The sequence below is a fragment of the Eumetopias jubatus genome, unplaced genomic scaffold (genome assembly GCF_037043125.1).
Source record: "Eumetopias jubatus isolate StellerSeaLion01/CBP00866 unplaced genomic scaffold, mEumJub1_p1.0 scaffold_3, whole genome shotgun sequence".
NCBI lineage: Eukaryota > Metazoa > Chordata > Mammalia > Carnivora > Otariidae > Eumetopias > Eumetopias jubatus.
In genome coordinates, this window is record NW_028274809.1 from 167,769,188 (window position 1) to 167,913,366 (window position 144,179).

The following is a 144,179-nucleotide window of genomic DNA, read 5'->3' on the forward strand; positions in this document are numbered from 1 at the left end:
TTTCAGTTAACAAGCTATCTATCTGTAAATTTCAGAACTCTGCAGATAAAAGATGGAAAGGTAAATGGAAGTCACACCTTATTCTCAAAAAACATAATATGAGAATAGCCCAGCAATTAGTTACCTAGGAGAACTAGTACATGCTATGAGGTTAGCATTTTTGAGTGATAGCAATGGCTCAATTTAACTAGTATCGTCACCAGACCAAATCCAAAGAGCTCCATAGAGAATTTTTCTAAAAACTGTGTTTTGGTCTAGTATGTCCCCCACAGGTGTTCCTGACCAGATAAGCTTGATGCCAGACCACAAGAAACCATAAGAAACTAGATCAAACCAGACAGGCCTAAGATGGCTGACAAACTAGGACAAAGTTGACATCATTCCTTCATCATACTATATTAACATACTAAAATTTTCTTCCTAAGGGTTCCATGGTAGGAAATCCCTGATAAGAGGAATAAGGAAGAAAATAAGGAAGAAAAAGGGAAGCAGCCTAAGTTCCTGGAAATTTCTGCCCCTTCCCCCAAATCCCACTGATATCAAGAGTCTTGGGTTTGCCCCAGTCATATCATCTATGCCCCTTCCACCTCTGGGGAGGAGGTGCCTTTAGAGCATGAGCTCCATTTCTCTATTCTCTGGCTATTGAATAAATTACCTGCTTCCAGTAAATACTGTTTTGTTATTTCGCTATTTGGTGAATAGTATTGAGTATGGAAAGAACCTATCGATTTGGTAACAGTATCTATGGGGAAATACTTTGAACTATTTGAAAGTGTAGCCTTCTTAACTAGTGGTAAGTATATTTAGAGTTGCTGCAAATCTGTTTCAATGATGGCAGAAAATGGGTGAAAGTGTGGTTTTGGAGGCAGGTAATGGAGAGGGGCAGGCAGGTAACAGAGAGGGTGAGGCAAGTGAAGGAAGGCAAATAAATGTCTTTTTCTTATTATTACTAGCAAAGTTTTCCCAATGAAACATTTTCGGTCTATGTCTGTTTCCTCAACAGAGAATAGGGAATTAAAATAATGTAAATAATTACATTACTTAAAGCATAAAATAGTTTGAAAAATGTAACCGCTATATTTACAGAGACATAAACTACCTTTTTTCCTTTTTTTTTTTTTTTTAAGGGAATTGATAACCAGTGTTGTGGCTGAACCAGCCCTTAAGAACTTAAGGTTGTAAGATGACCTCAGAAATAACCATCAGGGAACTTTGGGGGGAAAAAATGTTTATTATTTACAAGTCTTGGAAAGTACATGCCACAACTAGGCCACACCATGAGGTTATGGAGAAGGGGGAGAGAGAGACTGAGAGAGAGAGATGAGCACATGTGGGCCTGGATTCTGCTTTTATTGGACTCAAGAAAGGGGCATAGGGCTTCCCTGGGCTGAATCTTAAATTGATGAATTTAAAGCATAAGGGTGGGAATTTAAAGAACAGAAAGGAAAAAAAAAGTGCTCAAATGGTTAGTTGTTTGAGGAACCTGGGGGTGGATGGTAGGAGCTGACTCTTTATCTAGTCGTATGGTTGAAAATGAGTTTACTCAAGACAACTATCTTTAAAGTTGAGGCTTCAGCAATCAATGCTTAGGTCAGGCACTGCATTACAAAAAAAGAAAACCAAAGGGTCAAGGCTTACACTACAGGGGGCAACATTCCTGAACTACTTTTTATACTGAAGACAATATTGCCAAACTGGCTTTTAACCTTCTTTTGAAAAGGCTTGTCCTCCATAATTTTATAAACTTGATTATAAGATTGGGTCACATTGCTATCTTTAAAAAAAAAAAAGCCTTAAGATGATACATTATAGATAAACAACATGTTTTTATATGATGACATTCTTAACAATGAAGCAGATTTGTTAATATTAGTGAAGTAATGAGGTTTTTGGGTTTTTTTGGTGTTTTTTTTACTGTCTTCTGATACTCTGTGTTGGTACATGGATATTTTCTCTTGATGTGTAAAAGGTCATTTTTCTCAGTAACGATTTTGTTGCATCTTGTATTTACACTTAAATGAAGACAAATTATAAAAAACAAACAACCAAAAAACACAGAAATCTGTATCCAGATTTTGTTTTTTGGAAATGAGGAAAATATTGCAGTGAGTTACATAATTAGTCAGTTAACAAAACTTTTCTTGTGAGCAAATAGCAATCCATCTCAGTGAAATGTGCCAAGTGAGACCATTCCAGCAATAACCATTAAGACTCAGAACAGAGAAGCTAAAGTACACCAAACAGAAAGAGAGATTGACTCATTAAAACTAAATTCTTCTTCCCCTATAGGATACCCTTGAACACTCTCCTTAATATGGAGAATTTCAGCTGACATTTGCAAGAAACATTTATAACTCAGATCCTGGTTGAATTGCAGAAAATGATGGGTGCTACACACCCAAGAGGCTTTATTCTGATTTTTCAGAAAAGATGTTTTTCAAATAAACATCTTTAACAGAATTTGTTATTACATCTAAGAATGAATTGCTTTAGAATTTGAAAACCATTATCATGTTTTTGCAAATTAGTCCTAATTTGCATCTTTATTTGACAGAAACCATGATTTAAACAGATTTTAGGAATTGTACCTGGCTAGCCAGTACTATAGATATTTTATATTTTTAACATTGAAAATTCATAATAATATTTTTTAAATGTACAGTAAGACCAAGGGGTATTTGACACATAAGAAATTGTAGTAAGTGAAGCCAACTTACTCATTTAGGTTGGTTTCTTGGTGGTGTTTTTGCAGCCTATTTCACACAATTTGAATTATTTTTCTTGTAATAATTCTAATTTATAAATCTCTTATCATATTATTTTTCTGTTACCTGATAATTAAAGGGATCACTGGGCTCTAATTAAAACTCTTATAATAATCTGAGGCATTTCTATTTTTCAAGATTTACTAAGCAGTTCATTAATAAATACTGATAGAAGCTATTCAATTTGTTAACAAAAATATTTTTTTAAAGATCGTATTTATTTATTTGAGAGAGAGAGTGAGATAGAGACAGAGAGCACGAGAGGGGGGAGTCAGAGGGAGGGAGAGGCAGACCCCCTGCTGAGCAGGGAGCCCGATGCAGGACTCGATCTCAGGACTCCAGGATCATGACCTGAGCCAAAGGCAGTCGCTTAACCAACAAAAATCTTTATGCAAAGGTTATAGATCTGATCTAAAGTATTCCAAAATAAACTTTAGGAGATATTTGTAAACATTGTATATTAGTACTTTTTTACCTAAGTAGAAAATATCTTCCAAAATTAACATATATGATTATGGAGTCCATGTAAGTCCCTATTTAATGGAAGTACTATATACCAACTAAAATTGTAGATAAAACTATTATTTTTTTATTCTAAGAGGATTATTTACATTGAATTCTTTATCCCATCCTTTATTCCTTTGTGTAATGTACTTTGTTCCATTTACAAACCATGATACAAGTTAACATTAACTTAGCATGTTTATACCGACTTACTCTCCCAATAACATCCTTCCATTTTAGGCAGTGACTAATTTATAATCAAAACTGATGCTCATTTGAATGTGAAAGAGTAGTGTGAATAAATAGTAAGTTATTATTTAAAAAAAGTAGACCCAATGGTGCACCGGAACTGCTTTTTATTGAGTTGGATGAGCTGATTTTTGAAAAGAAATTTTGTCAGCCAGATGATTCCGTTAGTTTGAAACTGGTTACCATGGGGGTAGCATTTTCAGCATGAAACTCAGCTAATGCTATATAAATCAAGACCTACCCCTCTCCGACAGTTGTTGAGCATTTACCAGCATATGAAAGTGTATACATTTAACAATTATGTCAAAACACAGGGTAAACCAAAACTGCTGTAGGTAACTGAGCCATATGGTAATCTCAATTGTAGGTCATATTTGAGATTGCTATTAATAAGTTAATGCCTGAAGAAGCATCAATGGGGCATAGTAGGGCTTACTGATACTGCTCTCAAATCCATGCTTTTCTCCACAGATAAAATATTTTAATGTGATTTAGACATTTTCCCTGCTTAATTTGAAGCCCTCTCATGCCCATTAGGATGAAGTCCAGTATGCTTAGTATGGGTTTCACTAATACAACTGATCTGCTGCCAAATACATCCTTGGCCTGTTCTTCATCACTTTCCCCAAATCATACTGAAAGCTGTAGGTTTGTTTTTTTTCCCCTTCATTTATTAATGTATTATGTACTCCTTTGCCCTCAGAAATTTGGACATGCTCATCCTTCTGTCTGGAATTGTCTTTCACTCATTTTAGTAACTAACTTCTACCCATTCTTTATGCTAGAACTTTATATCTAGACTAATCCTGTCCTGAGCCCTGGTTTTCTGGTCCTCTCGGATCAAATCTGGAATTTTCTTCTATTTCAAAGTTATTCTTTATCAATATCCTTTGTGTGTTCCATATCCCACCCAGTCTTAAAATATTGCAGCCCCTAGAAGTAGTTTACAAATATATATATATATATATATATATATATATGCCTCTAATATAAGTTACTTCATATCCAGGTCTGCAGCTCTAAATACAAAGTTTTTGTTGATTACTCCTAAATGCATACCTTTAGACTCAACATCTCCCTTGAATTAAAAACTCATATATCTAAACTGTCAATTTAACGTTTTAATTTTTATAAATAATAGATCTTTCCTGGAACATTACAATTAAACTTGTGCTACTTGAAACTGTTGCTTCCTGAGTGTCTCTGATATCAAGAATTGATACCAACAACTACTTAGGATCTCAAACCAAAAACCATGAAATTTTGATTCTTTATCTTTTTTCATGCCATGCGTGTTGTCCCTTAGTGATTCCTATCAATGTATCACGAATCTTTCATTCTTCTCTATATACAGTAATTATCAGCCCAACAAAAGTTACCAAAATTGATGGTTTAGACCACTGGATCACTGCACTACATGCCTACCAGCTCTGCCTGTTTCTCTCTCATCCACCCCCTCACCCCACTCTCCGTTCTCCAGAATGTTCTTTTGAAATACCAGTTTCCTTTCTGATTACATCCAATTATTATTAAAATCTTCAAAGAACTCTTCTCATTTACTTATAATAAAATATGAACTCCTTACCTAGAAAGCATGATTTTTTGTTCACCTGCCTATTCCATATCACTTCCTACAATTATACTTCTGCCTTGTTATTTTCACATGACAGCCATAAACACCTTCTTTCTGCTTCTTTTTTTTTTAAAGATTTTTTTATTATGTTATTAGACAGGGAGAGAGTACAAACAGGGGGAGCTGCAGGCAGAGGGAGAGAGGGAAGAAGGCTCCCCACTCAGCAGGGAGCCCTATGCGGGGTTTGATCCCAGAACCCCGGGACTACGACCTGAGCTGAAGGCAGATGCCCAACCATCTGAGCCACACAGGCGCCCCCCCTTCTTTCTGCTTCTGATGCATAAAAATCTTATTTGTGTCTTAAGTCTTTGCAATGTCTAATCCTTCTGCTCAGAATTATCTTCCCTAATTCTTCATCCAGTTGACTCATGCCATAAATTAGGTCTCAATTTAGATACCAAGTGTGTTAGTTCCCCAGGACTGCCACGACAAAGCACCATAAACAGGGTGGCTTAAAATAACAGTAATTTATTTTCTCACAGTTCTAGAGTCTAGAAGTCCAAAATTAAGATACTGGAAGAATCAATTCCTTCTGTGGGCTCTGATGAAGAATTCATGCCATGCTTTCCTCTCAACTTCTGGAATGCCAGGGATCTATGGCATTCCTCACTTTGTAGATGCATCACTACAATCTCTGCCTTTGTCTCCATATGGTATTTTCTTTGTGCCTCTGGGTTCTCAACATTTCTTGTAATAAAATCAGCCTTATTGTGTTAGGGCCACCCTAATGAACTCATTTTAATTTGATTACATCTAGAGACCCTCTTCTTAAAGAGGTCACATTCATAGTGCAGGGGTTAGGTCTTCCTTTTGGAGGACATAATTCAACTCATAATAACACCTCCTCTGAGTGTTCTTTATGTAAAACTCACTCTCATAAGGCACTTATCTAACTTTTATCTAAATACTTGCCATGATTACTTGATATTTTTGTATTAATTTATGGTTTATTGTATCCCTGCCCCAAATAAAGAATAAATTCCATGAGGGAGTGACCTCATTTGTTCCTCTTGTTGATTTTCCTAGATGTGTACCTAGAAGAGTCTATAGGATACAGTATGACCTTAATATAGATTTGGTGTATGTATGTATTAATAATGAGTTTAGTATAATATCTGTTTATCGTTAATATTGCCATTATATTTGTTTACTATAATATCTAAAATATTATGTGTACCATTTTAATTTGCCTTCACTTTATAAATGTGGTTTTCTATGTAATGGCTAGTCAAGGTTATAGTGAGTTTTTTTAATACACGAGAACATAAGTGCAATTCAAGAGTGAGTCTTTCTCCATTACATTAATGTAGTACAAAATTCAACTTTTGGCAGTGTTCCCAGGCAATCGGGGTTGCAAAGTCATCCTGTCCTCCACATTTGCGTATAATGGAGAAACATATCATCATGATATATTGCAATGTTACTGAGAGGGGTTGACCTCATTCTGAAAGATACTTGATTATTTCCACTGACATGCACCATTTGTAAATGATAATCATTATATTAATTTTTTAAAAAGATATATCATGGAATAAGAATTAAAGGTATTACAAATCTATTAGGTAAGAATAAAATTATAATCAAGCAGGATACTACTTTTGCAAGAATTTAATATTATTGTGTGTAGTATCACTGAGCTGAGTTATAGAATCTGATAATTTTTTAATTATATTATGATAATCTATATTTCTAAAAGAAAAGTAAACTCTAAATCCATTAGAAACTAACCTATACATAGTGATTAATTTTTCAAGGTTTTCACATGTTTGCATATTCTAAAAATAGCAATTTATTCATGATAATTAGAAGATGTATTGGTTTTTCAGGCCAGCACTATGCAAAATACTGAATTGTAACACAATTTATGAAAGGTGTCAATTCTACTCAATGTAATTTAGAAAAATGGATATTTTCCTAAACATGTTTTAGTGAGATAAAAGATCAATTAAACTTAGAAGAAACTTATTAGAAGAGGAAAAAAATTCTCATTAGTTTTCGAGAAAAGGGGACTATGATTTTCCCCTTACACAGCAGTATATTTCCTGCAACAAAGTTCAATGAAGAAAGAGAAAAACCTAAAAGAATAAAAAGGATATTTTGCTTTTTTGCTGTTCAGTAAAATAAAGTTTAGATTTTAATTGCAATATAAATTAATTGTATTAATTTCTCTACCTTAGCACTGTTGACATTTTGGCTAGAAAATTTGTTGTGTGAGACTATCCTTTATATGATAGGATGTTTAGCAGTACTCCTGACCTCTATCTACTAGTTGCTAATATTATAATCTCACCCCATTTTTGAAGACAATGAAACATGTCTCCAGATACTGACAAATGTCTAATGTGTGTAGGGTGAGGGAAGGAAATTTTCTCTGGTTGAGAACTACTGCACTAAAATAAACTAATGAAATGTTCCTGCCATACCAGATTTGTGGTTTGCCGGCTCATATCTGTCTTGGCATTTAAGTAGAGAAAAAAACAAAACAAAACAAAACAAAACAAAACAACTCTTTGAAGAATCAAAACCCAAGCCCATGATAATCATAGGACAATGTAAGAAAGTCCAAGCAGACAATTTACAGAAGAAAAAAATATATATATGATTAGGGACAGTGGAACCTCTCAGGAAACTAACAAAAGGGATATTTAAACCTTTCTTTGAGAATATATGCACAACCCAGAATACACAGAAAAATAAAGTTTTCCCTACAATTGAGCTTATAAGTAAAAGTAAAATCAACAAAGGTAAAAATCCATTTGGACCAAACTAGTCTTAGAATTTAAGAATTACTATTCTTAGATTTAAGAAAGAGTGAAAACTAAAAAAAATAGAATATAAAATAAATGTGTTTTAAAGAATTAAATGATAAAAAAATGAATAAGAAAAAATTAAAAGCCTAGGGCACTATGAAACAAGCATAGACTGATTTGAAAAAGGATCAAATGACCATACTAGAAATGAGCTATTTTATTATAATTAAAATTTTAATAGATTAATTAAATATCAAATTAGATATAGTTCAACACTTAATGAATTGGCAGAAACATCTGGGGAAACTTTCTGGAAAGCATCACAATGATATAAAGCAATGAAAACATCAGAGAGGTTCTGAGACAAAGAGGACATAATACACGTGTAATCTATAAGCAACAGAATGGACACTTAAGAAAAAAAATTTTTTTTAAGTGAATCTAAAGGTTCTATATTCGAAGTGACATTGTCTAAAAACTCATGAGACATATAGAAAAAAATAAGTGGTTTGGGGAAGAAAGTAAAAGCTTGATCAATGGAAAGAACAAAAAAAGGAGATATAGGTAAAGCCAATATATAATGACAATCATATTAAATACAAAAATAAAATTTGCCTATTAATATAGACATTTTCAGCTTAAATCAATAAAATTTCTATCATTGGATAATTCTATTTTAGCATTTCTTCAGTGGCAAAAGTGAAATAAAAAAGAAACAGGAAGAATGCAAGTAATAGAGGGAAATAGGCATATAAACCATAAAACAAAAGAAAACTCGTACAAAGTATTAAAATCAGAGATAAGGAATTTTAAGGGGAAAAGAATTATTAAGGATAAATTGACTCACTACGTAATGATAGGCTACAATGATAAGACCAAATCAACAGGAAGTTATAAACTTGAAACTGCATATACTACTGTAACAATATAGTTTCAAACTAATTAACTTAATACTAAGCAAATTTAAGGAGACACAAACAAATCCACAATCACAGTAGGAGATTTAAACTTTTTTTTTTACCAAGATCATTTGTGATTGCTCCAGGATATTAGCGTTTACCTGAATATCAATTTTCCATACATGATTTCAAAAAAAGTAAAATATATATATTTGTGACAACATAAATGAACTTTGAGGGCATTATGCTAAGTGAAATAAGTGAGACAGAGAAAGACAAATACCATATAATTTCACTTATATGTGGAATCTAAAAAACAAAACAAAGAAACAAACCAAAAACAGACTATTAAATACAGAGTACTGTCTTAGATTTTGAGCTTTATAATGGTCCTATTTTAAACTGTTTCCATGATTTAATTAATTAATTAATTAATTTTTAAGGTTTTATTTATTTGTCAGAGACAGAAAGCACAAGCAGGGGGAGCAGCAGAGGGAGAAGGAGAAACAGACTCCCTGCTAAGCAGAGAACCCGTTGTGGGGTTCAATCCCAGGACCCCAGGATCATGTCCTGAGCTGAAGGCAGAGGCTTAACCCACTCAGCCGCCCAGACATCCTTAATTAAATAATTTAGAAGAACACATTGAGTGTGGACAATTTTAGTATTTTGATATTGTTTTCCTTTTGGAGAAATGAAGCATTTGTTCTTCTCTTGGGATGAAGACTGTCATATTGAATGAAATGTACTTTTGGAAATATGGATTTCACAAAAATATGATCATCTGATAATGCATACTGATATATATTATGTACCCTAAATAGTCAGTTTAAAAATAAAATTATGAAAATGGCTTTTGTTCTTTAATATTTTTTCAACTTTGATGATATTTTTTGTGAATATGTTTTGGTAGGGAAAATTCCATATAATCAGGGATTTTGAAGTTTTGAGAAGTTATTTTTTTTAAAGATTTTTATTTATTTATTTGAGAGAGAGAGAATGAGAGATAGAGAGCACGAGAGGGAAGAGGGTCAGAGGGAGAAGCAGACTCCCCGCTGAGCAGGGAGCCCGATGTGGGACTCGATCCGGGTTCTCCAGGATCATGACCTGAGCCGAAGGCAGCCGCTTAACCAACTGAGCCACCCAGGCGCCCTTGAGAAGTTATTTTATAAAGAATTATAAAAGGTTATTAAAAATAATCCATTTTTAAGATAAGCCATTCAACATATTAATGCTTAATTATATATGAAAAATAAATTGGAAGGTATACATTGTAATTCTTAAAAAAGGAAAAACAAAGTCAATTTATTGGTTAGAGCACTGAGTCTGGCATCCACACTGGATCGATACAGTGTCAGTGAATGATCAATAATGTAACATTTAACATGACAGACTTTACTATTTCATGGTAAGAAAATAAAATCTAAAAATCAACTTGAAACCAGAAATTTATCACTAATGACATTAAACTCTAGCACATTATACATGTTGTCTTCAGAAAATAAGCTTGTTGAAAGGCCAAATATAAAGTAATGAACAAAAGAGTAAGAAGAAACGAAATATTAAGTTAAAATGTGAAGAAGCTTCCTTAAATTAAAAAAGAAAAGATTTTTTCCATTGTAAAATTATATCCATCAGGTGATGCCGTTGTGTGACGCTGAAAGACCATTGTATTCAAACTTAACATAATATTATTTGATAGCTCATATTTTAAAGTTAAAAGAAGACACATTTTTAAATAGCATGCTTGGGCTACATTATAAGCCTAAGTTAATGTCATTTACAGATCACTGGGGTTTTTGGCTTCACACTACAATGGCCTCATCCAGAGAAAAGAGGCTGACTAAATCTAACTAGGACTTGTAGATGTGATGAACCCTGGTTGATGAAAGCTGAAATGGCATTGATTTAAACAGTAGCATGGTGCGGTGGAATGAGCAAGGGTTCAGAGTTACACAGAAAGTTTATGTTTAGAAATTTCATCATTACCAGTTTTGTCACCTGGGAATGTGTTTTGATGTCTCAGCACCCTATTATCTGCCTCTGCATAATCTGCAATGCTGTTGTACATTTTACATGAGGTGCCAATAGTGTAGAAGAGTAGTTAACCCAATAAGCTCTGCAATCAGACAGACTTGGTTGAGATAATGACACCTTAGGAGATCTGTCCCAGTGGGTCAATCCTGTAGTCTTGGTGCTGGAGGATAACAATATTTGTTTTCTTAAGGACATTTTAAAGAGGTCAGGAAACAATGAATGCACCTCTTATCATATTGCCTGGTCCATAGTAATTGCAATCAATTTTAGCTATTATCATAGGTAGTTTGTTTATATGCTACACTGTTCCTGCTTCATAGCTATGTTCTAACAAGGTCATCCCCCTTTGCTCTACTTCATAATTTATTATTTTACTATATTTAAGTCAGCAAGCAAATATAGTGAAAAGTCTATGCTCTTTGGAGGCATGTGAATATTGGTTTCATCACTTATTAGATATTTGATTTTTTGCAAATATATGTTTCCTTGGACACTTATGATTTGGTAAAAAGCTGCTTATGAAAATAACTGCCTCAGATACGGGTGGAGGCCCTGAGGAAATGACTTGGTAGGATACAACAAATAGAAATGCTCTGCACTGGACATGTCCATGAACGTGAAATTTGGAGAAAGCAGAATAGTGATGAGAGTCAAGAACAGATAAGAGTTTACATTGTCAGAAATAGCTTAATTTTACTTAACTGTAATTTTTTAATAGTCAATTCTAGTTATTTTCATTTCTTTGGATTTTGTGGTTATTGTAACTGTGGTTTTGTTTCTTCTTTATGGACATTAAAGGAAAGGGCTGACAACCACACAGTGTTTTTTAAGCTCATTATGATCTGGAATCTGTCCAGAAATTGAAGACAGTTGGTGTGAGCAGTTTATTGACTAATGCAGCAGAAGCAGAAGCTCATAGCCAGATGTGAATTTTAAAACTAAGATTGTCTCTATCTTACTGGACATGGTATAAGATTGCAGGAAATTTCACTTGAAGCTCAAAAGGAAATATATATCTGCTGACATCTGCTTACAAAAGTGTCCAAACCAATTGTGAAATACAGTTTCCTAGTGGGTAAAATGGGAGTAAATAAGAGTTATCCTACCAGTTTTTCTATAAAATGTAAATGCCATGAAAGCTGGAATTTGCTGCATTTTGTTCTTTATTAGATGTCTAGGGATTAACCCAGAAGTGAAAACAAATATTTATTCTGAAGTTTAAATCACATTACATAAAGAATATATATGGTTCATATATAATACGAAGCACATAAAAATAACCAGGCAGAGTTAGTTTAAATCTTTCATTTCATAGTCCAACATTTTATGAGTAAATAGTATTAATGTACTGTAAGAAAAATGTATGTCCACTATTTATGTGGATGCCTGTAGTAGATGAGCACCATGCTTCACACTATAAACACAAGAGGAAATAGACTGTCCCATATAAGTGGTATTAATAGACGGTATTAAATACAATTTCAGTTTCATAGGAGAAAAAAAGAAATGAATAGGAAAAAGGGAATTGTTAAACTTTAGCTACTTTTTCACTACAGAAAGGAAATAGATTTTAAATGGCCTTAAAGTTGTGAAATCATTATATAATTACTAAGAAGATTTAAATAGATATCTTTCACTCTTTTGTCTCATTTATAAGATGATGAGGAAATTAGGATTTCTATATTTATCATCTCTAATGATTCCAAATACAAATTCTTGTTTCTTACATTTATTATTTTCACGCCTCCTAGGAAATCAATCAAAATGATCTCAAAAAGAATCTCAAAATGCATACGGAATATGTTAAATTAAGATGAACATTAAAAATCAAAAATAATATTAAATCTTTATTAATTAGGGATATAGAAGACAATGGAAACACAGGTAAAATTTCAAATCCTTGAATAATAACGTTTATGTCCTCAGTCTTTTTTTTAAAAATCAGAGATTATCACATCAAATCCCCTCATTTCTCCCCTTCAATTGTTATATTTTTGATGTCCTGAACAAATCTGCTTGAACCTCCACTGAGAATTCTTCACGGATATAGCACAACATAGTGTGGAACTTCCTTTCTTGCTCTCTGAGTTGGATCTACTCTTCCGATTGTAGGTATTCTTATTTTTCTGTTCTTTCCCTTTTGCATTTTTCCTGTTTGTTTACATAGATATATAATATATCATATATATCATATAAAATATAGATAAGTGATCCTGATATATGTATATATAATATAACTGGAATATACATATTATATATAATATATAATTAAATATACATTACAGAGTTTTTAAGTGATCCTGATATAATATCCTATGATATTGAAATTAAACATATCTATAAGCAATCTAGCAACAGCATGATTGATTGTTGGCCTGGATATAGAATTTAATATTAAACTGAATTTTTTTTCTCAGAAATTTTGAAGTGAATATATCATATTCTATTATCCTGTGTTGCTCAAGAGCTGTTTGGTAACGTTATGATACTCTTTTGTTCTCTTTAGAGAACTTTAAAATTTTCTCTTGTCTTTAGTGTTCTGAACTTTTGTGGTTTGTCTAGGTCTGGGTCTTCCGGTTAGTAGTACATGACGAGTTCTGTCAATGTGGAAACCTGCCCTAAAAATAGAAACATTTTCTCCTCCTCTGCATCCTTTTCTCCTTTCAATTTGGGTATTTTTCTTATGCTTAACTTTAGGATTTTGTGTGTCTTTGCTATTCACATTTGTTCTCTGTCTTTATACCAGGCTCATTAATGAATAATATTATTTTTGAACATGTAGCACCATTATTTTAACAGTTTTTTCCGTATGTTAGGTTTTTTATATTAAGTAGATTTTCTTTCATAGTTGTACTATATTCTTGATTCTTTCTGACATTAGTAGAGTTGTACATTTATGCACAAATGCCCATATGGTTATGCATGCACTTTTAAGCATCTTTTGTTCCTAGAAGTATATAATTTTCCTTTGGATCAATTTTTCTATTACCTTCCTATAATATCCATCATATTATAAATAAGGTTATTATTGGTTTACAATTAATTTCTTACAAATAGTTTATTCATGAATTTTTTAAATGAGTATAAAATCACTATGTTTTTTTTAAAAAACCAATTCTTTTAATGCAATTGTTCTGCTTTTTCTCTCATACAAAACAGTACATTTGTGAACAAAGTGTAGAATATTTAGAAATATGTAAAGTAAAAATTAAAAAGATCTATAATTCAACCATTCAGAATCACTATGGTTTTTATATTCCATTAAATACATTAAAAGAAGGGAGGGAGCATTTTTATTATAAAATGTCAGTAGTTTAGAGTAAGTCAGAAATAATGAATTAACTTGTGGTTTGCAATTCATTTTTAAGGGGGGATATAACAACAACAATGAACAGATATTTGAGTGTTCTGTGCCTACAATGGGGCTTTTAAACTAATAAGCTTTACCTCTGATGCATCATGTGGGAGGGGGCTTCACTCTGGAAAAATACTAAATACAAGTGTTTTGACAAAAATTGCTCAGGGCCTTGTAGTTGCTTCAGAAAATCAATCTTTTATTCCTATACACCTGTCTATAGAGATTTTGCATGGAGAATGGTGTCACCAGTCGACAGAAGGCCTCTCTAGGAATACTTTAAATGAAGGACCGTTTTTTCAGTCCTGCATCTAACTTCAGCCCTTAGCCCACCTAACACTGCAGTAATCTCAGCCTCTTAATGTGCTGGTTAGAATGACTCTTTTGGCTGTACTTTCCTCTACGAATGTTATTAGCAGCTTTCTCTTCCCTTAATCTGGCAGTTACCACTGTTCCAAGTTCTTTCTTTACTTCTTCTTCCTTGACAAATTTGCCATGCCTTTGGCACATTTTATATTTGTTTGTCATTGTGGATATATAAATCAGAAACATTAAGCTTATGCTCTTAGCGGTTTGTGGACTACAAGAATTTAGGTGAGATTATTTGGCCATAATCAAACTAAATGCCCTTATTATTAGAATTTTTCTTATCAAATTTAAATTATTTTCCCACAAACCCTAGTTTGTTAATAAACCTTTCTCTCGGTATCATATTCAAGCAGACTAAAAGACAAACTATAGGGGTGCCTGGGTGGCTCAGTCGATTAAGCGTCTGCCTTCGACTCAGGTCATGGTCCCAGGGTCCTAGGATTGAGCCCCGCATTGGGCTCCCTGCTCAGCCAGAAGCCTGCTTCTCCCTCTCCCATTCCCCCTGTTTGGGTTCCATCTCTCATTCTTGCTGTCTCTCTGTCAAATAAATAAATAAAATCTTAAAAAAAAAGACAAACTATAATTAAGTTATAAATTATACTCACTTAAAAATATGATAGGCATTTGAAACATGAATGGTTGAAAACACCTTTGTGAGTGGAGGCAACAGATGTTTATCTGAACTCTCTATGGTAAATTTATCATGATGTCTAGAAGGCAATTACGTTTATGTTACCAGGAACTGAATGGCTTGTATTTTACTACATTGTTCATTCTCTATTTTTTTAGTATATACCTAAATTTTATGATTTACTACTGAATATACGTGTATGCAGTTTGAGATTTCAGCTAGCAAAATAAATGATTTGCATTTGCATGAATCTCAAAAAATTCCAAGAAGTACAGGTATGTAAATTTTTTTTCTGGTAAAAATGTTAATAGAAATTGAAAATAAATTAACTGATTTATTTATTCTTCTATAAATAAAGTCAAATGGAGTTGTGTTACTTGAAAACTAATATTTGTTCACTGCCTATATTCTAGGTATTTCATTAACATCTGCCTGATATTTATTTTTTCAAGTTTTTATTTAAATTCCAGTTAGTTAACTTACAGTGTAATATTAAAGATATTATTACTTACATACAACACCCAGTGCTCATCACAAGTGCCCTCCTCAATCCCCATCACCCATTTAACAACCCCCCCCCGCCACACACCTCCTCCAGCAACCCTCAGTTTGTTCTCTGTAGTTAAGAGTCTGTTTCCTGATTTGCTTACCTCTCTTTTTCTCCCTTTTATGTTCATTTGTTTTATCCACATATGAGTGAAATCATATGGTATTTGTCTTTCTCTAACGGACTTATTTTGCATAGCATAACACTGTCTAACTCCATCCCGTTGTTGCATATGATGTTTTAACATTAGATGGCATATAGGTGATACTCAATAATATTTTAAATAAATGAATGACTTTATAAATCTCTTACAATCTTTGATTTTTAATTTAGATGAGAAAACTAAACTTCAGAGTGTGTAGGCAATTTGTACCAAAAGCTGTATTATTCGTGGGGTACCTGGGTGGCTTAGTCGTTAAGCGTCTGCCTTCGGCTCAGGTCATGATCCCAGGGTCCTGGGATCGAGCCCCGCATCGGGCTCCTTGCTCAGCGGGAAGTCTGCTTCTCCCTCTCCCCCTCCCCCTGCTTATGTTCCCTCTCTCACTGTGTCTCTGTCTCTCTCTGTCAGATAAATAAATAAAATCTTAAAAAAAAAAAGCTGTATTATTCGTACGTGGTGGAAAAAAAAATGGAACCTCAGAACATTTAACAGCTGATACTTTCTCTCTCACCTCATAGTATTTCACATTGTCACAAGTTATCAATCTAGAAAATTACAATTAGATTAAAGAGCAAAGATGAGCCTAACAGTTTTAATTCATCAAAAATTTAAAATGTGACTTTGGTGGAGTCACATACTTTTAATACCTCTATAAGTAAATGAGAAACTCACTGTGTGCTCACTCCAAATCTACCTTTTGAACATGAAGGTACAGTTAATGTGAACAGTACTTTTGAAATAATAAGACACTTCCACCAAAAGGCATGTCAGTTTTGCCGCCAAAACTTGTGCTTATTATAATAACTTCCTTCCCTTTTACCATTACATTATTCATTCATTTGTTCATTTAATAAAATCTAGGTGCTGTTAATAAGTATATTAAAACATAATCAACATCAGGAGAAGTCATGGAAATTGTAATTTTGTAGATTATCAAGCTTTTTATTGTTAGGATGGTAGGGGTGCTTTTACTGAGCGCTATATACAGAAACTAAAATTTGGAAGGGTGTTTATATATAGGGTGCAAAATCATGGGGCATGAATCTTTCCACATTACACTCTTCGCGCTGCTTCCTTACACTACTTCTTGCCTGGACCTTAAGTAAGATTCCCTGAGGGATAGCAGTCATTTTTAAATCATGAAGATAAAAGCAAGTGTTAAGGTAAACATAACACAGAAACAAGCAGATTCAGGGTTCTTTGTGATGGTGCACCAGATTGCCTACTTCCATTTATCTTGACGTTCAAGGGATTTTTTTTTTCTTACCTGTTTAAACCATTCTTAATGAAGCATCCTGTGACTTGTCAAAAAAAACTTAATTGGTAAAGACTAGACCCCCAAATTTTCACATAATCCAAGCCAGTACTTATGGAATAAAAGCTACAAAAAGACATCTTAACATATTGGATGTCACAGAAATTATATCATAGCAATGCCTTTACTGAAGGAAATAGATACTAGTTCAGTTTATAAAAGGTTAGCATTTATGAAATACATTTATGGAATAAAAGGTTATAATTTTGAAATACATTTTGAAATACCTTTATGAAATACATTTATGGAATAAGATCAATGAAAATCACTAAAATTAGTTGCTGGAATATTTCTGTAACTAACATTACAGGGCTTTGTAGGGCAAATCCAAATATTTAAGTGCTAAATAATTTTTTAAACCTTTTCTTGTCTACGTTTATCTAGTCATTCATCCATGGGAAATTTACTAATATTTTTATTAAAATTGAGTTAAACTTTTAATTTACCAAATAAATGTACAAATAAAAAAATCTGCCCCAGTACTGACAACACATAACACACTATAAATTTGTATAAATTTAATCAATAAGATACTGAAGACTGACCCCTAAACTTAAAAATGAGTAGCAGAGAGCCGTTTAGATATCCCTGTCCTAAAATGCCCCAATTTAAAGCGTGAGCAGATGGGGAAACATGAGAGAGATAGGAACCATTTCCACCAGGGATACTGTTAGCATATTTTAGCTGCTAAAGTTCATGGCTATTTTTGGTGATTCAAGGATATTTAAAGGTTAAAAAAAATGATGGTATGCTGGCAGTATCCTTGTTTGACACAACAAAGCCAGCCTGCAAGTGCCAGGACAGAACCTGCATTTTAGAATCAGTTTGAAAGGGCCTACACGACACTCGTATAACTGGCCCACAGCCCAGCCCGGAGAAGATCCTCTAGACACCCAGTGGGCCGATGCTTCATCACGCTGTTCTCATTCCTCCTCAGGGACCTTTTAAACACTGATCAAAATAACCCCAACCCTCCCCGCTGCCCCCTTTGGCTGCTACTCTGTAGTTTTTTAACTGAAGAAATTTCTCTGTATATACATACTAAAATATATTTGCAGATGCATTTTTTTAAATGAGCTTATACATTTCAAGTTAACAGAGACAAAAGCAAACATAAGTAGGCATATACCAGTAGAAAGAATAGCATGAGGACCAAACAAATCATAAAAAAAAATAGGATGACTGACAAAAATAGCACCAAATATATCATTTATGAGTATCAGAGTGAAAGAAATATTCTCACTTAATGACAAATATATTCTGAGTAAAACTTGATAAAGTGATTGTATAATGTTTCTTAAAACCTAGTATAAAAGCTAACAGTTACTGATAACTATGGATTTCAATCATATAATAATAATGAAATTACGACATCCTAAGATGATTTTAAAAGGCTGGAAGGAATATACAAATAACAATAACACTGTCATGTTTTGCTGTGTGAATTCATGGCTGGTATTTAATGGCGTAGGTGGAGAAGGGAGGTATTTGTAAAGTAACTTTATCGCAATCTAAAATATGCTCTTTTTAAAAAAACAAACCAGGTTTGCAGTCCAGAATATAAGGAGCTTAGAAGTTCCTGCTCTATCGTAACAAGTAAAAAGCTGAACAAACTGAAATATCAGTAACTAGTGTTGGATCTGGCAGAGAAACAAATTCATAGGGCAAAACACTGCCCCTCAAAGTTGGATAGACAGGTGGACACAGAGAATCACAACTTCCCAGAGCAGAAACATTCCTGGGAACCCGTGCAGGGGTAGGAAAACCTAACCTGCAGTTGACAAACTGCTGAAGGCTCCATGTGGACAAGCCTGAGAGATAAAAACTACAATGGGATTTTATCATGAGTGGCGGAGTTTTACCTCAAGTGCTTTACTAGATTTTCCCAGTGACTATCGGGGGCGGGGGGGGAAATCCTCTGGCATTTGGCAAAGGGAGGGAAAAAGACTAATTTTGAAATACATAATCTAGAGCATTCTGTTCTTCTTAACAAGGCCTGATCTCTGGAGAAAATATTTTATCAGAGCCTAACCTACATTTGGGAAGGGAAGTACCCAGCACCACCCCCCTTTAGGCATCCTGTCCTACCTAAGCAGGAAAAACCTGAGAGGCCCTGGTGAAGATACCAGTCTGGGGGCAAAGGCTCACCAGAAGACTGAAACTATCAGGACCATAGAACACCTCCCCATCTCCGCACATGTTGCCCTTTCATCACCAAAGACCTTTTTACTGCAGTTCTTTTCATGCAGTACTTTATGTCCACCTTGCAACAAAGTTTTAAGGATCCTAAAAGGCAAAAACACAGTTTACAGAGACTTAACAAGCAGCAGAAGCAGAGTCAGATATGGGAATACAGGAACTTTTAAAAACCTATGATTAACATATTAAGGACTTTAATGGAAAAAGTGGACAACATGCAAGAAAAGACAGGGTATTGTAAGCAGAGAGATAAGAATTCTAAGGGGGGAAAGATGAAAATAAATGCTAGAGGTATAAAATGAAGCAACAGAAAAGCAGAATGCTCTTTAGTAGACTAGACACAACAGGAGAAGGAATCTGGAGCTTGAGGGTATGACAATAGAAACTTCCCAAACTGAAAAAAAGACTGAAAAAATAACAGAATAGAACACTCCAAAACTGTGGGACAACTACCGTGGTGTAACATGTGTGTAATGGGAATGGTTCGATTGTTACAAATGTACCATTATGATGTGAAATGCCAAGAGTGGGAGTATTGTGTACTGGAGACAGGGAGTAGATGGGAACTCTGTATTTTCTGCTCTATTTTGCTGTGAAACTAAAACGGTTTACTAAAATAAAGTTTATTAATTAAAAAAAAGCACTATGTTACCATGCACCTACCTGAATCTTAGTAATATTTAATGTACTGCATCAGTATGATCATACATACAGCAGACTCCACTTTGGAAGCTTTTAGTCATTGTCCATAAGACCACATCTTTCCCATAATCAAGGGAAGCCTATCAAATGCTTGAGTGCTTTCATTTCTGAGTCCAGTATAGCTTTTATAACTAATATGAATAAAAAGATGAGCACTGTGACCAAAAACCTACCAAATCCTCAGATCATATTTACCTTTAGTTAGATTTAGGACAATATTACAACTATGCATGATTTCCTTTTCTTTTTTCTTTTTTTTGGAAAGGTGATCATAAAGAAATGTATGTTTTTATTACTTTATCAAAACAGTCCTCCAGAATGCTGAAACTCATTCCTTATCATGTTTATCGACATGCGAGTAATTTTATATGAAGGTCAAATATATTGATGTTAAACACAGTGTTTCCAAAAGTTTATGTTCACATAATTAGCCTACCTTTATGAAGAGTTGCAGTCATTCTGTGCTCAGTAAGATACTCTTCTCACCGCTCCATCTGTAAACTTCACACCTGTCCTCCCTTCCCTACCCTCCCCACAACTGGCACATACCTTTCAGGCTTTTATTATGTAGAATTTTTTTTTGTCTCTTGCAAATTGAGAATATTTCTCTGATTCCATTTGCAAAAAAAAAAAAGAAAAACAACAACACTGCATTTCCTGATAATGTTCAGGGGGATGTTATTTGAAAATCTACATAAACACACTATTATACTTCTAAATGTGAACAAAGCATTCACTGTAGCATCAGAAGAATTAAATTCTGGTTCTTTTGAATTCTAACACTTTTAGGTTTATTTTGAATTACTTTTCAATCAGTGACACATAAACCACTAAGCAGTAAAAATGAAATGAAAGAGACCTTTAAAGGTAAGAAAGAAAAGGAAAAATATTCACTAGTTTTATTCCTTTGTGGTTGAGGTAATAGTAATAGCTAGTTTGTTCACTTCATATATAATGCATACAAACCCCAGGAGACTACAGTTAATAGGAAATCTGCATTAGACCTGACCTGCATGTTCAAAGAAGTTGGATTTTTTCCTTCTGAATACTAATTTTAGTAAAGGGAGGAAAAGAAGTTCAGTTTCTTTTTCTTTGAGTTTCTCCCATGCATAGTGACTAGAATCAGATCTTTAACATGTGTCAGTGGCCATATCTAAATAACAAAAATTAATGAATTATTTTGCTATGATTTTTAACCACAGTCTGTAAAAATTAAAGTTGAGTAATACTTTGAAAAATCATGGCAAAGTGCTATTATTGAAATGCATAGATGTACCATAACCAAACTTCAGTTTTTACTTTGAAGGCTTGTGTACTGGAAAAGCAGCGTCAGCTATATTACCTAACATTTAAATGCGTTTACTGATACAATCTTCCAAAAGCTGGGAGCTCTCTCACATGCTTTGAGAATTACAAAAAGCTTCAATATCACACATTACAAGTTAACGTTGCTAGCGTGTATTTTGAAAATAATAAAAAAAGAATTTGCTCACTGAAAAAAAACAAACATTACAAAGAACATATGTAAAGGTAGATAAATAAGAAATAAAGATTTAATTAAAGAAGATTATCTTTAGTTGAAAGCCAAATGCATGGCTTTTGGACCTACTTCTGCCCCCACCATTATGTGGAAGGAGACGATGTTTTTATAACTTACAAAAAATTCCATTTGCATCCCTATAAATGGAGGACTGAAGTCCTGTGTTTCTTCCACACCTAAAATTTAAAAAATTCAACTATGTCTTTTTGTATTTTAAGGAAGTAGAAACTTGCAGGTCAATATGAAGAAATACACACAAATCTTTTAGACTTATATCTTGAAACTTGGTGATTGATTTAATACTAAAATATTATTAAAATGTATTTATTTCTTCCCAACCTTGAATGTTTGTGAGAAGGATGTTACAAAATAGAACTTTATATTGTCAACTTACTGGTAACTGCATTTGCAATATAACACAATTTAAGGAATTATATTGTCCATGGCAACTAAAATTTCATGACAATTTAAGGAAAACCCACTGGTATGTTCTTTTATTATTTCAAAGTAGTAAGAGTTAAATAAATATTGTTTCAGCATGAGATATTTAGTAACTCATTTAACCAAATTTTTGTGAATTATAAATTACAATCTCTTTATTTTAAAAGAAATCTCAATGTAAACTCTAATTGTAATTTATGGGTAAAAAAAATGTTAGAAAATGAACGAAACTCAGGTCATATAGGTAGAGATATAATCCTAAAATATTTTTCTGAAATATAGCCAAAACAAAAATAAAAAATATTGTGTTGAGCCCTGATTCATTGTATTTCTTTAATATTCTAGCTAGAGTGCATATCTGGAAATAACTCATAACATGGTTAGTGATTCTTACTTTGTATTGTTAAATAGGTTTATGTACTATGCACATCACCCATATTTATTCTTTTTTAGTATATATGTAAATATTTAGACAGAAAGATTTCTTTTTAACGCTAGGTTTTATTTAATTTGAAAATACAGGCATGCATAGGAGAAAATATTTTATCAAGTGCATTAGGCAGGTTACAAACGAAGCTGCCATGACAAGTAGATCATCAAATACACTAACTTAAATAGGAGTTTATTTTCACTCAGGAAAATACTAGAACAAGGTTTTCAGCTTTGAGGGGATGATGGTGGTGCTGCTGTCTTCAAACCCAAACTCCCAAATTTGCTCTAATATCACAATTTACCAGACAGTATGAAAGAAAACTGTAAAATCAAGAACATGTGTCTTTATCTGTAAGGAGATGACCCAGAAATAATCCACACCATTACCATTTACATTTCATTGCCCAAAGTTAATTACTTGACTTCACTAAACTGTTAGAGGATGAAGAATTATTATCTGGAGCTGGATGTTAACGTGTGCACATAAAATTTGGCACCCAAAAATAGGGGCAAATGGATGTGGGGTACAACTAGTACTTCCTGTTATATTTTGCTTCACTAGCCTTTCAGATATTTAAGTGCCCCATTTTTCCTCATGAAGAACAAAACCTGTCCTATCACTAATCCTATTATATTATTAGATCAAGCTTTATTGAAATCTAGGTTATGTACAGTTTACCAGGCTTGATGTGGCAATTTTTTTTTTTGTTTTTTTGGTTTTCTTTTTTAACCTTACCTCCAACAGACTGGAATACTTAAGATGCATGCAAGAGCCAGTGCAAGTGGATTACTGGGATCTCACATAGACTGCTGATGACATGAAAATGACACGACACCGTGAGCAATTTGGTATTATTTAATAAGAAAAGTCATGTGCCTATTCAACGACTTGGCAATTTTACTACTAGGTGTATTTCTTAAAAAAAAAAAATGTCAGTGCATTTGCACCAAGGTAAATGTTCAGATATTTTCATATCAAATTTATTTTTAGTAAGAAGGGAAAAGAAGCCATCCAAAGACTTGGAATTTGGCTGAGATGCACTGATATGGCTGTTTCTTTTAAGTTATAATTTGTTCAGAGTGGTTATGATTCTATTTTGATTATTCAGTTTTTATGCACCACTTGTTATCAAATATTTTGAATATTTTCCCAGGAACTGTCCATCAATAGAACAAAGGAGAAATAAATCATGTATATCCTTATAAAATAGTAAAAGACATCACTGAAAACAAATATACAATGACTACATATATCAATTTGGATAGGTCATAGGTGTGTAATATTGGGCCAAATAAATGAAATGCACTGAAGAGAGCACATAGTTTTCTATGAATTGTATAAAGTTCAAGCCAAGAAAATGTTATATATATATATATATATATATATAATACATATATATTATTGCAACAGACAAATGCCTAAATTGCAAAGGAAATCAAAGAGATGGTTAATATAAAAAAATCACAACTCTGGTTAGAGGATTTTCAAGGTACTATATAGGTTCAAATTTTCAAGCTGGGCAGTGTGGCCATCAGTATTTGTTTTAAGATAACTTTTTATATTATAAATATATTCTAACTATAATATTTGTGTGTGATACATTTTGTATAATATTTTTGAAAGTGAGAGGATTTCTTGATAAACACAGATTATCTCTCAACACAGCTTTATTACATTTTGAGTTATCTTTATATAGATTAACAATGTGGTTGTTTCTTATTACATCTTATATGTGGATCCTGGTGGTTATCAAGAGATTGCTCTGCTCTTTGGTAAATATCTGACACACTCAACACAAAATCCAGGGAGACTGTGCTGTTAGAATGGACCACAATACCTCTACCCTATGCTCCCTGTTTGCACCTCTGTTCACCCACTGCTGTGATTGCCACGGGGTGAAGAAGGGGAACGAATTATGTGGAGGCACAGAGGTGATTGCTTTCTCATCTTAATTCCCTTCCTGTTTAAAGAGATAAGAACTTGGGATCAGAGCAAAGGTGAGAACCTTGACCACATCTAAATTAGAAATTAAATTTAAAATTATGGCCAAAGCTATAAAACGTAACTGCATTAGAAGTTGTGACTGAAGGAGCACTGTGTGGTCCATTGGATAAGAATGAGAGGTTTTTAAAAAATGAAAAGAATATGAGAGATAGATGAAGGTTAATATGTCCTGATTATTTGCTTCATAAAATATCTGAGAGGAAAACTAGAAAAAAGTAAGTTGTAGTATTGTTTATAAATTTTCTGAATTTTCATGTGTTTTACCAAGATTCCCAGGCTCCTTGAAAATATGATTCCCTCCAGAGAACACAACGTGCAGCACAATATTCTTCTTTGTAAATGTGCATTAGTGATACAAATATAACTTGGGCTAAAATGATCCTTCCTTACTAAAAATAAGGTCCCAGGCTGCCTGGGTGGCTCAGTCGTTAAGCGTCTGCCTTCGGCTCAGGTCATGATCCCGGAGTCCTGGGATCGAGTCCCGCATCAGGCTCCATGCTCCATGGGAAACCTGCTTCCCCTTCTCCTGCTCCCCCTGCTTATGTTCCTGCTCTCGCTGTGTCTCTCTCTGTCAAATAAATAAAATCTTTTAAAAAATAAAAATAAGGTCCCTTATTTCCTCCTCCTCCTCTTCTTTCATTATTACTATCATTGTTATTATTATTAATATTTGACAGTTCTGCTTAATTTTAATACAAAGCAAAAGTGGAACACTATAAAAATCATTCTTTAATGGTGATCAGCCGTAATAAGCTGTACTGAGTCACTCGTATAAAACTATATGTAGTAAGTATGTTAAAGGAGGGCCTTTTCTTCTTTAGCAATGATGAAAGTGATTTCTTTTCCTTATGAATTTTAACACTGGAAATTATTTTATTTGGAAATTTTTAGTGATAAGACTATCCACCTGCCTGACCTTAATGGGTTTTGTTTGTTTTAGTCTATATGTAAGAGCTCAGATATGTTTGTACAGAAAACCAATGCGTAGCTATGCAGGTATCAGCTCACCACTTCTTTAATAACCATTTTAGAAAATATTTTATGGAGAAAAGCACCTTCCTCACTTCTGAAATATAAAGAAAATATTAAATATGTGAAAGTAATTTATTAATGTTCTATATTCAAAGTTTGGTAGACAGAATGATAAAGAAACTAGAGAAAAAGTGTACTTGCCATGAGCAAAAAAATAAAATAAAACAATATCTAAGTTTTATCAGGACATGGACATTTTCCTTAACCTTCTGGTTTAGTTTTTCCACCTGGTTTTTGCTTAGGAAGAATTAGATATGAATGTCAGATTCACACTGTAGTTTATTAAAAGCTTACTGCATATATTATTTTCTTGAACCTGTCCCTACACCACATAAAAGCCCTTCTTTTCTTCAAACGTCTAAATATTTGCCTAAGCCACAAACACGGTCTTTTTTTCTCACTCTATATGGGGATCATGACCTGAGCCGAAGGCAGACGCTTAACGACTGAGCCACCCAGGTGCTCCTGAAATTTTTTTTTTTTTAAGATTTTTATTTATTTATTTATTTATTTGAGAGAGAGAGAATGAGAGATAGAAAGCACGAGAGGGAAGAGGGTCAGAGGGAGAAGCAGTCTCCCCGCTGAGCAGGGAGCCTGATGCGGGACTCGATCCCCGGACTCCAGGATCATGACCTGAGCCGAAGGCAGTCGCTTAACCAACTGAGCCACCCATACGCCCCTGAAATGTTTTTAAAAAGTTTTTTATCAAGAATAACAACAATGATAAAAACTAAAATAGATTATCACCATATTTTTTCAGATGGCTTTGACACAATTTTTTACCTTAGTTATTAATAATACTAAAAATAATTTGGCAATTATAGATCACTTACTTTAGCATGGAAAATATCTTATTTTTTCCCCTGAACTAGCATAAAACCTTGTATTCGTGTGCAATCCGTATTTGTTGAGTTGCTGATTATGTTAGAAAAGTTTCAAAATTTTATTAACTTTGATTTGCTTTCTAATGATTTTTATTTAATAGTTCTTTTTCTTGCTATATAAGGGAAAATAAACCAAAGAAAAGGTTTAAACTCTATTTCTGACTCAGTTTCTAGTAATGATTTAAGGTCACAAGGATAATTTGCATATTGCTCGGAAATATAGAACACTAATCTCAAGGCTAAATGGTATTACCTAACATTTTACAAAAATTTGATAATTATTAATGTTGAATTTATGTGAGGCCTATAGATCTTTATGCTGCCATTTTATAAATGAGTGACCTGGAGCTTCCTTCCATGATATTCCAAAGGCCACACATGTCAGTGGAATGGAGCCAAGAGGGAATGTTAGACAATTTTGATGACAATCAAAATGCATAGGGTAATATGTCCTAACTGAATCCATTAGCAACATTACCTCAGATCTAATGAATTAAATCTCATTTAACAAGTGAAACTTTTGTAAAAGCAGTTCTTCTTATACTGAGTGGACAGAATTTTCATTTAAGTTCACTGTCCGTATGACAAATTGACCTTAATGAGAGCATCCTGAATAGTATTACATATGTAGAGGTCAAACATAGCATTAAAGAAGAAAATAGCACTATAATATCTGATAGCTCACTGAGCTGTGTGCTCGGCACTAAGTACATATAGCAGGAAAGGGGGAGGTGATATGTGTTCATTTGGCCATCTATTTAACAGTGGAGTAAATAATCCATTCTTAATTATTTGAAGGGCAGTGAAGAATTGTGCCTCTCTTGTTAAGGCAGTTAATCATACTTTGGATTTGTTCTTAAGGGAAGAGTAGTTCCTATCTTTTGAAGTTATAATATAGAGATAATTGCTGCATGTGATTATACCCTCAGCAAATATTTGTTGAGTAAATTAATGGAAAAAGAAAACTAATTTAAGAACAGAGTATAAGTAGCAATATTTAAATCTCTTCCTGTCCTTACCAACTAAAAACAAAGCAGGACAAAACAAAATAACACAAGGTTTTAATTCAGTTTACCTAAACTATAACAATAGTACCGACAACTTTCACAAATTTGTAAAAATTATAAAATAAACCTCATGATGAAATCAAACTGGCCAATTTGATGAAATAGTACGTTTGGAATTTAACCACATTAATTTGAAAACACTGATTACCAAGATAAATAATTAAATTTTATAAAGTCAAAATGAAATATTTAATTAGGCACAGTCTTGGAAAATAAGCTAAAAGAATATAAAGAATAAAAGTAAGCTTTCTTCCCATGTAGCAGGTCTGTATCAATAATCTCATTTAACTATATAAACAATGCTGAAAGAAGAATGTTATTACTCATTTCTGCAAAGGAGGAGACCTCAGGTGAAACTTTGAAGTGAGTCTCTCGATATCACATACTTCCTTTTCTACATTTCATGGTCTTCAAGCCAGCCTCACTAGATGCACTTTGTTCTCTCCAAAACTTCATGGTTTATTTTTGTTGTAGATTTTTATTTTTTTATTTTCTAAGATTATATTTATTTATTTGACAGAGAGATAGAGAAAGAGCACAAGAAGGCAGAGCAGCGGAAAGAGGGAGAGGGAGATGCAGACTCCCCGCTGAGCAGGGAGCCCTACGCAGGGCTCGATCCCCGGACCCTGGGATCATGACCTCAGCCGAAGGTTAACCGACTGAGCCACCCAGGCGCCCCTTTGTAGATTTTTAAGTAGCAAATCCTTCATTCTAAAACAATCATTTCCTATTTCCCCCACCTCTATTCACTTAGTCAATAATTAATTTTTAAGTCCCCATTCTGTGCTAGAAACTGTAATTCTCTCTCACCAGGAATGTCTCAGTTTAGTAGCTCTTAAGTTCAAAAGCATTCTCTGATGTTCCAAATATAAAATGATAGCCTGTCTATACCACGGATTGCCAAAATACAGACTGCAATATCCAGCCCGCTCCCTGTTTGCACAAGCCCTGAGCTAAATATATTTCTTTTACATTTTTAAATGGATGAAAAAGTCAAAAGAAGAATAATTCTTTTTGTGCAAAGTGGACATTATATGAAATTCAAATTTCAGTGTCCATATGTACTGGAACACAACCATACTAACTATTTATTAATAAACTTTTAATAAACATTGGAATATTCCTAGCTGCTCATGTATAGCTATCAAAGACATGTCTAATTTCCTGCCTGACACTAGGGTACCACTTTCACCATCAAGAAGCAATGAAGAAGAGCCTGAGTAATTTCAGGGATTTAAAAAACTCCTATCAATGAAGATCATCATTATAAATGAGGTAGATGAAAAGTGTGGTAAATAAAAAATGAGGCTATGAAGAAAAAAGTCAGGGACTTATTAAAGAGTCCAGGTTCATTAAAACAAAGTACATAAACAATATGTAAACTCTTAGAAGATAAAGAGGATATTGCAAGGAAGATATAGTGTGTGTGTGTGTATGTGTTGTTGCAAATAAATCATTTATTTTTGTCATGATTATAGCTCATGATGATACTAATAATGGAATCTACTTGATAAAATTTAACTTAATCATTTTCTTGTATAAATTTTTACATTTAAGTTTTGTTACTTGAGATTAGACTTTATTCTCTTGAAGATAGATCAATTTGAATCATTGTATATTCTAAAATACATAAGCAAAAAACATAACTTAAACAAACATTAAGGTACAATGCTTAGTGAAATAAGTCAATCAGAGAAAGACAAATGCCATATGATTTCACTCTGATGGGGAATTTAAGAAATAAACCAAATGAACAAAGGAAGAGAAAAAAGAGGTAAGGAAAAACTCTTACAACTCTTACAGATCTTAAATACAGAGACCAAACTGGTGGTTGCCAGATGGGAGGTGGGTGGGGGGCTGGGTGAAATGGGTGAAGGGGATTATCTTATCATGATGAGCACTAAGTAATGTATAGATTGTTGAATCATTATATCGTACACCTGAAACTAATATAACACTTATGTTAATTATACTTGAATTAAAAAAAAACACTAGGAATACTTTCAATTTAATTCCCAAATACTACACTTGTCAAAATACCAGACTTACATATTTTTATATCATCAATTTAAGTATATTCTTTTAATTTTCTGGTTCAGTGTTTTTATAATCATTCTTATACTGTGGAGGTCTCATATATGATAGCTTTTCTATAGGAATATTTAATGATGGAGAGTAGTGAATCCAAATTTTAGTCTGTGACTAGCAGCAGAATTTTAACTACTTCAATTCCCAATATCCAGTAGCTTATGTGTAATCCCTGATTATATCTCCAGGTTTTCAATATTCCTCCCTTCAAAAGACCTTGATCATAGTAATTTCCAAATTCTGCTTACAAGGTGAGATTTCTTATTTTAATTTAATACTTTAGAAGTCATCTATAATTCAGAATAATGCATGACTGATTAAATAAATAAATCTAAATAACTTATTGTTATATTAGGTAAAAATCAAAATATATTCAACTGGTTCAATTATATTATTAAATGTAGCAGCCTATTGTTGGATTCAAATCTATGAAACTGAATGGTTTTGAAGCTTAAATAAGGTCAAATATCCTAAGTTTTTGAATAATTTTAAAATTAATATATTTTTTCTGATTAGGAGATTTTTTGGAAAAGAGGACCAAAAAATGTGCCCTCAGCTGAAATACAGGTCATTGGATAGTATCCACATTTTTACTATGTGTTGATTACATTATATCTTCCTTTCAAAATATCTTCCTGCTGTTTCTATGGAGATGGTTTAATCTGTATTGAACTGAATAGAGGATGATTAGTGTGCCCAGCATGATAAAAACAGACCCTATCTTCTTGCTTAGCTCTAATTGATTAGATTGGGTCTGGTTAGAATTTTCCCTTAGTGTTAGGATATTTCCTGACTTTAGAGCATGGTCCTTACTATTGAAACATAGGCTTTCTGGAGTCACAAATGAATGTCTAAGGTGTTCAGTGATGTTTCCACTCAGGACAGACAAACTCCAGCATGTTGAAGGAATGCATAACTACTTATATTCCCATTTTGCTTTAAACATCACAGTGGTTACGCCCATCAAGACCTTAAACTTCTCATCCTTCACTTGCCCAGACCAACTCTTGGTCAAACACATACAGGAAATTCTCATGAAGACTTCTGGGCCAAATTTTGGAAGAGCCTCCTATTTTCCAGTAACATATTTTGCAAATTACAACTGCTTTTGAAAACTGAACTCCAATTGTTGTGTCCTCAGCTCAGAAAAACTACCTCTATCTCTGCTTGACTTACATTCTTTGGCCACAGTTCTGAGTACATTAATGTTGAAAGCCAGACTGAAGGTAAGGCTCTCCTTATTTGTCTCCCTTCTATCAAGTTTCAGAGTTATACACTACCTGTTTTCCTATGTCTAAAAAAGATTTGCCTTACATATTTGTTCCAGTTTTCTAGTTGTTTACTGTGTTAGAGTAAGTCCAGCACCAGTGCCTCCAAGATGTTCTGAGGCAAAATTGTCATTAACTAAAATGTTATCCTACTTTATAGCTTTAAGCCTTAACAATTCCGTTGTGTAGTCTTCATTTTAATATTTCAATCCCAAAGTTGATATCAAAGAAGTTTTGATTTCATCTTATCCTAAAATGATGAAGGAATAGATCTAAAAATCAATACCTAAAAGCAAACGCTGTTCAGCATGACTCCTACATTTGCTTTTTTGAATGAGACTTATTGACAATGACATTACAGGGGAAGTCCCGACTCATAGGAATCTGTTCTTACCCCCTACTGCCAATTTCTCTGAATGTTTGAAATAAAGCATTTCATTTAAACCAGTAATACTCACCTGCACCATTTTCAGAATTATTCTTGTTCATAGTACTACTAATAATGATTTAACTATTCAAAGCATGTGTCTTAGTATGCATCTTACCTTTTCCTGCCACATTGCTCCTTTGTCTTGGATTCTTTGTCAGTAACCAAAATGAAGAAAGATGGCAGAGATTAGATAGTTGTAATAGGTTCTCCCCAATTTATAAAGATCATTTTGAACTCAAAAAACACATCATAAAACCTTTGTGGCTTTTCAGATTTAGCTTAAAATGAAATAACAGCACCTTGTGCTCCCCCTTCTCTTTCTCTCTTTCCCCATTCCCCCCCTATAGACTCACACAGTATAGCTATTAATAAATAATTGTAAAATTATTCATAGCTTGAAAACTAAAATGGAATTGCATTCTTTTTTAAAAGTTCTTAGTAAATATATAAAATAAAATATCACAAAATGTAATGTATTATATACCTTAGAAAGACTATAACAGATTGTTCTTTCTATGTAAATTTGTGTGTGATACATGCAAAAAAGTTTTTAATGATAATTTCAATTGTTCACATTCTGCAAATTTTCATATGGTACTTTGTGTTCCCTAGCAATAAATTGCTTCTCAAGTAATTGAAGTTATTTATATACAATGTTTTCATAAGCAGTGACTTCATTATTCTTGATTCATTTGGGAAGATCAGAAATGTGCACTATGATGACAGGTAGAAACAAAATAAGGCTAGAATGAATTATATCAAACATCAACCTCATATTAACATGTTTTATCTATACTTCAACTTAATCAAATTACTATTGTAAATAATTCACAGTGTAGTAATTTAACAGCTTATAAATCTTTTTCAAAAAAGATATGACATCTAAGTCTTTTGTGCATCTGTAAAACAACTTGTTGGACTATTACAAATCTAAGTGACAACATATAATTTAGTATTCCGATCACAACATACATATTTTGGGTATTGTTTTCCTAATAAAGTTGAGATAAAATTGAATAAAACCTCATATTCATTATCAGTGTGAAAGAGCCCACAAATCAAATTCTTCCAAAACACATGGTCTCCATGGTTGCTTGACTATTTTCTTCCTGTCACAGAACAAATGGAAATTGATTCATTTTGTTACACTGGATGCCTGGAAGTAAATACATGTCTATGACATTTTAGAAGTGGCTTTCTCTCTGTAAGTGTGAAATTCCCAGTGATTTAAAGGTAAAAATATAATCTTATTATTTTTCATTATCTAGTTCCCTTAAAGTTGATTTATCCTCATATTTTAAATATATTTTATTGCAAATTTTGTACCAATAGATATGGATTTGAATTATATATGATTTAAAAATACAAGTTAAATTTTGGCTGCTGAAGAAGATTATTAAGAGGCACCTGGGTGGTTCAGTTGGTTAAGTGTCCAACTCTTAATTTCGGCTCAGATCATGATCTCTGCAGTGTGCAGGATGCTTTGGAATATTAAAGGCAGGATAGATCATATACTATTTATTTGGTAATGATTTTTCCATAAAACTTATTATTTGGAGAAGCAGACCTTGAAACACAACTGATAAATGATGTTTAAGATTTAAAAAAGAATGATATGCTCTATACTTTCACTTACTCATAATGAAAATAATCAAAATAATAAAAGCAAAAAATAAAATATAAAATAATAATTAATTAAAAAATAAAAAGGAGCCAGATATTGATAAAAGAAATATTGCTAAAATTGATCCTAAAATTTTTGTTGAATATGTAGACCATGCAAATTCTTATGAACATGATGTTAAAATATTTATAAAATTATGTTAAGAAACACTGAATTGGTTAAACATTTGGTTTCAAATTTCAAATAAATTTTTTTGGTGATAAAATGGCTTTAAAACAATATAAAGAGAATTCATTAAATGAAAATAGAGTTAAAAATGACACATATTCTTGTCCTTAATAATCTAAGACTAAACACAGTGATGGTGCCATCACAAGTCAAGTGATCACAGAAATTGGTTGTGTGTAGTCCTTCAATTCCTCAAAACAATTACATGAAAAAGACAATCTGATTAAACTCTGGTGTTTCTGAAATCCCTCTCTTACCTCTTAATCAAAACAGGTAAACTCACATACATTCGCACACCTCCACCCACACAAACACATAATTTGTCTCACACAGTATGTGCTGCTGCCCATAACTGGAAAACTTCAAGAGTGATTCAAAGGTCCATGAATCCCCCCTGGCTACTTGATGCATCTCTTCACTACTGAATTAAGGTGATGACTTACAGTTTATTTGAAGGTCAACTGTACTTGTGTTTGAATTCCTTGAAATTTCTCTGACCTTTATTCTACATCCCTTTTGGCTTTGCCTGAGTTAAGAGTAATTAACTTTTTCCCCAAATGCTTGAATAAGACATGAAGACAAAATAAAAAAATCAAATAAAATATTGTAACAAGAAAAAAAAAGTACTAGTTAAATTTCTGGTTAAACATAGTGGCGTGAATTTTTTCCCTAGAAGCACCAGTTAGTTAATGGTAAAAAAGTAAAGAAATAAACTGGTATAAGCCCATCAAGACAAAGAGAATAGGAAAACAGACTCATATTTCCCCAAAGAATTCAAAAAATTTTTAAGAAAAATATAGATGGAGGGGAGGGTCCCTTGCTTACTAGAAGTAAACTATAAACTAAATACTTGGAATATAATGTTGGGGGAAAAAATGACTTCTCCCTTGAGTCTCTTAAAGTCTCAAGATCTGGAAGAACCAGCACCAAGAGAGGTGATAATTAAATTTAGAACAAAAATCGGGAAGATGGATTGAAAGTACGTATATGGAGTATTTGTATCCTCAGATACCTTCCTTCAACCTGCAGAGTCAGGTCACCACTCTTCTAAGAAAAGACTAACAAAAGTTATTCTCAGGGCACCTGAGTGGCTCAGGCGTTAAGCGTCTGCCTTCAAGCTCAGGTCATGATCCCAGCGTCCTGGGATCGAGCCCCGCATCGGGCTCCCTGCTCTGAGGGAAGCCTGCTTCTCCCTCTCCTACTCCCCCTGCTTGTGTTCCCTCTCTCGCTGTGTCTTTCTCTGTCAAATAAATAAAATCTTTAAATAAAAAAAAATAAAAGTTATTCTCAGAAGAAAGTTACTGGAGAGGCTTCAGACCCGTGGACAATGAGGCTCTCAGAGAATGGCACTCTTGTGGCAGCAGGGAGCAATGAGAGTGGGGTTATGTGACTGTCTAAACCATGGGACATCTGGGTTCCTTCTCTGTTGCCGTCAGCAGAACCTAGATAATGAGCACCATCAGCCCGGAAAGGAGCAAAAATTAATAATGTCAATGTAAACAGTCTATATGAAACAATTCTCTTGGGTTAGGTGCATGGATTTCCAAATCTGAAAACTGAGACATTTTACTGTTGATGACAATCTCAAAATAACAAAAATGTACTAGGTGGGCGCCTGGGTGGCTCAGATGTTTAAACGTCTGCTTTCGGCTCAGGTCATGATCCCAGGGTCCTGGGATGCAGCCCCACGGGGGGCTCCCGGCTCCGTGGGGAGCTTGCTTCTTCCTCTCCCTCTGCCTCTCCCCCTGTTCATGCTCTCTCTCTCTCTCTCTGTATCTCTGTGTCTCAGATGAATAAATAAAACCTTTAAAAAAAAGTACTAGGAAAGAAAGCAACATGCAAAGTTTTTGAGTCTGTCACAAACAAAAACAGAACGGAGAAGAGGCTCCGTTGCTTACCTGAAGAGGAGAAATTCAACATTATTTCAAAGAACATAAAATCAATATCATATATCTGTATCAGTTTCACAGTCCTCAAAATGTAATTATTAACATTTAAAAATAACTCTTTGCCTTTCTATATTCACTCAAATTTTAGAAGCAGTGTATTTTGTAATGATGAATAAGTAAATTCATTTTATTCAATGACAATGGAGGTTACAGAGATAATAGGGTTTTGATAAAGATTTTTTAATTGGTTTTCTAACCAGAATAAGAAAGTCGTAGGCTATCTCTAGACATTAATGAATAATCAATTATAATTCTTTAAAAGTAGTCTGATTCATCTGTTAGTTCACAGAGTATCAAAACAATTGTTTTCCATATCGATTCACATTGTTTCAGTGCAAAGTAGTAGAATAATTCATTGACTAGTGTGAAAAATAGTATATTTAATATTGTGGTGGACTGAATAATGGCCCCAATCTATAAAAGTAGCAAAACGTTGCATTTCAATAAACTTAGGACTCAGCAGTACTGACCAAAAGTTAAAAATCTGTGTGTGTATGTGTGTGTTGGCAGAGTGAAAAAATAGCCAAAATTTAAAATATTTTAAGGAAAAACAAAATACACTGAAATATTATTGGATTTTGCCACTGCGGTATGTACTGGGGGACACCAGTAAATGAGAAGAAGAACAGGAGTGTACGAATAGCTCAGAATATGACTTAACATATGACTTACTATTACACAATGTGCCATAATAGAGATAGAAAAATCATTCTTTTTTTTTTAAAGATTTTACTTATTTATTCATGAGAGACGGGGAGAGAGAGAAGCAGAGGGAGAAGCAGTCTCCCAAGGAGCAGGGAGCCCGATGCTGGACTCGATCCCAGGACCCTGGGATCATGACCTGAGCCGAAGGCAGACGCTTAACCATCTGAGCCACCCAGGCGCCCAAGATAGAAAATCATTCTTATGGAAGAAGAACTGAATAGAAAATCATTTGATTAGGAAGAAGCAGTCTAGAAAACTCAGAGAAATTGACGCTACTGTGGCTGTTATAATGATGTCAGAGAAATAATCTGGGGATTAAATGAAAAAAATATATATATGGCAAGTCCTGAGCATTCTTGGTAATCTGATATAATACGAATATAAATTGAAAGAAATGGATCTGTTCTTCTAGGGAAGAAAAAGAGAAGTAATTTGAAGACAGATTGCAAAAAACTATGAACACTACGATAAGTAATAGTAAATATAAGGGAAGTGCTGTTCTTTATTTTTATTTGTTTTATTTATGCATTCCTGGCTATTTAACTGAAGTAAATAAATGAGTAGTTCCTCTGTGTCATTTAACATATGAACAGTCCTCACTTGAGATTATAAAATTGATGGTGTGAGCTTAAACCAAGCAAAGCTATTTTAAACTTCAGTGGGAAGAATTACAATAGTTCCATGACCTTTAAAAACCTTTATCAAAATATTAAAAACTCTCTTATTGTTTATACATTTAGTTATACATTTACAGGGAATGAAGAAAGACTAAAACTAATATTTACTTAGAACACGCTATATTAAAATGTTCAAAACACTGACAACTGAAGTGTTCTGTTTCTTTGGGGAAAAAAAAAAAAAAAAACAACCTCCTAAAAGGTAGATTGAATGGTGTTTGTTTCCCCATCTCTGTTTTGATACTTATGATATGGAACAATGAATGCCTTATTGAATTGTCATCCTTCCTTCTAAGTTTGGGTCAGCTTTCGATGTTTTATCTTTTGTGCCTTCAGTGTTGTGAAACACTTCCAAGAATTCTATCAACATGAAATTTACTCTCTAGTATTACTTCCTCTGGGATATTTCATCACAACCACCTTCCTCATTTATGCTAAGTTCACCTTTGCTAATGTCCTCTGGCTCCATATCTCAAGTCTCCCAGAGGGCAGTACCCACATTCCCATGCTCACCTACCTTCCGATCACACCGTTTTATTCCTATTTTTAGTATATGTGCTGCCGAAGCGAGCACACACCCAGTTTTATTCCTGAGGATATCACTTCTCTTTCTTTGCTGCACCATCATCTTTACTGGTCTAATCTCTCTTTTGATTATCCATTTTTGTAAAATGTCCCTGGGAGACAAGGTGGCGATACAGATACATGCTTTTCTGTTTTTATGTGAATTGAATAACAGATGTGCAGTGACCAATATCTGACAGAGTCTGAAACAAGTCATGTGATTTGTCACTGATCATGATGTGCATCTATTATTCATGTAACAATTTGTGGATGGAGGAGCTAGCACATGTTTCTACATTATGTAATTACTCACAGTTGATATATCCAAGTAATTTTAAATTGAACACATTATTAGGAAATTGGTGTTACTTTTAGTAAACTGTAATAACTAAAATTCAGGCATATCAGAGCCCTGCCTATATGCTAAAATAGCAATAAGATCATTGAAATATTAAATAAATGTAAAGTATAGTAAAATTCAAGGATCAGTAGTAGTAATGATAATAATCATTATTAAAGGTGTGATCTGAAATACAACACAATCTGATTTTATTAAACAAACTGATAGAAAAACAAGAAAATGGGGGCGCCTAGGTGGCTCGGTCGGTCAAGCAGCTGCCTTCAGCTCAGGTCATGGTCTCAGGGTCCTGGGATTGACATCGAACGGCCCCACATCGAACTGCTTGCTCAGCAGGGACCCTGCTTCCCCCCTGCCTGCGGTCCTCCCCAACCCCCCGCGTGTGCGCCCTCTCTCGTGCGCGAGCGCACACACACTTGCTCGGTGTCAAATAAATAAATAAAATCTTAAAAACAAAACAAAACGAAACATGAAAATGGTCACCTTGGCGTATACCCAGAAGAATGTTACATTTGAACTCCTAAAGCTGGGAGTGTTAGAATTACGCTGCACCCTTTCTCTCTCTGGACTGGGATGGTTGGCTCATTAGAAACTCTGGCCTGTGTATTCTCACTTTGCCCAGAGTACCGTGAACTGACAACAGAGTTACCCTTTTCAGACCACCACTCCGCTTTTTGCTAGTCTCCATGTTTCCTCTGAACGGGCCAGGCATTCTTAAACCCAGCTTCAGATCTCATCCACCCCTCCTTCTCCAGCTTATAACTCATCCATGACTCCCCATCACCTGGAGATCCAGAAGACCAAATTCTTTCTTCAACCATCAGCTGGCCCCTGGTTCCCTCTCATCCCTCCCCCTGTTTGTTCCAGCCCTTTCAAGAGTATGGCTTATTTCCTGGATTTGCCCATCTCCATGCTTTTTGAGGTTTCCTCTGTGTGGAGCACTTTTTCTTTGTGGCCCTCCCCCTACGGCATCCCAGAGCAGGAGGCCAATTCCCTTGTTCCATCCCAGACCTCCTTGATCTTGTGGAGATCAGCACCCATGCCATGTTTGGCCGGATGTCCAGAAACCTAGGAAGATACTGTTTTCTTCGGTTGACTTGGATAGTTCATTCACTTCCCAGTGCTGGGAATTAACACTGGCACACAATATTTCCATCTTCAGGGAGGGTAGGGCATGAGCAACCCACCTCCACCCCTAGACAAGATGCCACTTCCTCCTGCTCCCTCTCCCCCAACAGTGCTGTCCACCCCCATCATCCCTACAGATCTGGGAGATCCCTCAGAAGTGCTGAGAGAGGCTGGCCCATGAGACCCCTCCTGCCAGAGAGCCTCCTGAGATACAGAAGTGATAGGGAAGCTCATGCTGAGAGGCAAAGAATTGCAAGTCCTATGTTTCTTCTTCCCGTTAAGCACTGAAAATTTTACCTACAAACCTAACAAATTCATTATAATACCTAGCAGACATCTTCCTCAGCTCCCCCATCAAAACCTTAGCTCCTACTCTCCTAGGTGAAGAAGGTCAGCGAAGCCACTCTGCACTCGGTTCATTCAAACACAGGGACTCCCAGGGTCCGAACCACAGTAAATCCACTAAAAGAAGAAATATTTTACTGTCATTTTGGCAGCCAGAACCAGGTCACAACCCTACTACTGGAGGAAGACCTTGTACTACCACCTGAAGCTGAGTGAAGGCCCCATAGTCGCCAAAGACTGCTTCAAAACAAGAAAAACCTGCCTGCAGAAATTTACTCAATTGACAAGATCAAGTCGCGGCAACTGGACCAATCCCAGAGCTTCGAAATTACCTGCTATGTCACGTGGAGTCCTTGCCCCACCTGTGCCTGAGAACTGGTTGCCTTTGTCAAAGGTGGCCCCCACCTCAGCCTTCAGAAATTCGTCTCCCACCTGTACTTCCATGGTGTTGGAAATAGCAGCAGGGGCTGAGACATAGGCAGACAGCCGGGATCCCGGTGGCTGTTTTGATCTGCTTGGAGTTCAAGGACTGTTGGGGGAAGTTTGTGGATGCCCAGGACAGACTTTTCCAGCCCTAGGACAGCAGGGAGCACTATGGTAAAAGCATAAAACTGATGGCTCAGGAAGATCCTGATGTCCCTGAATGATTTAGGGAATGACTTCGGAAATCTGAAACTTGGATGACCATCAACCCCTCCACCCCACAACTGGTTAAGAAGCGACTCAAGAGGGCTGTTCTGAGAGCATCTCAATGCTTCATAAACTGCTGACTCTTAGGAGAAAGTTCTGAGCGCCACAGGTGCGCCTGACCCTTGCCCGGGTCCAGGAAACCTTTCTTCCTCCTTCATTCTTTTGCTTTCTTTTTTCAGTGGATAGGTATTTTTATAATTGAAAAAATAGAGATAAGTTTTATGTCTGTAAAAAAAACAACAAAAGAATTAAGATAAAGCAAATTGTTCAAAATTCATATATGTAATTTTTTAAGATCTATGACAGATGACTGCAACGTGAAGGGAATCACTAGGCATGAACTCCCACCCTACAATGGCAAGAAAGTTACATGAGGTAGGAAAAGGAAATTGTAACAGATCTCAAAGCATCAAATAAACTGTACGGGTGAGGGTCAAAGCTGATGACTGGCCACAGGGCTGAGTGCAATTCCTGACATTTCGTACTGGCTTTTAAATTCAAAGGCTGTGGCAGCAATGCTCTAAGGTCAAACACTGGTGACACAGTCACCCCACTGGAACTCTCTATTGAGGTGCAGCATCACTTCAACATTGGGGAAAGATTCTTGGATCAGGTAAGTTCCTTGATTCTGGGGAGGAAAGACTAGAAGAGAAGAAGAGAAAGCCAACAATATGAAAAGTGAAAATTATTCTACATGAAGCCACCTTTGCTCAAGATATAACAATACTTAGATTTAAAAGTCCTCAAAATACTCAAGAAAATGTTTTAAGCAGTGAAATTAAAGCATCTGCAAATTTGGTTATGAAAATTAAAATGAAGGTCTCACTCACCAGCACAGCTGGGGAAAAAGCAAGCACTGCTCTCTTTTTCAGTGTTTAAAAACTATATACAACTTCCATGAAATATATGCTGGCAATGACATTTTTAGAGTTTAGTCCTAACAATTCAAATGCTGATCATGCTCCTCCTGGAGCTTCAGAGTAAAAGGGCAAAATATTTCTGATGCTAGATGATTCATAGGGGCCTGCTGGAGGTGACTCCCTCATGTTCACCATTTCTATAAAGAGCCACAATGTTTGCAATTTGCTCTACCACACATTTATGCAAAGGTCTAGGGGAAATTGCCACAATTCTACTTGCCATAACAGGATACTTGTTCACATCATAGAGAGCTCAGATTCCTTCAGTAAGGATGGTACTTTTGAGTTTTAGATGTGGATGTCTCCACTGATGGCGTGACATGGTTGGATACAACACCGTCTGTGGCTAAACCTTGGGGATAGAATTGGATTTTGTTCTTGATTTTTTTTATATTTGTCAATAAAAACATAAATTTCCTTGCTCTGTATGGAAGTAAGCCCTTATATGTTACTGATATTTCTTATGCAAATATCTGTTTATAATGTTCATTGTTAATTAAGTTGAATTAAGTAAAATTATATGAATAAGAAGTCATTTATATCGGATTTTTCTTAAACCCAACTTCTCATTGATGTATTCACCTAAAAATAACAATTGATCAAATGACAGTGATAAAAAATATGTAGATACATTCCCTGGTTCTATTCTGCCTAGAATAGGTCATTCTACTTTTTAAAAACCATGCCATATGTAACTCTTCATGTTCTTTCTGCTTTAGGAGCCATCACAAGCAACTGATCAGAATTTCTCTGACTTAATTTATATTCCCTGAAGACTATCTTCTGGCTGAGATTAAATCAGGTATCCCTTCTGAACAATTATTTCTGTCACCCACCATTTATTATTTCTAAAAACAGGTGTATAAATAGGACACCACTATTAACTAATATAGTTAACTGAGAGAGATAGCCTAGAAAGAGAATATTTCATCATTATTTACTGTACCACATATAAAGTGGGTAACAAACATTTTAAAATAATAAATTAAGATCTTTTAGCATATATTAAACTTCTTGCAAAATATCAATACTTTCAAAATAATATTTAAAAATAAATATTCGCTATTATTAAAGAAAATACACAATTCTTATAAGAAATATTTCTCATAAAATTTAATAATTTAAACTCAAGCAAAATAAGAGTTAAATAACTGAGAAGATATAAATGGCTCTAATCAGAAGTAGTGGGCAGTAAGTTTGCTAATTCTTTCAACTTATTATTATATTTTAGTATTTTTCAATCTTTATAATAATGGAATGTTTTGGGGAACTGAAAAAAAAACTAACTGTGAGTTTATCTGGAAGAGTAAATAATTAAAAATAAGGTTTACTTTTTTGAAACATAATGAAAGAGGAAATTTTGGGTTAAATAGTAAACTGTATTTAAGACTCTAATATTTAGAATACATAGTATGCATTTACATATAAATAAATCAAACAAGTGACTCCCAAAAAGTATTAATATGTGTATGTATATATAACTTATAATTTAATGATTATAATAAAGTCATTCAAGGGCTTTTGAAAAAAATAAAATAAGACTATTATTGGTGACCTGAAATCAATAGTAGAGAATGAGAGCAGTGTTCAGTAGAGCAAATTTAGTCAGTAAATAAATACACAGAAACATCTGACACTGAATTAAAAAGTAGAAAATACACATTAAATAGCATTTCACCAATCAAAATTACAAAGTTTCAAAAAGATGAATCCAACTATCAATGGTTTCAAAGTGTTTTAACAGTGAATGTAAACATAGATTAATACAAAAATTGTAATAGATAGACTAATCAGATTCTGCCAAACCCAACCCTCCTGCAAAATGGACTGTAAACTCTGGACAAAATACAAATAAATGATGTTTTGAAGGCACTAAAAAGTAAATAAAAATAGGCAGACTCTGGTGACAACATTTGGTACAAATTTGATAAGGTTTGGATATCTCTACTTTCATAGCTTTTACCCTGAGGCTAGGCCCAATATACCAACATGAGGGGCAGGTTAAACTCTGACATACACACACACACACACACACACACACACACACACACACACACACACACACCCCACAATGGGTGGGAGGGTGGAGAGAGAGAGACAGAGAAAACTTCTGTCTTTCTCTGTTGAAGAACTAAAAATCAGGACTCAGGGCAACCACAGTCATTGGAACATTAGTGGAAAATCCTCCAAGTCAGTGGGAATCCTAAAATCTGTGTGCAAATTCTGCCCAAATCTTTAGGCTATATCCTGAATCACACATACTTTCATCAATCTAGCTAGACAAAAAAGAGCTGAATAAAGGTTTGAGCTGCCACACAAGAGAGAGATTTAGCAACTGATTTCAACCCTTTTGATTGCTTAATAATGGAAACCATAATTTTTAGAAGAGTAATGCCAAATCTAGAGTCTTCACAACATAACATTCACAATATCCAGGATAGAATCAAAATTATTCAATATAACAAAAAAGGAAGACAAATATTACAGTTTCTCCAAAGAAAAGGAATTAACAGAGAATAACCCCAAATTACCAGATGTTAAAATTAGCAAAATGAATTTTAAGATAGATATTACTACTATGGTCAATAACATAAAAGAAACATACTTCCAGGGATAGAAAAGGTCTACAGGTAAATGATAAAAAGATGAAAATACCCAAATTTAAAGAATACACAAGGAATTAAAAAAAAAAAAAACCTATTCATTTAAATAATTTTATTTAGCATGGTGTTCCAGGGAACTTGAATAGACCCAGTGACCAGAACAGATCCAGTGAAATTGAAAATAAGTGAACTAAAATTATCTAATCTGAAGAAGATAAAAACAATGACTTAAATGAAATCTAATCTTTGGGAAAGCATGTAAAGAATTCATATATGTGTAATTGAAGTCCCAGAGAAGAGGAGAGTAATAATGGGACAGGAAAAATATTTAAGGAAATGATGACCAAAACGTCCAAAATTTGGAGAAGGATATAAATTTTCAGAATCAAGAAGTTCATCAAAACCTAAGCAGTATGGATAAATGTCAACTATGCCCTGGCACAAAAATTGGAAAAAGTTTTAATTAAAAACAGAGAAAGAGAAAATCTTGAAAACTCAAGGAGAAAATACTATAATACATAGAGGGGAAGACAAATTTATATTGCCAATGAATTTTTATCAAAAACTATGGAGACAAGGAGATATTAGACTGAACTCCTTAAAGGTGCTGAGAGAAAAAAACTGTCAACCCAGAGGTCAATATCCAGCAAAAATATTCTTCAAAGATAAAGTGAAATAAATACATTCCTAGATAATAATAAACACAAGTTTAGAGTTGTTACTAGATTTCCAGGAAGATATTAAGTCTGTGGAAAGAAATGGAGTTCATCAGAGATGAGAGCTATCTGGATAAATATATAAAAGACAACATTTTTTTTCATTTCTTTAAAATACAAAGGATCATTTTAAATAAAAAGTATTACAGTTTCTAATGGGGTTTCTGATGTATGTAGACACATTACATAAAGTAACTATAACATGTAATATAAATGGGGCTTAGTTAATGGATCCAGAGAGTTACATGATTTTATGTATTTTATGTATTATGGCACAATATTAACTCTAAGCAGGCTGTGAACAATTAAAGATGATTTTTGTAATCCTTATTCGGTCACACACACACACACACACACACACACAAACACACACACACACAACCAAATAGCTGTAACATAACAGCCAATGGATAAAATGGAATGGTAAAGTTATTCAGATCACTTGGAAAGCATATAGTGATAAATTTTGACATATTTTAGAATTCTTATTTGTGAACCACCTAGTGATTGGCACCTATATAGTAATTATATAGCAAAACTTCCTTTTTACAGAAACACTGATGAATACACTGACAATATTTGTTTGACCATATCATTTTATATTTACTCGAGTCTTACATCTTAAAATGGTATATACTTTATTGTGGGGATTATTACTCTTTTATTTTACAAATGTCCCTGCAGTTGTAAAGACTGTCTTTTAGTTATTCAGTCCTCTTCTTTTTTGTCTCATAAACACTCATAAGGCTTTTGATTTTCATTCAGTGTTCTTTGCAATAATGTTACTGCATTTCTATCTCAAATAGCATTTACCAGTACTACACAGTGTGCTCAAGAGATTGGTTAGGAAAACAGATTATAGCAACCTTCGGGTACTGCAAGGTTAAGTGATTTGACCTTGGTCACAGGAAAGATAAATGACAGTACTAAGAACAGTATCTGGCTAATGTAAGGAGCTTATTTTAAATCTATTCTTCAATGTTAGTTTCTAAATCAGAGTTTTTGCTTTACAAAGTAGACGGACAATAAGCAAAGGAGTAACTTGAATTAAAATTTTCATTAATTCAATTCTGTTGTCTTATATACTTCAATTTTCCAAAATGATATAGTTCTTTTGCATTAATGAAATAAAATGGATTCTGGACAATGTCATTCAACAAGTGTTTATCCAGGTGGATGACTGAGAAACAATTATTTGAGAACCACACTAGATTAAGCCCCTTGGTTGAAAGAGTCTGAAAACTTGGTCAAGAAACAATGCTCAATATTCTCTGGCTCTCAAAAGAAAAGATCAGCTAGCATAGTATTCCTTAGAGTCTTTTTATTCATTCATTCATTCATTCATTCATTCATTCAGTTATTCATTCTAACAAGATACACTTTAAATTAAAAATTTGATTTCTGGAAATGAGCGGAGATGAATACATTTTCAGAATCACAGAGAAGAGACTATTTGCTGGCCTGGAAGTAAGAACAAAATGAGGATAAATTGTGTTGTAGTCACTATTACAAATACTAGTCAGTATTTGTAATTCTTCCTTCAAGGTGTGTTTTCTTGAATCCACTTTGTGATCCGGGGCACATTTACCTGGGATAAATCATACTTACCTCCATAGTCTGTCTCAAGGGGTGATTAAAAAAGAGTGATTAATGTCTAAGAAAATTTCAGAAACTTTATTTTTATGTAAACATATTAGAATGTAATCATAAGTAAGGAAATAATTTCTAGACATTTTCTAAATATATAATTTTCATTTTACTCTAATAATGCATGACTGGTCTGTGCTGTTTCACAGTGCATGCTTTATACTTCCCACGACAGAGGCCAAGGGGATCTGTAAATAATTTTACTGTCTTATCCAGAGGGTAGAAACATGACCTAGACAGGGCCAAGCAAGTCTTTCCCAAAGCAAGTGAGGCAAAATGTAAAGGGATGCTTAGGTTTTCACTTGTGCAAACAGTATTAATGATGTCCTGAAGTTAAGGTGGTATGTTGGCCAGGTTGTTTCTGTTTCTTGTTCCTTTATCCTACCTTGTTTCCATGGTTTCTGCCCAATTCACTTGCCTGATTCTCAACTTATTTTGAGTGTTCCAATAAATTCTATTTCTGCTTAAGATAGCTACAGTGAGCATTTATGTCTTGCAATCAAGAACTTTGACGACAACAACAACAAATCTTTACTATATAAATAAGTATGGACTTTAGAATTTTCCATAACATCTGTGGATTTTAAAATGGTGTGTATCGCCTTTATTTTTCCCCAAAACCTTATTACTGTTTCTGAGTCATTCGGGCTAACCTTTATCTGTCAACTTACTTTTTAATTTCTGTTTTGTGAAACAGAGAAGCGTAAATTTGTTGTTTCCATGATCAACCTTTAAGTAGTCAAGGCCTTTTAGCCTCCTAATGTAGCACAAAATAAGATAGAGCTGTGGATATCCATTATTGTGTTAATGCCTTGAGTGCCAGATGGTAAAAAAGAGACACTTTCTGCAAAAGCCAAAGGACTGAATAGTAAGGACTACACAGAAGATAGAGAAAACTCCTCAATTATTTCCACATTTCTGAATCCCCTTCCAATTTCAGCTTGATTAAAGCACACAGCAACTGTTGCTATCACAGGGGAATAGATTTGTTACTGTGTTGTTTACCATATATATTTTTTTTTTTTAAAGTAGGCTCCATGGACAGCGTGGAGCCCAGTGCAGGGCTTGAACTCACAACCCTGAGATCAAGAAAGTGATCAAGAAAGAGTTCAGATGCTTAACTGACTGGCCACCCAGGCACCCCCTGTGATGTTTACCCTTAATTAGAAGAGTTGTATTCTTAGAGATTTCCTCCTAACTTTATCGTGTGACCTATTTTTTTACTGGTTATATTAAACTCTACATCTTAACTTCAGATTTATCATTTGATTCCCTAACATCCAAAAATCAGAAACAAAAAATTCTTTAAAAAAGTTTATAAATTATCAACTATAGTTTGATTAAAAGCACAAGAAAGTACTGCATGAGAATAGATCATGTTTATTATGTAATTGCAGGAAGGAGCCTGAGAGTATGAGAAAACAAAACAATTTTGTATCAGTTTACTGTGACAGATTCAAGGACCTGATTAAAAAGCAACTAATTTCAATTTGAAACCAAATTCAACACACATCAGGAAGAAAACAGTCAACATTGTAGAGGTAGGAAAGGAAAACATATCGATTCCATTTTAGAGACAATTTTTCAAGTAATGCCATTGCTTCCTTAATACTTCTTATCCACATCTGTTTATTAAGGAGGATGCTAAAAATCAAGACAAATATATTACCGATAAAGATGGATGTTTTTGTTATAGGAAGACAATTTTTGGACAAAACAAAAATTGAAAATGGAATCTCTCCTTCATGAATTTCCTCCTAAAATAAAATTCTACATTATTAACAAAGTAGCACATATTGTGGAGGGTTCCTAGTACTAGTGTTTGCTTTAAGTGCAATGCAATATGTATGTTCTAGGAGATTTTTTTTTTAATTTATTTATTTGAGAGAGAGAGTGCATGAGAGGGGGTTGGGTCAGAGGGAGAAGCGGACTCCCTGCCGAGCAGGGAGCCTGACACAGGACTCGATCCCAGGACTCCAGGATCATGCCTGAGTTGAAGGCAGTCGCTTAACCGACTGAGCCACCCAGGCACCCTGTTCTAGGAGATGTTTAACAGAAAGGTAATTCTTGTAAACTTGTAATTATACTTCATGTTTATGAAAAATTTGAACTTAAATAAGTATTTAAATATTTGTCTATATTTAATGTTTTCTGTATATTTTTAATTGCTTTGATTGTTGTTTAAAATATAAGCTAGAGGGTGCCTGGGTGGCTCAGTTGGTTAAGTGACTGCCTTCGGCTCAGGTCATGATCCTGGAGTCCCGGGATCGAGTCCCACATCGGGTTCCCTGCTCGGCAGGGAGTCTGCTTCTCCCTCTGACCCTCTTCCCTCTCGTGCTCTCTATCTCTTATTCTCTCTCTCTCAAATAAATAAATAAAATCCTTAAAAAAATATATATATATAAGCTAGAAAGCTGACATATTTGATTATTGAAATAAATTTCCAAAATGTTAAATAATCATTAAGTACTATTAATAATTATTAGTGAACAGAATTTGTTATTATGTCAAAAACACATACATGTCTATAATTTATGTTGACTTATTAGCAGAATTATAGATACTATTCATTATTTCTTAATACTTACAAATTAGAATTCTTGTGATAATTTATCCTAAAAATCTCATAGACTCTATCACTTACCAAAGAAATACCTATAATTGTTTTAAAACTTTTTTTTGCTTAAAACTTTGATGAGGAGAGACTACATCATTCCCAACAGTATTGTCTAAATGAAAGTTGCATAATAAAGTTTTGAGGAATGATTAACTTTATAGAAACATAACTTAAAGGGAATATTAGAATGAATCCCTCATTTAACTCCATCACTCTGATGCCCATCATGGGGATATTTTGGGGAATTAGAAGAATAAATCCTCTTTTCACAAAGCATTACAAACTAGTAAAGAGGTAAAGTACACACATGAGGTAGTTAAGTAGAAATATAAGGTACACAGGGGCACCTGGGTGGCTCAGTCGTTAAGCGTCTGCCTTCGGCTCAGGTCATGATCCCGGGGTCCTGGGATTGAGTCCCACATCGGGCTTCTTGCTCAGTGAGGAGCCTGCTTCTCCCTCTCCCTCTACTGCTACCCCTGCTTGTGCTCTCTCTCTCTGACAAATAAATAAATAAAAATATTTAAAAAAAGAAATATAAGGTACACATACAAAAGCTATTTTATGAAGATGATTCTAAATGCACTTGAAAGCCTTGAAGAAAGACACAATGAAGTATATGAGTCTTGAGGTAAGCTAAGCTATATTGGGGAAAACCGATATTAAGAGAGGAGGCAGTTTGTTCTAGAGCAAGGTGAAAAAAAAATCAAGACTAGGGAGCAAACTGCATGTGATTTTCTGTGTTTTTCCCAAAACAAAGAGAATGAGATTTAAGTGCTTTTCAAAGTACGATAGAGGTTTTGAGAGTCTCTAAGAACTTTGTATATAGTATATAGACTTTCTATGCAGTTATGTTAGAGAGTTGATTAACCCTGATTTTTAGCTGTGTTAATAAGATGATGAATGAAATAAATTTGAAAAAATATATCTAAATATGTATATATTGGATCAAAATTAACAGTGTTAAAATGGTTTTATAATGGAGCTAGTGTACCTATATAAAGTGAGCATTAGAAGAGGATTAAGATCACTATTTTCTAAATTAAACCCTCAAAAGTCAAGGAGGGAATAATATTATTGTGGCTATAAGTGAAATTAAGGGAATGCTTCATACATTGGCTATAGGAACAATATTTTTGTTTTAATTATAGGAGTCATTTATTTTAATGTGTTCATAAAATAAGTCATATTGTTAAAATTCAAATCACAATAAATAAGTTACCTTAGTAAAAAATCACATACAAGTAATTTCAGGGTTTAGTTTGTTTGTTTTATAATCTTGTGATGCTCTGGGGAAAAAAAAAATCTTGGGTATGGATGACTCTGTTTTCCCTTTCTACCTAAAGTAGAAGAAGTGATGTTAGCATTACTGTCCCTGTGGTGACATTATGACGTGTCCATTTTATTTTTTATTTTCTAAAGATTTATTTATTTATTTGAGAGAAGGGGGGAGGGGCAGAGGGAGAGGGATGGGAGAGAATCTCAAACAGACTCCCTGCTGAGCACAGAGCCCAAGGGGGCTGGATCCCACAACCTGAGATCTTGGCCTGGGCCAAAACTGAGAATTGGATGCTTAATCCACTGAGCCACCCAGGTGCCCCATGAAATGTCCACTTTATTTTTTTTAAAGATTCTATTTATTTATCTGTGTGAGAGAGGGAGAGCGAGAGCAAGAGAGAGCACAAGCAGGGGGAGCAGCAGAGGGAGAAGCAGGCTCACCGCTGAGCAAGGAGCCCGGTGCGGGACTTGATACCAGGACCCTGGAATCATGAGCTGAGCTGAAGGCAGACGCTTAACCGCTGAGCCACCCAGGTGCCCTGAAGAAAAACTTTGAAAGTCAGAATTTTTCTTCAAGAAAAATATGAATAAATGCAAAAAGTCTGTCAAGCAATATTTTGTTAATGTTAAAACCTTAGGTATCTACACCAGTATCAATAATATTAGAAGATGTTTCAGACTGAAGCTGCTGAAGAGGGCACCCATACTCTAATTCTAAATTAATTATCTTGCTTAAAACAAGCAGAATGAAGAAAAAATTGAAGGTAGACATATATTTTTAATAGATTTTAAAACTTTAATTTTCTTGTAGGAAAAAAGGCAGAATGGATAAATTGTCTTATAGTTTTATACATTTCTTCAATTAAAGAAATTAGCTTGATAATGATAGATATATAGTATTTTTAAGGGGCATTTACATATTTGGAATCAATTTCAGCTATTGTTTAACTGAAGCTTATTTAAGAAGCTTTCTAGGGCATGGGAGGGATGAACTGTCCATCTCATTACCCATAGGGTATGAAGTAATATTTGTCAACAATTAATGAGAAGAATTTTGAAGTAGAATGAAGAATTTTTCAGTAACCTTTATAAAGCCCTCAGACATTGACAATCAAATCCTCATTTGATAACAGCACTGTTAGGTCTCCACAGGAGAAAGATTAGTTAACTGCACGCAAGCTCCATCCATGCCACTGTTCATCTCTTACCCATGGATGAGAGATGCAGATGTAAATCAGTCAACAAATGGGTATTTATTAGGTTCTGGTGCTAGAAGCACTTTTCTTTTTTGATATATGGTTTCTAAGATCTCTCTCTCTCTCTCTCAACATCTCCTTGCACAGTTACTACTATATGGCCAGGGGGCTGACAATTCCTCCATAACCAGACCTTCCTTAAAATGAAATTGTGTGACCAGACGAAAAAACAACCACCACCACCACAAGCCGATAGCAACAAAAATAGCTCTGCCCTAAGACTTATGTAGCAGATTAATCTAGTTATCGTCCCTGTATTTATCCATTTGTGGGGGGAGTGTATTAGAATTATAAGAGTGTGAGTTTAGAGGAAAAGTTTAAAGAAAACTCTCACTTACTTAGGCTTACCTCTAGCATGAAGGAAAAGATTCTGCAAAATTTAAGCTAATCTGGCAAATACCTAGTGGCTTGGGAATCATCAACCATTACTAGCATCCTTACAAGGAATGACTTTTATTGTTTATGCTTGCATCTTCTACATATATTTTCCTTTAGAATCCAGCCTAGCAGTTAGATGCAGTCTCAGTAGCTCACTGTTTGACAATGGTATTGAGGAATTGTAATTCAGCCATCCCAAGGGGACACATGAGACTTGTATTTGTCGTGGCTGCTGGATAATAAAAGTTTAGGAAGACCCAGGGAATTGTTTGGAAAATATTTTCTGGGGACATTATTTTTTTCTGTATAAAATAATTGATTTAATAGTGAGGTTTTACAGTATTTTCATTGGATCAAAGCTGTAGTATATAGCTTTCATCTGAATTTTATTGGATAATACAGCAGTATAAAATTCAGATCAGAAAAACTTATTGATTGACTTCTCTACTGAAATATGGGGTCTTGAGGTTAGATTAAAGATTAATTAATGTCTTGTCATGTTCCACTTAAGAAGCTTCTGGTTATAACAGAGAAGAGATATCATATGAGCTTTCACTGGCCAATGTGTTGATATCATTATTGCCAAATTAATACAAAGGCCAGGATAGAGGTTTCTGAAACTGTAATTATTTGTTCCTGAAAGATATAATAATTCTAGCTAACACTCTCTAGCTAATTATTAATAGCTTATTAATATTAATGAGATAAAATATACTTATTTGACCTCCAGGGGAAATTCTAGGTTGATCTCACTCACTTCCTATGATTTCATCTCCAATATATGGACAAATAAAACTACCAAATATTAAGGATATTTATTAGACCATAATATAGGCCAGCTTCTCTATTTTATTCATACTTAGAGTATGTTCTTTGTGAGAATTTTCTCTTTTATTTGTCCATGCTGCTTGCATCATGGGGTGATTCCATCCAGAAGTTGCCTCATCCAATGGCTTAAGCCCTGGAATGAATTACCTTGTTCAAGTTTTTCTCTATCATGGGAGTAGTCCATTGAAACTGGGCTACAGAGAGGAGGGAAAGAAGCAAAATAAAAGTTCAGTAGTAGTAAAATCCCCTCTATGTATATGTTCACCTTGTGGTTTTTGTAAGAAGAGGGTACAGAAATGTTGGCAAGAAGAAAGGATTCAGAAAATCATGGTCTAATGTCCGAGTTCACTCTCTGTCTCTATCCTTATCAAATAAGAACAACAAAAGCAAATGGCATCCATTCTAGAGATGAGACTTAGTATCTAGAAGAAAAGATTCTCCTATGTTTACTTGGGTCATAAAAGGTAAGTGACTCAAACCAGTTCATATTCTTTTGCATATCTGTTTTCTGATACCACTACCTCTTGAAAATATTACCTTAAGCAATGGACTATGTATGTGTTGCAAATATTTTAAATATATCATGAACTTTTACCCACAGATTATTTAAAACACAAACTCAAAGCAGCATTAATGCACACTATAAAATTAAAACATTAAGGCATTTAAATATGGGATGATATATCAGCAATTTAACCTGCTACTAATAACAACAGACTAAACGTCATTTTTTATTAAAATATGAAGGGCTCAGCTTCTATTTAAAAAAAAATTCTATCGGAGAACAGCCTTCCACTATTTGAGGAAGTCCATTTCTCTCTCTGCTATGCTTTGTTTACCACCCAGCAGGCAGCTTTGCTAGAAAGACACACGGAGCCATAAGGCAGTAAAGGAAGAGAAGAAGCAGCAGACAGAAATGGACTTGACAACCTGCTGGTGGAGCAGATATCACTCCATATCACAGTTGGGAGTGCATGCATATGATCTTCCTTTTTTCAAATGAATGAGTCCACAATTTTAATCAGATTGTTAAAGGTTCTTATAATTCTCTCCTATCAACTCCCAATAAAGACTAATGACCACTGTTTTAGATATTTGTATAGCTCTCCAAAAATAGTGCTTACTGAGATGTAAAAATATTTTTAAATTGCTTAATTTGTTTTAACTTTTATACTTGTAATTCACAGGATAATTTCTAATTCACTACATATTTGTAAGGAAAATAAACCAAACACAAAAAGCATATTTTTACTTTTTTGAAATATATTTAAAAAATAGTATCAGTCTTTTGTGAGTAGGAAGAGTTAACTAGTATAATTTTAAATTAAGCCTTCTTTGTTTATAGGAAGGGACCTTCAAATATTGATTTGCCATTTATTCATCATGTAACACAATAGAGAGGCATAAAAGAGTAATTGAAGAATTAAATCTCCGCTTCACTTCTAATTTTCCTTCTTTTGAGGTTTGTGCCTGACTTTATGACTGTCTGACTATAGCTTTCATGGTTTAATCATAAATAATTTGGCAATTCAAAGACAATAACATCAGACATGGTGTAGTTTTCTAAGCAATAAAATGCATTCACAGATACCAAGGTTGAAGAGAATATAGTAAGGGGTTGGGGTTTCATCGTTATCTGGTGACAGTGTGGTGAATTAAGGTGGTGCTTACTGAGATATCCTGTTGGGTCCAGACACAACAGGTCAACTGGGATTTTGTTCATTCTTTTTTATTAGGTTTCTTATGATCAACCTTTACACTATTTGAAATTGTTTTATTGGTTGTACCAGTGTGCTACATATATATCCTGATAAAGGAGACCAGATTTAAAGGAGACATACCCTAAAAGGGAAGCTTTCCTGCCTGATGAGTTTTAAAACTGGTGCAAACTGGCGTTACATTACTAAGATTATTTTCAGTAATAATTAGAGAACCCAGGAGAAATACCTGCCTTACTTGGATATCTTTACCCCAAAGGTAGGATACTGAGACAATTAAAAAAAAAATCATTCCAAGCTTCTCCAGTGCTTTGCAAAACTGCTGCTCAATATATGATTTTGTTTCCATCGTGTTTGTAGTTGTCAGAGAATGTTTTGCACACTTTTTCTAAAATTTTTCCTAAGTATTTTATTCTTTCTAATCAAATTGTTTCCTTAACTTTATTTTGGTTTGTTCATTGTTATCTTATATTTTTTTCACTTTAAATTTGCACCTTGAGAAACAATATATTGGTATATATCAAAGCTGATTAATAAGGTAATAGGTGTCTTGAGTCAGATTTGATAGGTCCTGACATTTTTAGAGATTTAGCTTAAAAGTAGTAAATAAATAATATAAAGGAAAAGAGAATACATATGGCAATATATAAAGTATAAATGAGGTATATGTTTTTTTTTAAATATTTTATTTATTTGAGAGAGAGAGAGAGAAGAGTGGGAAGGAATAGACAAGCAGACTGCGCTGAGTGCAGAGCCCATAACCTGAGCTGAAATCAAGAATCCAAGGCTTAGGGGCACCTGGGTAGCACAGTCAGTTGGGTGACCCACTCTTGGCTTTGGTTCAGGTCTGATCTCAGTCTTGAGATGGAGCCCCATGGCAGGCTCTGCGCTCAGTGGGGAGTCTGCTTGTAGTTTCTCTCTCCCTCTTGCTCTGCCCCTCCCCACTTCTCTCTCTCTCTCTTTCTAAAATAAAAAAAGAAATCTTAGGGAAAAGAAAAGGCAGATGCTTAACTGACTGAGCCACCCAGGTGCCCCTAATGCGGGATATGTTTTAATGTAAACAGATAACACACTGTCATTGTTATAAGGTCATATTTAGGTGTAAAGTGTTTTGAAAGGAGTAAAATAATTTTACTCTTCTTTGAAGAAAGGATCTTCAAACTGATTTTAGAGCACTAAAAAATCATTGTACTCAGCCCTCAGGATTTAGGAGTCCTACTAATTTCAATTTAACTACTTATTCAATTTTCAAGGAAGTATTTTACCTGAAATATTAGGCCTGATATTTTTAAATACATTTTTGTTTATTGTGTATTTGTAAATCCCAGAACTAATGTATATGCCCATCAGTAGGTGACACATTATTATATATGCATACAATAATCTGCCTGCTGGCCATTATAATGAAAAAAGTAGAACAAATATCTGTTGAAATGAAAATAACTCCAAGCTATTAAGTGAAAGCAGCTGATGTGAATAGTCTGGGCATATGTGTGTTAATGCGTGTATGTTGTTACCTACAAGTATTATCTGTGCAATGGTATTTGAGGCTATTTTGTTCTCATCATATTTTTTCTTCTCTGATAAGTTAATTCATTTAATAAAGCAACAAACAATGAGAATTTCAAGTTTTGCTTAGTGAAAAAAATATTATGTGTATATGCAGAATTTAATTCAGATTGAAAGTGAACTGCTGAGATAGACTCTGTCATAAGGTCTTGTAACTACTAATGCTTTCTTCTTTCTGGGAGGATGAAAATCTTGAAAAAATATTTTTTAACTGAGCTATAATAAATATAATCTACATCATATATTTAATTTTTTCTCATTTTATCCTAGGTCATCAATCTATATAATTGACTCAGGTTTAAATCTTTAATATTGTTTATTATATGTGAATATATAGAAATATGTAGACTGATGATTTCTGAACTGAAAACACCTGATACAAAGGAATTGATTGGCCCTATTTAAATGTTAATAAGTGAGTCAGCCAGAGTTACCTGGATGCTGACAGAAGATGCCAGATTCCTGGATTAAAAACAAAGTAATCATATCCTCGTTGTTGTTCTGGATCCCTAAACTCTAAGTCCCATAGGGCAATACGGAGGGTCAACTGAAGCTGGTACATGCAGTGGGATGCACCATTGGAAAGGGACTCTGAACATAAGAGACCCACTGAGTTATGAGAAGCAGGAAGCAAACCAGGTCTTTGTGCAAAAAGAGACATTATTATATCTTTCCAAAATCTGAGCTGTATAAACAATCCTAAAAATGGCCCAGGTTAAAAAGCTATTAGGGTCTTATAATCCCAGTATATATGGAAAGATGTATATGAGCACAATGAGTTAATGGTGGGCTTCCAACAATTCACCCTGGGTCATACAATGTCTTGACTTCTAAAATAGTTTCACATTTGACCACACTTATGTGACCAACACAGGCTGAAATCAAATCCTTTCAACTTGTCTCATACAGAATTTTTTTTAAAAAAAGATTTTATTTCTTTATTTGACAGAGAGAGACACAGTGAGAGAGGGAACACAAGCAGGGGGAGTGGGAGAGGGAGAAGCAGGCTTCCCGCGGAGCAGGGAGCCCAATGCGGGGCTCAATCCCAGGACCCTGGGATCATGATCTGAGCCGAAGGCAGATGCTTAATGACTGAGCCACCCAGGCCCCCCTGTCTCATACAGAATTTAACTAGGACTCCTATCAATAAGATTCTGAGAACGAAGATGGGGCAACTGCCCTAGCCCATTCTGGCTGCTGTAACAAAATACCATAGACTGTGTAGCTCATCAACAACAGAATTTATATCTCACAGTTCTGGAGCCTGGAAGTCAAAAGCAGGGTGCTAATATGGTCAGGTAAGGGCCCTCTTCTGGGTTGCAGTCTTCTCTTTGTGTCCTCACATAGGGCAAGAGGCCGGGGAATCTCTCAGGCTTTTTTTAAGGTCACTAATCTCATTTATGAGGGATCATTTCCTTAAACCATCACACGGAACATGGGATTTCAACACATGTGGATTTGGGGAAGATACAAATATTCTGCCTATATCACTAACAAACAGTATTTTATCAATTATGCCCTCTGGGATACACGCCTAACCAGAGGGGGGAAATATCAAATAAGTCATTAAGTCTATCTTAGAAAACTAGGAGGCTTTCTCATTATATTTCTGTTTTGAACTTCTATTTGCCCCAAGGCAATAATCCAGATATATCAGGTTTATTATTGGTTGCACTGACTGCCTTGGCCTGCAAGGGTGAAATCTAGGGTAATTCTATCATTCATAACCACTCTGGGCAGTGAATTAGGCTGAGCTGAATGCCTTCCAAGGCTGAGGTAGTGTCATTGATAACGTAAGCTAACATCAGGGAAAAATTCTTACTACTTTTTCTAATTGGAAGATCCCCATCATAGCAATTATCTTCTAAAGAGTGTGCATAAATAATGAGTCAGTTATCATTCTGGGGAGCTTCCCCAAACAACTAAGTGTCACCTCATGTTGACGAGATTTGTGAAGTTGTCTGAGAGATACTGATGGGAATTCCTTAAAAAATGTAAAGGTCTCTTATGACCACAATAATGTGCAATCTATTATGGTTTTGAAACAGGGAAGTTTGTCCCAGGCTTCCACACAAGAAGTATACTCCTGATGATAAACATGGTAGTCCCAGAATGAAAATGTAATTTTGATGATTAGGGTTTTCCCAATAAGAATTTCTTCAGTTGGCAGGGGAAGGGAGGCTTGATTCCAGTTGGTCCCATCAGAGAACATGTCCTTACCCTGGGCATCTACATTTATGACCCAGAATTTCTGATTAGCAGCAGGGAAGTTTTTTGTCCCTACAGTTCATAACTTCAAAGAGAAATGGCATGCCAGTCTATAATATCCCAAATGGCAGACCAAACAGCTAGGCAATAACAACTGCCTAGGAGATAATAAAAATGTCCCAAAGTTCATCAAGGGTAGACTTGGCCTGGCTGTGAACAATTTTCTGAGTTCTGCCAGCTCAGAAAAGAGACCATATTGGCTCTTGGTTATACATAGCGGGTGCTGATTTTGCACAGATGGTTTTCCATAGCAGTACAATGCACACCATCATATTTCAACATAGATGAGCAATCAGTGGACCAGGCCCAGGCATTTAGGGAAATCTCTGTGAATGGAAAGCCTCATTGAGCCAGCAGTTTTGCTTAAGGCAGTGAAGTGAAAGATAAGGATTCCCCCAAAGGGGTAGCTTTTACTTTTTAATGCATTGAGATGCTGCCAAGACCAAGTCAGCTGCTCTCTTGAAAATACAATTTCTATTTGACAATCAAGACTAGTAGGGCCCTTCCTGCACAGTTATTTGTTGAGTCTAAAGTGACCACAACAAAACATGGATATCAGGCTGGAGATTCACAGACCTGCAATTCAGCTAGTTCAAAAACAGTATATTTTGTGGTTACATCACAAAGGTGACAACTTTGTTTTGGGAAATAGCTTCTCTGAATACTTAGGCTGCAAATAATTTTCTAAAGTATTGTCTTTTTCCTACTCTAATTATCATTTCTCCTAGGCTATCCGGGAGAGGATAGGAAGGAAGGTTGTAGAGTGATCTATGTCTCACTATCTCTACATGCAGCCATCCTTGAGACAATGGGAGAATCTCCCCTGACATATATGGGATGCGAAAGTGCAAGCGTGTAGCACATCAACTCTATTATCCCTTTAGCTAAGGGGGTCAAAAGAACATCAATTTAACATTCCTTCCTCACTATGGGTTCCTTCCAAGCCACATCTGTTGAATTTGGGTGACTTTCCTCGTATAAAACGTGGTAAGATAGTAATTTGGGCACTTGATTCCATGAGGGTCATAAAAATTTATGTCCCTCTATCCCTTTCCTGGGTATTTCCAGAATGCTTGATGGTAATGCATAGTTTTCACTCTCCCCATTGGAAACAGGGAGAGTGCATACATTTTTTTCTTTAGAGAAGATGAGTTCAGGGGTAAACAGAAGGATCAGGAACAGGAGACACAAATATACACACAGAGAGAAATTTACACAGAGTCATTTTCATCAGCATTAGAAAAAATTTGAGACAGTAAGAGGCTAGTACTCGTCAATGCTTAATCTTTTGTTTTCCATAGTAGTTTGCTTGTCTCAGTAAAATCAGCCAAATCTTCCTGGTAAGAGCCAGGACTCATGTTAACAACTTTGAGAGGTTTTACTGCCATTGCAGCGTGGATCTAAGTTTGGCCCGAGAAACTACAAGAGAGGCTAACCAGAAAGGCAGACCACTTGCTGTCATTCCTTTTTACTGAGCATCGTCTGTCTTACATTTATATGCTCCGGGTAAACTTGCTAATATTCTGGTGATGTGGCTATAGCAGTCATGAATTCCTCTCATGTCATGCTCACTATAAATATATATCTGTAAATATTGTTGAAGGTTGTAGAGACTTCCTTCAGCTCTGGAAGGGTCTCATTTCTAGTTATTCCAATATGGCCGGCAGAGTTCATGCTAAAGGAGAGCTGCTTTTGGATTATCACCTGGCATTTTTCCCTCCTTACCACAGGCAACAAATTGGAGAACTATTTCTTGGCCAAGTGATCATTATCATTTAGTTGAGATATCTATCACTGGTTCTCAAGGATGTCCTCAAAGCCCATAAACTGACATTTTTCCAGAAAGCCATGTCTCTACCAAGTATCCCATATTCTTTACCAAAACTGTGGGGGATTGACTTTACTGTACTCACAAGTTAATAAGATAGCTTGCTGTGGTCACGTGGATGGTGACAGAAGACCCAGTGCTTCTGGGTCAGAGACAAAGAATTTATTACTCCTGAAAAAGTAACAGCCAGAGTATCAGCATAGCTGCACATTAACCTGGAAAGGCAGTATAGTCTGCATGAACACTGGGTTGCATCATAATAGTGCTTCGAGTTTAATTGCTGTTTTTATGGCAAGTATTGAGCAAGAGTATTCATTGTACAGAAAGAGGCATACTATGACCTCTTAGAATTGCTAGTTGTGTAAACAATCCTAAAAAATGGTCTTGGGCGAGGGGAGATCAAGGCCGTCTAATCTTGAAATACTCTGCAAGAGGTATACAAATAAAAGAAGCCCATAGAGGACTGCCTCCAAACACTGTTTAACTAGTACCCAAAGTACCCAAATTCAGCAACAAAACATTATCAGCACTCCAGAAACCATGCTTCTGCCCCTTCCTTCCAGTTATTACTTTACCCTGAAAGTTTCCAGAAGTCAGAAAGTTTCCCTGACTTCTAAAAGATTAATTATATTTGTGTATTCAGATAAAAATGATTGACCAGCATATTCTCCTTTGTTTCTGATTTCATTTGCTGGCATTTATAGTGATGATATCCATCCACATTATTATATGTTGTCATAGATTTTTCCATTCTTTTTCCTGAACAGTATTAAATTTGGAAATACAGCACAACAACATTTGTATCCATCCTATCACTGATGTACATTTACATATTTTCCAGTTGGAGGTTGTTATGAGTAGTACTGACATGACCATTCCAGTCTATGTCTTTTGATTAACATATTTATACACTCTTTTTGAGTATATAGTTAGTAGTAAAATCATTGCGTCTTAGAGCATGCACTCTGCCTATTCTAAAGTGATTGTACTAATTTAAGTTCTCTATTAACAGTGGTGTATGACAATAACAGTTGCTCAACCCTTGGCATTTTTTTATCTTTTTCATTTTAGCCATACTGATGGGTGTATGATGTTATCATATTGTTGTTTTGATTTGCACACCCTTGATGACTATACCCTTGAGGATTTTATTGGCTATTTATATGTTCCCTTATGTAATATAATTGGTCAAATTTTAAACTACATTTCTATTAATTTTTTTTGTCTTTTTTCTACTAATTTCTGTAAGAATTTTGTGCATTTTTCTGCATCAAGTCCTTTGTTAAATATAAATATATTTTACATACATGTTCCATTCTGATAGTTGCCTATTTACTCTTTTAATGTTATTTTTTGATGACCAGGAATTCATAACTTAAAATAGTGTTACACATACACACACATAAATGCACCCATACCTCCACCCCCCCACACACATAGGTACTGTATGTCTTCTTCAATCTTTGTTTCAAAATCTTGAAGTTGTTAGCCTATGATTTTTTAATAAGCTTTGGTTTTAGCATTTACAATTATATTAATCATTCATCTGGCTATGTAAGTGTCATAAATTACTTTTTTCCAGGTGACACAGCACCATTTATTGAAGACTATCCTTTCCCCCACTGTGTGAGGTGTTCTCTTTGTTATAAAACAAGTGATCCTTTATGTGCAAGTCTGGGCTTTCTCTTCTGTTCCACTATTCAGTTTCTCTGTTCTTGCACCATTGCCTTTCTTTTTTAATCATCTCAACTTATAACAGGTCTTAATATTTTGTAGTATTATTTCTTTAGCCACGCTGTTTTTCCTTTAAGATTACTTTATCTATTCTTAGTCCAGACTTTGCATTTCCATATGAACTTTTGAATCAACTTTTAATTTTTTAAAGATTTTATTTATTTTATTTGAGAGAGAAAGACAAAGAACATGAGCAGGAGGAGGGGCAGAGGGAGAAGCAGGCTCCCCACTGAGCTCCTTTCCAGGACCCTGGGATCATGACCTGAGCTGAAGGCAGACACTTAACTGACTGAGCCACCCAGGCACCCCAGCTTTTAATTTCTTAATGCACATATAAAAACAAAGTCTAAAGAACAACATGTAGGAAATTATTTGGGGAAATTGACAACTTTAGAATATTGAGCTTGCCAATTCATGATTCTAGAATACTGCTCCATTTATTTAGCTTGTTTTATTTTTCTCAATAATGTTGTGTAATTTTCAGAATTTTCCGTTGAAGAAGACTTTCATTATTTTTAATTAGATTTATTACAATAAATTTGATGTTTTTCTTGCTAGTGTAAACGGTAATTTAAATTTAATTTTCATTCACCTTGGGGTACCTGGGTGGCTCAGTTAAGTGTCTGCCTCTGGTGAGGGTCATGATCTCAGGGTTCTGGGATTGAGCCCCACATAGGGGCTCAGCAGGGAGCCTTCTTCTCCCTCTCCCTCTGCTGCTCCCCCTGCTTGTGCTCTTTCTCTCATTCTCTCTCTCTCAAATAAATAAACAAAATCTTTAAAAAAATTTCTCATTTGTCTTTTTCACAGCCCCAAAACCAAAGTTAAGTTTTGTATATTCATGTTTTATGGAGTGACTGTTATATTCACTTACTAATTTATATTGTGTTATATGTATATTCTTTTGAATCTTGAAGGTACACAATACTGTTTTATGTAAATAAGCAAGTTTTATTTTTTTCTTTCTGAGTCTCATGCTTTGTATTTATATATTCTGTATTGCATTGAGTGGTGATATTGGACATTCTAATCTTATTCTTGATCTGAGGAAGGGATGGTAAGTTATGTGCTTCACTATAATATGAAACACTTTCTTATAGAATCCTTTATTTTTCTAAGAAAGTTATTTCAAATTTATTGTGTTTTAATATAAATGTACCTAATATTAGTGTGTTTTTTATTGTAAATTTTTCCTATATCAATCAAGTCTGCTTCTATCTATGATCATATGTAACTTTCACCTTCTCTCTTAATCAGCTAAATTATTTGATTTGAGTGATTTTCAAATATGAAATTTTTTTCCTTTCTAGATTAAATTTTACCTTGATATAATGCATTGTCCTCTCCAATGTATCATTAGAATTGATTTAATAATTTCTCATAAGAATTTTTCATCTAAATGCAGAATAAATCTTGGTCTTAAATCTTTCTTTTTTAATTCCCTGTCCAGTTATGTACTAAGTTAATTATGGTTTTATGATAAGAATTAGGAAACATTTGACTTATTTTTATTATCTGCTGGAAGAGTTTGTTAGTGATGGGTAATCAATTTTGGAAAAAAAAAATCAGTGAAGCCCTCAATTTCAAAAATATTTCACCAGTGAGGTATTCTAGACTTAAGACTTTTAAAAAATGATTTTTAAAACTTGTCTTCATTCCTTCCTTCAGATTTGTTGTGTGGCACCCAAATTCGTTTTCATAAAATTCTTTCATCTTTTTGATATCTGCAAAATCTGTAGTGATGAATATCTTCACTTTCATTCTTAATACTAGTGTGTTAGAGAATGTTGAATGGGTGAATTAAAGTAGTTGTCTTTCAAATACCATAGTTTTCTTTGTTGCTGTATTTTTCAGACTGGGGTAGTTTATGCTGCAATAATCCCTAAGCTTATAATGTCAGTGGCTCTATAGACATATGTTAATTTTTGCTCATCCAAAGTGTTCAGCAGATTTTGGCAAATTTCCAGGGCCTCAAACCAAGATACTTCAGGCTTTCTCCTCCATTACCTGAACATGGGCATTCTAAATTATGCATGGCAGGAGGTAAAGATTGGTGATTTACTTTGTAACTTTCATGCTCTCGGACTACATATAATACACATGTCTATCTGCCAGTTGTGTTTCACTGACAAGAACTACTCTTATGGCTCCTTTTCAGGATAAAGGGCCTGGGAGGATAGGTTTTCTGTGTATTCACAAAGGAAAGGACGTATCAGTGAACGTCATTAATGTCTACCATGGTTGGGAGTGATAGTTTATATGAAGTCTGGATATTTTATCTTGGTCTGCAAATTATTTCTGACCCCAAAATTGTCTTTTAAAAAGTTATATTTTATTCGTGTGCATATATCATAATCTTTAAATTAAGAATTTATTATTTATCACAAATTACTGGGACTTTGTATTCCGGAGTTAAACAATTTTTGCTTGGATCCAGATTCAGCCAGTACGTATAACTGATTTTGCTCATATCGTGTTAAAAATACAGATCTAGCATTTAAAACCAAAAATCTAGATTTTTTGGCATCTCTTTAAAAGTAATTAAACTAGCAACTACCTGAAGCTGAGTAGCAGACGCCATTTTTTTGGATAGTTTAAAAATGCTTTTTTCACCTAATTCTCACCATTTTCTATTTTTTATATACTGCTTATTAAATCCTGGTAGCTTTTGAACTTACTGTCCTCTAGTATTCCTATATATGTTCAAATATAAATATTAACCCTGTGACAATTCAGAGATATTTTTATTGCTTTAAAATTACCTGTGATTATTCTTCAATTAAGTGTTAAATTATGAGTATAGGTAAAGGAAAACGTGTTAAAACATTTTGTGCTTAGGAGCGCCTGGCTGGCTCATTTGGTTAAGCATCCCACTCTTGGTTTCAGCTCAGGTCATGATCTCATGGGTCATAGATGGGGCCCTGCATAAGGCTCCGTGCTTAGTGGGGAGTCTGCTTGAAGATACTCACCCTCTGTGTCCCCTGCCCCCACTCGCTCATGCACACGTGTATGCACTCTCTCTCTAAAATAAATAAATATTTAAAAAATTTTGTACTTAATTGTTAGCTTGCCCAACAATGTTGGGAACATGATAAAAAGGTAAAATAAATGTGTATTGAATTTAATAGAAAAATTAGTATTGTTTACATTTTAATTTGGTTTTTTTTAATTTTTAAATCAATGATGAACCATCAGATAGAAAGACAAAACTATTTAAAATAGAAAATGCTGCAGTGGTACTGTTCATTTTAAACTACTTTATTATTTGTCCTCCAAATGTCTTATCTTGAGAATTTATTTGACAAAATGACAGAAATTATAAATTCAACTTATATTTCTTTATCAGATATATATTTCAAGATATATTAAATAAATACACCTAGTTTTGTTTTGGGAATTGTTTTTATTCAGTGTTTTTATGTGATATATCTATAGTGTTTCCTTTATTTTATTGTAGCACACTAATATGTTCAGTTTTGTTGTTATTTTATATATCAGGAACTGATTTCAGGCTGATGAAACTGTGTTTCTCTCTTCGTGTACTCTGTTTCACTGCATATCTACTACTTATTGTCTCTGGTTTTTACAAGATCACTTTAATGCTGTAGAAAATTTGGACTCAAAAGATCATACTATTTTATAAGCATTTATTTATTTATATCTATTTTTTCTAGAACAGAGTATTCTTTTAAATTTGTGAGGAAGACTGATGATATACCCATACTTGTGAAAAAACACTAGAGCCTCAAACTGAAATGAGAAAAGTGGCTTTGGGATATTTCTGGTGTGTCAATTCTTACATGTAAAGACCTTGGAAGTCATCACTACTATCCTTACAACAAGAATAAGGAGAACACCCTGAAAATCAAAGACTTGTTATGGACTCATCAGACAAGTGAAGTCACAAGCAAAACCACTACCTGAAAATCATAGCTAAAGTGACCTTACTGAAAGCAGAAGCTACTGGATCTGATAGTACACTTAAATGTAACTTTGACAAATTGTTGGAGGCAGTGTATATTGTAAAAGAGGAATTTCTGAGGCCACAGTTTTATGGGTTTTATCTCCTGATATTCCACAAGATGTCCATGGTAACGAGTCAAGATAAAGCTCCTTGGGGCTACCATGAGCCAAGAAGGTCTTTGGGGGTTCCTTTTGGAGGTTCATCAAGCCAATGCCTGAAGCCCCACTTCCCACTATCTTCAGCCCAAGGCAACAAGTTAGTCTTTATTCCACTGTTTCCAAGATTCAACTGCAAATTTGACTTCTAGGTCCTATGTGTTCAGAAGAAAGCTAGGTGTAGTGAAGCTGTGGTACCCTCTGTGAATTCCAATGAACTTCTGAAGATGGTATGAAATAGAGAGGAAATTCCACAGCAGATGTGAATTCCATTTGTGATTACTGGGGAGAGGAGCTCCAGGACGGACATGCACTCTTGGTCTACCAAAGGGGGTTCAGATGCTTCTGGTTCCAGAAAATTGCTTCCCCTTGGGCTATTACCTCATCCCTTTCACAGGAACTGTGGGACTGCTGGGTTTGGCCCTAGGAACAGTGACGATAGTTTGTTGTACTCAGCAATGTGTATGGCCCCAGCTGGATCAATTGACCAAAAAGCAAGTGAAACAGAGTCCTACCCATAAAACCCACTTTTTCCACCTCCTTTGGCTCCCAACTTCATACCTCCTGTTTTTCCTGGGTCTTCAGCAAGTCCCCCTGCCTCCTTTCTGCTCTTTTTTTTTTTTATAGTTACCATTTTGGTCTAACATTTCCCTTCTCCTCCTACCTCTGGTGAATTGTTTGCACTGCCCTTCTTCCTCTCTTCAGGTTTCTGTGTTGAGGGATAGGGGACATTTCTGTGCCAGGTTTCTCCTTTGCCCGATTCCATCCTTTTGATGGGGTTGGGGTTGGAAAGGGACTGGGTCTTCATTTACTAGGTAAACAAAATAGTTTTTGTGAATAAAAAAAAATACTATTGAATTATAACCCAGAATACAAAATAAATATTGAGTCCATATAGACATGAATAACTGATTCAATAAATTAAGATGGGGGAGCAAACACTAACCTCCCATACAAAATAATTCCAAATAATTTATGTAAGTACTCTCTGCTCAAAGAGAAGGAGCATAATTCTCTGTTCCATAGGTGTGGACTGAGCAAGTGACTTACTTCAAAAGTGTACAATATGGAAGCAGGTGGGGAGGAAGAGAACTGTACAGTGGAGAAACCTGATAAATACCACCCCAGGCCAGTGATTCATTGCGAACATCAACTGTCATTATGTTGCTAGTAAGCACAGTTGATAGATACGATGAAAATAGAATTTTACTTCTGTGATCTTCCTCCCAACAATCAGTAAATCCAGTCTTATCATGGGAAAAATATCAAGCAAATTCTAGAATTCTGAGCAGTACCGCTTCAAAACTGCCAGTGACTCACAAATAAGCTAGGTCTGTGAAAATACCACATCCAAGGGGAGTCTAAGAAAATAAATGTAATGTAATTTGGGATTCTGGATGTGATTCTAGAAGAGAAAATAGACATTAGGTAAAAAGTAAGGAACTTTAAGGATTTTTAATGGGTTTTATTTAATAATATATTAACAGTTGTTCATGAATTTTAACAGATGTATGCTAATGTAAGATGTTAATTATAGAGGAAACTGGGTATGAGGTATATAGGAACTCTCTTCTCAAATTTTCTGTAAGTCTAAAATTGTTTTAAAAATGAAGTCTATAGGGGCGCCTGGGTGGCTCACTTGGTTAAGCATCTGCCTTTGGCTCGGGTCATGATCCCTGGGTCCTGGGATCAAGCCCCACATCAGCCTCCTTGCTCGGCGGTGAGCTTGCTTCTCCCTCTCCCTCTGCCTGCTGCTCCCCCTGCTTGTGCTCTCTCTCTCTCACTCACTCTCTCTGTCAAATAAATAAATAAAATCTTTTAAAAAATAAAGTTTATATGAGATATCACCTCACACCTTTCAGAATGGCTAGAATCAAAAACACAAGAAAGTGTTGGCAAGGATGTGGAGAAAAAGGAACACTCATGCACTGTTGGTGTGAATGCAAACTGGTGCAGCCACTGTGGAGGAGAGTATGGCGGTTCCTCAAAAAATTAAAAGTAGAACTACCCTACAATCCAGTAATCACACTACTGGGTATTTACCCAAAAATACAAAAACACTAATTCAAAGTGATACATACAAGCCTGTGTTTGTTTATTGCAGCATTATTTACAATAGCCAAACTATGGAAGCAGTCCAAGTGTCCATTGATAGATTAATGGATAAAGAAGATGTGATAGAGAGAGAAAGAATATAATTAGAAGAAAAATAAGCCAGTTAGAGAAAGACAAATACCATATGATCTCACTCATATGTGGAATTCAAGAAACAAAACAAATGATCAAAGGAAAAAAAAAGAGAGAAAGAGGCAAACCAAGAACAGACTCTTAACTATAGAGAACATGCAGATGGTTACCAGATGGCAGGTGGGGTGGGGGATGGCTGAAAGAGGTGATGGGTATTCAAGAGTACACCTATCATGATGAAAAAAAAAAAGAACAAAAGAACAAAAGAAAAAAACAGGTCTATTGAAAAATAAAATCTACTAATAAAAAATGGATTTTATACTTTACTGCATATATGTTATACTGCAAAGTTTATTTTATTTATTTATTTTTTTAAGATTTTATTTATTTATTTGACAGAGAGACACAGCGAGAGCAGGAACACAAGCAGGGGGAGTGGGAGAGGGAGAAGCAGGCTTCCCACTGAGCAGGGAGCCCGATGTGGGACTCGATCCCAGGACCCTGGGGTCATGACCCGAGCTGAAGGCAGACGCTTAACGACTGAGCCACCCAGGCGCCCAAAGTTTATTTTTTTTTCAAGTGGCTTTACAAGTAACATGCAGTAGTGGGCATGTATGAGAAGCCATGGAGAATGGTGATAATCATGAACAACTGGAAATCACATACCCATCCATGCAGGAAGTATAAACCCACTGTTGAAAAACTTGTGAGTTTTTCAAAAAATCTGGGGATTCTGATTTTATGTAAAAGTTACCTCATTTTTAATTCGTGTCATTTGATTCATTTAAAATATTATATGTGTATTAAAAATCAACTTATTGCATATTAAAGAAAATAACTTAGATCAAATGTATTCTGTAAACAGTTTGATATTTACACTTAAGAAAATATTCCCAAAGTTCTTATTTATCATATTTTTTCTATTTTATTCTTTTCACCCTGTATTCCTATTTGCTCCAAGAAAAAGATGCTATGTCAAAGAATATAACCTAAATAATTTTAAATCAAGTTTTTTTCTATTTATATTTACCAATTTCCCTGAGATCCCAAATTGTACTTATTGTCTAAGTGTCATGTGATTTAATTATGGATGGATAATTAAGTTCTTATTCTTACTCTTGATAACTCTATTTTGGGCATCCATAACAAAGAATGTGTTATGGTTAATTTTATGTGTCAACTTGATTTTGATAGGAGATGCCCAGATAGCAGGTAAAACATTATTTCTAGGTGTGTCTGTGAGGATGTCTCTGGAAGAGATTAGCATTGAATCAGCAGACTGGATAAAGATTAATTTCACCAATGTGGGTGGGCATAATCTGATCTCTTGAGGGCCTAAATAGGATGAAAAGGTGGGGAGGAAGGGTAAGTTTGTTCTTTCTTCTTAAGCTGAGACATCCACTTTCTCCTGTTCTTGTATATCAGGGCTGCTGTTTTTCAGGTGATCAGACTCCTTTTGGGTAGTTAGACTCAGACCATGATGCATAGGCCCCTTTATTTTCAGGTCTTTGATCTCTGGACTGAAATACACTCTAGCTTTCCTGATTCTCCAGCTTGCAGACAGCAGATTCTGATACTTCTTGGCTTCAATACCATGTGACCCAATTCCTACAATAAATTTCCTCTTACATAAACTTCCTCTTATATATATATCTGCATATATCCTCTACATATATTCTATTAGCTCTGTTTGTCTGGAGAACCCTGACTAATACACAGTGGTTTAACCATCTAATATTTACTCCTTTTGCTTGAATGCATCTATTTATCATGCATGGAAAGCACAAGATAAATAAGCAAGAGATAATAATTGCTGAAAATGATAAAACATTATCCAATCTTTGAAATAAAAAGGTCATATTGAGTTGTTTATAAATTTTAAATGTAGAGTGCATATAAAATAGTTTTACTTTTCAATACTAAATTATTCTTCATTCTGGGCTATAAAATCATGGAAAGCTTTTTTTGTTTGGAATTGTATTGAAGTTACTAATGAGTGATTTATTTTTCATGTCACATTCAGTAAACTTATAGAGCTATGAAAAACCTAAGCGTTCTTTTAATTAGTAACCTAAGGTCATTTCTTTTGGATAAATGTAGATTTCCTTAAATGCCATATAGCTTATTGAGGAAACACTAGAAAAGAATTATACATTCATTGTAAAAAATATTTTGTTGTAATCCACTAAGTGAAATAATTTATCATATGTACTCAGATATCTTATGATAGAAATGAAAAGAACAACAGGAGGAAACATCAATGGCCCTTTAATGCAATGCTACATTTCTAAGCATGTATTCTATAGTAAAAGTTCCTCACAAGTACAAAGATAAATGTACAAAAATGCTTCCTTCAATATTATAATAGCATAAAAATGAAAAACTATGTCTCTATCAATATGCGAATAATTAAATGATTTATAATACATTGTGCTATGAACTACAACGAAGCACCACAATGGAGTAGTGCACATATTTATTCATTTGCTCTGACGGGGAAATCATTCAAGGATATATTAATAAATGCCCCAAAAGGGTTATAGAAAAATAAATGTCTAGTATCATTGTACTCATGTAACCATAGTCCTTACAAACCAAATGACATAAGGATAATGAAAACAAAGAAGTACTATATACAAAAATTAATTTAAAACACCACATTAAGGACTGCATTTATTGCATTTGGCAAAGTACCCAGAAACAAAAAAAATAGCAGTCTTCCATAAAGGCAGGAGGAGGGAATCTCTCTGCCATTAATTTCAGACACAGGTACAATGCCACCTGGGGAGGAGAAGCAGTAAAAGCCATATACTCTTAGAGGAGAGACAGAAAACACACTTGGGCCTGGAATCTTGTAATGCTACCACTGTGAGAGGTAGCAACATCCTCCTGCCCAAGACCACCCAGAGCTACAAGGCAGAGACTTACTGGCATAGGAAGAAAGGGGAAGGTACACTGAGAAAACCCTACCCATGGGTCCCAGGGACATAGACCATGCTTGAGATTAAGGCAACACCAGTTAAGTCAGAAAACACCCTTGCCTCTTCTTTGAGTCTCGGACTAAGTAACAAGTAATAACACTTAACTTCTGGGGAATATGCTGCAATGCATGTGTATAGGACCTACAGATTGTGGAACAGAAAAACTTAGAAGAATCCTCTGGCATGCTAGGCCCCACCACAAGCATAAAATAGACTTAGCGCGCATTGCTGATAGAATCAGTCTGTGGTGCACTGAAAATAACTACAACAACAATGAAATACAAATTCAACTCCAAACTATAGGGACTATACCTCTGTGACCTGAAATCACTAATGTATTTTGCAATGAATAAAAAAAACAATATGTCAATATATATTTGAGGAGTCCGGCTCCTGGTGAAAACCTTTATGTTTTTAAGGCCAGTTTTTCGGGTCTGACCACACACAATTGTAAAAGGTTTCCCTGACGGTCCTCCTGGGAAAGCTGCTCTCCCCACACCTGGCTTGGTGCATAGCCAGTACACTGCACTCTGTGCAAGAAGCTGTAGCTAAGAATTCAGGCCCCTGCCACCATGCTTTCTGCATGTCTGCTCTCCTAGCTTTGGCGCCTTCTCGACCTCTTTATCTGAGTCGTTGGGCAGAGGTCTTCAGCTGTCTCTGCCGAGGCTTCCTTGTGTGTGGGAGCGGTTAGGGGAGAAACACTGAAGACACTTCTCCCCACTGTAAATACCCAATACTTTTCCACTACTAATTCTCCCTTCGCACTCTTTCCCTCACTGCAGGATCGAAAAACTGCCAAACCTTTTACTGGGGCTTCCTCAACTGTGAGATAACCCTCCCTACCCCCTAGTGTTGACACAAAATGGAACAAGATAGGTCAGTGTTTTCTCTGATTTTAGACTCTTGGTTATACCATTTCAATAAGTGACTAAAGTCTTAACTCTTTAATTTTTAACTATTTAACTGGCTATTCTGACACCTGGCAGTTCAAATCTCTCTGCCAGTTCAACTGATTTCCTGACAATGCTAAAGATGAAATATGGAATTATCACATTATAAATATTTTCCTCTCATTGTCATATAAAAGGTAATTTAGAAACAATCTGGACAAAGATAAACATATTGATATTTCTGAAAATTTTCTGTAATTAAAGATTCATGTTAGAAAATTTAGAAATTGTTCTTTCCCAAAATATCCAAAATATGCAATAAGTACATATGTAAGTAATTTTTAATGTTGTTCCTGGGAAAGATAATTAGAATATTGATGTATTTTATTTTATTTTATTTAAAGATTTTATTTATTTATTTGACACACAGAGAGAGCGAGCAAGAGAGAGAGAGAGAGGGAGAGAGCACAAGCAAGGGCAGCGGCAGGCAGAGGGAGAAGCAGGCTTCCTGCATGAGCAGGAAGCCCGATGTGGGGCTCGATCCCAGGACCCTGGGATCATGGCCTGAGCTGAAGGCAGCGGTTTAACCAACTGAGCCACCCAGGCGCCCCAGAACATTGATGGATTTTAAAAATGTATTTCAATATGTAATATCTTTCAAGGACTAAGGAATAAATTTTAAATGACTTTATTTTATTTTTTTAAGACTTTATTCATTTGACAGAGAGTGAGAGAACAAGCAGGAGGAGCAGCAGGCAGAGGGAGAAGCAGGCTCCCTGCTGAGCAGGGACCTGATAAGGGACTAGATCCCAGGACCCTGGATCATGACCTGAGCTGAAGGCAGATGCTTAACCAACTGAGCCACATAGGTGCCCCGTAAACAACTTTACTGAGAAGTGATTCTTAATCTTGAAATATCAATGACATGCACATGTTTAAACATTATTTGTTTTATGATGTTAATTGACAATGATAAGGCTAATATGAAAATACTACATTTAAAATAAATTGATTACTTTGAGATTATAGGTTTTCTCCAATATTCGAACATAACAGATTGTAAGACAAGGATATTAAATAATTAACATTTTTTATATGCTAATGAAGACATTTCCAGGTATCCTTTTAATAAACCAGATGAAAAATAGAATATTTAAACAAGTGGGTTGTATCAGGTATTAAAAATACTACAGGTGCACCTGGGTGGCTCAGTTGGTTAAGCGCCTGCCTTCGGCTCAGGTCATGATCCCAGGGTCCTGGGATGGAGCCCCATGTGGAGCCCCTCAAGGAGCCCCGTGTCAGGCTCAGTGGGGAGCCTGCTTCTCCCTCACCCTCCGCCTGTTGCCTGTGCTCTCTCTCTCTTTTAACAATGTTTATTCTTCCGATCCATGAGCATGGAATGTTTTTCCATCTTTTTGTGGCTTCAGTTTCTTTCATGAGTGTTTTGTAGTACCTAGAGTATCGATCCTTTACAGCTTTGGTTAGGTTTATTCCGAGGTATCTTATGGTTTTTGGTGCTATTGTAAATGGAATCGTTTCTCTAATTTCTCTTTCCATATTTGCATTGTTAGTGTATAAGAAAGCAACAGATTTCTGTGCATTGATTTTGTATCCTGCCACATCACTGAATTGTTGTGTGAGTTCTAGTAATTTGGGGGTGGAATGTTTTGGGTTTTCCACATGAAGTATCATGTCATCTGTGAAGAGAGAGTTTGACTTCTTTGCCAATCTGAATACTTTTTATTTCTTTTTGTTGTCTGATTACTGTTGCTAGGACTTCTAGTACTATGTTGAACAATAGTGGTGAGAGTGGGCATCCTTGTCGTGTTCCTGATCTTAAGGGAAAGGCTCTCAGCTTTTCCTCATTGATAATGATATTTGCTGTGGGTTTTTCATAGATGGATTTTATGATATTGAGGAATGTTCCCTCTATCCCTATACTCTAAAGAGTTTTAAACAGGAAGGAATGCTGTATTTTGTCAAATGCTTTTTCTGAATCAATTGAGAGGACCATATGTTTCTTCTCTCTCTCATTAATGTGTTCTATCACATTGATTTGCAACTGTTGAACCAAGCTTACATCCCAGGGATAAATCCCACTTGGCCATGGTGGATGATCCTTTTAATGTACTGTTGGATACTATTAGCTGGGATTTTGTTGAGAATTTTGAAATCCATATTCATCAGGGATATTGGTCTGAAATTCTCCTTTTTGGTGGGGTCTTTGCCTGGTTTGGGGATTAAGGTAATGCTGGCTTCATAGAATGAGTCGTCTGGAAGCTTTCCTTCTGTTTGTATTTTTTTGAAACACGTTCAGGAGAATAGGTATGATTTCTTCTTTGAATGTTTGGTAGAATTCTCCAGGGAATCCATCAGGTCCTGGACTCTTGTTTTTTGGGAGGATTTTGAGCACTGCTTCAATCACGTTACTGGTTATTGGTCTATTCAGGTGGGCAATTTCTTCCTTTTTCAGTCTTGGTAGTTTATACGTTTCCAGGACGGCATCCATTTCTTCCAGGTTGCTTAATTTATTGGCTTATGGTTGTTGATAATAATTTCTAATAATTGTTTCTATTTCCTTGGTGTTAGTCATGATCTCACCCCTTTCATTCATAATTTTATTAATTTGGGTCCTTTCTCTTTCTTTTGGATAAGTCTGGCCAGTGGTTTATCGATCTTATTAATTCTTTCAAAGAACCAGCTTCTAGTTTCGTTGATCTGCTCTACTGTATTTCTGGTTTCTAATTCATTGATCTCTGCTCTAATCTTAATTATTTCTCTCCTAATGCATAGCATAGGCATCATTTGTTGCTTTTTCTCCAGTTCTTTAAGGTGTAAAATTAGTTGGTGAAGTCTAGATTTTTCTATTTTTTTGAGTGAGGCTTGGATGTCTATGTATTTCCCCCTTAGGACTGTCTTTGTAGTATCCCGTAGGTTTTGAACCGATGTGTTTTCGTTCTCATTGATTTCCATGAATTGTTTAAGTTCTTCTTTGATTTCCTGGTTGACCCAAACATTCTTGAGCAGAGTGGCCCCTTTAGCTTCCAAGTGTTTGAATTTCTTCCAAAATTTTTCTTGTGACTGAATTCCAGTTTTAAAGCATTATGGTCTGAGAATATGCAGGGAACAATCTCAATCTTCGGTATTGGTTGAGACCTGCTTTGTGACCCAGTATGTGGTCTATTCTGGAGAAAGTTCCATGTGCGCTCGAGAAGAATGAGTATTCTGTTGTTTTAGGGTGGAATGTTTTGTATATATCTATGAGGTCCATCTGGTCCAGTGTGTCATTCAAAGCTCTTGTTTCTTTGTTGATTTTCTGCTTAGGTGATCTGTCTATTGCTGAGAGTGGAGTATTGAGATCTCCTACTATTAATGTATTATTATCAGTATGTCTCCTTATTTGGGTTAACAGTTGGCTTCTGTAGATGGCTGCTCCCATGTTGGGGGCATAGATATTTACAATTGTTAAATCTTCTTGTTGGATAGACCCTTTAAGAATGATATAGTGTCCTTCTGTGTCTCTAACTACAGTCTTTAGCTTAAAATCTAATTTGTCTGATATGAGAATTGCTACCCCAGCTTTCTTTTGAGGTCCGTTGGCATGAAAGATGGATCTCCATCCCTTCACTTTCAGTCTGGATGTATCTTTAGGTTCAAAATGAGTCTCTTGTAGAGAGTATATGGATGGATCCTGTCTTTTTATCCAATCTGCAACCCTGTGCTGTTTTATCGGAGCATTTAGGCCATTCATGTTGAGAGTGATTATTGAAAGATATGAATTTATTGTCATCATGTTGCCTGTGAAGTCCTTGTTTCTGTAGATTGTCTCTGTAAATTTCTGTTATCACTCTTGGGGTCTTTCTCCTTTTGTAGAACCCCCCTTAATATTTCTTGCAGGGCCAGCTTAGGGGTCACATATTCTTTCAGTTTCTGCCGGTCCTGGAAGCTCTGTACCTTGCCAGATAAAGTATTCTTGGCTGCATGTTCTTCTCATTTAGTACCCTGAATATGTCTTGCCAGCCCTTCCTGGCTTGACAGGTCTCTGTGGATAGGTTTGACATTATTCTATGTTCCTCCCTCTGTACGTCAGGAATCGCTTCCCCCTAGCTGCCCTTAAGATGGTTTCCTTGGTTCTAAGATTTGTGAATTTTACTATCATATGCCGGGGCGTTGGTCTGTTTTCCTTGATCTTGGGAGGGGTCCTCTCTGCCTCTAGGACATGAATGCTTCTTTCATTCCCCAGATTAAGGAAGTTCTCAGCTACGATTTGCTCAGATATATCTTCTAGTCCTCTCTCTCTCTCCACACCCTCAGGGATCCCAATAATTCTGACATGGGAACGTTTCATGGCATCACTTATTTCTCTAATTTTGTTTTCACGGATTTTAAGCTCTTTCTTCCAGGCCTCCTCATTTTTTTTTTCTATCAGTTTGTCTTCCAGGTCACTAATTCGTTCTTCTGCCTCATTTACCCTAGCTGTTAGACTATCTAGATTAGATTGGATCTCATTGATAGCATTTTCAAGTTCTGCCAGATCAGCGCTCATTTCTGCCCTTAGAGACTCTATGTTGCCATTAATCGCTTTCTCCATTCTAACTATTGTCTTCCTAACTGTTACCCTGAAGTCTATTTCTGACATCTTGTTTATATCTATATCCATTTGTAAATCTGTGGCAGAAGTCACAGTCTCTGAGTCTTTCCTATTTTGGGGGTTCCTCCTCTTAGTTATTCTGTTGAGGGATGGTTGAGGAAATGTACAGAGTCCAAATTATTGACCATAACCCAAGCAAGATGCATCTGTTTTATAGGGACTTTAGGGCTGAAAACAGAATTAGAGAAATAAGTGAAACAAGCATTCATGTCCTAGAGGCAGAGAGGACCCCTCCCGAGATCAAGGAGAACAGAACAATGCCCTGGCATGTAATAGTAGAACTCGCAAATCTTAAGGCCTCTTAAGGGCAGTTCCCCCTGCTTATGTGCTTGTTTTCTCTCGCTCTCTCTTACAAATAACAATATAAAAATAACAAAATAAAAATATCACATACTAGTATATGATCAAAATGTGGTAAATTAAATAATTAAAAAGGATATAAATTAGATAATAATTATCCTAGGGTTATAGAACTCAATTTTTCATACTAAAAGTGGCTGGGAAAATATGCAATAATTTTAGCAGAGAAAATTACTAAAAATAGTAATTTGTTATGCATTTTGTAACTTCAATTTGAAACCTATTTCCCATTTATAAAAAAAAAATAGTGCTACCTCTTTCTTTTGATCTTCTGCAAATTGGACCAAAAGTCCAATTTGCAGAAGATCAAAACTCCATCAAAGACTATTATAATGGGTTAAAAAAATTAGTTTGAAGGCATCAGAGAGCCATGAAATTCGCTAGGATTGGAGAGAACAGGATTCCAGGGAGAAGAAAACATCATTGTAGTGAATCTGGCACTTTTTTCTGCTTTTCCATCAAGACATTTGCTGATATGCAATCTGGGGAGAAAGATTGAGCATCCTAGCAGAAAACAAAAGAATACCTGTGAGATTTTAGTAGGTAACAGGGCAGGAGAGAAGAAAATTGGATTTAAGGGCAGCCAAGGCAGTCAGACTGGAAGGGCTAAATTACCAGTAAGAAATGAGCTTGACATTTTACAACACTTTAATTGCTGATGTGTTTCCAGATTCTTAGCCTATACAAACAGAAAGCAACTGCTGTTAAAATGTTGAATAGTTTAATGAAACCGTCAGAATTCTTGGTTGTGAGGAAATAAAAATTAGACTTTTGAAATTATCAAGAAGGAAGAGTACAGATCAATATTCCACTCTCTCAATTAAGTCTCTCATAGGCTAATCCACACAGTTAAGAGCAAATGGGAAAGAGAGCTGACAAATTCTGAAAACTGGCATATGGATTGAGGTACATTGAACCTGATTTAATTATCTTTCTGATGATTAAATAGACTACTTGACGATTTTCATACACTATTTCAGATAATTTCTCAAAAAATAGGCAGACTGATAAACCAGACCAATTGAAAAACAGTAACAAATGAAATTAACTCATAAACATCTAAACTCTGGAGTTATCAACATGGATTAAAAATTACAGTGTGATTAATATATTTGTGAAAATAGTGAGATATAATATTTTTTTCAGGGAAAAAGCAGCTCTATAAAAAATACGATGAGAATTCTAGAAGTGAAATATACAATAATTAACATTGAAAGTAAAAGAACAAATTTAACAGGTTGCACACAGCTGAAAAGCTCACTAAAAAATGGAAGGACACTGAAGAGCACACAAAATGAAAAAAAAAAGGGAGGGAAATATTGGAAAACTCAGAAAAGAGTGTAAGACATTTGCATAGCTTAGTTAAAAGTTCTACTTTACTTGTAACTGGATTTCCAGAAGCAGAGGAAAGAAAGCATGGAGCAGAAGCAACATCTGAGAATGTTTCCTATTAACTTCCCACAGTTTAGATTACACCAATTTCTGCCATCTGGTTCTTCAGGCTGGGAAGCCTACGGAGCTGTGCATCAAAGTTCTAGCCACCACTTGTGCCTCCAACTGGATAGCCTTCCCTTAGGATAAATCCAAAAAATGTGATCACTCATCTCATGCTTTACTCTTCTTCCAAGTATTGACTCCCCTCCAGAATCTGCCTGCTTTTGTTCACTTTTCTAGTATCTTCAGGTGCTTTTATTTTTGTAATTGTCCAAGATTATATGAGCTTACATTATTATATAAGTCTGTGGTAGGAGCTTACCTGGACAGACTCAAATTGGACTCCTGCCATTTAGGAAGTAGGTTCAGTACTTATTTTTAAATATTTCATTTTGATGAACATTTTTTGAGGATTTATTTTATATAATATAAGTCAATATTACAACTGTTGGGGTTAAGAAGAAAAGTAAACAAGATCCAGTCTTCGAGGACCTTAAAGAAAGAATATGAATAAAAAAATATTGTAATTTATTATGATAGATGCTAAGAAAAAGTCAAGTTCTGAATGCTACAAAAGCACAAGAAGGGTCATATAAGTAGAGAGGGCTCAGAGACATCTTCTCAAGGTGATTTTTGAGACGGATATTGCAGTATCAGTAAATATTGATTAATAGGGAAAAGAGATGTGTAAGACAGAAACCTAGAATGAACTAGGATTTAGTGTCAAAACAGTGATATTTACACAAGGCCATAAGCAGGTTGGTATTACTGAGTTGAAAATTAAGCAATTTATGATGGAAGATGATGTCAGTTTTTGAGGTTCTCATGTGCCATTGCAAGGAGAATGCTTTTCTTTGATGGAATATGGAGAGACATATAAGGGATTTAACCGCTAATAATATCATAATATTTGATTTTCTCATGCTGTCTGAAATGTGAAAGATGGATGAATTTTAAAGGGGTAAAACTAATCACAGAATAATAATAGATTATTTCAATATTCTCAGTAATAGATAATACATATTTGAATTTAGTAGAGAAGGATTATTAACAGTTGGCATGCAAAGGCAGAAAATAAAAGAGTCAAGTAAGATCTAGGCCATAAAATCGATAAATAAAAACTTATTTAGAAAAAGTCAGGAGTACTTGTCATGGTAAAGAGTTGAGTGAATATCAGCAATTGTCTTAACTGTAATATATTAGGTTTGGATGACAGGATATATGATAGGAGCTTTACTAATGATTACTATGTCTAAGTATTCTATAGTAATAGGTAGTTCTTTCCATTCAGGTTTTTTGTGGAGTCAAATGAGTGACAGTGAAATATATGCAGATCCAAGGAGAGTGTATGGAAGAGGGACAGAGGCATAAGCAATCTCTGAGGCACTACAATGCTGAGAGAGAGGTGGAGACCTTTATAATGTATCGTCCTTTAATTACATAGACATTTCTAGACCTAATAGCATTGGCTTATTGGAAAAAAACTTTTCTACCTACTCCATTGAGTATAGTAATAGTTCATGGAAATAAGGTACATGCTTATTAAAAATGATTAATTTTCTCCAGGTTAATGGAGAAATTTTAATGTTGAGTACTTGAACTAGAAAATTCAGAAACTTAAAAATACCTTCTGCAATACTTGGCTAGATTCTAACTTTTGCAGAAAGTCTGAAGGCCAAAAAGGATGTAGAAAAATATGCAATGTATGCATAAGGGAGAAAAATTAATGATCCAAATCTTGGAAATATAAGATATGAATAAAGCTTAAAGGAATGATAATTAGGTAGCTTGAGAGAAGACTGCTGGCAGGTGACCTAATAACTTGTATTTTGTATAAGAAGGATCATTATATTTTAAAAAATGAATCCCTATTGAAGTGAGAGCCAAAGCATCTGTATTTAATTATGGCAAGATAGATGTGGGTTTCACTGAATTAAACCATTTTAGCATTTGGAATAATTACTATTGAAAATGAGTCATTGAAATTCTTTTCTTTTTTTGAAGGTCTGGCATAGTACTGATTTGGAATAGACGATATGCAAGTCATCTTAGAAATAATAAGGAATTTTAAGGGAAATTAAAAATATGCAGTTTAAAAAATGATTGTATTAATCAACTTAATACTGAAGCTATCATGGAATTAACTGGTGTATTTCAAAAACAACTCTGATCTCCAAGCTACGGCAATTAAATAATGAATTTATTATTAGTAAGCTAATGGGAACAGTTTATGCATAAACCTAAGTATGTGCACATTTGAATATAAAATAGAAACTAGCAATGTTTTTAGGGTAAATTTAGATAAACTTTTAATCCAACACCCATTCTTGGAAATTTATTTCTTATAAATACAATCACAGGATCATAAAAAATAATCTACCGAAGGATGTTTGTTTCACATTTTTTACAGTAGCAACAAGTTCCAAGCAAAGTGGATGGCTATCAATGGAAAAACCTATGAAATTATTTTATATATTGATCAATAAACATTATCCAATCAAAAATAATAAATTTGAAATGTATGAGGAGAATTTGCAGAAGTTATTGTTGAGTGAAGGAAGCAAATGCATATGTAATAATTACATTGCAGTAAAAATAATCTGAGCATGCAAATAAATACATACACATATATGTTTGCAAATAATTATATGAGCATGGAAAATAGAGGGTGTTCCTTGTCAAGATGAATTGGTATGATAAATAGAGGAGAATAGACTGGGAGTGGAAAACCAGGACAAAAAAAAAAAAGACTGAAAGAAAAAAATTGCTGATTGCCAAAAAACTAAAGCCAAAAGGATCATCACTTTGTTGCCTTTATGCAAATCACACATATCTAAAAATAAAATCTAAAAATCATTTAATGAATTTTGTATAAATGGCTTTATATTGAATTGCAGCACTTACTTAGAAAGTATGCACTTTAATATGTACATAAATATCTCCATCACCCAACAACTATATATAGCAGCTAAAAATATAGTGAAAAGGAGTGTATTAATGTGCACAGTAATTAAGGTGTGTTTGGAAATTTATTGTTCATTTTCACAACATTATACCCCTTATGCTTTCAGATTATTTGAAAATAATAGAAATAAAATTTCTATGTATAAATAAAAATAATTTTACTAAAAAATGTTTGGGGGAACCTCCGTGGCTCAGTGAGTTAAGTCTCTGACTCTTTGTTTCAGCTCAGATCATGATCTCAGGGTTGTGGGATTGAGCCCTGTGTCAGGCTCCATGCTCAGCGTGGAATCTCCCGGGATTTTCTCTCCCTCTCCCTCTGCCCCTCTCCTGTTTGCTCTCTCTCTCTCAAATAGATAAATAAATTTAAAAAAATGTCTGGTTGCCTAATATCAAGTAATAACTTTTTTGTGGCATTTACTATTATTAATTTATTTATTACCCAATTAAAAACTAAATTCACCTTGAGTTTCAATGACTTTGAAAAAAGCTTTTTGAAAGTTAGTGAAGGTATAAAAAAGCTCACTAAAATTTTCATTGTTAAGTACATTAAGAGGCAACACTTTTCATTCCCATACCTTGAAGAAAGAAAAAAAATCTTCCTTAAAAAATAACGTTTATGGATTCAAACCTGTTAGCCCTGTGCCCAAGAGGGGAAAAACAAAAACAACCCCCCCCAGAAAAAAACAAAGTTGGGAAGTATAACACCTTGCTAATGCAAAAACCCATAATCTGGATTTCTAAACCCATGTATCGTGTTACAGCGTTATGACTTTGAATGCTGTGAGATAATACTTTTTTCTTTCTCTCTTTCTTTTTTGTATAATTCAGAGGTTCCTGTTAACCTAAGTCACTGAGATGCTGGGGTTAGCAAAAAAATATTAATATGAAAGATGATAATTAGTTTGGGAGGTTGAGTTTAACTTTTTCTAAGGCTACAATGTCTTTCATTACTTAGAAACACAGTTTTGGGCATAGGAAAATGTGCCCTTCAGGAAACTTGTAACTAATGGGAAATCTTTCTGCTCTGTACTGTCTAAGGCTTTGGATAGTATTCCTAACCTGATGTCTTTTTTGTAAATGTTCATCTTTTCAAAAGAAAGTGCCTTTTTTTTCACATCTTTAATAACTTTGAGGATTAAACTGATCAGATTATTTTATCGATATATATTGCAAAAGCAAATCAGGTCTTGCTCTTTATTTTCCTAGTTTCAGGCTCTTAGGTAATAAAACAACAACAATAAAATTAAACAACAACCAAAAAAACAAACAAACAAACATGCACTTTTAAAAGGTACATATGAAGAAATTCTCTTTTAAACTCTATTTTCTCCAGTCTAATAACCATAGCTTTTGTGATGATTTCTGCTTCTTCATCAAATTAGTCATACATATGTATGTGTTTGCTCTTAGGCACAAAATCCCCACTGAGAGGCATTTTCCATGATGTAAACTTGGATAAAGGAAAAGAGCAAATGGGAAAATTAGCCTTTGGGGTCAAGCTCAGTTTTACAATAGTACTTAAGTACTTTAGTAATTATGAAAAGAAATAGGAAGACTGTGCGAATGCTGCAACGGTTATAGTTTCAAAGAGAGGGACGGTGAATATTTCTGAACCTTCAAAGCATGTAAGTACTTTGGATTAATTTATTTGGTTTTGTAGAGCTCCATGCTTTTAGCAATTTATTACTGCAGAACATATATTTTATATGTCTACATATATATGTGAAAAATATATTTTATATATTAGATAAATGTTAGATACAAATAGATATATATTTTTTCTATATTTTTAAATTTTTCTCTTGCCTGAAAAAACAATAACTAATCCTTCTCTATAGGGCTCCATCACCATATGAAAACTGGAAGAACTAGGCATGTGTTTTATCCCTCTGTGCACTTCCCTTTTCCTTATGTGGCAGCAGGATGGTAGAGTGATGTAATATATTTCCCTGGCCCTTTCTTGTTCTGGCTATTGTCTACAGGAGTTTATGCTTAATCAATCATGGATACTAAGTATTCCTGTTTCCTTTTGCTTGTTTATGTTGATGTGAAACAATTTTTTGTTATCAGAAAATATTTAAGTGATGGCCAATATCTCTCAGTAAATGTATATTTATACTTATATATATATATTTTTTATTTATTTATGTGACAGAGAGATAGCGAGAGCAGGAACACAAGTGGAGGGAGTGGGAGAGGGAGAAGCAGGCTTCACGCTGAGCAGGGAGCCCGATGCGGGGCTCGATCCCAGGACCCTGGGATCATGACCTGAGCCGAAGGCAGACGCTTAACGACTGAGCCACCCAGGTGCCCCTATACTTATATTTTTATATATCACTTAAGTAGGTATCCTATTTTTCTACCACTTTCCTTCCCATTACCTAGAAATCAGAAAAAAAATACTATAACATATCTCATTCTATCTTCAATGCTCATTAGTGTCTGTTTCAAATTTTTGCTCTCCTTGAAAATTTGTATTAAATTTCGTATAAATTTTCATATCTATTTTTCAGTTTACTAATTCTCTTTAATCTTTGTTTAATATTCTTTTCAAGTTGTTCAAGGGGTTTGTAATTTCAAAATTACATTTCTTTCCTAAAAAGTTTTTAATCATCTTTCCATTTTTTACACTATTCATTCTTGTATATTTTAGTTCATTTTTTACTTCTCTAAGCATGTCATACAAGTATTTTAAATCTATATTTCATAATTCTGAAACAATTCATATATACACACATCTATATTTATACATATATAACAGATAATGTATCTGTGCACATACATGCGTGTATCTGTTTCCATTTCTATAGTTTAATAAATTCTTTTTAATATTGTTAAAAATGAAACACTTCTGCTCTTCTGATTAATATTATTTATTAATATTATTGATTTTTTAAAATTGTATCTACTGCCTAATTATGGTTCCATTCACTGTCACTGATGTAATACAATGTCTTTAGGATGTGTGGATTTGTTCTGAAAAGAACTTCCAGTGAGACTTATTTTATTTTTCCTATTGGTTCTTCTCTGCTTACCTACTCCTCTTTACCCAGGTTCCCAACCTAAGACTTAGTTTTACGCTTTTACTTCAAAGTTCTTGCCCCAAGCCAATGTGAGTATAGTAAAATATTTAAAAAATCAATTCCTTAGAATTGTTGGGTAAGTACAAGTACAGATGATACAGATTAAGTAGCCCAAATTCTAAAGAAAGCCACTTCTAATTGAAACCAAATAATTTCTTCTGACTTGTCTGACAGGCACCCTTTTTGCATGGAGCATGATTTCACTCCCACCTCCTTTTTATACTAGGAGGCACCTGGAGAGAGAGAGAGAGATGGTGTTTTAGATATGCTACATAATGGGAATGTTGTGTACATATTCACTGTCATTTCTGTCAGCCTATTCTAATGCTTCCACTGGAATGATGGAAATTCCTCTGGACAGATTGATATGTTTCACACAAAACAAGGGGGAAAATAAACTCACTGTTAGCCCAAGAGAAGAATTTATGATAGTAGGCTTAGAAGGGAATTCAGTGCAGTATACTTAGAGAAAAGACAGATGCAACTTCCACTCTATCCTTGTACTTTGCATCGTTAGGTGGAATAAAGTACTCATCTCTTTTTATTCTATGCAAAGAACTATTAAAATTATTGGAAAAACTACTAAGCAAGACCCCACTTGAGAGGAATTTGCAGTGTTAAGTTAGTTTAGCTAACGGGCTGATATTACCAGACCAAACCAGGGCATAATAGGGCATAACCTCTCCAAGGCAAACATAGCGTCAGTACATAAAATGACTGTGCCTTCCTTCTCTGTCTTTCCTTTTTGCACCCCTGAAATAACTAATCTCAAAAGAGTGAGGACACAGAGGATACAAGATCAGTTTGTATCTCTCCCAGGTCCAAGTTCCCCAAGTTATAAGTCTACCATGAGGAGGGGGGGGAATTTCTGATTTGGACATAAAGATTTGAAATTTTAAACATTCTACTATACTGATTACAATTCATTAATAATATATTATTATCTGTCTATCTATCTATCTATCTATCTATCTACATATTGCTAAGTTAAAACAGCCCAAGCCTGATTAAAACCAGCAGAGGAGAGCTAAGATCAAATCTACTGAAGGAAATCCCATACTGACTATCTCCAAGAGTTTATCTTGTCAGATTTCTACTGTTTTCCAAAGTTAGCTTGCTTCTCCACAAATTATTTATTTATTTATTTATTTATTTATTTATTTATTTATTAAGATTTTATTTATTTATTTGAGAGGGAGAGAATGAGAGAGAGAGAAAGCACATGAGGAGGGGGAGGGTCAGATGGAGTAGCAGACTCCCCGCCAAGCAGGGAGCCTGATGTGGGACTCGATCCAGGGACTCCAGGATCATGACCTGAGCCGAAGGCAGTCGCTTAACCAACTGAGCCACCCAGGCACCCTCCACAATTTTTTTAAACTAAATTAAGATTTACACCTGAATACCTTTCATGTTTTTGACCGTTGTGCTTTTAAAAATGACCAGGGCTGGTTTCAGGAATGTCTATTCAGCCTGAGCATAGTTTAGTGACTCACCAGGACTAATATATTACCAAAAAAGATATATTTATTCCATTTCTATCAGTAAGATAAAAATCAAGTCCTACTTTCAGTATTAAGTATAGTCCAGTTTTTCCTCATTTGCCAAATAGTAAAATGTGGTGGGAATAGCAAAGTAAAGAAATGAAAATACATCAACAGTAAATAGCATTTTACAGAGATGCAGGAGTATAAGCAAGATGTCCTAGAAGACAGAAAAAATAACATTTAATTGTGATTGTGAAATGGAAAGGCTCTTGGAAAGGGGGTAGTTAGGATTAGCCATAGAATAAATAGTTTTTAAATAAACTTTTTATTTTGAAGTAATAGTAGATTGACATAAAAGTTGCAAAGATAATAGAGTGGACTGAATCAAAAAATATGAAGCATATATTGGTTATTAGGTACAGGCCGATGCTGAGGGAAAGGTAATAGTCAATAATTCCTTTATTAATTCCTTCCACAAATATCTACTGAGCTCCTACTTTATGCCGGTCAACTTTATAGACCCCTTTTGACCATCATTGAACAAGAGAGATTATATAAAATATAATTCCCATCCCTGACAGCATGGGAATTATATTTTATCAAGGAAATAAGGATAAACACAATCAACATAATAGGTGGAAATCGACAGTATATTTGAAAGTAATAGTAAAGAAGCAAAAACCAAGACAAGTAAATGGTGATAAGGTTAAGAGGTGTTGGGAAGGGAAGAATTAATGTCAGGAAAGATAAACGACTCTTTCAAGAAGACTCATTGCAATAGGGAGCAAAGTAATGGAGTGATACCTAAAACAAGGAAGTGCAGTCAAGAGAAAGCCTTCTTTCCAGTAAAATACGAGAAAGAACACCATGCTTTTGCACCGATGAAAGTGATAGAGTGGATAATAAAAAAAATTAAGATGTACGAGAGTGAGAAGGAAAAACTGTTGGAGCAATGTCTTTGAATCAGTGAGAGGGCATGGTATATGGTGCACCACTCAAATGTATCCAGTGTTTCAGACTCAGTCAACTAGGCGAATCATGGTCCCATTCACTGAGCTAACATACATAAGAGCAAAAGCAAGTTTGGAAAGAAAGAACATGAACTCACTCTTGTATGTTTTGTAAGAGGGACATTCTTTAGGAAATGTGTTTCTCTGTATTTTTATCTGGGGCAAGAATCCAAACAGAGGTCTAAATATAACATGCTAACTAAAAATTTACAAATTAAACTAAAAAAAATCATATATGTTATATCATCCTGCCTTGACAACCATCTCTTCACAACGGCCAAATAGAAGGACTATGTTGTAATCTTTGGTTACATAACCAAAAGCCTGCAAACTTGTGAAGGCAAAAGAATTGTTTCCTACTTTATTGAGCTACAATTGACATATAACATTGTATAAGTTTAAGTGTATAGTGTGACAATTTAATGTGCATATATACTACAAAATGATGACCACAATAAGGCTAGTTAACACACCCATTAATCCACATAGTTACCATTTTTGTGTGTGTGGTAAGAACATTTAAGATCTACTTACTTAGCAACTTTCATATATACAATACAATGTTAATTATAGTCACCATACTGTACATTAGTCCTCAAATTACTTATCATAAAACTGGAAATTTGTACCCTTTGACCACCTTCACCCATTTGTCCCCATCCACCCATATCTGGAAATATATGTATATGCATAAGTATATATATATTTCATACGAAGGGCACCATTATTTCTCTGACTTCTTTAATTTAGTAGCATCTTGTTTAAAGTAAATGTTATTGCAACAACAGTAATTAATCAGTATCCTCACTGAGTGTTTGAGAATAGCTGCAGGTTAAGATAATAATGTGGCCATAAAGATATTCAAAATGTAGGCAAGTCAAAAAATATTCTATGTAATCTTTGACTTGATGTAAAAACTATAATAGCTATTTGTTGATCCTGTGTCTCATGGTGACAAATATAAACTACATACTGCCAGTTAAAAAAAGAGATTCTGGACTTTGAGTCCAAATTTGGTTGCTGCCGAAAAACTCATTTTTCATTACTCTTAGAATGGTATCATCTCTCTTAGAACCATGAACGTAATTTCAAAGATAATCATTTTAAGTTCATTAAATAGCATTAAAATTTTAGTTATTTATTTGAAAAATCTGAGTGTATTATATTACATATTTATTGAGTATATAATTATTCATAGTTCTAGTACTCAATATTATCCAGTTCTCAAAAAATGTATTGGTATCACTCTTCAAATATGCCATATACATTTACCTAGCTATCTAGCTATAGTGATATTAATTATATAATATTCTAAAACCTTTCTCAGCCATCACAATCAATGGTTGTAAACGTCATGTTAACAGAGTACCACTGGAACCAAGATGTGGAACAGAAGGAGAAACAAGGAAATGGATGCTTGGCACTATTGGAAAACAGTACTTTATTATACAAGAATCACGGAATTCATGCGGTCTGAGTGGAAAGACTTGAAAAGGTAAATTAAACAGCTTTTCACTTCTGCCAATTAAATTCTTCCTGAATTCTGAAGCTGTATCTCTCTGATACTGGCAGTGGTGTGCCCTAGCTCTCTCCACAGCATTCTTAAGCAGTCAGCATTTGTTTCTCTGACTTAGAGCAACCAATGGAAAGAAATATTTTGTTCCTTTACTCTTGATTCTGTGTGCTGTAGTGTGTGGGGGTGTGTGTGTGTGAGAGAGAGAGAGACAGAGAGAGAGAGAGAAGGAGGGGTGGGCCCTCTTTAGCTTGGGGCCCATGTCAGCAGATGTTCTTTCCAGAGTCTAAGGGAAGTAATGAATGGAAGAGAGTGAACTGGAAATACAAATATCAGAAATTGAGCATATGCAAGCAGAACCATTAAAACTTCTGTGATTAGTGAGAAGAGAATCTAGGATTGAATTTTTGAGGAGGAAATATATTAGATTTGAGAAAGAAATAAGAATACAATGCAAATGATAAAGAACAGCCAGAGAAGTGGGAGGAAGGAGCATCTGGGATCATGGAACATAAAATGAGAGAATTTCAATGAGGTAAACAAACAAATGCTAATAAGATAAAGTCTAGAAATAATTTTATTGTAGAGAAGATTCTGTAATTGTCTACCTAATAGCATTTTCCCACTGTTTTCTTTGTTAAGGGAATGTTAACTTGAGGATGTAGGAAAAAATTAGAATCTTGTTCTCTTGTGAAGCAATGAATGACCACATAACCCAGCTTTAGTCAATGAGATATAAGAGAAAATTGGGGAGTTTCAAGAGAGAGGTTTTGCATACTTGAATAAAGGGATAACATACAAACTTCATGTGCTCTTTTCTGGAGTTGAATATGGATATATAATCTGGAACTGTGGCAACCAGCATTTGATCTGGAGGAACAAGCCAAGATACTGACAGAGCCCAGCTCTGATATTATTGTGTTACTTCACTTATAACAGCAGCTACCTGCCTCCAAAATCCTTGTAAAGTAGGGGTTGGGAGTGCGGAGAGGGAGTAGAAAATAAAAATTGTAAAAATTCACAAAAATGATTAGTATAAACCACAGTGAGTAATGTTGTTTTCTGTTTGGTTGGTTAATTGGTTGGGGTATTTTGTAACAGATAAAAACATCTTAGTTGTTAAATATGGACTAACAATTAGAACTGAAGAGATCAGTAATCCTAGAGAAGTGTGGCTGCAAACCTTTTGTGGCAGATTAAAAAATGAAGTGGTGGATAGAACAAGAGAGAATGAGGGTTGGCCCTTTTCAGTAGTCTTTCCTTAGGAAGTTTGGGCAATAGCTAGATGGATGCATGAGCTTGAAGGAAGTTATTTTTATTTTTTGGCTTTATTATATACCTTTTAAAAGATATTTTTTAATAACAGATTTCATAGAACGGTTTGGATTTAAATCCTGGTTGCACAACTGCCATGACGTAGTTGAACAAATCACTTAATGTCACCAAGCATAAAATTTCCTTACATCTTAAAAAAGATTTTGATAAATTTAATATTCTTCAATTGAATTGGCAGAAAAATCATAAACATAATCAGTGTGAGTTATTTCATATTTCTAGGCTCTTTCAAATAAATTACACTGCTCTTGGATTTAATATTGTTCTTTTATGACAATGATTAATATGATGATTATTGATTAGTACAAGCTGACTCTCAGTTAACTCTTGAAAAAAGTATGCATATCTGTTTCATAATGATAGATAATAGAAATTTATGAAGTATAAACAATAAATCATTGGAAGAAAGAGGTCACTAGAAATTTAAATATTTATAGATAGTGAAATGGATCAAAAACTTTGTGATGAATTAAAGCAATAGAAAGAATATTTATTTCTTAACTGTCAATTATTTTCATGACTAATGTATTTTTCATAAGGGATGTTATAATGATAAACAAAAGATTCTTAAGTGAGCAATTTTTAAAAATCTGGCTGATGTCAGTTTGTTTACTGCATTAGTCATGTACAAATTCTTATTCTGAAAACAAAGAAAAAATTCAAAGAATTACTGAGGGTCAAACAGTGCCATGTTAATTAATGGAAAATATGGTTTAAAAAATTCAAGCAAGAATTACAGAATGATTATTCCTAACACATGTAAACGCATGCAGTTTTAGTCATGAAATATGATTTTGTATCTTCCTATAAATGATTCTGACTTAGTTGAGAAAGGTTAAAATATATTTATGAAGGATATACTTGGTGACAGGCAATATAAAGGCCCTTAATATCCTCATGCCGACTCACAATAATCTTAAGAAAATTTCCATTTTGTAGATGAAAACAAACATCAATGAGATATAATAATGAGCCAATGCTATAACATCTAATGAATGCTGGCTACAAATCTATTTGTCTCTTTATCTTGCTGCCTCCAGTAAAACTTAAATTCATTTTTATCATGTTACATTTTATAAATTAACATTTTATTCATACTAGAATGCTTCCTTTTGGAAAGAAAACACATCATTATAAAGAAAAATCATTTGTATATATATTTTTAGGTGAGCAAAACAAATACTTATTTTTGTACAAATCAGAGCAAAACTTGTATCTTTTAAAGGTAGAAGAAAATATGATATTCATTTGTAGGTTTCAGAAATCTGAAGATTTATCATTGAAAGGGATGCCCTAGACTTTCCTATATTTCATCCATATCCACATTCTATCATTTTTATCTTTTTTCATAATATAAGATATATAGTAGAAGGAACATTGACAAATATCATCAATGAGATATTTCCAGCATTATTAGAAAATTAAAAAAAAATTGCTCTCCTTTTGGAAATAAAGAAAAATCCCCCAGATTACACTAAACTCTCTCTCCCCTGACAACACTTATAAATTCCAGGTTAAATTAAATTAAACAAATGTTTGAGGGCATAAGAAAGCAAATAAAAACAGGCAGGAAATTGGAAAAGTTATATCGTTTAAAACGATCAGAGAAAACTAAGGGGACTCCATGTTTAACTGGCGTATTACTTCAGGGTGCTCCTCAATTCATACGGAACACAGGAGATAAGAGCACAAGAGAAAAGATGCAGCTTCATTAGACGGAGGATTCATAGGTTGGAATCGGAGCTGGCAAAACTGCTGAGAAACACAGGGGAGGTCTAGAAAAGAGAAGAGGAAGCAACTCAGAACTGAAAACATGGCAAACTCAATTCAAATTTGCTGGTTTTCAAATCATACATTTACAAAGTAAAACTTTAAGGAATATAGCAGAAATTAACACCTTGCAGGCTAAAAGTGATATGTATAAATTTAATAGCTGCCGAAAGCTTGTCAAAGAGTCTGCATTTCAATTACTGCTAATTTACAGGGCTTTGATGAACACCTTGGACTTATTATTGAAACTCCAGACAATCCAACTTTAAGAGGAACACATCTCAGAACTAAGAGGTGCATCCTAGGCCTAAGGGCAAAATCAAAATTATTATACTATCGGATAACACCCAAAAGAAAGGCCTCGCAGCATCAAGGTGATATACCAGAAATTTAGCAACCTGCCTGAATAAGCCTAACACTTTTCAACAAAGATAACAGAATCCAGAACTTTTACCTATACATCATAAAAATATACCAGATTAAAAATATATGATTTCCAGAAAGTAGGAAATATGTCCCATGATAAAAAGAGAAAAACAATCAACTGAAGTAGACCAAATAACAATATTTATATTGGAATTAGCAATTAAGTTAAATTAAAATACTTTAAAATTGTTAAAATATTTTTAAATGATTCAATTGAAGATGGATATAATGAATGAAAAGTTGGAGAATTTCAGCAGAGATACGTAAACTCTACAAAAGAATCAAATGGAAATACTCAAACTGAAAAAATATATATAAAAACTGAAATAAAAATTTATTATTTACTTTGTAGCAATGAAAAGATCCTTGACCTTGAAGACAGGTACGTTTATATTACTGAACCTAAAGATAGGTACATTAATAGAATTCCACAGAGAGAGAGAAAAAAAATAAGCAGAACCTCTATGTGAAGTTATATAAAGCTTAAATGTAATTACAATCCTAGAAGGAAAGGAAAGAAACATTGTTTTTGGTTAATGTGTTTTGTGTGGGGGGATGGGGTGTGTGGGGGTGCAGCATACAAAGTTTTGGTAAGTTCAATCCTCAGGTCCAAGAATTGTAGTGAAAAAACAGCCAGTATGATAAATCTATAGAAAACCACATTTGAACACATCACAGATATAAGGAAAATATAAAGAAAAATTTTCAAATCAATTGTGAGCACAGCAAGGAAGATATATCATATAAAGGGAAATGATACAAATTATGATTGAATTCTTACCCCCGAGGAACAGAGACCAAGAATAGAGTAGAACATTTTTAAAGTAACAACAAATTTTTTTTTCAACTTGGATTTTTAAGTTGAATGAGAGTATCCTCATAAATGAAGTAAAAGTTGGTTTTGTCATGGCAAGAGCTATCACCTCATTCCATTAATATGTTGTACAGGGTATGTTGTATTGTAGGTTTTCACTTTTAAAAAAATTATCTATAGTACATTGTATGTGTAGATGGGATTTTGACTGAATTAAGTGAGGAATAATCTTCACTCAAGGTTGAAATGCTGAGTTCAATTTCCTTACTTTGGAAATCATTTCAATTTTTTTTTTTTTTTTAGTCGGGCACTATTATTTTGAAGTTTAAATGTGAAAAATGTTTTGGTGTGGATGTTATTGGCAACAATTTGACTGTGTTGGATAGGTTTTGTCATATCTATTCCTTTCTCTTCCTAATGTTTTTTCCCTGCCATTCAAAGCTTGGACAGGTAGAAACTACATTTTCAAGACTATTTTGGAGTTAGGAGTCTGGTGCGTTTGGGGCTTAGCCAATCCGATGTAGTCACAAGATCTGGAAAGTGAACACGATGCAGATGCCAGGCGTTGGCTGCTGTTTTTGTTTCAAGGCCCAGGAGTGTTCACATTTTAGGAGTTTCAGCGTCAGCATTAGTGGATGTCTCAATGTTCAGACATCTGCTTCATGAGTGCCGAGAGGCTAGATTTGAGCCAGTCAATGTGCTGATAACAGAGCATAACTAGTATTGCACAGTTCTGCACTAATGGCTTCCTTTTTTGGTGATTTCCATATTATCAGGAGCTCAGCTGAGCTGGGAGAGAGCAAGCTGAGCTCTCAGGTGTCAGAGGAACCAATTAAATCCACAAGCCAAACATGAGAGTTAAGGCTCTAATCACTTACTGAAATAATATAAGCAAGAGTCTAAAACTGGAGAAAGTGCTGGCTTCCTCTTTTCCATTTTCCCCTGTGGAATAGTGCACAGGTCGAGGTTCAGATGGATCAGTGCATTCATGGGTTGTTTATCTGTGGAGGGAGCCCAGACAAAAGACTCTGGCAGTTTTATAGAACTTGGGTTTGGGGCTGTGTACCAAGTCTGGTGTGGAGCACGCAGCTTTTTCATAAGACCTTCAGGTGAAGCCTTTGTGATTGCTTATGGTCAGGCCTGAAAAACCACACTTAAGTTTTTAACTAGGAACTGGCCACCTTATATATCTTAGCTTCTTACTGTGGCACTTGGTGTGGATATCATTTAGGGGCTTTCTGATTATAGGAGAGAGAGTAGTATCTTTGTGACAAAACTCTGTGACATGGCTCTGGGAAGCATTCCTTAAAACACAACTTTAAGTAGGTTTGCTCAGCCATCCTAAAGACTGTATCAGTTAATTGTATTATATGCTATTATTTTTCTATTTGTAAGAAATAATATATTTTCTACAAAAGGGCTCAGTTTTTTCTTCCCAAATATTATCATAAAAAACCTGGATTCCCAAAGGGAAAACAGAGAAAAGGAAAGAAAAAAAAACTTGTAATTTATTTATAATGTATAGGAAAAAAAATAGGGCTTTTATGCTTGAAAGTAAGTTAGAGTTGGAAAGGAAGTTAAGTAATTTTCTATAAATAGGCTGTGTCACTTATTAAAACCCTCCATAACAAGATTGCCTTTAAGAAGGAAGTTTGAGGGTATCTATCAAATACTATAGGGTGATATTAATCTCAACACACTGTCTTACTTCGTATATAGAGTCAGTATCCCCTCCGGCTTTAATCTTTTAGTCAAGTGGTCACTCCACTGAAGAAGGAGCTCAACTCTATCCAAATACCTGCAGAAACTACTCTTCATGAGTGAACTTATCTCCCCTACATTCATTCACCTCTCATCCAAAGTCAAATCTGTGTCTTAAAATAGCTGTTCATAAAATAGCTATCTTTAGATTCTTAAATTTTTAGTTCTGCCCAAAGTTGGAAAATATATTTTCACCCACTTCAAAAGTAGTTTCCTGTGTAACAGGGTTGAGTTTATGAGCTGTCATAATAGATTTTTTTCAAATTAGTATGATTTCAAGATACTGGGGAAAGGCCTTTCTGCTCCCAAAATAACTCCTTCCACACAGTTCTTGGATCACATATTACATACTGATTTATGTGGGTAGTTTTAGAGCATGAATGGTTTTCAAGAACTAACTAAATAAAGTCAGGCACTCATGTACTGTTAGTACCTAACACACTTTTTCAACTGGTATATGGAGCTAGGCCACATTGGGCTCATCCAGATGAAGGAAAGCATCATGAAATGTGAAGTCGGTTCCAGTTGAGACATGGAGGTGAGAATTTTAGCAGATTAGACTCAAGAGAATCCTGACATGCCAAGTCTCTCATAAGCAACTTATATTAAAGACTCTCTACCTAAAAATCATGCTTACATTTCTTAAGAGAAATGAATTATGTTACTTTGTCCCCACACTCCAAGACAAGTTAAATTTGAAAAAAATATGAAGCTATTTTATCTGAGTGTTAGTAAAATGACTAAAGCAGCAAGAAAAATTCCAAATGCAAAGGGACAAAATCTATGCCTGTTTCTGATCTAAAGACTATTGTTGTGTTGTCAGATTCTGGCCATAGTAGTAAATGCCTGACATTTAAGAAAGCAGTATTTATCAAGACATATGACTTATCATCAACATAGATTTGGCTGATAACGTTATACAGACCCCACTTATCCTTAACACAAGTCATTCCCCTTTTATAAAAGCTATGATGTTTGGGTAGAATTAACCTCAGGGGCTCAAAAGTGATCATATAAACCTAACAGTGTAAAAATGTGTTAATTTTTCTTTTATTAAAATTTATAATAAAGTGATCACAAATATAAATTACAATGCTCCTGATTACAAATATTAGAAAATATTTGTAATTAGATTACTGGATTAAACAAGCACACCCAACTGGATTAAACAAGAATACAAGTGGGCCACATGCTTGAAAAAAAAATCACATAATGTGCAAAAAGTTGTGGCCTGGGGCATTTTTGATCAAGCCTTGAGACACCACTAGGGCTATGGTCCTATCTCTCAATGATTCCATTTGCCATTCTCCAAAGTTGTAGCCTGCTTTATTTTATAAAAACACTGCTATGCCCTACTTCATATTTGGTGATGAAACATCTTGAGAAACTTCAGAGGAGGCTGTTGCTTGTCCACTTATTTATTTCTGCTATGAACTAGATGATAACAAAATTTTCTATGGGAAAATAGAAGGTAGTCACAATTGAATGTTTTGAATTTGGTAAAACTTTCCAACTTTTTCATAAGTTTACAACCATAATTCCTGATTTACCTCGGACTTCATTAAGGAAAACAACACTGGTATTCTCTTTTATTTTTCTCTTCAAAGAAATGATCAATTTCTGAGTATAATTTTGTTTTGTTTTGCACTCTTACTACTTACTGAAAAGTATACAAAATATTAATCCCTTTGTCCATGTGTTGTGCATTTCCAGATTAATAAGATGGTAGGCAAAAATATGGTATACTAATAAGTCTACACTTATTTCAAGGAACAGTTCGTGTTTTTAATAACCTCCATAATGCATGACAATCATTTAACAAATGTATCCTTCCTTAATCAATCAGTTATAAAATATTCATCAAACATTTAGTATGTTCCAAACTCAGTGTATGCACTAAGCATACAGTATGCATCATGACAAATTAGGTATCTACTCTTACAGGACACAGAAGTATTACCATTAGATGTGTTTTATAATATGATTTCATTCACTGAATGAAATCAAGTGTGTTTTCATCAAATATAAATATTCTATTAAGAAAGGACTCATATCAAGAAAATGACTTGCTGGATATTTTTTACAATCACTTTACCTGTTACGATTAGGCAGCTAAAAATGTAATTTGAATATTTGGGGACAAAAGCTGGAAGATCTCCATCAGTAATTTTTCCTATTCTCATTTTTGGCCATCTTTATGAAAATAAATCCAAGTAAGTATGTAGACAATCAATCACAAAATACACCCATCTAAAGACAATGAAAGAACCACTGCTGTGTTTTCAGTACATATATATTACACAGTTTTAGAAATCACATTATAAGCCTGTCCTTGACAAATTAAAGTATTCCCAGAAAAATTGAAACCAGGATTTAAAGATGATTGTATTTATGGCTACATGAACGGTTTCTGTTAATTTAATTTTGAACTCTTCAAGTTTTCTCTATAATGTATTAATATTGATAAGAAAGGACATTTGTTCAATGAAGAAGCACATAAATAATTGCTTATTAATTTGCAAATCACCAATATCAGGATTGTAAGCATCACAAAGGTTCTCAGTGTAATACACAGGTGTGTGTGCGTGTGGTTATGTGTGTGTAGAGAGAAAGAGAGCAAAAGAGTAGGCAAAAGAAGGAGGAGGAGGGGGAGGGAGAGACCCAGAATATAATGAAATCTGTGCTCTCAGGTTTCAGGTTTTTCTTTTTTTCCCCTAAATTCTTTATTCAGCACTTACTAGATGTCTTTACTACATGCTAGGCATTATTGATGGTATTGTAATTTGTCCCTGTCCTAGGACAAAACAAACAAAATAAGTAATTTTAGGAGAGTTATACAGGTCTTTTAAAAAGCTGTTCAAAGCACAGGAAAACCACAAGGGAAGTTGAGTACCGTTGAACTAGGAAGACTGGGGGATCCTAGGCAAACAGATTGGTTATGAAACACTGGAAACAAAGCTGCCTTGCCAAAGCTTGGCCTTAGGTTGATGGATGAAGCCAGCTGATAGTATTCTCACAGGGAGTTGACTGAAGGAATAAATAACTGACCGCAGTCCACTCTTCCTATTGTCCACCACTGTCTGAACCCCAACCATCCAGAATCCCAAAGGCAAGGGATCCATTTATATATTCCAATCGAGTCAGCTGCCAAGGCACAGAGCATGACAGTGAAGGACAAAGAGTGCCTCTGAAAAGGTAAACCCATGATGTTCAGCCCAAGGAAGGGACTATGTAAAAATATATTTGTTTTTCTTTTGTAAACCTAGTCAAAATAAGAGCCTTGTTTTTCAGTGTTCACAGTTATATCCACCAAACTTTTTGTACGGTAAATTTTAGAAACACAATATATATTTTTTAATGAATGTATGCATGAATAAGGGAGCAGTGGCAGCTATTCTTAAATTATTTAAAACCAGAATATAGAGTACTCTTGTTCTACTTTACTCCAGAGAGTTAAAATTATGATGAAAGGATTATACATAGAAGGAGGCTAAACAAAAGAAATACATTTTTAAAAACTAGAAATTGTCTGCTAAATAATGAAATACCTTATTAGTGCTGAGCTTTCTGCCAATGAACTTATTCAAATAGAGATAGGATGTTTTAGAAAGGCCAGAGCAGAATGCATCCAGGAACTGAACAGGCTTTTGGACTGGCTGCACACTAATATCTCTACCACTTCTAAGATTCTTCTATTATGGGGCCCACAGGAGACATTTATTTCTGTCTTAGTATCAGGAGAGCTGTGCTTCTTTTGAGGAACTGTTTGTTGTTAGCCCACAGGGACATTCTAAATCTCTATATGGATCTTGGCTTTGACAGTCAGGAATTTTACAATCAAATTTTTGGTTCATTTTAGCAAATGTGTAGAATGTTTTATGACTGTTGTATTTGCATATTAAAACTACCTCTGGCTTTTCTTACTTTTCTTTCACACACCATATATCTAATCTATTTTTTTAAACTTACTGATCATTTTCTAATTTATTTATATGCCTTTTGGGGGAAAAAACAGGTTATAAACAAAGTCTTCCATAATTCTGTTGTTTAAAAGTTCTAAATAACTTAAGAGAGAAAAAATTAGGTAGCTGACAATTTATTTAAATTCTCTTCAAAAACACTTGCAGCAGGGGCATTTTTGCATTGCAAAAGTTGCCCCACCCCTTCAACATTTGGCTGATATATCTCAAAGTTGCAGGGGGGGTGCTGATAAACTTGCATCCCTTGAAAGCAGACTCCTAAAAGAGAAGAATTTTAAATTACTTCTCTCTTTAAGTTTCAAATTATTAAAATGTCTCTGATACTTGAGATAATCTCGCAGAGATTTGAGTATAGGAAAAGTAACAAAGAATTCTTGGGAGGAATTAACTCAAGTGGAGAGAGGTTATGAGATGAGGGACCAGGTTCAAAGCCAGGGCCTCTTCCCATGGTGGTGTTAAGGGTTGTGTTTACATCATGTAGATATGCACAGAGTGGAAGCTCTCTCTGGACTCAACAATTCTAGAACTAGAAACATTCCTTAATAGAAGACTGAGTATAAGTATAAAAAAACACATAAGTAAAATAATTTAGGGATCAAATATAAAATGGTATGTGTTAAGCACACTTGAGCATAAGATGAGTCTTCCTCTACTTTCCCCTCACCCCATCCCCAAACGCAAAGATAGATACCAGGGAATCTTCAACATCAGTGCAGAAGAAAAAGGGTCACTGCCCTTTTTCAAAGAGAATCATATTTGGCAGCAACTGCTAGTTTCCAATTATCTCTCTGTTTGATGCTGGTAACTAGGATGGACCCTGCAAACAATGTTTGAAAGTAATCATAATTCAAAGAAGTGTGTGTGTGTGTGCGTGCGTGTGTGTGTGTGTGTGTGTGTGTGTGTGTGTGTGTGTGTGTGATGCATATGCCTGAATTCCTACCTGAAATAATAGGACATACTAGGGATATTTATACTGATCAAGCTGAATTTTAGTTCCAGGTAAGGGAAAAAAATCATTTGTATTGGCATTATTTGATCCTCACAAAAATCAAGTGAAATAAAAACAATAAAACACTTCCTATCTCACCAAAAAGCAGGCTCAGTGGATTTATACAACCTAAGGATGTTACAAGTACATTAATTCATGTCAAAGTTGGGATCAAACCTAGGTTTTATCACAACAAAGTTTTTACACTAATAAATTATTAGGACTTCCAAGAATGACTTATTGCCTATCAATATAGGATGCTATAAGAGACATTTATATTACACTATTTGTTAAGTAACTGGAATTTAAATAAAAACTTTTAAAAAAGATTAAACAATTATTTTTAATTTTTCAAAAAATTTTATTTAGAATAATGTGTAGTAAGAGAGCCATGCTCCCTATTTTATGGACAAAATATAAATTCTTATAAATAAAGAAACATATAAAAATAAAAATTTTTCCCTGAAAAATCTATGGTTAAAGAGGTAAAGCTACTTAGTTGGCATTTGTCATTTTTAAGATTTATAACTCAAATGGAAGTGACTGCTGTAAATTTTGAAAACATCTGTTATCTAATCATATTTGATTAGCTAAATTCTTGTTTTTAATCCAAAATATTTCTGAAGAAGCACTTGGGAATTCCATTTTGGAAAATGCAAGTGGTTCTTCACTTTCTTACATTATTTCATTAATTTACAGTGTGATTATACTCTAATATAATTTAGCACATTAATTTTCAATTGAAACATTTGCAAGTATACGCTCTTTCTTTACACAGAGAAATAATGGTTTGCATGTACTCAGCCATTGCAATATTTGAATGTATCTTCAAAAAAGGAAAACATGGATGAAACTTTGAAAATCATTCATTGTAAATATGAAAACTTTAAAATCATAGTCCATAAAACAAAACAGAACTTTGAGAATCTTAAAATTATTTGGCTAAGGGGCGCCTGGGTTGCTCAATCGTTAAGTGTCTGCCTTCCGCTCAGGTCATGATCCCAGGGTCCTGGGATCGAGCCCCGCATCAGGCTCCAGCCTCAGTGGGAAGCCTGCTTCTCCCTCTCCCACTCCCCCTGCTTGTGTTCCCTCTCTCGCTGTGTCTCTCTCTGTCAGATAAATAAATAAAATCTTTAAAAAAATTATTTGGCCAAAATTATTATACAGCTGGAAACAAATATCTTTGGTTGTTGTAGTCAACATTTCTTTACTCTTCGCTCTCCACAATGTTCCCATAAGCTCTTTCCATAACAGGAAAATTTTATAAAACCATTTTACAATAGAATGAAAATAACTTCCAAATTTCTTATTGTTAAGGCTTAGCCACACTTTTAAAAAAAATTCCCTGTATATGAAATAGATTAAGAGTAGGAGTGTTGTGGTGGTTATAGGAGTGAGGGAACAAGTGCATTAACAACTTGTCAATTCAGCCAGTCACCAAGAAACAGTTTAGAAACCCATCATCCAGCACAATGTTGGTGGTAAATAAATGTATGGCATTCAACTGAATAGTGATAGCTTGTTATGACTATATTGAATTGATAATATGTTATATTGGGTTTACTACAATGTAATGTAAAGGCACCTCCAGGATAGTCCTCTTTTTCTGCAATCAACAAATTGTTATTTGGGGTTGTTGAAAGAATAAGGAAAAAAGTTAAACACACACACACACACACACACACACACACACAATCACACACGCACACAGAGAGAGACAATTCACTCAGATATATTATTGGGGAAGAACTCATTGAAATCTTTTCTGTTGCTAAATGTAATATTGGAAACACTACCTATTTTCAGATTCATTAGTCCTGGGTATGGATATTTTTATAACTACAAGACAAGTTAGCCTAGGAAGCAATGGAGAGGGAAGGTAAGGAGTTGACTGATTAGGCAGAGCACACAGTCTAATTCTGTGCTAGTTATTAGTCGAGAAACTTTAACGAGACAACTTTCATCTCTTAGCTTGAAACATGAGTTGTACGCTTTTTTGCATGTGACTAAATTTTAAGATTTTGTGCCCCTTAGAGTTTTTCAAATGAGATAAAATAATTTATTTAAAAAGTAAAATAAAAAACTCAAAACAATTTTCTAAAGTTATTCTGCAGAAATTTGCCAAAGTATCATCTAAAAAATATTAGAAGGATTCTATTTTTTAAATATATGTTTCTTCTTAATTTAAATATTAGGCATTGATGTTCAAAGCTAATTGGATTTTAAAATTTCAATTATATTTCAAATTAATAATTTATCATTAAGTAAAATATTCTTTAACAGTTTCTCTCTCTTTTTTGATATCACTTCTTGGGCAGCTCACTCACTAAGTCTAATCCAATGACTCTCATTTGGCATCAGTGATTTGGAATTGTTGTCCCTGTGGTAATTTATTTGAAGTCTCTGGTAATGAAAGAAGCAAACTCGGTTCAGCTACCTAATTTTCCACTGATGGAAATAGAACTTTTATAAAAGACTTTAAACACATAGCTTAAAGCAAAAATAGATTGCTGCATTATCTTCATATAACTTGAAAAAGTATAAATCTACAAATTCCCTCCCTGAAAAAAACTGTTTAAATAACATTTACCTCTAAGTACGTTTCATTTCTCAAGCGCAAATTGATTACAATTACAGTATCTTTCCATTCTAGTTACATGTTTAAAACTTAAAGGAAAGGCCATGCCTTATCAATCAAAGCATCTTTTAGGTCACAGCCTGTGGTTCTTGTTCCCAGTTTCTCTCGAAGACAGGAATAGAGTGCAACAGTACATTTAATTGGAATTTAGATATTCTAACATTCTGTCTTTCATCGGAGTGATTTGAATTCCTGACAAATGAATGGTCTGTTGTATTAAAATAATCACCAATACAGGAAGTGCTAGTTTAAGAAAAAGATACTGAAAGTAAAGAAATGCAAATTACTAAGTGACCTATTCACATTGGAAATGCCCATGCCTTTCAAATGTTTAAGACCACTGGCTTTGTAAGAGGTACCATGCATCAATGAGAAAACAGTTTAGCAAGGTTATATTAGGAAATCCTTGAATTTCTCATTGACGTAAACTCAAATATATATGTTTATTACAGCCTAAGAGTGGAAAAGTGTAAAGCTTTTTAAATATTGTCCAATATAAATATTAAAGACTAATTTATTAAGTTGCTTGAGAGCAAAATCTTAATTTTCCAAATTAATAAAAGTAAAATCATTAAAATTCTACTAGGATCTTGTAGTGAAAACAAAAACATATTTATTTTGGTCATGTGACACACATATACTCAAGCACAGTTACTTTTATATTCAGACTCGTATGAGACAGGATGGTCTGATATGTTTGGTAACTGGCATGAAAAATGTTGGAAGGATGGATCCAGAATGACATAGTAAGGATGAGGCAGGTAATGGAATACTGTGCAAGCTAATCCCGTAAATGTGGCCTAGAAAATAAGAACAATCTAAAGTTGTAATTTAGTCTATCATTTGCACTAGTCTAGAATCAGCAACTTTCAAAATGTGATTACAATTACGTGGATATTTTATAACAAGAAGGAATTCAGACAAAATTCCTAATCTGTTCCTAATTTTCTAAATTCTTAGCAGTTTTTAATGAGGAGATCTGCTCATAGACAATAGTATTTCCACTTAGTGAACTGGGATGGGATAAAGTTCTAGCTCCAAGCCACCCTCCACCATATATTTCTTAAGTTTCCTTATACTGTTCTACTTTTAAGGCAAGAGTAGAATACATGAGTAGGAAGAGCAGCAGAATGTTTACAAGCTAGGCTTATATGACAATATGGTTGGATAAAAAAGAAGACATCAACTCAAGATAACAAAACATACCTAAATTCTCCATGAGTCTTTTATGTTCAAGGTCCATCTGGGAATAAAAGACACCCAGAGAAGTGTAGGGATGTGCATTTACCATATCAAGAGTTAAAGAAGATAAGTTATGATTATCTTAAAATACAGAAAAAAATTTAATTAAAGTATGCCAGATTAATTAAAGAAAATAAAACATACAACTAGTTAGTAAAAAAGACCTTAATTTGATGAAGTCTTAATATGGAAAGCATCATAATTTGTAACAGACTTAATATTTTTAAAGGTAAATGATAGAAATACTACTGTCATGACTTCTATTCAATATTATGCGAAAAGGCCAAGCCAAAGCAAAACAACCACTAGGACATTACTAGTATACTATTAATAGCTTTAAAAAAACTAGCAAAAAAATTACAGAAGAAAAAAATATATGTATTTGCAATCACAATAACAGCTATAAAGTTTCCAGGGATAATTTTATAAGACTTGTACTAGAACATAATAAGGAAAAGAATGAATATATTGCTAAAGGATACAGTGAGGTATGTAAGAAGTTCATGGAAGGATACACTGAATATTATACAGAAAACAATTCTCTGTATCACTTAAGATTAAATTTGATGGCATATGACATATATATGTTTTCACAGTAACATAACAAAATCAGAGTTTATTTTACTCATTCAAAATTTTTGGACAGATCCTGTATGGATTAGTAAAGCTATTCCACGAAGAGATCAATGTCCCAGTTTCCTTCTATCTTTCTCTTGCATTAATCTTAGCATAAGCGTATTTTGAAAATAAACAGAATCCTTTTGGGGGCTGGTTGTGGGTCTGTAAATGTAGGTTAGAAATGTCAATAACTCCAAATTATTGCACAATCACTTTGGAGGAAGAGTTGCCATCAACTGAGATAGATAGGATGCTGGGTAGTGGCTGAGTAGGTTAGGAGTTCATTTTGACATTCTATTAAGCAAAATTCAAGTAAGGAGATACATATACAAGTCTGGGACTGTCTAGCCTACAGAAAAAATTTGGAGGTCATGATTATACAGATGTCATTTAAAGTCTGTGCAGAAATTTATCTCCAAGAGAATACATGCAGATAGAAGGAAGGATTAAGAATGGAGATCCAAAACAGTCTAACAATATAAGGTTATAAAGAGGAGGAGAAACTAATTCAAGTGTTTTTAAAGGAGTATCCACTGAATTAAAAGGAAAATTAAGAGAATAAAATGACCTGAAAGAAATGAAAAGAATAGATTGAGGGACTGTGTCAAATGTTTCTGAGATACCATGCAAAAAGTGAAGACTAAGAATTGACTTATGGTTTTAGTAGCATTAATTGGTGTTTTGATAAGTTATATAGTCTTTGTAATGTGGTGGAGTGAGAAAGAATGATGTTGAGTTAGGCAGGAATGGGGAAAGAATTGATGCTTTTAAATATTACATAATTATTTTATTTTTTGAAGTGTGTTTTGTTCAAAGGAAATGAAATAATTATAGCTGTAGCTGGGGAAAAATATACTGTTTTTAGTAAAAACTAACCTTATAATGTTGTAAGGAGAAAAAGTGTTGTTTCATGGATGTCCTTATGCAGATAAAAGGGGTTAGAATCTAGGGTACACATGGGAGAGTTTGATTTTGATTGGAGCATGAATAATTTTTAGGTTAACACCTGGGAACATGTGTGTAGATGTAGTGGTGTGAATCATTGGATGATTCCACTCTGGTTGCTGATGTTCATTCCAACATCAACTTTTCTCCTGCCTTCCTATCAAGGAAAAAAAAAATGAAGTAATGATGAGGAAGCAGTAGAACCCATATCAAGAAAACACAATTATCCCAGATGTTTTCAGTGGAATTTCATTTACTAATCACTGGCTACCATTTATCTGACACTGATAAATGTTTTGCTTTTTCTTTTTAGCTGAGTATATTATTGCATTGAACAAAATGGTGGGTTTTTAGCAAGGAATGAGAGAAGAATGGAATTTGTATAGGTAAGCATCAATGTCTTTTACACTCAATGCATAGCTCAACATAATCTTTCATAGAACCTGACAAGCAGGAATTAAATTCATGTCAATAAGAAAATTGCCAAAAAAAAAAATCAAGAAAAGTTTGATAAAAAGAAGACAGCAAAAAGGAGTTTCTAATGTCTGGATAGTAAAGCATCAACAAGCAATAGCAATTAAATGAGAAGTGGTTCAGAAATGAACACTTATTAATGTGACAGAATAAAGTCCAGAAAGAGATTTAATTTATAATGTGACCAAGACAGCTGCAACATTCTCTTCAGCTTGGCTAAACTTTAGGCAGATTTCTTCTTGACTCTAGGCTCCTGACCTCTCTTTTCTCAGAATATTTACATTAGAAAACTTAAAATTATAAATTCTTTCTCTGCTCCTTGAGACATAAACATCTCCCAGTTGTTTTGTTTTGTTTTGTTTTTTCAAATGTTACAACCAAGGAATGCCTTTCTCAAGGACCTGGGAAGTATCCCTCTGAAATGTAGTCATCAAGAAAGCTACAGCTCCTATATCTCAGCCTCTGTGGAGGATAAGAGCCTTATTTCAATAAGCACCAATTAGCAAACATATTGGCCTAATTACATTGGCCAATCTTTCTCCTAATGTCTTCCAGGTCTTTTCCACTAGCTCACCTCAGTGCTTAAAAACTTCTGCCTTTTGTTTCACTGGAGGTTTGATTCAATTTCTCTCCCTATTCCCTCACCCCCTTTTCCAAATAAAGCCTCCCTCTTTAAGTCTCCCTGGCTTGTTTAACTTGTACAGTGTAATTTTTCTTTGACAAATGAAATTGTGTGTAAAGATATTATCAATCTGTAGGGAAATGATTTTTTATTCATAAAATTATATGAGAAGGTTGGCTATCTAATTGGGAAAAATGATCCTATTTTGCACTGTTTGCAAAAATAAAATCAAACTAACTTAAAAACATAAGAGTTTGAAAAATGTAAAGCTATAAAAAGATAGGATAATGTATATATTATTTTATTCATGAGAATACTTTTTGCATGTTTAATCTGTTCTGGGGTCTAGTAAAAATAGTAGAATTTGTAAAGATGAAAGATAGTATCCTTGCTCTCATAAAAACATAAAAAACTAATTGATCAATTTGACTAAAGAAAACTAACAAATTTAATAATCAATACTTCTATACTTCAAAAGATACTATACATATAGAATAAATATAACTAAAAACCTAGCAGAAAGTATGTACAACAAATATCTAAAAATTCTATACAGAATGTATCAAATACTTCTATAAAACAAAAAAGGAAATGAAAAATATTCCCAAAGGAAGTTGAGCAAAATATATGAATGAGTGGCTTTTATAAATGCATCTTGGTTTCAAAATAAATTAAAAAAGAAGCCCATGCATGTCTCTTTGTCATGGTGCCTTGGAGGCAGTAGGTTGCTTTAGGATAAAGCTGAACATCTCTTTCCCAGGCACCAGCTGCCAGAAACTCACTAAAGTGGATGATGAACACAAAATTCATAGCTTTTATGAGAAGCATATGGCCACAGAAGTTGCTGCTGACACTGTGCATGAAGAATGGACGGTTACATGGTCCAAATCACTGGTGGCAATGACAAACAAGGTTTTCCCATGACCCATGGCCATGTCTACCTGCTGCTGAGTAGGGGGCACACCTGCTACAGACCAAGGAGGACTGGAGAAAGAAAGCACAAATCTCCTTGGGGTTTCATTGTGGATGCTATTCTCAGTGTTCTCAACTTGGTCATTGTAAAAAAAGGGGAGAAAGATATTCCTGGATTCATTGATACTACTGTGCCTCATCGCTTGGGGCCCCAAAGAGCTAGCAGAATCCACAAACTTTTCAGACTCTGCAAAGAAGATGATGTCTGCCCATATGTTGTGAGGAAGCCCCTAAACAAAGAAGGTAAGAAACCTAGAACCAAAGAGTCCAAGATTCAGCATCTTGTTACTCCACCTGTCCTCCAATAAAAATGATGGCGTGTTGCTCTGAAAAAAACAGTGTACTAAGAAAAATAAGGAAGAAGCTGCACAATATGCTAAACTTTTGGCCAAGAGAATGACGGAAGCCAAAAAAAAACACCAGAACAGATCACCACGAGACAGAGGCTTTCCTGAGAGCTTCCACCTCTGAGTCTGAGCCCAGTTAAAAATGAAATTTTCTAAGGGTAACAAATAAATAAAATCAGACAGAAGAAAAAAGCCTATGCCATTTAATTGAAAAATACAAGCATATACAAAACAAAGAAAAATTTGTATCCTTCAAATTATAATTAGTATCACATTCAGAAGTTTGGAAAACAAATATTAATATCTGGTGTGAACAAAAATTGTCACAGTAACATTGAGTGCAATTTACCCTCAACCATAAAAAAAATCCCATAAGACAGCAGCGACACTTCTTAGTTTTTAACTTACATGAGTTAATCAAGTAAACATGCATGCATAAGAAAACACTGCGGCGTTGTTTGTGGCAGAAGGAAAAAAAAAAGAGCAATTGGGGGATTGAAAAAGTAAACTGTATAATGGAATACAACATAGTGATGAAAAACTATACCAGAATATATGGGCTAGAAAGGATTATCCTAATGTTGCAAAACAACAAATAGGACAAATTAAATTCCAGACACATATTTAGAATATAACACCACGTATGAACATACATATGCACAAACACTAATATATATTTTCATGGAGCCTATAAAAATTGAGAAATCAGAAGAAAGAAAGAAATTGAAATAAAAAATGTAAAACTGATTATTTGAGCCTGGGAACCTGTTCAAGGAGGATGTTAGTCTTATTTTCAATCTTTAAATTCGTACAAGGACAATAGAGTCTGGCGTTATTTGGGAAGTAAAGTAACTGAAAAAAATAGAAAAAAAATTTTAAATGTGCCAGAAATAATTATAATATTTCAAAATATGATATCATGATTAAATTGCTGGCTTCAAAACAGAGTACTAAATAAATGTTTCAAGGTTCTCAGAGAAATGCATATTTTAAAATAAATTTATATTCATAAAAATATTAAAGAAAAGTTATAAAAGAGGATTGACAATAGAAATATTCATCTTAATGCTTCAAGGTATCTTGTTGTAGGTGTTCATTAACCCTTTGAAATTCCTGATGTTAACTCCTAACTTCACTCTGCCATGCTATCAGTGTGATCAAAAGAAAGGTATTTACTACACCCATGAGAAAACTGGGGAAATAAATCACTTCCACTGAACTGTCATGCAGTTTAAATGCTTTCAACTATGTGAAAAGCTTAAGAAAATGCCTGAGACATAGTAGCCATTCAATAAGTATTAGCTATTATTATTTCCTAAAAAACATGGCATAGAAGAAAAAAGTGGCTATTCCTGAGGATGCACTCAAAAGCAAATTTATTTCAATAAAACACAGGGCTCCTATTTTTAGGTTTTATTTGAACAAAAAAAACAGGCATAGTTTGAAAAAAATTATATATGTAATATATGCCTTTCCCTTTGCATGTAATCTCAATATGGCAAAAATATTACCTCTGCTTCTTATGATACCCTTCCTTCATCCATTCCTACATCTAGCACCAGACAAAATATACTTCCACTTTCTAAGTTCTGTAACTACAGGAAAAACAACACAAAAAAGAGGTAGTTCAAAACTTCAAATCTTCTACTGATTAATTCATAACTGACTTATTTTTTTCAGCCACCTAAACTTGAGAATAGTAAAATTCTTTTTATGGCAATTAAAAAACAAAATAACACATTGTTTTTTTAATGCAACTATAATTAATTCACTTGAAAACATAATATTATTCCAAAGAATCATGAAAACTTGGCTTTAGAGTATAAATTTGATCATGATATTTTAATATTCTCTATTACCCAAGATTTGGAATTTTAAATAAAATACATTTCTATACATTCATAAGATTCATAATAATATAAAACACATATTCTTATGGGCAATGTATGATCTAAATTTAGAAGTAATTTCTAAACTATAGCTCACAATGATAATAATTACAAACATTGTAATTAAAATTAGTATGGAAAACATTCAAAAAAGATGTTGAATATTAGCTTTGCAATTTTTTTTCTATCTATAGTAAATTAATATGGCAATGTTTAACTTAGCAGGTTGTAAAGGATCTTACTGAAAAACTATAGAGATTTTTCCCAAAATATGAGCAGGGTACTCCCCTTCAGAAGACCAGTATTTGTTATTTCCTTTCAAAATATACTGATTTTGCATATAATTCAGTCACATTGTTTAAACTTTGCATAGCAAATTGCACTAGGTACATAATTCTCCCTTTTCATTGTTTATAAATGTTTAAAATACATCCAATTCACTCTAAGTTCCCTCCTAAAACTACAGCTCATTGTTTCAAATACTTTCCTAATTGAGTTTTATATTATAAGAGCCTCTGTAGTAATTTAGCAGTTATAAAACAGAAAGGCTTTGCACTTATAGGGAACCCAGTGCTGGAAATGATGTTCCACTTGTCACTTCAAAAAATTTCAAGGGTTTCTTTTTCAATATTTTAATGCTATATACTTTAATTTAGAACGATTTATTTAGATGACTCTCAAGTTCTCAGTAACTATGGAATCTGCTCTAGAAGTAAAACAAACAAAAATACCCAGAGAATAACACCTTAGAATCATTTTCCTTTTTCTTTTGAATGATTTCATTAACTAGAGATTCCTTTCACTTTCTTGAAAAACACATCTTTAAGCCTTTAAATGGGAAACAATCAACAGATGGGAAATTATATTTATTGGAAGGATTTTGGATTTAAAAGCAGGAAAAACGAGTTCAAATACTGTCTCTGTACTAATAGCTCTGTATCTTTAGGAAAACTCTATATCCTTAATTTTTTCTTCACTTATAAATCAAGTTTGGGATAATTTCATTTTATATGTATTCAACCATTATTTATTGATGTCCAGCTTTGTGCCATTAAATGTCCTGGATGCTGCAGACATAGCATTAAACAAAACAAAATACTTGCTCTCAAAAATCTTAAATCATTTGGTAGGATAGGGGTAGAGAGAGACCAAATGAATAAAATCAAAAAGTAAATGGATATAATAGATTAGAATAAATACATTAGACAATGGGTTTTGAAAATAATAACAGGCAAAATTATGGAAGGAGCATTGGGTGGAGAAGAGTGGTTCACATTTCTGTTATGAAAAATTATATGTGAAAGTCTTACAAATTCTAGAGCAGTAACGATATACTAACTTTTTTATTATAGATATATAATTACATTATACATTCCACAGTTTAAAGAAAGATATTAATTAATAAAGGTATAGGGACTTTCTTCTCAGTTTATCTAATTTAATCATTGCTGGGAGCTAAGTAAGTAAAAAGTAGCTCATTTTCTTTGCCCCCTAACACTGAGACTTGCAAAATATTATTTCTTCACCTAAGGACATGAAACACATAACAACTATGAGACAAATTTCTAAAATTTGAAGCAAGTTACAGAGGCATGGAACATTGAAAAAAACAAAAAGCTAAATTAAGAAAATGAACAAATTTGTAAGAAGCAGTATACAAATGCATGATTAAATGAACAGAAAAAAATTTCATAACAAAAGAGAAAATAAGAGGCAGATGAACATAGTACACAGAGAAAAAGAACAGAGTAACACAGTGTTGGGATGTTTAGCAGGTCATTTTGTGTGTGTGTGAATATATATCTCAAATGTTTACATTATCTATGTGAACTGGAGCTTTTGAGCCATGAATTTAATCAATGGAAAAGAAGGGGTAGTATTGTCTTTACTAGGATAAATTTTTTTCTTGATATTCTTATGGGCTCTATTGTTTCTATGTCTGATTAAAGATTAATCAACTTTTGGAAATTGTTTTCAAGTTGAAATATGTTTGTGAATTTTCTAGCTATAAATTTGCTTCACATATAAATTATACCTGATTTTTATGAATTTCTTTCATAAGACATTAGAATAGCTAAATTCTATAATAACTTAAGATTTTGTTTATATTTTTCTCTATTTTTTTCTTTCCTTCTGTTATCCCTCAAATGCTATTACTATACACTTACAAAGACTTGTCTTACAATTGAGAAAGTTCAATATTAGGGGGTAGAATTTACAAGGACTTATCAGTCATCTTTATTGTAAGATTTGAGAATTTTGTTCCGAAGTGACATGTGGATATGTTTTCTCAAGTTTGTAAATTGATTACTTCTTTAGGTTAAGGCCAACGAAGCCAAGTTATAAAGTAAATATTCACCATAAAGAAATGAAGGAAGCCATTATGAGCATTAAAAATATAGCTTTAATTAATTTGTGTGTTTGATGACAGAGGTAGAGCTTGAAAAGAGAGAGAATATGGTATAGTCAGACTTTAACAAGATTTAGTGATTTTGAAGAATAATTGCTGAGAAGTCAGTGAAAGTACCAAAGATATATCAAGGGCCTTAGGGTCCTGAGATTGTAGGTCAAATTTGAGAGTTTCTAGGAATAAAAATCAGATTTCATCTACTTTTCAATTTTACTGAATCTAGGTCCTATTTTTAATTATTTTTTACTTGTAAAAAAACATGCAATTAGCGCTGTATGTGGAAGAGATATTTTGGGAACTTAATCCAAACAGTGTATTTTAGCTATTCAAAGTATGAACTATAGATTTGCCTGGGATTCAGATACTGGTCCTGTGTCTTAGTGTTACTTTGGGCAAGTTGGAAATATTCTCTGTGCATCTGTTTCCTAACTTATTGAATGAATATGATAATAACACCTATCTCTTAAGGTTATTATAATAATTCCATGAACTCATCTATGTAAGATACTAGGAGTATATTGGGCTCATCTTAGTACTCAGTAAACAATAACTATTTTCAAAGATGTTCTATTCATACCTAGGAACCTCCAAAAAGCAATTGGGAGTCATGCTCTGTTACTTTACTGAAACAAGATCCTTGAAATTGGCCATTGTTTTACATCTATGTCTTTTATTCTATTCTCTCAAAAACATCACTTTATTACCCTATTACATCATGTCTAGAAATACCATTAGGTTTAACCATATGAAAGTGCCAATGTTTGAACATTTTGCATACTCAGAAACAACAGTTTAAAATGACCCAATCTATGAATGACCCTCTGATTCTTCATTCTGACTTCAACTCCCTGCTTCCCTGTTCAATATTCCTATTACATTGCTGCCAAATTAATATTCTTTAAGTATAATTTTCATCCTGTCCCTATTCAACCAAAGCTCCCAGATGCACAGGTGTCTACTGATATCTAAAAAATTCTTTGAATGTGGAAAAGATTCTCTATGATATATCCTAAATTTAAATTTTCAAATATATGCCAAAGTACAATTTCTATTGTAGCTCATGCTCCTTTTGCCCTGGGCAGGCCCTGTTACTCCTTCACTCTGACTGCTAGATTCCTAGGAAACTTTAATAATCTCAGGGACCTAATTCAAAGGAGAATTTTTTTTTTTTTTTTATGAATTTGGGTTGACACTATCTCCTTTCATGAAACACCTTTCAGGGTTTTCCTTCCTCACACTGACTTAACTAACTAGCCATTGCAAGCTGTGAGAAGAGGTACTGGGAACATAACATGCAAATAGTATCTTTGCCTAACACTTAGGTATGGACACTCTAAACTGTTTCGTCAAGGTGTCTCAAAATCTTGCCACCAAGGATACATTTCAGTCTAGTTAGCTTCTCACTGATTCCTATTATATAACATTAATAGACAACACAGATATTAAATTGTTATAAATCATATGCATCAAATATATATCATTGTCTTATGACAAAAGGGTTATAAAATTTTACTTAGTGGACTGATACATACAGAATGTAATGAAGAATATTACCAACCATGACATTTCCTAAATGGATAATGAAATGGAAGAACTATCTGAGTCTCCCAGATTCAGATACTAGCTTCTTACATTAGGTTCTTTCTATTCTCCAACACTAATTCTATTACTATCACTAATTTTAGCCTTGATAACGTTCTCTATTCTCTGACTATGCCAATGTTCTCTTTAATTTCAGATATTTTGCCTTTCACAGTCCTCTATCTTAAATCTCTTCCTGTGACTTATAAAAATCTTACCTTCTTTAAGGCCAATAAAGGATCTGTGACCCAAGAGTAATTATTAATAGCACTCCCTTTCAGACTCAAAAATTTCCTATTTGGAATGATAAATTATATAATTACAATGCATAAAATAATTGAAATTGCAGTAATATGTGCTATTTGTGGGAGTTTTGTATAAATTTCAAATTCCCATAATCTCATTATTCTTGAGTATAGTGAATTGATGTAATTTTTAAATAATTACTAAACAGTTAACTTTTCACTTACATGGAAATCAGTCTGTCTCTTAAACTATCAGTTGTTTTTGTTTTATAATTTCAAGTCATGAATCTCATACTACATATCATTACAAATTATTAAAAATACTTAAAAAGCTCTTAACTAATAGAATATAATCTCTTCTGTACCTTTTTATAATTTATCTCACTACAGTCTCTAACATGAGTTATATGACTAATAGAAAATATTGCTTTTAAAAAATATTTTATTTATCTATTTATCTGAGAGAGAGAGGAGTGCATGAGCACAAGTATGAGGGAGAGGGAGGGAGAATCTGAAGCAGACACAGCACTGAACACAGAGCCCAACATAGGGCTCAATCCCATGACCTCGAGATCACTACCTGAGCTGAAACTAAGAGTCAGGCGCTTAACTGACTGAGCCACCCAGGCACCATGAAAATATTGTTAAATAAATAGTAAATGAAGACATTTTTAATGGTTGTCATTTTGACTATTATATATTTTTACTATTATAATTTACTAATAATAAAATGGAGGTTGTAGGAGATATAAAAATATTAGAAAGACAACTCCAAATTGTGTTATATTAAAAAACAATTATCTAATAAGGGAAAACACACTCTAGTTAACCCACACTCTAGTTAACACACTCTAAGTCAAGAACTTAGGGTAATAATCTCTTATGTATAGCATACAACTATCATCAAATGGTTCTTCAAACTCTTTTTGAAGCATTTGCTTTATGAAATGAATCCTAGGTACTTTTGCCTTCCCAGCATCCATTATTCATCTTTCTGGAAATAGCATCACAAAATTGCTTTGGAAAATAAGACTTTTCCCATAGACACAATCTTGCTAATACAACAATTAACTGTCTTCCTGCTGCTGTTTAACCCAAGATGGGTCAGTCATATGAGTTTTCACTGAAATTTGAATGTTGAGCAATAACACAGACACAGGAAATCGATGGCTCTGCATACTCTAAAGAAATTCTCCACTAATACTTGTTAATTAGACCCTACCGATGCCCTAGTTATTGCCATTTCTGATACAATGTTCTTCAAATTACACTTAAATTCTTCGAAGTATTATATACCTTTTCAATAAATTCACCATTTTCTTATGTTAATAGGGTGCACTTCTGTTGCTTGTCATTGAGGGATCCAAATTAGTATACCATAAGACAGAGATCTTTATCATCTTGCAAAACAGATAGCCAATTTCACACATAGCCTTTATATTCTAAATGGTTAACCAGACAATTCAGTAAATGATCTAAGTAGGTCTTTTAATGTGCTAGTTAAGACCATGGCCTCAAGCCTGATTTTGAATCCTGGATGAATCACTTATGAGCTGTATGACCCAAGCCTTAGTGTCAGTGGCTCAATCTCCTCAAAACTCTAACAAGGATAATAATACATCTAGAGCTGTTTTAAGGAGAAAGTGTGCTAGCAGATTTGAAGTTCCTTAAAGACGGCCTGAACATTATATGTAGCTAATAAATAGTAACTGTCTTTTAAAAAATCATTGTACAGAATGGAAGCACATCTATTGTGGAAGGTGTTTCAGGGACTTTTTATGGTAAGGTCACACTGATCTACCCATACAAGGTAAATCTTAAACCTTAAAAAAAGTGAAGGCAATGATCCAACACTGGAATTCTATATTCTAAACCTGCAGCATTAATGCTAAACACCACTACTTGCATATTATCAGATGTAAGCAAAAACTGTGATAAAATCTAGGCAATATGAATGAGAATCATAATTTCCCCAGAGTTCTTTAGGAAGAGCTTGACAGTTATGTAAGTAGCAGCAGAGTGTATCTCTTTTGAAACACAATCACATATATTTTCTTCTTATCATTTTCAACAGTACATCTGGGACAAAAATAAACATATTTCAATTCCTCCTTAACAGTGCTGTAATTCTATTTCATTTGAGACCAAGATGCAAAATATATTTGCGTGTTCCCTAATCATACTTTTCATAGGAAACAAAAATCTTTCACTTAATGAAAAAAATGCCAAAGGAATAATATTACAGAATTCTGATATTGCATAATGTGTTTATAATTTACTAAATTAGATTTGTTATCCATGTGTTTTCATGGAAAAAAGATGACCTTTAACTGAAAGAAGGATATGCTTAATTTGTTGCAAGGATATTGTAGGTGACAAATTGTAACCAAAATTTCTGTAATGTTGGTGGTATAAAATAAAAAGTCTCCAATACCATTTATTCTGTTCTTTATGTGTCAAAATAATTTTATCCTGTAAACTTGAGAGATTAACATTGTTGTTTAGTTGTAACTTAAGATGCAAATCTGTGAAGTTTAAATTAGCTATAGTAGTTGCAGTGTTTATTCAAAAGTGGCTGGAGAAAGTTCTGTTTCTCCCTGTGGAGAATTACCTTGTATTAACTTCTTTCTGAAAAAAAAAAAAAAAAACCAACATATGCTGGACCAAATATTATCAATAAACACACACACACAACTATTATAAATCTTATGATTTTTTAAATTTACAATCCTTAAAAAGCGATGCACATTCAGTGGAAACCATACTTTGAATTTCGCATTTTGCTCTTTTCCTGGGCCAAAAATATGTGGTAAATATTCTCTCATAATGCAAAGCAGTAGCAGGAAACTGCAGCTCCCAGTCAACCATGTGAGGTTAAACAACCCATACACTTACAACCACTCTGTACCCATATAGCCATGCTGTTTCTCACTTTCAATTTAGTATTCAATAAATTACATGAGATTTTCAACACAATATTATAAAATAGGTTTTGTGTTTGATGATGTTGCCCAGCTATAGGCTAATATAATTGTTCTGAGCACATTTAAACTACACTAGACTAAGCTATGATGTTTGGTAGGATAGATGAATTAAATGCATTTTTGACTCATGATACTTTTAGCTTACACTGCTTATTAGGACATAATCACATCATAAGTCAAAGATATCCATCTATTATCTACCTACCTACCTACCTACCTATCTATCTAAACCAAAAGTTATTTGAGAGATACAAAAAAATTGTCAGATTTGAGCATGGAATTATGAAGAGTTAAGCATTAAATTCAAAGCCACTTTTCAACGTAAAGCAAATCAAAAGTGGTGGCTAGGAATTTATGGAACTGATCACAGCATTTTGTAGTTGCACTCTATAGCAGAGACAAAAATTAAAGTCCTTGTCACACCAACATTTTGGTTGTGTGGGCTTTCAGTTGAAATCAATAGGGCTAATAACTAGAAATAATGGCAACTGGAAATGAATCAGGCCTTATAAATGATGATCTCCAAACTCAAATTAATCTCTGATTGGATTAATATTATTTGCCCTCAGCCTAAATTGCCCTGTGATTCTGGGAAGCTAAGAAGAGATTTCAGCACCTCAAAAGTTTCATGTGACAAAAATTCGGGTTCAAGAAATTATGCTTTCAGCCATACAGAAGAGCTAGTATTAGCTGCACAATCCACCCCAAATGATTATAAAATTTGGATTAAATATGTGAAACAACTGAGAGTCTCAGAGAAAATCCAAGCCACTTATAACTCAAGGGTCTAAGAATCCAGAGAAAAGAGTGGAGTACCCCAATGACTTCCACATCCTACTTCACATTTTTCACCAAGGCTTTTGCCAATGTGTAGTTTAGAGATTAGAGATTAATGAGGAAGTAGTAACTAAGACCTGCAACAATCTGATAGGGGGTTGAAAAAATAGTTGGAGTTCAGAGATCCCAAGGAGACTAGGATTTGAAGCAGTCTCCAGAAGAGTGTGACTAAAATTTCAAGTGCGATTCCATTTTCAGGACTTAACTCCCATACTAGGGAGGTATAAGACAAGACTAAGAGAATAAGCAAAAAAAAAAAACAACAACAACAACAAACAAACAAACAAAAAAAACAAAACCCAAAAAACAAACAAACAAAAAACCATCTTGGAGAATAAATCCTGAGCACAGATTTCAGCAGTCTTGCTGTTCTGAGAAGGCAGAATTTAGAGTTCAGAGATGGAAAATTCCAGGATCTCTGGTAATTCCAGAAACTTTTTTTCCAATGAGAAGATAGAAGGGCTGACCTCTAGAAGAAAAGAAATTTCTAGAGGCAGGAAAAATAAATTGGCCAATACAAATCAGTCTTAATAGAGCATAAAACCTATGTTTAATCTCATCATGATGATTTTCTAATATCCTATCATCCTACTAAAACCTGAGAAGTAATAACTTTTTAAAATTTTATTTTATTATGTTATGTTAGTCACCATACAATACATCATTAGCCTTCGATGTGGTGATCCACAATCCACTGTTTTCGTATAACACCCAGTGCTACATACAGTACGTTCCCTCCTTAATACCCATCACCAGGCTAACCCATCTCCCCACCCCACCCCCTCTAAAACCCTGTTTGTTTCTCAGAGTCCATAGTCTCTCATGGTTCATCTCTCCCTCCGATTTCCCCCTTTCATTTTTCCTTTCTGCTAATGTCCTCCATGCTATTCCTTGTTCCACAAATAAGTGAAACCATATGATAATTGACTTTCTCTGCTTGACTTATTTCACTTAGCATAATCTCCTCCAGTCCCATCCATGTTGATGTAAAAGTTGGGTATTCATCTTTTCTGATGGTTGAGTAATATTCCATTGTATATATGGACCACATCTTCTTTATCCATTCATCTGTTGAGGGACTTCTCAGCTCTTTCCACAGTGTGGCTATTGCGGACATTGCTGCTATGAACATTGGAGTGCATATGGCCCTTCTTTACATACTTCTGTGTCCTTGGGGTAAATACCCAGGAGTGCAATTTCTGGGTCATAGGGTAGTTCTATTTTTAATTTTTTGAGGAACCTCTGAACTGTTTTCCAAAGTGGCTATACCAACTTGCATTCCCACCAACAGTGTAACCTCTCCAACATTTGTTGTTTCTTTCCCTGTCAATTTTTGACATTCTAACTGGTGTAAGGTGGTATCTCAATGTGGTTTTGATTTGAATTTCCCTGATGGCTAATGATGATGAACATTTTTGCATGTGTCTGTTACCCATTTGTGTGTCTTCTTCAGAGAAGTATCTTTTCATGTCTTCTGTCTATTTTTTGACTTGATAATTTGTTTTTTGGGTGTTGAGTTTGAGAAGTTCTTTATAGATCTTGGATACCAGCCCTTTATCTGTAGTGTCATTTGCAAATATCTTCTCCCATTCTGTGGGTTGCCTCTTTGTTTTGTTGACTGTTTCCTTTGCTGTGCAGAAACGTTTTATCTTGATGAAGTCCCAAAAGTTCATTTTTGCTTGTTTCACTAGCTTTTGGAGATGTATCCTGAAAGAAGCTGCTGTGGCCGATGTCAAAGAGGTTACTGCCTATGTTCTCCTCTAGGATTTTGATGGATTCCTGTCTCACATGGAGGTTTTTCATCCATTTTGAGTTTATCTTTGTGTATGGTGTTAGAGAATGGTCGAGTTTCATTCTTCTGCAAGTGGCTGTCTAATTTTCCCAGCACCATTTATTGAAGAGACTGTCTTTTTTCAATTGCATATTTTCCCTGCTTTATTGAAGATTATTTGACCATAGAGTTGAGGGTCCATATCTGGGCTCTCTATTCTGTTCCATCGGTCTATATGTCTGTGTTTGTGCCGGTACCATGTTGTCTTGGTGATCACTGCTTTGTAATATAGCTTGAAATTGGGCAGTGTGATGCCCCCCAGCTTTGTTTTTCTTTTTCAACATTTCCTTGGCTATTCAGGGTCTTTTCTGATTCCATACAAATTTTAGGATTGGTTATTCCAGCACTTTGAAAAATGTCATTGGAATTTTGATCGGGATGGCATTGAAGGTATAGATTGCTCTGGGTAGCATAGACATTTTAACAATATTTATTATTCTGATCCATGAGCATGGAATGTTTTTCCATCTTTTTGTATCTTCTTCAATTTCTTTCATGAGTGTTCTGTAGTTCCTAGAGTATAGATCCTCTACCTCTTTGGTTAGGTTTATTCCGAGGTATCTTACGGTTTTTGGTGCTATTGCAAATGGAATCGTTTCTCTAATTTCTCTTTCTACAGTTGCATTGTTAGTGTATAAGAAAGCAACTGATTTCTGTGCATTGCATTTGTATCCTGCCACATTACTGAATTGCTATATGACTTCTAGTAATTTAGGGGTGGAGTGTTTTGGGTTTTCCACATAAAGTATCATGTCATCTGCAAAAAGAGAGAATTTGACTTCTTTGCCAATTTGAATACCTTTTATTTCTTTTTGTTGTCTGATTGCTGTTTCTAGGACTTCTAGTACTATGTTGAACAATAAGACATTGAATCTTCAAGTATACTACATTGAATAATATATCATGATAAGAAGGAGATATACTATGTATTAGGGAACTTATTTGCTAATCTTGACATCTGAGACATGTATCAATAATTTGGATATTTGCAAGTAATGATCTTATTGACTATCAACTTAATGGACATGCAATGAATTATATTCTTGCCACACAACACCCAGTGATCCCTTTAAAACCTAAGAGAGATCTTGTTTTCTCTACCTAAAATCCTCCAGTGGTCTTGCCTTTTCTCTGAAAATAAAAATAAAAAATAAAAATAAAATCCTAATTCTTTAAAGTGGCTTACAAGATGCTTACAAGATGCTACAAAAGCTACATCTCTTTTTACTACTTTCTCTGTTGTACTTTCTCCATTCTGGTCATACTGGTCCTGCTAGTCTTCAAATGTGAAAAGCATTCCTGCCCTGGGACCTTTTCTTTAGCCATCCCTTTTTTGAGAAACCTCTAATTCTAGATCTTTATTTATCTGCTTGACAAATTTCCGAATTTGCTCCACTTCGACCTTTGCTCAGATGTCACTTTTTTTCATGAGCCTTTGTCTGGCTACCCTATACAGCACTCACAAATCCATATCCTAGAAGTAAGCTGATATCCCTTCTTTCATTCTCTTTCTCTCCTTCTCTCAGTAGATAGATGATAGATAGAGACAGACAGATGACATAGATAGATATAGATATAGATGTCTTCACATTATCTTCTAATATACAACTTGTAAGACCAGATAGAAATATAACTGTCACAGGCAAGGTTGATAACCTCAGTGGAAATTAAGACTAGAATGACTGTTATAGACCATGATTTCCAAGAGGTGTGATAAATAAAGGCCAAACAAGGTGCTACTCCATTTATGACTATAAAAACTTGACAGCTGAGTAGCAGAAATCTTATATCAGCCATCACAATGAAAATTCAGTCCACCACTTACTTCCTACTTCATTACCCACTCACAATTCCAGAGCCCAATATTTGAGGACAAATATTACCTTGAGAAAGAGTGTTCCAACTCCAACTCTAAAGCTATGCAATTATTTCTGATACTTTTCAAAGGTACTGGCAATGGTTTTCCAATGCAAATATACTTGGAAAAAGAGATATCATGGCTTTTTAAGAAATCATAATCTTAGGTAGGAAGTCTGAGCTAGTACTAATGCCTCACGACTCAAACACTATTGTGGTCAAAATTAGAGTAGGAAGTAATGAATATCATAAGTGACAGTTTCACAGGGAGTCTAAGGGATCCTGTATTTATTTTCCTCATTCATTAATATATAATTGGACATATATAGTTACCAGAAGGTAGAGCTGTAACATTTGCTCCTGATCTAGAAAATAAAGATAATTGTGGTATGAAGACACAGGGGAAACCCATAAAAATGTTAACTAATCATGCCATGATAGTAAATAAAAATCAGTGGTACATTATGGAAGGAATTGTAGGAGTAATTGTCACCAATGAAGATGTGAAGTTTGCAGTTTGTTGTCCTATCACATCCCTATTAATATACTTGTTTGCCCTCTATAAATCTAGCTGTATCATAGATGACTGCATACTACCATGGATTTAATCAGGTTGTACTCTCAAATTTAGCTGCTATGGAGGATGTAACATATTTGCTAGAACAATTCAACAAATCTCTGGCACCTGATATATGAATACTTATTTGGCCAATATTTTCATTTCTATACCCACTATTAGAGAAGATCAAAATGACTTGGCTCTTACCTGACAAAAACCACAGAGTACTTTTATTTACTTAAATCAGAACTGTCAGCAATCCAGCTCTCTCATAATGTAGTTCACAGGGACCTTGATCATATTATCATTCTGTATATCTCATAATGTTGAACTGAAATTACAGCATTGTGTTAGTTGGACATCATGTTAATTAGACAACATTAGCTGGTGTTTAAGAAATTGCAATTAAACAAGACACCTTAGTAGGGAACATGTGGAACAGAAACTGGAAAATAAGCCAATGGGAATTAGGAGACCTACTATTTGCTAAAATTTTTAGGGGTCCAGTTATCAGCACATAGCATGGTATCTCTGCTAGGTAAAAGACGCATTGCTGAATCTTGGATATCCTACCACTAAGAAAGATGCCTAACACTTGTTGAGCTTGTTTATTTACCTTTCAGAGGTATCACATCCAATCTTGGATGCACTAATATCATCTATTATTGAGTTATCCAGAAAGTTAAAGCTTTGAGAGGAGCCTAGAAAAAGAAATGATTCTATGTAAGGTCCAGACTGCAGTACAAATCATTTTGCTCTTTGATCGTTATGATCTCACAGATATGACTGAGTTAAAACTATCTGTGGTAGGTTTCAATGTATCATGTGATATTTGTGGTAAACCCCAGTAGCAGAGTTGAAGTTCAGAACTTGTAATAGTTATCTAACGCTGTGTAAAAAATTACCTCAATTACTTCAAGTGTGCTGTAACCAACAAACATTTATTATCTCATAGCTTTTGTGGTTCAAGAATCTGGCTATGGTATTATTAAGTACCTATGTTTTAATCTCTCTCACAAGGCTCTAGCCAGGGATAGAATATCATCAGAAGGCTTAGTAAAAGTGGACTTTCAAGTTTATTCTCATGGCTATTGTTAGCATTCAGTTTCTTATGAAATGCTGGACTGAAGGCTTCAATTCTTAACTAGATGTTAGACAGAGACTTCCTTTGCCACTTGGATTTCTTGACAGAGAAACTTCAACATGGTAGGTCCTTTCTCCTCAGAACAAGTGAGAGATAAAGTGAGAGAAAGCACACAAGATGGAATCCAGAGTCTCTTTGTAATATAATCTCAGAAAATATTTTCTCTTCTTTTTTTTTTAAGATTTTATTTATTTTTGACAGAGAGAGAGTGTGTACAAGCAGGGAAGCAGCAGGCAGAGGGAGAGGGAGAAGCAGGCTTCCTGCTGAGCAGGGAGCCTGATGTGGGGCTCCTGGGATCATGACCTGAGCCGAAGGCAGACGCTTAACCAACTGAGCCACCCAGGCGCCCCTCAGAAAATATTTTCTCAAAAGCTTTTATGCAGTGCATTCATCATAATGGGTCAGAAGATTAAGTTCATACTCAAGGCAATAGCATTAGACAATTGTGGGAATATCAGTAGACAAAAATAATTCATGGCCATCTTTGATGCTGCCTACTACATATATTTAGGGTTTTGGAGCAAAGTTATCATTACTTTTGCAGTAGAGAAATACCCTCTGTTAAAAAATACATATGGTATGCCAGAAGGTTCCTAGTACAGTTTGATGAGGTAATAATAGAACATTAAATGATCATACATTTTGGGCTACCTATTAGGAATTAGATGTTATCTGATTTACTATGTCAGAAGACTGAGAGTGTACATTAAGGACAGGGATCAAGCAGGCCCAAAAGGTGATTCCTCTGTCATAAGCACAATCTAAACATTTATGTATTATTTTTTTAAACATTTATGCACTATTGATTAGTGCAGCATCTTACAGAGCATTATCTTTGACCAAAGGTGTCATTACACATAAAAGGAGATAACAAAGAGATCATGGAAATCAGGTTTTCTTGTGTATCTCTATATTCAATTATACAGAAATAGTAGTCCTGATATAAAATGGATCACACTTTTGAAGACTCAGCTAAGGAAACCCGCACTGTGGTGGCAATGCCCTTCAGGAAGCAGCACAGGAAGTTGCATATGATTCATAGTCATATGAAGTTTTCCCAGAGAAAACTTCCACAAAACACTGATAGAGACTGGTGAATAAATACATCACCTTGGTTGGAATAGCTATGAACTGTGATCTGAGTTTTACATTGTTTCCCACAAAATCTCAGAAAGATTAAGCGTGAAGCCACACTTCGACAGCTGATTTGATAATATGCCTGTCATAAGCTAGTTTCTTTTCTTTAACTTTACACTTCACTGTGGTTCTCAAACCTTCAAAATAAACTATTTGTGTTTGAACCCTTGTATTGAGGTGTGCATCACTGGGAATCCAAACCAAGGCAAATGGCATTTAGTGTCCTAAGCAGCTCCTAAAGACTAGCGATAATCAGTGAGTACGAAGTGAACAGTCAAAAATAAGAAATAGGAAATGGGAGGGAACTGTGCAGAGATATTCACCTTGCATTATCTCTTCCATGGACAGGTTCAAGATGCATTTCCTTTATTTAATCATTTTATAGAACTCCCACATGACAACCAAACATTTGCTTTGCTTCCATGGCTCACTTTCAAATGTAAGCCAACATTGAAATTGCATCTTATCTCAATCCTTAATATCTTTCCTTGACTGACGTCCCATTTCTTTTACTGTCCCTCACTGCTAAGGGTTTTTATCTCTGTGATAAAATGTGTAATACTTTAATAACTTTGGTTCTAATTTCAGCTTTCATGTAAGACTATAAACAAGGCAATGATGGTTCTGCAACCTGGGATAAAGATCTTAATTGGCAAGTTGATATCAATATGTACCATTAGGGATATTTTACAAAACAAATGACAACCACAGTATTACAGGGTCTTGAATCTTGCAGGATGTGCATGATCCAGATGCAAAGTCTGACAATATATGGTTAAAACATAAAGAATCTAATTTTGTCTTTGGCTAATCTTGAATATGAGACACATGAACAAGAAAATGTTTTGTAAAATTGAATTTTAGAAAATATGTAAAAATACTTATAAAAATATTTTATGAAATATGTTATAATATGCCTTGAAAAATTAATCTATTAGAAAATGATGACCTTAATTATATTTTGAAGTTGAAATAAAAAAATCATTCTAGCTATCTAAAATTATGAAAAATGCCTAGTGCATTATGTACCTTATAAAAAAGAGCCATTGGGTTTCCTTCTATTTTAACTTTATAAAACAGTCTTTAGGTTACAGGTTTTCATTCAATTTATAATTTCTGAATGTTGGTATAAGGAACACAAGCAAAAAATATATTATTTTTGTATTAATACAATAAAAATATTTTTAATAATTTAAGTCATTTGAGATTAAAATATTTTAAAAATATGTTGCACTTGACCATATTATAATATTATACAGTATTATCTTTATTAAATATGGACTCTAATTTGCATAAAACTCAGTGAGTAAGCAGTAGTATATATTTTAAGATCACAAAGTAATACAAATACACTCATATGAATGTATGTATTTATTTCTGCCCTTTTCCAGAAAGGTTGTGAAATAGCATACAGAAATAAGTACAATTCCATCAGATAAAACAGTCAAAATAAATATTGATGAGGAATGTAAGGGAAAGATACAAATAATTGAAAACACACAATGGAGATATAAATAAACTTAGATAAAAAATGTATGGTAAAATTATATATATTTTATATCAGGCCCAACAAGTTTTGAGTAGACTTTTCTAGTGCTGATTCTAGCAATTTCATAAAGATAGTGCAGAGAAAATTAAAGTAAATTAAAAAAATTAACATAAAATTTTTTCCATAAATATCAAAAGAAAACATTTTTTGATTAAATAATGAAATTTATAATTATATATATATTAACAATGATCATACTTCATATTTAAAGAAGCTTCATATGTTTTATATGGCATGAATCGCTAAATAGGAACCTCTCTATCCTGGGATATAATTCCCAGAAGAACTACTATGATCCTTCTCAGAAGGGTTCTATATCCAAAATACGAGAGTTAAATGGATTCTCTAACCAGCAAACACCAATCTCCAATCCTTCCACATCAACCCCTTGCCCTACTCACATATTTTTTCTTAAGTTCCAATATTCTCAATAAATATTGATTACACACAGAACTTGTCAAAAAAAGACTATTTCAGAAGCAGCACTAATGTAATATTCTGAAAATCCCTACTTCAACTACCTGAGGTTCCTTCCATGTTCTCATTAACAATGTCATTAAGAAGGAGACTGAAGATAGCCACAATCCATCAGTAAATTCTTACAAATGTATTAATATGGAAGCTGGATTAAAATGATAGTTGGTGTTTAATTAAGAGAATTGTATGTATAATAATCCCATGATGCTTTTCCTCGCAAGGGAAAACTGTCAGGGTAAGAGATCCAGCAATACTTCCCAAAAGAATACACATAGCAGAGAGAATCTCAGAGTCAATGGGGATATGTCACGAACCACAAGGAGGGAAAATAAGTCATCATCATAGTACTGGTGCAGAAATTTGGGTGGAGATGGGGATTGTTTTAGCAGATGGTGTAAGTGGAAAACATTGCATACATGTTGAAGAATCTAAAAATATTACTAGTTATCACCATGCATGAGACAACTAATCATTGTTCAAGGATTCTGAAGTCTAATGACTCTTTGTTTTATTTGTTTTCAACACTACACAAAGATCCAGACATCAAGAGTTCTAATTTTTATGCAGGTTAGAATTTGGGGTCCCAATCTAGGATTTGGAACATAGAAGAACACATAATTGCTATCCAATATCTATCGTCCTCTTCTTTCTGACTAATGGAAATCTGGTATTGTTTTTATTGGGGGGGGCATGTGTCCAAACTAAAATAAAACCCAAAAAACTCAATTCCCTAGACTTTTAGATAGGCATAGCCAGATCTCACAGTTTTGCCAGTGACAAATCAGTACAAATCCATGTAATATTTCTAGTTGTTTAGCTTTCCCAAGAGGGTATTCACCTCCCTACTCCTTATTTATCCTTATTATCTGAAAAACAAATATGAACTTAGAGCTATATCAGATGTCTCTAGACTGTGAAGCCACTGAGGTTAAAGATCTACACCAAGGATAGGATAGACAGAGGAAGGAAGGAAGAAGGGAAGGAAGAAATGACAGGAGGATGGAAGGGAAAAGTGTGGGTGGGACAGAGGAAGGAAGGAAGAAAGGAAAAGGCTAAGAGATGAATGGCATCATGGTACAGATTTCAAAACTTGGAATGGATTGCTTGTTATATGATCAAAATAAGCCCTATTTGATTAAGCCACTGCAGTTTCATTTTTAGTAGGTAATTCTTAAATAATACAGATCATTGTTTTACTAAGCAATTATCATGCTGGAAGTGAGCCATGATTATGGTCAACAGAGCCATCCATTGTTCCAAAGATTTGCAAAGATATATAAGAATTTCAAACAGGCATCCCTTATTATACTACGAAATATCATGTACGTATTTTAGATATATTTTTTTACCTCAGACACATTTGGGGAAAATGTGTTGTTAGGGACTGGATGTTAAAATTATAAGATTAAATTTATACAATAATAAATGTTTAGATATCTTTAAGTGCAGTTCTCACTTGGCAATTTGTTTTTATATCAGTGTGAAAGTACTTTTTTAGGAATTAGAAGTTGTTTCTAAAACAGAAAAAGTGGTTAGTAAGAAATATTTTTTAAGGGGTGCTTGGGTGGTTCAGTCGTTAAGTGTCTGCCTTCTGCTGGGATCATGATCCCAGGGTCCTGGGATTGAGCCCCTCATTGGGCTCCCTGCTTCGTGGGAAGCCTGCTTTCCCCTCTCCCACTCCCCTGCTTATGTTCCCTCTCTTGCTGTGTCTCTCTCTGTCAAATAAATAAATAAATAAATTAATTAATTAATTTTTTAAAAAAGAAATATTTTTTAAAAGTTTCAAACTCTTTTAGAAAAATAGATGAGACTATATTATCTAAAGTGGCTTCTGTGGGACTTGTGATAAAGTGGTATTTGAAAACTATTACAGATTAATTACTCTGAAAAAATGTGAGAGGCTTACCAATGAAATAAATCCAGGGACTTGAAAACAAACCTTGAACATCATTCATCAATACAGAGTACTGAAATCATATTTGTACACATGTATGTATCTGTGTGTGTGTGTGAGTGTGTGTGCGTGTGCACAAGGATGTGCTATTGAAGGCGTGGTATACTGGCTTCTAAGTGTGAATTTTATCAGATATTGCAAGCAATTCACAAAGGCCAAACTGAAAGGATTTGAAGTGTTTGGCTTGCATAATTTTAAAATAATTAAGCCAATATTTAAAAATAAACAATGAAATTCTTAGTTGAGTAATGGAACTGAAACATTAAAATTTCTACCTTCTGTAAGAATAATTGGAAGATCTGATATACATTTCTGTATGAAAACAGTCAGCTAGATATGATTAGTGACTTATCCCTTTATGCAGGACATAGTATCACAATTACCCATTGTCCCCAACACTCATATATTTTGTGTTTTTACTTGCAAATGCCTTCTTCACACGGTGATGTAAGAATTTCCATGTATGTCTTGGCTGCTCAGGACTGCAAATTACCTTATTCTTGTATATCTGCATACTCATATCACATATTGATCATGACATCTGTTTCAATGCAGCATTTACTTCACTTGAAAAAACTAATAGCACGACAAATTTCTATGATAGTTCAATAAAAATATATCTTCATGAGAGCAGAAAATATTCTCTCTCTCTCTCTCGTATATGTGTATGTGTGTGGAGTAAAATTAACAGAAAGAAATTCATGTTACATTAATTATCCACTAGAGTTTGGTAAAGTGAGACTAGTGGAATAAAAAATGTCTGAATATGGACATACAAGAACTATAATTAAGAATTGGTGAGAATCTTGGATAGGTTTAAAAATTATTCTTTATTATGCTTCATTTTATTAGGACTGAGTAGAAAGATAGTTGAGATGATTGATAGTTCCTGTCAGAGAATTAGTCCAGCCGTTGCAGTTCATACTTGACCAGAATGTACTAGAAGCAAGAAAACCACCATGCAGAGAAGAAAGAAAAAGAAAGGAAGAATAGGAACTTGGAATGAAGGCAATATTTTATTTGGAGTCATAGTTATTTAAAGAAGCATTTAAGAAGCTATAGGTGTGAAAAACTGTGTAGATTCTCTGTATACCTCTTTATGAAAAATACAGAGAATGTGGTATTTTATGAACTCTATGCCAGTGGTGCTAATACCTCGACTAAACTATTCAATATGCTTTCTCCTATAAGTCGTTCTCAGGAATTTCAAAAGTTTCTAACTCTTACAAGAGGTCAGGCAAGTAATATATTTTTTTTAATATTTATTTTTTTGTTTGAGAAAAAAAAAGGAGAGTGTGAGCAGGGGGAGGGGCAGAGGGAGAGGGAGAGGGAACGAGAATCTCCAGCAGACTCCTCGTTGAGCACAGATCCAGATGCGGGCTCAGTCTCATGACCTTGAGATCATGACCTGGGCCAAAATCAAGAGTTGGATGCTTAACCCACTGAGCCACCCAGATGCCCCTCAGGCAAGTAATATTATATATCATAAGATACCCTTAATTTTTAAACACCTTTATTGAGATATAAGTTACGCACCATAAAATTTACCTATTTTAAAATGTTTTATAGCTCAGTAAATTTATACAATTGGGCAATCATCATAATAATCCAGTTTGAGAACACTTCCACTCCACACAAAATTTTTATATGGCCATTTGCAGTCAATCCCTTGTCCACTGTCTGCTCCCCGAAACCACTTGCTTACTTTCTGTCTCTATAATCTAGTATTTTGTAGATTTTTAAAATATAAATGCATTCATGGGCGCCTGGGTGGCTCAGTCGGTTAAGCGACTGCCTTCGGCTCAGGTCATGATCCTGGAGTCCCGGGATCGAGTCCCGCATGGGGCTCCCTGCTCAGCGGGGAGTCTGCTTCTCCCTCTGACCCAACCCCCTCTCATGCTCTCTCTCTCTCTCTCTCTCTCATTCTCTCTCTCAAATAAATAAATAAAATCTTTAAAAAATATATATATATATAAATGCATTCATATAGTATTTGTGGGGACTATCCATTTATTGCATATGCCATTCATTTATTTCATTTTATTTTTGAATAGTATTTAATTGTATGTGTATACAACATTTTAAGAAGTCTATTCACCATTTGATGGACATCTGCATTAGTTTTGGGCTATCATGAATAATGCAGTTATGTACATGCATGTACACCCATGGACATGCAGCAGTCTTTGTATGGATGTATGTTTTTTTTTTTTTCTCTTAGGTGTATACTTATTAGTTGAATTTCTAAGTTTTATACTTAGCATTTTAACAAATTTCAAGTGTTTTTGTCCACAGTGTCTTAGCATTTTTGCATTTTTACCAAGATGTAGGAAGACACCAATGTGTTCTCCACATCTTGCCAATACGTAATATTATCATTCTTTTTCAATATATCCATTTTAGTGGGTGTGTCGTGTTATGTCATCGTGGCTTTCATTTTCATAACACTAATGATGTTGACCTAGTTTGTTTAAACATTTACCATATTATATAAGATTAAAAATTTTGATATTTTTGAAAATTGGGTTTCTTGAACTGAAGATTTATTTTTACTTATCTGAGACAAAAATCATTTATCAGATATATAATTTGCAAATACAATCTTCAAGTCTGTGAGTAATCTTTTAATATTCATGTTTTCTTTCAAAAAGAAAAAAGTTTTAATTTTTATCCAATACATCAATTTTTAATGGATAATTCTTCGCTTCATATCTAATAAATCTTTGCCTAACTTAACATCATATTTTCTCTTTAATTTTTGTTTTTATTCTAGAAATTTCCTATCTTACATTTAGGTCTGTTATCCATTTCTGTCTAACTTTTGTGTGTACAATGGGGTATTCCATAATTTTTTCCTTCATCAAGATTTTCTCTCTCAACAATACCTATTAAAAATCTCCCTCAGGGAATTGGAATAGCTCTAAATCACCTTTTGTTTTCATATTTATATATAATCCACAGTATGGGTGTAAAATAAATTAACTATTCTACTAGAATTTTGTCCCTAGATTTTGTTCCTAATAGTACTGTGATAATTTTCTATCCTATCATGTTAAGATAAATTTCCAGAAGTAAGTATGCGGTCAACAATTTTTTTCAGTAAAGAGTATATTATTTCACTTCTATCACTGTTCTGTGAGATAATTCATCCCAGTCATCAATAGGTGTTTTATTTTAATTTCATTTACTTTTGTCAGGCAAATAAGCAAAGTGATATCTTCTTTCACTGTTGCTTGTTTTTCCCTGATTACTTACGAGCAGGAGCAACCTATGTTGAATATTTTTTGAAAAAAGTTAAGTGGAATATATGTTAATAAAACTTCTAATAATCCACTTTATTATTGTATCGTATTCATAATTTTATTTTTCTTTTGATCTTGGGGAGAAGAATTATATGAAAGAATAAATAAGTTAAATATATATCTTCTCCAGAATTTCAATCAAACTCAAAATTTAACCCATGGGCTTATTGAATTAGTTCAAAAATTTCTAGATCATCAGCCACAGTATACATAAAAGTAAGCACAACAACATGAATTGATTTATTTAAAAATCTGTGTAGTCTGCTTACTAGGTCATTCAGCTTTATTATGCAGTATTTTAAAATATTTTTCTACAATATGCCCTAACATAAGAAGAAAATGATATAAATCTGGAGGGTTTTTTTTTGAGAAAATAATTATATCAAAAATTCTAGGAAATTTTCAAAAATTTTAAACAAGTCAAAATTGAATGGAAAATATGTATTAATTTGTAGATTTTGTTCCAAAGAAAATGTAAATGTTATTAGTGATTGAGTATACTTTTTGGCTTTTTAAATTAAATATTTTATTTTGCTGGAGTTATGTACACTTTGTAATCTTTTCAAACATTTTTTTCTCTTTGCCAAGTTATTCTTTTTTACAGTTAAAAAATAAGTGGCTAGACCTTATAATGTTTTCAACTTTGGTATATGCATCAATTTAATCTATTCAATTGATATGTTCATCAATATGTTCACATTGATCAAGTCTATTAATTAGTTTGTATCCAACAAATCATATCCACTAAGCTGTAACAGAAACTGTTTATTTTTGATACATTTAAGTACAATAAGATATTAATAGGGGAAGGTGAATGAGATATCACATTGCTTTGACAAGTTACCTGCTGGTGGACAATTGACCTTACCTGGTGTTATTTCTTAAGTGTTCAAAAGAGTAAGTAAATGTTGTTGTCACATATTCTTTTGCATTCATGTGATGTGTTGGGTGTAAGATAACAAATACCACAGGGATTATAAACTGAAACAAAGCAGAATATGAGAATTATAGTTTAGTCTGTTTGGCCGTCGTATAGCTTCAGGCTCAGGTTGGTAAATGGTTAGTAACTGCACTTAATTAAAAGGATTCTACTTTTATCTGCTTTATAAATCCTTCCAGGTCTCTTAGCTAGCGAATCCATACTTCTAAGCAAACAAAGGGTCAACCATTGCTCATTTGGTATGAAAACATTAAGAAAACTTATACACAATAATTCAAAAACATTTTTATTGATGTTAATAGATAAGAGTGTTTTGTAAAAGATGATTACCTGAGGAAACGATTCTATGTTCCTGTAAGAACAAGATAAAATTAAACACACACACATACACCTACACACACAAACATACCAATTTATATATCATTTTTGTTTTGCAAGTGTTGTGAAAAATGAAATTGAAATTTTGATAATAAATATCACCATGAAACTTTACATTATACCATGTTTCTTATTTACCTAGGATCAAAAGTCTGTGTGATTTAAGTTAAAGCCTTTATGTTCCCTAAAAATTTCAGTTAAGTGTACAGGAAAAATGGAAAAAAAATGGAAATGAATATTTCTTGATAATGATATTTACATTTTACATCACAAAGCCTTTAGGAAATGGCCAAAGCCAGGAATAAATTCCTAAAAAAGAAACTCAAAATAGACACACCACCAAAAGTAGTATGACTGACAGAATAGTTAGTTAATGTATTAACGAATTAAAATTGCAAAAAAATTAACTCAAATGTTTATCATTTCTAGAATTATTATTGTACTAACTTGAGAGTTTATCTTTAAATAAGAAAAGTTTAAGCTTCATCATAATATCTTTACAAATTCTAAGGGAGAGTTAGAAATCAGTAATACATGAGTTATAATGTCAAGTGGTGTCTTACTATAAGTGTATACAATTTAACCAATGGATCACTTCTTGAGTGATTATTTAATTGTAATATTTAACACAATATGTAATTTATTTGAGCTTGCATCTCAATTCTTAGCAATTTGTTTTGCTACAGATTAAATATTATGCAAATTTATTTGGTTTCTAAGTTTTTATTTAGCAGGAACACCTTTGTGAATGATTTATTTAGTACTTCCCACATAAAATAAATAGCTTTAGAAATATTAATCACAATGAAAGCTGATAAATTATATTCTTAAGAGTAAATACATCATTTATAATCAGTGAAAATCAATGAATGATTTAATTTATTCCACTTTTGAATGACTTAAAAATAATGTTAATACAATGAGATGAAATAACAAATCTACTAAATTTCTGAAATAACCTGACCCTCAAAATCAAATTTTGAGTCTATTAAACTTTTTCTGGGACTCAACCTCAACAATAAACACCTGTGAAGGAGATCAAAACTTGATCTTTTAAATAATAGTGTTTTACTCCCTTCTCTTCACTAAAAATAAAACATTGAAATTAGGTTCTAAGATATTTGCAATAAACAAAGTTGTGTTTTAAGCAACTCATGTGTGAATCACTATAAACTGCTTTCACAATAATGCAGGGACGAATTTCAATTTTTATTTGCAAGCACTTGGTGTATTCTCCACTCCCTCTAAAGAGCATTGTGGTTTGTGCCACAAATCATACTATGCCCATGATATCTGTTTACGGCAGTCACCACATGATGCCAAGACTTTCTGTCCATCTCTTATGGCCCAGACTCTAATCCTTCTCTGATCCCTTCTGACTTCCCCACTTCACCCAAACCACTATGATTCAGTTCATTGTCTACCATCTGACATATAATAACTTTCTTATTGACCTTAATAATAATATTCTTGGTCCCTATTGTCAAAATACATAATTTTTTTAAAGATTTTATTTATTTATTTGACAGAGAGAGAGAGCGCGAGAGAGGGAACACAAGCAGGGGGAGTGGGAGAGGGAGAAGCAGGCTTCCTGCTGATCAGGGAGCACGATGCGGGGCTTGATCCCAGGACCTTGGGATCATGACTTGAGCGGAAGGCAGACGCTTAACCGACTGAGCCACCTGGCGCCCCCAAAATACATAATTTACAAAATTTTCAGACCATACTTGCTCTGTTTCTCAATTCAGTACATTCAGAATAAATACCACAATGACCTACATAACAGCTCTAACATCCCATCTCAGCTTAGTTTTTCACCCTTTTTCTTATTCAATATGTTCTATTTTCATGTAATCTTGCTGTTTCTTGCACTTTCCAGGACTTTTGCCTTGGTTCTTTCTGGAATTGATGTTTTGCTTAAGATTTCTATGATATTCATCTTCACTGCTATCAGGCTATACTTAAAAAAACAGTGAGATCTTCCTGCAATCCTTTTAAAAGTGTCTCCCAATACTCCCCATCCCACTTTTTGATTAATTTTTTCACTGTCCCACATATTACCTTCTATATACTATATGAGAATATATATGAGAGTATAAACACTCCTCCTTCTGTTTATCAACTTTTTTCCATGTTCCCTTACTGCTCTTACTTGAAATTAAAGTCCAGGAAAAGATTTTATTGTGTATACGTATGTATTTTTAATACAGTATTCCAGATGTTTTCATAGTGACTGACAGACACTTAATAAATATCTGTTGACTCTGATGGATGAATGTTAGACCTCTTTAATGGCAATAGGGATTGAAAGAAGACTGTTTTTTCATTTTTTAAAACGTACACACACACTAATGAGTCAAACAAGAGTCTCCTCCTAATACCTCAATACCTAAACATAAATAAGAATACCTCTGAATGAGGTTAATCTACTACAGTAAAAACAATTGGATTCAAAGACTAAGACATTACTAATCTACTTCTCCTTTGTATTTTTATATGCCAATTTAATCCCATTTTCTTTATTTACTTCCTGTTTAAAAAAAAAAAACTAGCATCTGAGAAAACACTGAAAATACTCCTGGGTGTTCTACACATGTATATTTAGAGCATTTGAGAATAAAAGATGGTTTCAGAAAGTGGCATGCACATGTCTATCGAATACTGGATGTTAGAGTAAAAATGTGTTCAGCTTATTTGTGCTTGATACTACAAAATACTGTTAATCTTCTTCCATTTTTGTATGACATGTGAAAATAGCTATATCTGGAATGACAGAATTTTCAAAAGAGGCAAATTTCCATAGTAACAAAGCCCCAAGAAATTTAGTTATGATTTTTTTAAAAGCAAAACTGAGGTAAGCTTATAAAATGAGGTTCTTGCACATCATCATATATCATTAATGAGGAGAAAGGAAAAGCACTAGTTATTTTTATCATTCTTAATCAGCGTAGATATTTCACAAGAACCTAACATGTTCACATTGACAGTAAGGAACACACAAAGATAAATGTCTGCTTTCAATGTCTACAATCAAAGCTTAGCCATATTCTGTTTTTAGTTTTCATTCAAACTTGTAAATGATTAAATATTAAACAAAAATGAAAGATTTGATTTTATTTCAGTAAATAATAGTTAAAAGGTTTTTGTTTATATAGTGAGATATATGTAGACTTTGAATATACAGATTTAAAATAAAAAGTGTGGGTCATGCAATCTAAATTTAATTCATTTTATGAAAATAATGGTTAGGCATGTATATGATGTAGTTAATAATTAGTTGTCTATAAGGTAAGTAAAATTATTTTTCTTCTATCATTAAATATATTTCACCAATTCTCTGTGAAAAATATGTTTACTTTAAAGTCTTTTAAGCTTCATGAATGTTATAAAACTAACAGGTAGTTTCTCTAAGTAAAATAACTGTATTTAACTCCAAGAAAGATGTAGGGGATATTCAGCAAACATTATGAATATGATTTATTGAATGGTGGATCTCTCAGCAACATCATTTACTTGTTGATGGATTGCTATAACAGAGGTACTTTTGGACCTCTAATAAACACACACTGAAGTCAACATTTAGATAAATTAAAATGTCAAGTTCTTACCATATAAAGATTACAATGGGTTTTGAGGGAAATGATTTCTGACCGGAGGTCAAAAAATAACGACATGGTGACGTTACAGTTGTCAGAAGTTGGTAGCACAGGAGACCAAAGTAGAAAATAATGAAATCAGGAAAAGAAAGATAATCAAGGAATAGACCGTAGTAGGAACATTTATAGAAAGATTGTTCTTAAACTGGAAGTTGGGATTTACTCATCAATATATAAGGTAAATATCTATTGTCACTAATCACTCATAATTATTTAGATGGCTTATATACTAGGGCTTTCAAGCAAGAATAGAACTTCCAATAGAGTCCAGACTCATTTCTCAGATGTGGAAATTGCCACTAAAAAGTAAATTGCTAGAGGTCACATAATTAATTACTGACAACCATAATTGCTACTTACATAGTATTTGTTATTTCCTTAATATTGTTTAGGCTAGATTGTAAAATAATGCTTTTCTATGATTATCTCTTTCAACTTTGTGTGAAAATGCCCAGTGTAAAGAAAAAGAACTAAATTTTGGACTAGCATATCCTGAGGATCAAATCTGAGAAATGTTATTATATGTGTGATCTTGATTACATTGTTTAAATGTTCTATAAGTCATTTCTTTCATTTGAAGAGAATAAATTCTGCTATCTGTAGAGATATTATACACATTAAATGTCATTTAACAGATATTGTTAGTGCCTATTTATTAGATATCTATTAGATATTAGATTTTTATATCATAATTATCTCCTTGTTCTGAGATCTCAATAAGAGGTTCTCAGAACATGTTGTTCAGTGTATTCATAAATTTATAGTGTTTAAAGATCCACATTCTTCTGGCCCTAAATTACTGTAGGGAAACAGCTATCAGTATTAAAACTTAAAATACTGTCCAAGTTAGCTGAATTTTACCATGATGCTTAGCCTACAATGACTATTATTGTAAGTTTTAAAACCTTGGCTTTTCCTAAGAAAACAGAATTTTTCCTCCCCTTGAAAATCTTTATGTTGAAAATGTTACTTTGCTTCATAAAAGTAAATAAACAAATTAACATGGGATTTGATATTCAACAGAGTTATTGCCATCCCTGAAACATGCCATTTATTATATGTATGAGCACGGGAAGGTTAATATTATATCTCCAAACTCCAGTTTTCTCAATGATAAAATAAAAAAGGAAAAAATAACAAAAAAACAGGAAAAAGAAACCTTAGTAACCATCTCACAGGGTATAGAAGGGTGACTAGGAGATCTAAAATGCATGAAACAATATTGGATACAGTAATAAGCTCTTAAAACTAGATATTAGTCATTTAATAAATTAATGGGTATATCGAGCCCCTCATTGGGCTCCCTGCTTGGCGGGAAGACTGCCTCTCCTTCTCCCACTCCCCCTGCTTGTGTTCCCTAACTCGCTGTATTTCTCTCTGCCAAATAAATAAAATCTTAAAAAAAAAAAAAGAATGGAACTGACAAGGCTGCTTGTATCAGGAGACTGAAATTTGATCTTAATATAAATATATGAAGATAGGTACATATCACTAAATTGATAGTAATAAAGTTATTTATTATTACTTAAAAAGAAGTCTCTACTTCTAAAGCTATTTTATAATATTTCAATAAAGAAGTGTTTAAATATACATATTCAGTTATTTTTATTGATTGCATAAAATGTAACAAAATTTCAACTTATCTACTAGGACTTTTGAGTGTTAAGAGGCAGTCATGATTTCTGATCTCATATAGTTCACAGTTAATTAAAGAAAATCAGAAATCAGAAATTAAAAATAGATTTGTTAATATAATGATGGCATACTCACATGTGAAGGGTATGTTTACAGGTGATCAACAAGATTGTAGGGAAGGGGTACCTGGGTGGCTCAGCTGGTTAAGCGTCTGCTTTTGGCTCAGATCATGATCCCAGGGTCCTGGGATGGAGCCCCGCATTGAGCTCCGTACTCAGCTGGGGGTCTGCTTCTCCCTCTGCCCCTTCCCCTGCTCATGATCTCTCTCTCTCAAATAAATAAATAAAATCTTTAAAAAAGAAAAAGACTGTAGGGAAAACCTCTCCAAGGAAGGTATACTCATAAAGAAACTTGAAATGAGTATGAGTTAGTCAGATGTAGCAAATAGGGGTGTGGTTCCACAAAGAAGGAACAACATGTCAAAAGCCTAGGACCTAAGAAGGAACATGCTACATTAAAACATCTGCTATAAAATCTGCTACAAGCAAAATGAATGTATGAGTAGTCAAAGATGAGAGACTATGAAGGAAAGGATGACAGAGTTAAAAAGAAGGATTCTGGACACTCCTCTAAATTCAAAAGGAAAAAATGGAATGATTCAAAGAAGGAATGTAGCATGAGATGCAACTCTGTCTGGAGAACTTAAAATTTGTTTTAATAAAGAGAAGACCAATAGAAAGTAAAAAAGTTTAGAGGCTGTTGCAGTAGTCCAGTGAAGTGAAGACAGTAGACACTACTAAATAGATTTTGCTAGTGATATGAATAATTAAAATATTTGAAATCTAATTATGAGGTAAATAGCATGTCAATTGGTAAATGTATGTGAGGGAGAGGGAGAAGGAGAGAGAGATTAGGAATAACTCTTATGTTTATGGATATTTGGGGCCAGTGCATGGGTGATAGTGACTTATATAGAGTCAACTGTACTAAACACACAAATATTCCCAAAGAGAAAATTTATTTTGGATATATTGGGATTTAATGGCTGTGAGATAGACAAAGAATCAGGAGACACACAATTTGGATGATAATCAAAAAGAAAAGGGAGTAGATGATATTGCCTGAAAAGTTTTTAGAATTGGAAATGAACAAGATTAAAATTTAATGTTGGTTGCCCTCAACAATTAAGGGTTGCCTAAGGAAGCATAAATGATAAAGAATTCTCAAAAGTAGCTAAGAGTAAAAAAAAAAAAATGTAAGAAAAATGGGATGCCATGCATGGAACTCAGGGGAAAATAATATTCCATTATTCATAAGGGAGAGAATGATCAAGAACATTTATTGCCACAGAAGCAAAAAGAAAGCAAAATAAAGCACGCAAAATTAAGACTGGCTCAGTCGGTTAAGCGACTGCCTTCGGCTCAGGTCATGATCCTGGAGTCTTTCGATCGAGTCCCGCATCAGGTTCCCTGCTCAGCGGGGAGCCTGCTTCTCCCTCTAACCCTCCCCCCTCTCATGTACTCTCTCTCTCTCTCTCTCTCTCTCTCATTCTCGTTGTCTCAAATAAATAAATAAATCTTAAAAAAAAAAAAAAGGACTGAATTGTGCCCATGGGATTTAGGAACACTTAGGTCACTAATGACCTTAGTTACATAAGGTCAACAATTTAGACAAGCAGGAGTTAAAGATAAAAATATCTTTGAAAAAATTGGTACTATGTACTTGTGAAGTGTTAATTTAATCAATATTAGAGTTATGAAGAACTATTTGATAAACTTAACAATGTAGTGGACTACATTGAAAATTAAAAATTTCTTTTATCTCCTAATTGGAAAAGTGATTTGACACAAGTTATGTAGCATCTAAAGGGAAATATTCTTGAGTGAAGCACAGTATTAAATCTTTTTTAAAAGAAAAATAATATTGCAAAATGACAGAATGAATTTTTAGATGATATTTCAACCAGGGACTCCTTTTGCCAAAAGGTTTTTGAAAGAGCCCCTCACTGATAGTGCCCAGAGAATGTTGTGATATAGAGGATAAAAAAGGCCTAAATGTAGGGACCCGAAGGGGTATGTGCACCCCAATGTTTATAGCAGCAATGTCCACAATAGTCAAACTGTGGAAAGAGCCAAGATGTCCATCGACAGATGAATGGATAAAGAAGATGTGGTATATATACACAATTGAATATTATGCAGCCATCAAAAGGAATGAGATCTTGCCATTTGCAACAACGTGGATGGAACTGGAGGGTGTTATGCTTAGTGAAAGAAGTCAATCAGAGAAAGACATGTATCATATGACCTCACTGATATGAGGAATTCTTAATCTCAGGAAACAAACTGAGTGTTACTGGAATGGTTGGGGGTGAGAGGGATGGGGTGGCTGGGTGATAGACATTGGGGAGGGTATGTGCTACAGTGAGCACTGTGAATTGTGCAAGACTGTTGAATCACAGATCTGTACTTCTGAAACAAATAACGCAACATATTTTAAGGAAAAAGAAAAAGAAGAAGATAACAGGAGAGGAAGAATGAAGGGGAGTATGTCAGAGGGGGAGAGGAACCATGAGAGATGATGGACTCTGAAAAACAAACTGAGGGTTCTAGAGGGGAGGAAGGTAGGGGGATGGGTTAGCCTGGTGATGGGTATTAAAGAGGGCACATTCTGCATGGAGCACTGGGTGTTATGAACAAACAAGGAATCATGGAACACTACATCAAAAACTAATGATGTAATATATGGTGATTAACATAACAATAAAAAAATTTAAAAAAAGGCCTTAAAGCACACACATCATCAATAAAAGCCTAAGGAAAAAGAGATAGGAAAAGCTAGATCCACTGGTAGTTAATATTTGTAATATGTATATGATAAAGCCCAAATGCTTAGAAATAATTTAACAAAAATCTATTAGAGCCGTTTTAGAAGGAAGATAGTGCAAGTTCATATACAGAAGATCAGAGAAAGATTCTGCATAAAAAAGTAACTAATTCAATGGTGGATAGTTGAGTCTTATGAAAAATGTTGGTGTTCCAATAGGACCCAGAAGAATGCTCCATGATAGAAGATAACTCTGACTATTCATTGTAATCTGTTTAAGGATTCATGCCAGACTTTTCTATAAGGTAATGGCGGAAATATTATACTCTCAGTACTTGGCACCAGAATTCTGTTTATTGTGATATTTAGCACTTTTGTTAAAACTAATTTTTAAACTAACTTAGAAAAAGCTAATAATAAAAGAATCTCAAGCCCAGGCAGAGACGTTAGGGAGATAACAGAGGGAAAGGCAACAGAAAGGAGGCACAATCTTATGGAGTTTGCAAGTCAGAAAGCCATGGACTAGCCTATGTGATATGATCCTTTAACAGTAATATATTAAAAATGATAGTTTTATAATATCTTTTAATTATTTTGATGAGTGGATTTTTGTAGAAACCAGTAAGAGGGTTGAGTTTGTCCAGTAGGTGGTTAAGATGGAATTGAAATGGGCTGCTTTTACACAGATAAGGCAACTTTCATGATCATATGGAAGAAGAAACCCTTAATTTATTGAAACCTTGTGGTTGTCTCTATGTTCTCATAAGTCAAATTGGGGGGTTTGAGACAAATTTACCTAAATCCCTGATAGGTAGAATAGATTCTTCTGTCCAAGATTCCTTGCTCTATGTTAATAAAGAGCAACAGAAATTATAACCATAAACTATTGTACAATCTTAGTATTATGACATGTTTATATTCAAAGATATTTTAATGGTATGTTCATCATTTTAATGTGTATTATCAAATCAGATTTATTATAATGCAATATCTTAATATTTTTAAAAATAAGCTCTTTATTAACTTTAAATACAAAGAATCATTTCAGGTTTTTAATATAGAGATATATAAAATCATTTAAATAGCAGTTGACTAATACAACCAAGATTAAAATATTTACAATTACTAAAAACAGAGTAATGGTATTCTTTTCAAGATTAGTTTATGTCTAGTTTTTCTCAATTTTACATATTTATTAATTAGAAATTGGACTCCTATTTAATCAAACAACTGTTAAAATGCTATATGAATAAATACACATTTTTTTTCTATTTCTTTTCTGTGGAATCACTATTAATATGGCATTAGTAGGGAAAAAGAATATAGCATCTTGAGAAATATATTTGTAGCATTAGGCTATTCTAGATTCAGAAAACAGTACTGTAGTGAGTTGTGAAAGAAGTATGGGAGGAGGAAACAAAAGAAAAACTAATAAGGAAGGAATTTGAGGAGAAAAGAATTATAGAATAATAGAAGCACAGCAATTGATGTGGTAGTGCTATTATGGAGTTTTATAAGTCTGACCTTAATTCTCAGCTATTATGAAATTAAATGAAAGAAAATATTTAACTTTCCTTATTGGCAAAATGAATGTATTGGACAAGTTGACCTTAAAACAACCTTCTAACTTGAATTTCTTATGCTTCCAGGAATTGAAATTAGTGTCTATTAATTATCATCATAATAAAGGGACATGTTAAATGATGACAAATATCAGAAACTACTTTGGCGGGCGCCTGGGTGGCTCAGTCGTTAAGCGTCTGCCTTCGGCTCAGGTCAGGATCCCAGGGTCCTGGAATCGAGTCCCACATTGGGCTCCCTGCTCCGCGGGAAGCCTGCTTCTCCCTCTCCCACTCCCCCTACTTGTGTTCCTGCTCTCACTGTCTCTCTCTGTCAAATAAATAAATAAAATCTTTAAAAATAAATAAATAAAATAAAATAAAATAAGAAACTACTTTGGCACTGTTTCTGTGAACAAAGTGCATAGCAATCCTTAGTGGTGAATATGAATAACATCAACCTCAAAAAAACCTTGAGAAATTATATGACTCCAACCTGCAAGTCATTATTTAATGCCTAGAAATATCATTCCATTTGTAAATGTACTGCTGCCCCCAATGAATTATACATACCTTAGATGAAGATTACATTTTTCTTACGGTTTGATTTGCTATCAAGAAATGTTTATTGATTAATTAATCAAACACATATTTTTCTCATGAATTTGACTTTCTCTTCTCTCTCCCTCTTTTTCTTTCTTAACAGATATAGACTCTAGATATCTAGATCTAGATCTAGATAGGTATTGAGAGAGAGAGAGGGAGAGGGCGAGTCAAACTAATGACTAATGAGGGACAATGGCTTTATGTTGGAAAAAATGGGACATATTGCTACAACATTAGACACTAAAGGCAAATTATTTTCCTTAAACTTCAAAAGACACTGCAAGATGGGCTTTACATCCCCAATTTATCTGAGGAAAACATGACTTTTGAAGTTTAACTAATTGAATCAAAGTCCATTTTTTCTCACTAAAACAGGGCATTACATTATTTTAAATCTACTTCATAATTGTTGTACCTACTTAAAAATATGTTTTATTGTATTTTTTGCTACATATGGGCACCCTGCCTAAAGTTTCCTTAATATTCCAATAAATATTTGCATGTTCTCTATTTCATTATCAGAAATAAAGCAAAACAGTTAAAACAAGTGAGTCACTATTGTCATTGAGCAAAGGTGTACTGAATGACAGGCTGCTGGAAATTTGGTTTGGATTTGGAGATATCAGTTTGCCCTATGAAGAAGATCCTCTCTATTGAGAGGAATGAATTCAAGAAGAAAAAAAAAATCCAAGCTCACTACTCATTAATTCTGAAACATTAATTCTGAACATTATTAATGTTGACAAACATTAATCCTGAAAAAAACATCACTTTTATGATAATTTACATAAAATTAAGAGTCAGAAAATAATATCTAATGCTAACCCAGTCTAAATTTCAGAACAGGACAGGAGTGCCTGGGTGGCTCAGTCAGATAACCAACCGGCTCTTGATTTTGGCTCAGGTCATGACCTCAAGGTCAGGAGATCAAGCCCCACTTTGGGCTCTGCGCTCAGTGGGGAGTATCAGTTGAGATTCTCTCTCTGCCTCTGACCCTCCCCCCCGTTTTCTCTCTCTCTAAAGTAAATCAATAAATATTAAAAAAATAAATTTCAGAACAGGACAAATGAAAAGAAACGTGGCCAAATGTTAAGATTATGTATTTGAAAACTACTTTTTAATTCATTATTAAAAATAAAACTTCAGAAAAAATATTATCAATTTCAGTAGAATGCAAGAAAATAAGTGAAATATATAGTTAGGCATAAAGAAAAATAAGATCGAAAAACTTCTTGAAGTTTCATAGTCACTCAAGGTATTTTTGCCCATATATAGCAGGGTAACTATTTGTGTTTACATTTTCCTCAAAACAAGAGGGTTGGATTATGATCATGTTCATTATAAGATATGTTGGGCAAGAGTATTTGTAGTATGTTTTTTCCTTGAGGGTAAGCATTCGTTATATAGTGAAAATGCAAATACAGGCAAGTTTTCTAATGTCATCAAGACCTGAATTGTAAAAACAAAGGTTAGCTGCAAATATTTAATCCATCTAAAAAAAAAAAAATAACAGAGATTCAATACTTGTGTCTTGAGTTTCTAATTGCAGTTATTTGCCAAAATGTGCAATTGTGACACTGAAGCGTATAGTAAAGTTCTTTATGAGATTATTTCTAAAACCTTCAAAATCCTAATAAAGTTTAGAAGTCTTCATATTGGGTATAAATATGTGATAATTTTCTGCTTGGACACATTTATTTATCTCCAGAATAGCAAATGACTTTTAATACCTAGAAAGATATTTAGCTAGAATATATGAAATACCAATAAACTAATTGTATTATGGTGAATTATATTAGTATTTATATTCATATACTTAAAATTTTATTATATTAGACTGTTGTCTCTTTATACCTTTTTAAATTTTTGGTATGATATAAATTTTTCTATTGTATGAAATTACTAAAATTGCTAAATTAAAAAATACTAATATTAAGTGAGTAAAATACTTAAAATTTTATTCATTTGACAGAGACAGAGACAGCGAGAGCAGGAACACAAGCAGGGGGAGTGGGAGAGGGAGAAGCAGGCTTCCTGCCAAGCAGGGAGCCCGATGCGGGGCTCTATCCCAGGAACCTGGGATCATGACCTGAGCCTAAGGCAGACGCTTAACGACTGAGCCACCCAGGCGCCCCTAGTAAAGTAGTTAAAATTTTAACTTTCTTCCACATGCTAACTTTAAGTCATACACACATACACACACAGAGAGAGGAAAAAGTGATTATAATCTGCACAGGCTCACAGAGTGATTATGCTAAATAACTTGAATAAAAAAAGTCCTATCTGTCTAAAAG

At 34.1% G+C, this 144,179-nt stretch overlaps 1 pseudogene; it reads left to right on the top strand.

Annotated features, from left to right (window-relative positions):
* Positions 1–105,900: 105,900 nt before the first annotated feature.
* On the top strand, positions 105,901–106,653 carry LOC114211481 (small ribosomal subunit protein eS6 pseudogene; annotated as a pseudogene).
* Positions 106,654–144,179: the final 37,526 nt, after the last annotated feature.